The following is a 121,896-nucleotide window of genomic DNA, read 5'->3' as shown; positions in this document are numbered from 1 at the left end:
GCTAGGACACAGAATTTTACATGTTGACATATTTACAATATGGTTGCAACCCATGCAAAAGGCATCAAGCAAGACTTACTGATTAAGAGAGATGAGTCTAGAGGCACCCACTAAAATTTAAGCTCTGCCACTTTTTAGCTGTGTACCAGGGCAAGTAACTTCATATTTCTGCATGTCAATTTCCTCATCTGTAAAATGGAAATGGCAATAATAGCATCTCTCTAATAAGATTCTTGTGAGGATTAAATGTCAGGATTTGTAAGGTACTTAGAAGAGTACCTGTAGTGCGAATACTATAGGTAGATGATGATTTTTTTTTTAATTCAACTGTCAGGTGATGGGACAATAGGTGATATTTTTCCCCCTTCTGTTCAATTAAAACCATGTATTTCTTTGATAATTGGAAAAAAAATTTTACTGAAAGACTTGGAAAAAAATCTGTACTTAAATATTTCTGTTTTCTTTTGAGCTAGTTTCTACGTCTCCAACTTTTTTTTTTTTCTGGAATGTACTGTACCCAATATTAGACATATCTGGGCTGTGAAAATTCTGAAGTCTTGGTTATTCCTCAGAATTTCCAGAATTATAACTTTTTCATTGTAGTCAACCACACATAACATAAATTTATCATTTTAACTATTTTTGTACAATTCACTGGCATTAAATACATTCACAATGTTTTGCAATCGTTACCGTGATATATTTCCATAACTTCGTCATCTCAAACAGAAACTCTGCACCCATTAAACAATAACTCTCTATTCTCCCTTAGCCACACCTCCTGGTAACTTCCATTCCACTTTTCATCTCTATGAATCCACCTATTTGAGGTACCTCATACTGTAAGTGGAATCTTTGTGTCCGGCTTATTCACTTAGCATAATGATTTCAAGGTTCAGCCATGTTGTACCATGTATCAGAATTCCATTCCTTTTAATGACTAACAGTCCATTGTATGTAGGTATCACATTTATTTATCGATCCATCTGTTCAACATGTGAGTTGTTACACTCTTTGGCTATTGTGAATCATGCTGCTATGAGCATTGGCGTACAAGTATCTGTTCCAGACCCTGCTGTCAATATTTTGGGGTACGTACCTAGGAATTAACTTTTTTAAGGAACTGTCAAATCGTTTTCCACAGTGCTATACCATTTTATATTCCCAGCAGAATCCATTATTTTAAAGTATGTCAGGTTTGTTTTGTTTTGTTTTTGCCACACCTAGACTGGCAATAAGCAAAGCTTAGAGTCCTCCCACAATTTGCTGACAAGTTGCTGGTATCAACATTCTTGATGCATCACCTCCTACACCAGAACAATGTTTTTTCATGTACACAGCTGAAATTCCCATAGCAATCACTTAAGGCGCTTATTACATCTACAGGGTGCTGGATCCCACCTGACATGTGTTAAATCAGTATCTCTGGGAATGGGGTCCCTTAAGTCATCATTATGCGTGCTAAAATATAAGGCTCAGAAACTTAGATTGTTGTGTTCTTGAGGGCAGAGAAAATGTCTCAGTCACCTTTGTATCCCTCAGAACCAAACCTACAGCAGATATTCAATAAACATATACTTGAATTAAACGAACACTGTAATCTAAAGCTATTTCCTATCTGCCTAATTGCTATGTATAGTATTCATTAAAACTAAATTCTATCACTAGACAACAGTTCGAGAACCTGTAATTAAGGTGTGTAGTATACCTTTTATTTGCGTAGAACATGTGTTTTACCAGCTGTATCTGTTATGCTACTTTACGCTGCCAAGAATTATTAGTCTGTATGTAATTTTCAGCTGAGTCCTTTATGCTGTGAAGCAGAGTAAAAAAAAGGATATGGGCTTGGAATTGGAAGAGCTGTCTGTGTGGTCTTTGACAAATTACATGTAAGATACCTAAGAATTAAGTTTATAATTTGGAAACGTTGGTAACATTTTGTAACTCTATCAGCTTCACAGTGTTGCTGAAGCGCAAATGATATTATGTGTAAGAAAGCGTGCTGTAGAAATGGCTATAGTTACTATGTGGCCTAATAGTTTAAACAAAACAAAACAAAATATTTCTAAGTCTTCCTAAAGACTTTAAATATGCTGTCGTATAAGTTGGCTGCTCTAAAACATACACAAATGAGCAGAGTAGAATTAGAATAGAAACACATAAGCAGAAAAACATTAAGTGGATGCCCAACATTCATTCATTCATTCATTCATCACGTTTACCCAGAATTTATACCACGCAGGGCATTGTGTGGGAAATAGTAATTAAATAAACTCAAATCTGTCCTCTAGAGGTTTAGTTCCTTTGCATATATTAATAACTAGCCAGCTGCCCCACTTCAGATCAAAGCTCCCTCCCCCGTCACAACAAGCTGTCAGGGACCCGCTTGAACGTCGCAGGCACTGTCTCTTTAACGTGTAATCGAACTCTGATTGCATCGATCATAGACTCAATCGCTTTTCCCTCCTATCGGTCTCATTCCTATCCCAGTTACCACCCTCTTTCTTGGTGTCAACCCGGGCGTAGCGGGAGTGTTACTACACCTTGGCTTTGGTGTGTGATCTCACCTGACCCTGAAGCGTCCCTCCCGCCACCTGGCGGAGGCCGGGCAGTCTCGGCGCCGGCGGAGCCTCGGGGCTCGGCTGGCCACGCCTGGAGCGCGGGGTTTGACTGGGCCGCCGTTGTTGTAGTGACCGGGAGGCGCCGCCGCTCTGGGCAGACGGTTCCGGGCACCGCACGGTCCCCCCTTCCACCCTGGCCCATCCTTCCCCCGGTTTCCCCCACCCGCAGGAACCGGGTGCCCACCGATCCCCCCATGGCCTCCGCCCCGGTAAGGACGGGATTGGGGGTCTCCTCCCCAGAGCTTGTCCCGCGGGCTGCGGGGCCAGGTCGGGGCCGCGCCCGCACCTGGCGGGAGGTGGAGGCAGGTGTTCGCAGCCGGGTCCTGAACCGCGGGCTCTCAGCCTCTCAGCCCGGGTGCCCACGTCTCACCCTCTGCTGCTGGGGCGTCGGGAGCGCCCAGCCCTGGCCGGGCTCCCAGGCGCTCCTGCCGGCGTCTCGGAGCTCGGGACCGAGCCCCTGCAGTCGTCCCATGGCCCCCAGAATTCTCGGAGGGTTTCCATAGAGCGCCTGCGTCAGAATCATCACCTGGGAGGTTTTTAAAAAGTACCGGGGCGGGGCCCCGCCTCGCACTGTGACGGCGTGCCCGCCGCGGGGCCTGGGACCCTGCCTGTCCAACGGGCTGCCGGGCGCTTTCTCAGGTGCGCTAGGTTCGGGGAAGCGCCCACACAGGATTTCGGCGGCTCCGCGGGAAAGCCGGCGCCCCGCGTCTCCCTGTAGGGCTCCCCGCGCGTGCTGGTGCGGGGCATCCTGCTCCGCAGACCCACCGTCTACGAGGCCGTGCCCAGGCCGGACCCCGCGGGAGGGGGCCGCGTTGATCCCCGACCCCCGCCCCCCGAATTCGGGCTCTGCACCTGCTTTCAAAACTTGACAACTTTCCTTCCCAGGAGGACCCCGTTCTGGAGCGTTATTTTAAGGGCCACAAAGCTGCGATTACCTCCGTGGACTTTAATCCCAACGGCAAACAACTTGGTAAGTTTGATTGTCTGTTTTCCTTTTGTGATGGGGCAAACGCGCAGCTGGTCGGAAACCTTGCTTCCGGTCCACGCTGGGTCCCGGGGGAGACACTGAGGACCGACGTGGGGGCTGAAAGCGGCGGGAGACTCGGCTGCCCGGCGCGGGGCGTGCGCTCGCAGCCGGAGGGGGCCCGAGGGGGGCGCCTCGGTCGTGCTGGTCCGGGGCCCCCATCCCGGACCCGCGCAGTCGTCTGGGTGGCGACTTTCGCGAATTAACCACTAGGAGGAGTGCGTGGGAAGGGGAGGGGTTTGTCCTCCTCCCGGGGAGGGTGGGGTGTTGGCTGGAGAGTTTGTGAAAAGTTGTGAGACTTGCTGGAGGAAGTGGGGAGAGAGGAGTCGGGGCTGTGCCGCGGGCCGAAGGCGGAGAGATCTCAGGTGACCCCTGGAAGTGCCTGTGGCTGGAAAGGAGCCGAGCGCCTGCAAGAAAGGAGGGACCTGCTCGGAAGTTCGCTCCTACCTGAGCCGGGAACTGAAGTTGCGGGTCGCGCAGCCCTTCCCCTGCCTGGTGGCTCTGGTGGCCGCGTCTGCGCCCCAGCCCTGAGGATCCGGATGGCCGTGAGGTGGACTTGGGCAGGCAAAAGCTGCCTGCTGCTGGCGCTTTTAACTGTGGCCTATATCCTGGTGGAACTCTCCGTCTCCACTTTCCATGCGTCCTCTGGAGCTGGCCTTGCCTGGGAGCGGGGTCCAAGGCAGCTCGCAGACCCGGAGGAAATGGCAGGGGATTTGTCTCGACCGCTTTATGAGAAGCCCCCTGCGGACTCCCATGCACTTGGGGAGTGGGGGAGAGCCAGCAAACTCCAGCTCAACGAGGCTGAACTGAAGCAGCAAGAAGAACTCATTGAGAGATATGCCATTAACATTTACCTCAGTGACAGGATTTCCCTGCACCGCCACATAGAGGATAGAAGAATGTACGAATGTAAATCCAAGAGTTTTAACTATAGGAGACTTCCCACCACCTCTGTGATCATTGCTTTCTATAACGAAGCCTGGTCGACTTTGCTCCGCACGATCCACAGTGTTTTAGAAACTTCTCCTGCAGTGCTTTTGAAGGAGATCATCTTAGTCGATGACTTGAGTGACAGAGTTTATTTGAAGGCACAACTTGAAACGTATATCAGCAATCTCGATAGAGTCCGCTTGATTAGAACAAATAAGCGGGAGGGACTGGTTAGGGCCCGCCTGATTGGGGCCACTTTTGCCACTGGTGATGTTCTCACTTTCCTGGATTGTCACTGCGAGTGTAATTCTGGTTGGTTGGAACCACTCTTGGAAAGGATTGGTCAAGATGAAACAGCAGTTGTTTGTCCTGTTATAGACACCATTGATTGGAATACTTTTGAATTCTATATGCAGACTGGAGAGCCCATGATTGGCGGGTTTGACTGGCGCTTAACGTTCCAGTGGCATTCTGTCCCCAAACACGAAAGGGACAGGCGGAAATCGAGAATTGACCCAATCAGATCACCCACCATGGCTGGAGGACTGTTTGCTGTCAGCAAGAAATATTTCGAGTACCTCGGAACATATGACACTGGAATGGAAGTGTGGGGAGGCGAAAACCTGGAGCTGTCTTTTCGGGTGTGGCAGTGTGGAGGTACATTGGAGATCCACCCATGTTCCCACGTGGGCCATGTATTCCCTAAGCGGGCACCATATGCTCGGCCCAATTTCCTACAGAATACTGCTCGGGCAGCGGAAGTGTGGATGGATGAGTACAAAGAACATTTCTACAATCGAAACCCTCCAGCAAGGAAAGAAGCTTATGGTGATATTTCTGAAAGAAAGTTACTACGCGAACGGCTGAAGTGCAAGAGCTTTGAGTGGTATTTGAAAAATGTGTTTTCAAATTTACATGTTCCAGAGGATAGGCCAGGCTGGCACGGAGCTATTCGCAGTATGGGGATCTCTTCTGAATGTTTAGATTATAATTCTCCTGACAACAACCCCACAGGTGCTAACCTTTCACTGTTTGGATGCCATGGTCAAGGAGGCAATCAATTCTTTGAATATACTTCAAACAAAGAAATAAGGTTTAATTCTGTGACAGAGTTATGTGCAGAGGTTCCTGAGCAAAAAAATCATGTTGGAATGCAACATTGTCCAAAAGATGGGTCCCCTGTTCCAGCGAACATTATTTGGCATTTTAAAGAAGATGGAACCATTTTTCATCCACACTCAAGACTGTGTCTTAGTGCGTATCGGACACCAGAGGGCCAACCTAATGTTCAGATGAGAACTTGTGATACTCTAGATAAAAATCAAATCTGGAAGTTTGAGAACTAGCAGGGCACAATAGCACTTTGGTTCTGAGCAGAGGATACATTCAGGGGAGTCAGAGCCTCACTGAAGATTGTATTTTATCAGAAATCACCCAGTGGTCATCCGTGAGAGCTCTGTATAATCTGTGGTTCATTTTGGTGTAGAATACTGAAACTGAGTGCCCAGAGAGCTGTTGTTTAATATTTGAAAGTGCCTTATAGGTTGCTTTATTTCAGAACTCTTGTCAATACGGTTTTTTACTTCTCCATAAAGTGGACTGTGAATTGAGATACACAAAACATTTAAGTGCCAGATTTGATGTTAAAGAATGTAAAAATCCAAGCAAAATGAAGGATGATTTATGTTGGATGATTCAATTCTCTGCATGTCCCATTTTTTTAAACAAAACTCATGAGTGTGCAGTTTGTGCTGTTGCTGTTTTGATTGTACATTGAATTTAGCTGAGACATTAAATTTTAGGTTGTGTTTATTTTTTTATTCTAATTTTCCTTTAATCAAATGGAAATCAAAGAAAGATGATTTTTAAGGAGAAAGGCCTGGTTTAGATATATGTGTTATTAAAAGAGTCCGTTAGTTTGAATGGGAGTTGGGAGGTCTTTCCAACGCATAGACATCGCAGAAAAATATACCAATACCTGAACGAAATGGGGAGATCTCTACATTCCACACTTTGTAAACTTGAGCTACTGTACTTAACTAATCTATACTGATACCTCGAATCGCTCTGATTTTGTAAGCTGTCCTGTCTGTGAACTTGCTTGTGTGTTAAGGCATTTTCTGATTGCACTCCCTTAAGTTGTGAATGTACTAGAGAGAGACTCATTCAGAATACTGTACTTCCTTCCTTTTGTTAATGCTTAATCACTTAAAGTAAATACAACTGAGGCCTCTCTGAAGTTTAACCCAGTTGTGTTTACTGAAATGTGTGAAACTGAAAGTGGGTCTGGTTTTTACAAAGGCTGCAGAACTCTGCTACAGAGTTCTTGCTGATAAGGGCATTTAAGGATTTATCTTAAGAAAATAAGGAAAAAAAGACTCTTCCACCATGGTGAATGCTGCCTTCCAGCTTGTTTTCAGCACCTACCACCGAGCCTGGCACTTGGGCAGCTTTCAGGAAGTAGGAGGATGAATAACTGAATGAATGAATAGCTCAGCCAAGAAATGTGACTTTGGTGGAGTCCTTTGACCAAATGACTCCGTTTTGGCCTCCGTTTCCTTATTTGCAAAATGTGTGTGCTGGATTAGATCTTGACAATCCCTTCCAGCTCTGAAATGTTATGATAGTACGTTACACCCTTCTCAGATTCAGCCATTGTGCAATCTTTACCACACTTTATCTCTTCACTTTTGACATAGGTAATGTTGTTGAACAACATTCAGTCCAGTTATGAAGCTGGAAAAGAGAAATGGTTTTAAAACTCAAGTGAGCTGAGCTCACCTGAAGTGGTTTATTCAGAATTGAATGGAAAGTTGTCGTGGTCAGTGTTTGTATTCATTTCATTTTGATAATTGTTGAACCAAGTTTTGTTTTTATCTTTAATCTTTCAAACTTTAAAAGTAATCTTTTGGGCTAAGAATATAAATATTTCCCAAACTAAACTATTTGAGAAGTATACATACTTAAGCAAGAGTAATTTTACTGGTTTTATTCCAATGTTGTATCCAGAAATCACAGGGTAAATTTAGAATTAAATCTCAATTAGTTCACTTTGGCCTAGAGTTATGAAAAATGTGTGCTCCATAAAGAATTAGTTCATAATATTCATAAGTAGTTTTCAGTGTCTACTTAATGATTTAATGAGAGTAGGAACGTCACAAAATCTGAATTAAAGAAGAATTTTTAGGCTAGCCATTTCAGAGAGTAAAATTGCTATGTATCTTGAATATTTTGTTTCTTTTTTACTTCTTAAAATGAAAATGTGTCAGTAACTTTCTGTCAGTTATCTTGCCACTGTAAAGTTTATCAAAGAGTTGTCCAGATTTCATGTGCAATGTGCATGGCCCTGGGTGTTATTTAAGGAGGATTTATAATGCTCCTAATTTTACCAAAGGGTTGATTGACAACAGATATTCTCCGAAACCTACCCTTTCCCCTTGCTCAGTCTGCCCTTTTGTAAAATTAAATCTCCCTTTTAAAATTTATTTGTGTCGTTCTTAGCCCCCTATCAAATGGGGGAACTAAATTTCATATATTCTGGAAGTACTTACTGGAATTATTTTTATTCTGGTATCTTGCTGCTCATGTCAAAAGGGAAAGAGAACATTGAAAAGTAAAGTAGTACATAATTCTTTACTTACTTTTTGTCTAAATTTCAGAGTGTAACCCATTACTCTTTTTGAAAGAAAGTTTAGGCTGGTGCTTTATAGCAATGATTCAGAACAGTGAGGCTGTTCATTCCTCACAGCAGGATAGGTAACAGAAGAATCAAATTTTCACATGTTCACACACAGCCATTTCCAATTTAATTCCGAAAACATACTGTAAAAACACAAACAAAATATATTTTGATGCCCTGCTTCTAATTTATTGGTACCAAAGTTTTCTTTTGCTGTGGGCAATTAAAAGTTGACCTTTCAAGTTTATGTACATGCTTAATAACAGTTTTAGTGAAATATTTGGTAGACAAGAAGTTTCAACTTTAAGTGGTTGCCACTATATCATTTAGTGTCTGATTCTATGAATAGTTTCACTATCTAAATAGTCATTTTTAGAAGTCATTAAAAAAAATAAGCTAGTCATCTGCAGGATCTCTATAACTCAGAATTTTTAATCTTGTTTGTAAAAGAAAATGTGTCTACTTGCCCAGTAGTAGGCTCTTGAGTGTTCATTGTATGTTGGCAAATCAAACTTTTCTAGATTGAAGACAAAAGATTGTTTTTAAGTTGGGTAGTCCTATTTGGTTTAGGGTCTCAGTTTTAATTAATAAAATACTTAGTTTTGACTTCTTTATCTTTCAGAATTACTGTTTTAGCAATATTTTTAAATGAGCACAGAGAATGTTGAGGTTCAAATTAATCTCTTTTGAATGATGAATTTTCTGTATTATGAGCGGTTTCCATCCTTTTTTCCTTTTGTTGATGGTATTTGCAATGTTGATTAAGGTATATAAAATAAAATGTGTGCCTAATTATTTTTGCAAATGGATTCTGATGATTTTGGTCTACGGGATCACTGTTTCTGCGTGCACATTTATTGATGGGGAACAGAAGTAAGTTAAGGTTGTAATTCTTTAATTACTTGAAAATGCAGACAGTAGAATGTTAAAAAGTCAAGTTTTTTGGTATTATTTTGCAAGGTGTCATTAACCAGCAAGTATTCTGAAGTGGTGTTAGCATTATGTATGCATTAACTACTCAAACAAGCTGGGAATGGTGGGGGATGTGTGGGCCCATGGGGGGGCACTGTGAAAGGAAGCAAGGGGGTGCCTTAACACTTGCTTCACAGCTCTGAGCCGCAGGGAACCGGGTGTGTCCCGTGAGCCCCGCAGCCTCGCACTTCCCTCCGCCTTGTCTCTGCCTCACCCTGTCCTAAGTGCAGTTTCTGCCCATCAGCTGCATGGGTCTCCCTGCTCCCTGAGTCCTGCCCCACACCCCGCGCTCCCCGCCTGACACACTGGCAGTTACTAGTCCAAGGCCTCGGCTTTATATATCACAAGTCTTATAGCCACATTTAAGATCTGTATAGTTAAGCTAAGCATATTTTCACTGATCTCTTGTCTTTTCATACTGCTTAAAAAGTTGCTATAAATACGTGTGTTCCAGTCCTGCGCTCTTACTGACTGTAACCCTGTGCAAACCATTTCATCTCTGTTTCATTTTCATGAGTGTGAAAAACAAACTGGAAAAACCATAGAAACGGTACATTAATGGCTGCTAGAGGCTGGGAGAGGGAGGAATAGAGAATGATTTCTAATGAGGATGTGTTTGTTTTTTTGGGGGGGTTGTGGTGGTGAGAATGTTCTAGAATTAGATAGTGACAATGGTTCTATAACTTGGGGCAAAACACTCAACTGTACACTTTAAAAGGGGGAATTTATGGTATGTGAATTATATCTCAATTCTTAAAACTTTGGGGTGGGGGGGCAAAAAGACCGGAGTATTTCATGTATCCTAGAAAAGATTCCTCTTTTCTTTGTCCCTCTGTGCATACTAGACTTTAAAACAGGACGGCAACATTTATTATTAATACTTGAGTATTTTGTAATTCAGTAAAGTTAAGAAAGTTAGGTATTATGTGAGTTTCCAGCTTAGTATTAGGCTACAGGTGGAAATCAGTTTTGGAGTTTTTCCTAAAATTCAGATAAGCCTCCATGATTCCTCTTGAACAGGAGGTAGAGATTGTTATAAACGGTGAATGAGTTCCTGAGGTGGGTAGTGGCTTATGGCAGACGTGAGGAGCAGGGAAGGCCTTACACCCTGCTGATAATTGGGTCCTACTTTTCCTGTCGTGCCACGTTGATCCCTTTCTCAGGCTGGCCTGGGAGAGATGCTGCTGCAGGCCAGCAGTGTCCTCACGTGCCTTGTCCCCATGCTGACCCGATGTGCACTTACCCAGTCAGTACTCCTTTATGTAGTTAACGCTGCTGCATCCAGGTGCTGGCCTATGCTTGGGTACACAAATAGAATTCAACTAAATAGGTGTGCCGGAGATGGTGCTGAAGGATTCCCGGTCCAGCGAGAGAGACAAATAGTACCAGGTAAACACACAAATTGTGTGCAGGCACAACTTGCAACAGGACAATAATTGAGTGCCGTGAAGAAAAAGAATGGGGTGCTTTGAGGGATGATAGCTGTGTCGACATACTTAAGTTTGTGGGGTCAGAGAATGGAGAGGAAGTCCTGGAGTAGGTGAAATATGAAAGAAAATCATTGTCACCTGAAAGGATTTCAGCAAACATGGTGTCCCCAAGCAGGGTCAGAGTTTAAGTAGTTAAGGACGAGGAGGACCCTTCAGACAGGAAGATGTAGATCTACGAGCGATCATCTAGTGCGTACTTCTCTGGCCTCGTGGTAACATCTGGGAAGGAGAGAAGCCATGGGTGTCAGGTTCGACTAAGGGGATGCCCAGAGCATTATGGGAGTGAGCGTGTACAATGATTGATAACCAGAGAGGCTGAAGGCTTAAACTTCTGGTCATAACTAGAGAAAACGGAACATCAAGCATGATGGATTTAGTCTTTTTTTCTTTTTTTTCAATTATAGTTGACATACAATATTATATTAGTTTCAGGTGTTCAGGATAGTTTTAGACACATATATACCTTATGAATATATATCAGAATTATCTGAGAAAGTCGTGAAAATTTCAGATTTCTGGGTCTCACCCCAAAGAATGTGACTTACTAGAAATATGCAGATTAAGGTCCCCAATAATTCTACTGGAGATAATCCGGACCTCCCCAGTGTTTTGAGAAGCACTGTGTTATTGGTTAAGTGCACAGGCTTTGGAGTGTGATAGAACTGCGTGTAAAAATGGAGCTCTGTTACTTTGCGTCTGTGTGACCTTGGGCAAGTTTCTTAACCTCACTAAGCCTCCTGTCCTGATCTGTGAAAGCGGGATAGTAGGCACCAGCCCTGTTGGGAGGATTAAGTAAAAGAATGCTTATGGAGTCTGTAAAGATACTGGGCCTGTGATAACAACTCAGCCAAGGTTTGTGTTGTTACTATTATCAGTCCTCATAGAGATGTGGAATTTGAAGAAGTTAAATTACATTTCTCCAGGTTGTCATTCCTAAAGATTTTTAAAGCACCCACAGCTTCTTTTAGACCATGCTTATACTAGCAAGCTAATTACTTACTGTCAGCTCTTAGGAAAACATGCTCAATTATTCCCACATTCAGGGCAGAGAAATTATAAGTTAGTGCCATCATTTAATTATGCTATTTATTGTACAGCAGTAGGATATTATGCACTAATTCTGAAAGTATTAGACAGGGTATTAAGGTTTATCTAGTTAAGATTACAATATTATCTTTTTATTGTGTAACCCTCCTTACTTCTGTCTAGGTTTATAGATGTGTGTGCCTGGGGATTGCATGTTATTTTTCTTTTCTTAAAAATATTTGTAGAGATCTCCTTCTCATAGATTGCTGTAGAAGAGTTCCTTGTTTATTTTTCCCAGAAGAAGGCAGTGCAGTGTTTCTTTTATATCCCAAAGATCAGCATGAACCTGGAAATGCAATAAAAAGTGCAAAATCATGGTGACCTCAAATTTGAAAGCTGAGTTTATTTCTGTTAGGTAGATTTTAAAGTATAATATAATGAGGATAGAAAATATATGGCGAGATTTCTGAAATAATTGAAAAATTCAAGAATTTCTATGTGAAGATGATTGAATTATTAGGACAGTCTTGAATATGGAATGAAAAGGCTTGAGAGGGATATAATCCAAATTTACAAAGTTATGAACGATACTGTATTGTGAACACAGGCCTTTTTAGTAAATTCTCACATAGGCACTCTTTGCCTCATCAATAATTCTTTTGGGAACTTATCAGGATATATTTGCACATGTCAGAAATGGCACGTGTTGACAGCATCATTTGTAAAAGCACAGAACTGGAAACAACCTAAACAGGGTAGATTGGTTAGATAAATTAAGGCGTTAATAGCATACTATGCAGCTATTAAAAAGAATAAGGCAGAACTGCCTCGAGTCATGAGACAGTAATTGATTACTAAAGTTGTCCTCCATCCAAAAACAACTGTAAATCTAGACAAAATATGTGAGGCAACTGTTTGCATGCACTGAGCAACAAAGTGCAAAACTGTCATCATCTCAAGAAGGGGAATACAAGGCGAGCGCCCCCATGACCTTGGCTTTCTTCCTGTGGGCACTCCTCCTGCACAGCAGACAGGGAGAGCCCAGCGGAAGCGGTGACATCCTGGCTGCGGTCATAGTCTGGCTGCGACAGGGGCTGAAATTTATGCAGCAGGATTCCTGAGAAGTGGTTGCTGAGCAGGGTGCACAGCCACAGAAGTGTGTGGCGGGGGTCGTTACAGTCTTGGCTGAGGGCCCAGCCACAGGTGCACAGGCGGAGAATGTGTGAGGTCTAGCAGCGATGGCTTCCTGCTGGCTGCAAGCGGAATGGTGATCCCAAGTGACCATGCAAGGCTGGGTGTCCCTACATCTCTAGCTCCGACAAAGTGGGGAAGTCTTGTGAGCCCTCATTCATGTGGGTGAGATACCAGGGAGGTCGGGCCTTAGGAATCAGGACCACACCTGAAATAAAGGGCATGCCCTAAACCTAAGTTCAAAGCTGGAGTAGATCCATTCTAACAAAGAAGAAAACCAATTCTGACAAGACCAAAGAGGAGCCGAACTGACTCCTGAACTCTGGTTAGTAGGATTGCTTTTTTCAGAGGTGTGGGTTAGTGATTATCACCCTACTTTTTGTGTATTCTAGGCTTGAACAAAAATATATCAAGCCTAATGGGAGCCAGATTTTTTTTTTACTGTGGGGGAAGAGAGTTATAACTATGAAAAGAGGGGGGCTAGGATGTATTCTGTGGTATTAGACTGGAATTGGAGTTATCAGTATGAACTCATGATTTTTAATATCTTTATCTCAGTGTCTACATATAGCTAGATACAGTCTCCTCTTTATATCTAATTTCTTAGTCCTGCCCACTGAAATTTCTACTTGTATCTTATTTCTTAGCTCTGTTTGCTGACACACCAGTAGCAATGAGTAAACATAGTCCCCAGATCTTGATTTCTAAATGCCATTTTCCACTAATGGGAATCAGAGCTTCTTGGGGAAAAAGGCCAGTTCCAGGGCTGAGGCAGGGAAACTACATCTTGGGACATTTTCTAATTCTAGAAGTAAGGAAGAACTCGAAGAATGATGGACACCTGTCAGAAGGTCACAGAGGCCAGCTTTAAGGGGCTCTTACTAGCCAAATATAAAAGTGGAAAAACATAAGTGTCAAAATAAATGATAGCAATGGATTACAACCCATTGAGTAAAATAATCTTCAAGTCCACACTGGTATAAATAAGTAAATTAATAAATAGATAAATGGAGGAAAAGGGAAAGTTCTATCTTGCAATAATAAATTAACAAATATTAATTAATATAATTGCTAATTAATTGATAAATTATGGAGCGAATGATGGGTTGGAAAATCATTAAAGGATGCTAAAATGAGTGTGTGATAGTTAAGGAAAAGGATATTTACCATATTTCGCCGTGTATAATGTGCTCCCATGTATAATACACGCCCACATTTTTGGCCCAAACATTCAGGGAAACAGTACTACTCGTGTATAATGCATATCCCTATATTTCCCTCACAAATTTGGGCCAAGAAGTGCGCTTATTGTACATGGCAAAATACAGTATATAGTCTTAACGTATCTCCCCACAAACTATGCCGACTGGCCAAATAATTCTCCAGGTAACCCACCAAATGAACGGTTTATTTGGGAAAAGAAAAAGAAACAAAGCCACCAAGGAGTGTGTCTGCCCCACTACCAGCTGGCATCCCCACTGGCCACCCACGTGGAAAAAAGAAAAAAACCGTGGCCTGAGACCCAAATGGCATCCCCCTTTATTTGCATCCCTCCCCCAGAAGTTACCACAAAGTTTAACAGGAAGTCAGGACTAGAGGGTTAACAAGGGGCCCAGCTCCACCCATAGTCCTCCCAGCTCTATGACTAAGCATCCTAAGATGCCAGTTCACTTTTATCAGCTACTTATTAATTACAAAGATGAACGATACAAACTTTAGGAGGCAAAACCCACCTAAACCAAGTGACCAAAGTGAATGTCACCAATATTGGGGCAGACAGCATGTACATCCTAACATGATGCACTGATAAGAGCACAACATAACTTGTGGATTTCTCATCAAAACAATATATCGTGAATCTCACAAGGGAACATCACGGAAAAAAATTATTCAGCATACTACAAAAATGACAGGTCTTCAATCTTCAAGAATATCAAGGCCAGTAAAGACAAAGAATGACCTAGGTAATCTTCCAAGTTCACAGGAGACTATATATAGTAATTACTGCAGTACATATCCTGGATTACATCATGGACTGGGGAAAGCAGCTCTAATTGGCAAAATCCATATATGGACTGTGGATGCGATAATAAGAGTATATTAAATAGTATTTAATTTCCTGACTTTGTTTATTGTACTGTGGTTTATGTCAGTGAGCGTCCTTGTTCTTAGGAAATACATACTGAAGCATTTTGGTAGAAGAGACATTATGTTTCTAACTGTTTCAAATGGTTAAGAAAAAAATGCGCATCTAAGAGTATTTATGTAGAGAGAGAATGATAAAACAAATTGACAACATGTCAACAAGAGCAAAATCTAAAGTAGAGAATATAAGGACATTTCTTTTTTTATTATTGAATTTATTGGGGTTAACATTGGTTAATAACATGTGAATTTATTGTATTTCGTTGTAATTGTGCTGTAAGCTTGAAATTATCAAAATGAGAATTTATCTAAAGTGGGCAGGGGAGAATAAGACAGCTCTCTGTACTGATAAAGCCTGAGCTCCAATATATTGCACTAAGTGGGCTGGGGGAGAGGAAACATGGAGAATGGTGGACGTAGCATGCTCCCGTTTGTATAATAAATACATATGAAAAGACACACCTATTTGTTTAAGCACATTGGAAAATATTCAAGAAAATAGTTAACACTGCTTACCTCTAGGAGAGCGATCAGGTGGCCAACGGCTGGAAGGAGATTTTGGGAAATACTCTGTGTTAGTAATAGTGGAATTCTGTGTCATGTACATGTATTACTAATTGAAAAAGATAATTTAACAACAAATGCAAAAACTGGAGGTGGTACCATTTCTTTCCAGAAAGTAGTGTTCCCCTACAAAGCAGACCTCTAACTAAGCGTAGTTGATTTTGGTTAAATTAACAAATGAGAGCTCTTGGGTTAACTAAAGTTATTGCTGCTTAAGGTGACACAATAACTGTTGGCCATTTGGGCATTGTGGAGAGCAAACATGTTCTCCATTGTTATGCTGTTTGAGTTCCTTACCTCCATAAACAAAGCAGTGGCCTGCGTGAGCATGGACTTTGTTCTTTCTTTTGTCCTAACGAGGATTTCTTGAAACAATGAATTATTGTTATAAAATATAAATTTTTTTTAAATTGGGTAGATTTACCAATTAACCTTTTCTCTTAACTTCCTCCCTTTGACATTTTATCTCAAAATAGACCAGTCAGATGATGAATGATATGGCTTTGACATTTTAAATGATGTGGTAATGTTTAGATAGGGTGTGGTTGAGGGGAAATATATGAAAGCAAATGCCAAGTTGATACAGTGCAGCACTGACAGCAGTGATCAAATACCTTTGATTAAGAAAGTACGGAAAGATCAGTACTGGTTTTCACAGGTTTTAGTACGAATGCCTTCATAGGGTTTTTAATCTATTGGTGGTCTTTTTATCTGTTTGCATGAAATTTGCAAGAGAATATAGAGTGTAATTGGAACATCTCTGCCTCTGGTGTTTTATAATTAGTAGGCCTCTGAAATGCCACCTTAACCTAAGGTTAGGCTGTCCCCGTTTTTTAAACGTTTGTTCATCCTGCTCTCTTAGTCATTTCTCTTTTGCAGGCCTCCTGCTGATAATCAAGTGTTGCTTAACATGGATGTGTAGCTATGAATTCTCAAGTTACAAGTTTTGAGTGTCCGCTCTGGTTCAGGTACCCTTTTCCACTTTTCCTGACAAAGTATGTCAGATGACAAAGTTCAAGTCACTTTCTTGGTTAAGCTTCATATTCTCATTTCTCCAACCCCCCTCCCTCCAATTATTTGTTGCTTCACCATGATCCTATTACCATGATCCCATAATAATATTTTTTCTACTCCTTATTATACTGAGAATTAGGGACCCTGTAAACTTTCAATGAATTAATGAATCAATTGTGTTTAGTAACACAATGTAGTCGCACAGGTCCCTGTGATCACTGAAATTCTTAGTTTTTCTACAACAGCCCCACGTTTACATTTTACATGGGGCCCCACAGATTATGTAAGTGGTCCTGTTCAGGCCTGATCTTAACTAAATCTCTTTGAAGCATTTGACACAGCTTGTCACCCTCTCATAGTATTTCCTGAAGTCCTGGACACCACAATCTCCTCACTCCCTTCCTACTTCATTTATGGCTCCTTCCTTTCCTCTTCATTCTCTCGATTGTAAGTAATTTTACCCTCTTCTTTATCTGTACTCACTTCCTGAGTGATCAAATCCAGTTCCCACTCTTTATTATCTAGACTGCTGCTGCTGCTGACAGTAACAAAAACAAAAACTCTAGTAATAATAGCTACACTTGAGTGTTTTCTGTGTGCCAGGCATGAATTGCCAGGCATGAATTACAAGTATTATTTCACATAATACTTTAAATACCTCCTTTTACGGATAAAATGTCCCAGGCATAGAAACATTGAGTAACTTGCCCAAGGACACATAGCTGGTAGGTGTGGATTTCAGTCGGGAAGCCTAATTCTATGTGTACTTTGCTTTTTTAACCACTACACATACAGTCAAAAGCTGTTCCTGAGCTCCATCTCTCTATTTGGCATTTCAACTTGCATGTCAAATGGGCATCTCAAACTTACATCTTAAAAAGAACTGTTGATTACCACCCCATCCTGCCTCACTTTCAACCTCCTTCTCTTCTGGTCTTTCTAGTCTCGTTAAATGGCTCTGAAATTCACCTGGGAGCCCAGGGCAACAGCCTGGTTGGTACCTTTGCTTGTTCTCTTTGTCTCTCCCTCACATCTAATCCATTAGCAAGCCGCGTGCACTCAACCTTTACCATGTGTCTTGATTTTGACCCCTTCTCCCCCTTCCACAGCTTCCAGCCTAGTCCAAACCACCACCTTCCTGACTAGATTATTGCAATAGCCTCCTAATTGATTTCCTTCTTTAATTCTGTCCCCCTGTATATTCGGCACACGATAGCCAGAGACATTTTTTTTTTGTAAAAGTGTTCCTGAAGTATAAGATGTGTACCAAAATTGGACAACTTGATGAGTCTTCATAAAGTGACATGCCCACTTAACCAACACCCAGACCAAGAAACAAGATTTCCAGTACACCCAGAAGCCTCGTGTGCTCCCTTCGAGCTGCTCTCCTAACCTCCCTGCCACTCAGATAACCTCTGTGCTGACTTCTGACTCCATAGACTAATTTTTCTACTTTTGAACTTTATATAAACGAACTTTAATTACACAGCAGGTACACAGTATGAATATATCACAATTTATGTATCCATTTAACTTTGACGGATAGTTGGGTGTCTAGTTTTGGTCTATTTTGAATAGTACCACCACAAACAGTATTGTACATCTTATGCTAAACATACAGAAGAATTTCTGTCCGGTATATACCTAGGAGTTGAATTGCTGAATCCAATGGTAAGCATTCAGCGTTAGTAGATATTTCAAAAACAATTTTCCAAAGTGGTTATAACCACCAGCATTTTATAAGCGTTCCAGTTGTCCACATTCTCACCAAGATTTGGTATTATTTATCTTTTTCGTTAAACCCATTCTGATGAGTGTGTAGTGATAACCTCCTTGTGGTTTTAATTTGCATTTTCTTGGTGACTAACGGACTTGAGGACCTTTTCTTGCTTATTGGCCATGTAGTTATCCTCTTTAATGAAGTGCCCGTTTTCCTGCCTTTTCTGATTGATTTGTAGGATTCTTTCTAGATTCTTTGTTATATGTTGGATATATATGTTGTAAATACCTTCTTTTTTTTAAATTATTATTATTTTTGGGGAACAGTGTGTTTTTCCAGGACCCATCAGCTCCAAGTCAAGTCATTGTTTTCAATCTAGTTGTGGAGGGCGCAGCTCACTGGCCCATGTGGGAATCGAACCGGTGACCTTGTTGTTATGAGCACTGTGTTCCAACCACTTAGCCAACCGGCAATGCCTGTAAATATCTTCTTTCATTCTGTAGCTTGCCATTTCACTTACTTTAGTGGTATCTTCCAATGAACAAAATTTCTTAATTTAGTGTAGTATAAATTATTATTTTTTCTTTAGTAATTTTAGTGATTTAGTAATTATCATGTCCCGTTTAAGTAATTTTTGCCAATGGCCATGAAGATACTGTCCTACGTTCTCGTCTAAAATTTTATTGTTTTACCTATGATATTTAGATCTACAATCCATATGGAATTATTTTTGTGCAGAGCATAAAATGTAGGAGTCAAGATACATTTTTTTCTTTATGAATATCCAGTTGACCCAATGTCATTTTTTGAAAATATCATCTTTTTCTCATTGTCAGAGACGCAGTTTTCTTAAATCAGTTCATGAGATCCTCCTGCTCAAAATCTTTCAATGGTTTTTTTCCCATTGCACTTAGAATAAATACACACCAGTCGCCATGGCTCCTTGCCTGGCATCTGCTTACTTCTCGGCTTCCATCTCACTGTTCTTTTCTTTCCTCCATTGTGGGCACTTGGGCCTCCTTACATTCCTCAGTCTTCCAAGTGAGTTATTGTCTCAGGCCCTTGCATGTGGGGTTCCTTCTGCCCAGAGAGCTCTTTCTCCTCTTCTTAGCCTGGATCACTCCTCGTTTCACTCAAATGTCTGCTCATATGTCCTTTCCTCTGAAAGGACTACTAACCACCCCATATGAAATTAAGAATGAATAATACATAAAAATCCTCTGAACATGTATAATTTTTTTTTCAATTACAATTGGCACTCAATATTTTATATCAGTTTCAGGTGTACAGCCTAGTGGTTAGACATTTATATCATTTATGAAGTGATCCCCCGATAAGTCTAGTACTCACCTTGCACCATACATAATTATTACGGTATTATTGACTGTCTTCTTTGTGCTGTACTTTACATCCCCGTGACGATTTTGTAACTACGAACTTGTACTTCTTAATGCCTTCACCTTTCCACCCAGCCCCTCAGCCTCCCATCTGGCAACCATCAGTTTGTTCTCTATCTCTGAGTCTGTTTCTGTTTTGTTTCCTCATTTATTTTGTTCTTTAGATTCCACATATAAGTGAAATCACAGGATATTTGTCTTCCTCTGTCTGACTTATTTCACTTAGCATAATGTCCTTAGGTCCATCCGTGTTGTTGCAAATGGTAAGATTTCGTTTATTTTTAGGGCCGAGCAGTATTTTACTGTGTGTGTGTGTGTGTGTGTGTGTGTGTGTGTGTGTGTGTGTATGTATATATACCACCTCTTTATCCAATTGTCTATTGATAGGCATTGAGGTTGCTTCCATATCTTGGCTATTGTAAATAATGCTGCAATGAACATAGGGGTGCATGTATCTTTTCAAATTAGTGTTTTGGATTTCTTCAGATAAATAACCAGAAGTGGAATTGTTGGGTCATAAGGCAGTTCTATTTTTAATTTTTTGAGGAACCGCCAAACTTTTTGCCATAGTGGCTGCACCAATTTGCAATCCCACCAACAGTGTTCGAGGGATCCCTTTTCTCCACATCCTCACCAACTCTTATTTGTTGATTTTTCCATTTTTCTAATGATTGGTGTTGTTGAGCATCTTTTTATATGTCTATTGTCCATTTGTATGTCCTCTTTGGAGAAATGTCTCCTCAGGTCCTCTGCCCATTTTCTAATTGGATTGTTTGTTTTCCTGGTGTTAAGTTGTATGAGTTCTTTGTAAATTTTGGATATTAATCCCTTATCAGATGTATCATTGGCAAATATCTTCTCCCATTCAGTAGGTTTTCTTTTCATTTTATTGATGGTTTCCATTGCTTTGCAAAAACTTTTTAGTTTGATGTGGTCCCATTTGTTTATTTTTTCTTTTGTTTTCCTTGCCCAAGAAGATATATCAGAAAAAATATTAGTAAGAGCAATGTCAGAGAGTTGACTCCCTATGTTTTCTAGGAGTTTTATGGTTTGGGTCTTACATTTAGGTCTTTAATCCATTTTGAGTTTGTTTATTCTTGTATATGGTGTGAGAAGGTGGTCCAGTTTCATTTTTTTTGCATGTATCTGTCCAGTTTTTCCAACAACATTTGTTGAATAGACTGTCTTTACCCCATTGTTTTCTTTGTCACAGATTAATTGATTATGTAGCTATGGGTTTATTTCTGGGTTCTCTATTCTGTTCCGTTGATTTATGTGTCTCTATTTTGTGCCTGTGCCATGCTGTTTTGATTACTATAGCCTGATAGCATACTTTAATATCAGGTAACATGATATTTCCAATTTTATTCTTCTTTCTCAAGATTGCTTTGGCTATTCAGTGTCTTTTGTGGTTCCATATAAATTTTAGGATTATTTGTCCTAGTTCTGTGGAAAATGCCACGCTGTTTTGATAGGGATTGCGTTGGACCTGTAGATTGCTTTGGGTAGTATGCTCATTGTGATGGTGTTAATTCTTTCAATCCATGAGCATGGTATGTGCTTCCATTTATTTTTATCTTCCAAAGCTTCTTTCTTCAATGTCTTATCATTTTCCGAGTACAGGTCTTTTACCTTCTTTCTTAAATTTATTCCTAGGTATTTATTTATTTTTGATGTAGTTATAAATGGGACTGTTTCCTTAATTTCTCTTTCTGATAGTTTGTTATTGCTGTATAAAAATGTGACCAATTTCTGAATATTGATTTTGTATCCTGCTCTTTTTCTGAATTCATTTATTAGTTCTAATAGTTTTTTGGTGGAGTCTTTAGGGTTCTCTCTATGTAGTATCTATGTCATCTGAAAATAATGACAGTTTTACTTTCCCTGTTCCAATTGGGTACCTGTTATTTCTTTTCTTTGTCTGATTATTGTGGCTAAGACTTCGTAAACATGTATGATATTATTAATGAACTTTCTCCCCTACAATACTGTGACTCCCTGAGGTAAAGGAGTGTGTCCTATTTTCTTTTGTAGATCTTATTTGCAGCATAATGCGTTAGAACTCAAATAGGGCCCTGTGTGTAAAGCAATGATAATTCATTGCTTTCCCTATTTTGTCTACATTAGCCCCAGGTAATTCAGACCCTAATATAATAAACATTTAGTAATTTGATGAGCATCAACTTATTGGTGAAACATCAACTTTTTGTACTTTTTTTTTAAGCGTGTAGTATATACTATTATAATTTGAAACTTATAAATGCATGTTAAGTGTTTTACATGGAAACAATGCATAGACTAAGTAAGCCTAAATCAATTTTACCTTGACTATGGAACTTAGAAGGTTTTCAGTGACTCTATATATCTTGTCTAACAGTAACACTAATTGCATCAAAAGTTTATAAAGTTGCATTTTTTTTCTAAGCACTCTATAATCTAGACAGTGGGGCTCTTTGGGGGACTACATGTATATGTAAAATTTGGCTTGGGGGCAAAAGTTAGACCTAGCTTTCATTTGTTTATTTGTTCATACTTTGTCCAAGGCATTTACTTCCACTATTGATTGAATTTGTTTTCCTTTTGTTAAAGACTTAAGCTAATGCCTGACACACAGAATTCTTTTATTAATCGTGGGATGTCATAAACAGAGCGGAAAGAGACTTTTAAGGTCATCTTGTCTAGCTGTTAGGTTGGTGCAAAAGTAATTGTGGTTTGAAAGGTTAAAAATTGCAAAAACCCCAATTACTTTTGTACCAATCTAATATAAAAAACATTACTGGGTCAGTTGACAAAATTGGAATACAATAGGTAGATTAAAACATTGTCAATGATAAATTTCCTGAAGTTGATAACTGTGCTATGGGTATGTAAGGAAATATCCTTATTCTTAGAAAAATACACTGAAACATTCAGGAATCAAGGTGCCATGGTGAAACATATGTATTTATTTACTCCCAAATGGTTCAGGGAGAAATTGTGTGTGTGTATATACTTGGAGAGAGAGAGAGAGAGAGAGAGAGACAGAACAAGTGAGTGCAAGAGCAAATTATAAACCAAATAGGACAAAATATGAATAACAGATGGATCTGGTAATGGCTATATTAATGTTCTTTGTGCTATTCTTGTACCTTTTTTATAAATGTGACATGATTTCCACCAAAACAGTTTTTTTAAAAATCGTCTCGTCTGCCGCCTCAGGAACACCATTTAGTCCTCAGGACACAGGTGAAGTACCTGTCCCTAGTCACCCTGAGACAGAAGTGCTTCCCAGTCTTGTGTACTCTCTGTCTCACTGTGCTGCTTTCTCCTAGTAAATAGTCACGGAGCGCTAACCAAATACAGGGGCCGGTAATCCTGCCGTGTGGTTACATCGGCACAGCCAAGCATGCATATTCATGATGCAGCTTTGGGTTTCTTTTAAAACTATTTTTGCCATTAGCTGGTCAGCCTGACAACTTCCACCCCTCTGTTACCCGGACATCTTGTTATTAGATATGCTGCCGACATGATATTTTGTAACAAACAGTGGTTTTGTTCTGTCTCTTGATAGCTACAGCTTCTTGGGATACGTTTCTCATGCTATGGAATTTCAAGCCACAAGCCAGAGCTTTCCGATACGTGGGTCACAAGGATGTCGTCACCAGCGTGCAGTTTTCTCCACTGGGAAACTTACTGGCATCGGCTTCACGAGACAGAACCGTCCGGCTCTGGATTCCTGATAAGTAAGAGGAACAAAGAAACACCTGATACACTCTGGATTTAGAAATGTGAAAGGATACTGGAGCCCGGCTGCTCCTAATGCACTTCTGGGGGAGGCGAACCCCACCCCCTGTTACCTGCACACTTCGTCTGAGTCACACACGAGCTGGCAAGTCAAACTGTTTCAAAGCACTTTTCCCTCATCTTTCACTCATCATCATGTCTTCTATTTGAAAAGAGAATATTTCTAATCATGGAAATATGCTTACTGTGTATTGTTTTTTTTGGGGGGGAGGGCTGATAGTTATCAATCTCTTTGTAAATCTGATGTAAGCTTCAGATTGTCTCCCCAGAGAGATACACATTGGCAGTATAACCAAAAATTTCACAGTTTATTAACCGCCTAAAGCCTATTCATGGTTCTTTAGGGGCCTTTGGATCCCTATTAAAAACTGCTGTGCCAAACCATGTCATTCATTATTGGGCTCCAGAGTTCTCTTGTTAAAGAAAATTTCTGACAGAAATATGAATCATTGCATTTGTTGTAAGGTCCTATCCCATTATAACAAATCTCTCTATAAGAGGTTTTTCAACCGCTAGCTGATAACCAATCTATTTTAAGCCATTAATGAGCCATGAATTTTTAAAACGGTTTAAAATTCTTAAGTATGTACATTTTCAAACAAACTTTAAAAGAGAATGAATAGCACAAAGACTCCCCGTCCCCATACCCATCAACCAGATTCGGCAGTAACCATTATTCTGTCAGTCTTGTTTCACCTCTTTCCCGTCCCCTACCCTTTGTTTGCTGGAGTATTTTTAGAACAAAACCCACACATCATATCATACCATTTCCCCCTGCAAATATTTTAGAGAATAAGAGCTTGGGCATTTCCCGTGAGTGTTGTGGCAGGATTTGATTTGTGGTGTGTGACTGAACAGGCCCGGGCTCTCCCAAGTGTAGGAAAGTTTGTGGGCATCTCCCTGCCAGTGGGCCATTTTCTTTTCTCCTGCCACCACCCCAGGGAAACTCCGTGCTGAGAAATCTGAACATTATCCTGATGATAGCAAAAACTGTTGAAGAGAAGTGACATGTTATAGTGCCACTGTGGATGGCAATATAGAGGGAATTGTAAGGGAGAGAGACTGGTTTGGGGTCTAAAAGGGAATGTGTTTTCTAAAATCTTCCATGTTGGGAATTTAGGACCAGCACACCACAGCCTCAGTCACCCATTACTAATTCAAAGACCTCTCAGTGAACAAACTATACAAGGGTACCTGAGCACGCTGAATTATTAGTTGTACTGACTAATCTTAAGTACAAAATTAAGCGTGTGTAGATCCGTCTAGTTCTTATTTCTAAATCATATCCCAGGGGCCAGGTCAAGAGTGGATATGGCAATGAGAAGGAAACTGATGTATCAGTTGTCTATGACTGCGTGATAATCTTCAAAACATAACAGCTTAATACAATAACTATCGCTTCTCACAATTTTGTGGGTTGTCTGGACGATTCTTCCGCCCCATTTGGTGTTGGCTATTACTTCTGCGGCTTCATGAAGCTGGCAGCAGGGCTGGTGGGCCCCATACCTTGTCCACACCCTAGGCCCTTGGCACCAGCTCCTGACTGGCATACCTTGATTCTCCATATGCCCTCCCTCCAGCAGGATGGGACCCCCTTGCACCAAGGCAGACTGGTTCTTGGACAGCAAAAGCAGAACATGCTAGACCTTTTAAGGGCCAGGCCTGAGACTTGCCACATTCTGTTGGTCAAAATGGTTCACAACACCAGCCCGGATTCAAAGGGAGGAGAAATCGGCCCCCCTGTGGGGAGGAGTGGCAGCTGTGTACAGGGATGAGACGAATTGCAGACAGCCAGACTTGTAGACAAACACCCCAGCTGGTGAGTGGAAGGCTAAGAAAGAATAGGAGGCGCACGTGTAGAAGCAGGTCTGGCCTGGAGTTGGTCGTGGTAGACAGTCGAGACTATTTGGGCAGAAAGCACAGGTGCATAGGTGGGAGCAGTGCACCTCGTTAAGGCACAGGGAGCACCTAGACACCAGCTGAGCAAGAGCACAGCAAACACATCACTCCTCTCTGGGTTTTGTACACGCTTCCTGTTGAGACCGGATCCAGTGGTTAGACGAGCCAGCAGCTGAGAGGAGGGTCTTTCAGAGAGAAAGCAAACAAGAGCTGCTGGTGTGTGCAACCTGCAGCTAAGGATCGTGGCAGATTGGGGGATGGGGCGTGTTTGGGCTTCCTGGTCGTAGCACCTGCCAAGGCTGATCTTTGTTTCCTCCAGGCCTTAGCTTAAATTTAGAACAAACTGTACCCTGACTTTTATACATAGAACTTGCCCTTGAAACCTCACTGAACTGGTCCCTGAATTCTCCCTCCTAATTTTTTCTTTACTGATGTTAGTTATTCCTGGTGTAATATCATGTATCAGGTGATGGAGATTTATGACTGTCACCTCTGTCTTCTGTAGGCCACCGGGAGGGTAGGCAAGAGGGATCTAAGAGCCTTTAAGTATCGCCTCTTCCCAGTGGAACTCAACGAGACGTATTGAGCTTTTTATACGCCCGACATTGTGCTAGATGCTGGGCTTATAGAGATGGATAAATCATCATTCCTGTCCTCAAAAACTTTACTGCTTAATAGGAGAGAAACACGTCTATTAAAAAAAATAAAGTACTGCATAATGCAATAAGCAAAGTAGATGTAGCAGGTGGGGAGCAATTAAGCCTGTCTGGGTTGGTCCAGGAGGTCGGGGACGGGGGGAAGTAGCTCCGGGGAGACAGCAGTTAAGTACACAGCCTGAGGTGTGTCTGAAGCACTGTGACTGTTATCAGAGTACAAAGTCTAGTGCGGTGGCACAAACCTCATCAAAGAGCTGGGATGTTGTACCTTTTAGAAAGCAGCAAAGACCCGTTTACGCTGGGATCTGCACGCTTGGGGTTACACTTTTAGCAAGGTATTAAGCACAGTATGTAGGTGACTGGAGGGGGTAAAAGATTAGAGCGGGGAGAGCAGCTAAGAGGCTTTTGCAATAATCAAGGTAAGGCTATGTAGGATATATTTACCTTAATGCAAGCAAGACTGGGTAGAAAGAAGAGGAGGGATTCAGAAGATACTATGTTCCCCCCTGAAAATAAGACCTAGCCGGACCATCAACTGTAATGCGTCTTTTGGAGCAAAAATTAATATAAGACCCGGTCTTAATATAAGACCGGATCTAATATAATATACTACCCGGTCTTGCGTAATATAAGACCCGGTCTTATTTTAATATAAGACTGGGTCTATATAATATAATAATATAATTAATATAATATAATTAATATAATAATAATTATAATATAATAATATAATTATAATATATAATATAATATATAATATAATAATATTATAATATAATATAATTAATAAAATATAATTAATATGATATAATAAATACCAGGTCTTATATAAGACCGGGTCTTATATTAATAAGACTGGGTCCAGATATGTCTTATTTTCAGGGAAACATGGTATTTAGGCAGTGGTAGTGATGTCGCTATCACTGAATACGTAGATGTGTTGACCTCCTGGGCGTGGGAGAAGAGACAGGAGGAGGAGCTGAGTGTAACTTCCCAGTCTTCTGTAAGTTCACTTGCCTGATCTTTTTCAAGCAGTTGTGGCGATTTTTCTCATAAGGTACCACCTGTATAAATACAACCTTTTAAATGGAAAAATTGCTAAGTCTGTATGTAGTATAAAGTGAAAGTGCCTTGGGAACTTGGTAAGGCTGACACAAAGTACTGTTTCTCAAATGTCACCTTTTAACTCCAGAGCTCTCTACCAGCCTGCCCCTAACTATTTGAACATTTTTTTTCTTCTGCTTCTCCTTAAATGCCACATATTATTTTCTCCATCTGTTTTTCTATTCTCTTTTCCTCACCCTATTCAAGGAAAAAATATGCATCTGAATTTCAGGGTGTTGAGAACTGAAGTACTCTATTATTGTCATTTATCCTTTGTTTTGCTTGTGAGTGTAAGATTGGTCCTAGGGGTAAGCAAAGCCTTAGATACACCCTGGGGTCCCAGTTCTCGTCACTGGTGGGTGGAAACAGAAAAGTCAGTTCACCTAGGGATATCCTGTATAGTGACCCCAGTTTGAACACATTGCTTTGGAGCTATTCATTTAATTAGCCTTGGCTTTTCTAGGTTGCAGTTTCTTTCTATTTCGCTCTTTCTAGAGAAACAATAGGAACTTAAAATGCATGGCAGAGATTTGTTCAAAATATTATTTCCCTAGCTTCTAATTAAAACAAAAACAGCAAATGTATTTCATGGTGAGGACTGCCAGAGTCTTTCTTATTAAGCATCAGTTGTGGCTTTAATAAAACCAGCTTGAAGCCATATTGATGAAGAGTGTAGCACAACGCAGCCTTCTCACACTTTTGTTAGTTTTACTAGAGTCCAGCTAGTTTATACGTTTCAAAGTGTGTATACCGAAGAGATGTTGATTAGAATTAAATGTGATCAATATTAAACTGTTCATTTCCAGGAGAGGGAAATCCTCTGAATTTAAAGCTCATACAGCTCCAGTTCGAAGTGTGGACTTTTCAGCTGATGGCCAATTTCTAGCGACAGCTTCTGAAGACAAATCCATCAAAGTATGGAACATGTATCGCCAGCGCTTCTTCTACTCCTTGTACCGACATACACACTGGGTACGCTGTGCCAAGTAAGTGCACAAAGTTTCATGGTAAGATTTCCACATTGTCCCTGCCATAGTCATCTTTGCACCCCAACTCCCAGGAAAGGGGATTGAGGGCAAGGTTGTTCTGTTCTTTTTTCTGTTCTTTCTCCCTCTCGCCCACCCTTCCTTCCTTCCATCTTCCCTTCCTTCTTTCCTTCCATTTATTCATCCATTCATTCAGTAAATATTTATTGTGTGCCAGGGAACACAACACTGATGGGAATAATGGTAAACAAAACAGTCAAACCCCCGCAGTCATGAAGCTTACCTTCTAGAGAAGGGAGACTGTAGACAAATAGGAAAATGGACATGCTAGGTCAGGTGGTAGTGAGTGTTAGGGGGAAAAACAGAGCTGGGCGCTGCCATTTTAAACAGGGTGCTAAGCGATTGCCTCACAAAGAGAGTGGCCTTTGAGCAGAAACCTAAAGGAAGGGAGGAGGTGAGTCTTGAGGATATTTGGGAAAGGACTGCCCTGTATAGAGGAAACAAGTGCGAAGGCCCCGAGGTTGGAGCCTGGTGGCTGACTGAGGACAGGCAAGGAGGCTGGTGGGAGCAGAGTGGGGAGAGGGTGGAGAGGCCCAGGTGGAGGCCGCGGCCAGGTCACCCTAAGATGAGATGCCTTGGGAGCTTGGTCATCTCTCTGACTTCCATTTTAATGGGATCACTCAGACTGCTCTGTGAATAAGAGACTGTCAACAGTCAGGGCTGAAACAGGGCGGTGGTGTTAGGAGACTGTTGCAGTAATTCACATCCTGGCGTGGACCCTCCTGGGCCCTGGCACTGGAGATTTTGAGAAGTGGCTGGATTCTAGATATAGTAGTTTGAAGTTACAACCAGCAATACTTGCTGTCACGTGGGATGTGACAGAAAGAAAGGAACCAAGAATGATGCCATAATCTTGGCAACACTGTTGGGACAGTGCTATTGTAGGTGTTACTGTCAGCTGACAGCCACGGAGCAGAGCATTTTCCATTCCTAAGATACATGGGTAAAGTACTTCCGGTGTGTATCTCGTTTCCCCATCAGAACTACCCGGGAGGGAAGGCCTAGTGTTTTATTTGTCCCCACTTTACAGATTAGGCGACTGAGTTTCAGAGTTAAAGTTAAACTCATCTAATTGAAAGTGACAGAAACTCAAAGAAATACCTTTTCTCTTCTCAAGGTGGTTCATTGGCTGATGTGTTTGACAAGCTTGGAGTAGGAAGCGGGAAGACTAGAACCAGGGACTCTGGGGCTCTCAAGTCTCTCTCTCGGCCTCTCACTTGCCGGCTCCATTCTCTCAAACACCCTGCTGCTGAGGTCTGCCAGCTGTGGGCTGAAGTCCTCACAGCTGAGTGAGTGGCCAAGAGAAGCTTCTCCCGGCTCTAGTTAGAGAAGTACCAGGAGGTGACTGTCAGCTCAGGCCTGTGCCCATATCTGTGCTAGGCAGTGAGACAGCGTGGCTGTCTCTGTTCGGCCGGGCATCTGACAAGACCAGTTACCCTGGCTTGGGCAGAGGGCTCATACCAACCGTCCGTCCTGGTGCTGGACAGAGGGGACAGGTCTCACAAGAAAGGGCCCGGTACAGACAACCCTACAGCCATTCGGTTTAGTGCCCCCTGTATGAAACATGCTTCGTGACCCCAGCTGGAATGTGGTGGAATATGGTGGAAGAGGATGATGAGCCCAGCTCTGCCTCCCCGTACAGTCCACACTCGGAACCCTCAGTATGCTCTCCCTGGGGCATTATTGCTCAGGAGATGTTGATTACCTCCTGTGGTGATGAGTTATGAAGAATCTATGGTAATGAGTCGATGAAGAATGAAAAAGACAAACAGAAGGTCATACTTTTAGTCGATCGTTTTTTTTCTTTTAAAGGTCTCAGCTCCTTTTGGCTCTGGCCATCTCAGTAGTATTTCTATATACTCATATGCCATACAGCTGCGTGGTTAAGAATGTGGACCTGGGACCTAAATATATGTGTGAAAATCCCAGCCTCACCACTTACCAGCTGTGTGACCTTTGGGAAAGTTACCTACCTTTCCAGTGCCTCTGTTCCCTTACCCGTAAAATTAGGATGATAATAACAGTTACCTGCCACATAGGTTGTCATACTATTTAAATAAACAAATATACATATGCACATATGCACGTAGTAATCACCAGATCATGATATAAATCACCAGTCATAATATAAATGATTATACTCTCCAAAGAGATTTCACAAAGGTGAAATGCAAATGTGACCATGCTGTTCTTCATCTTAAAAGCACTCAGCGACTCCTGGCCCTGGTATGTCTGCTCTCCCTTCCTGTTACAGCCTCATCTTTTGTCCCCTTAACCATTCACCTTGTTGCGGCTATATGAGGTCCCCAAACATGTGAGGCTCTGTTATGATCGGTGCCTTTCCACATGCCACCCACCCCCACCCCGATTTCACCTCCCTTCACAATGCTGCTCTGCACGGCTTCCTCCAAGAAACGTTCCAGACTCCCCCAGACCTAGCTTCTTAGGATTCTGTAGGCTGCCACGTTACCCGTTTATGAGGTCTGTCATGTTAGGCTTTGAATTACAGACATTTTACTCATGGTGTGCGCTCTTGCCAGGCACTGTTCTAAATTCAGTAGATACCACAGAAATCAAAACAGACAAAGTTCCTACTCCCGTGGAGCTCCTTCTACCAGAGGGAGACAGATAATAAATATATTAGTGATACGTGCTCCGCAGGAAAATACTGTGAGGTCACAAGGTAGAGAGTGGCGGAGTTGGGGTGCTCTTACATGCAGCAGTCAGGAAAGGCGGCTCTGCTAAGCGCCATTGACTGAGGTGAGGAAGCTGGTACGGTGGGCGGCGGGCAGAGTGTTCGAGAGGGAGTCAGATACAGTGGGAGAAGCACTGCAGAGTGTTAGTTATAGAGTGGGGAAGGCGCAGAGGAGTTGTACAAACATGTGAGGTGAATGAGTCAATGAAAGGTTGACCTCTAATGTACAAGTAGCTTTGGTAGGAGTTTCCATGGGCATCTTCAGGCAAGAGTCATTTTTGTGGACTTTTCTCATCAAACTCAGGAGTGCTGTGTATGCATCTTCTGTCTATGGGGCTTCACTCCTTTCTTTTTCTGTTTTGGTCTACTTCTGTTCAGATTGATGATTTTTATACTCAGCACACCTGGTCTTAATGGAATGGCTTTATCTTGCTGGTGCCTTGTGGTCCTGAGTTGTGGTTTTTTTTTGTGGTTTTTTTTTTTTTTTGGTTTGTTTTTAATTAGTTGTTTTCTTACTGTTTGGAGGGAGTGATTCCTATGAAATTCTGCAGAGGCCTCTCCGGAGGAATGTTCTTAGATAAATAATTTTGTTGAATTTAATGAATAAAGATTTCATCTTCTTGGCAACTTTCCATATATGTACTCTACAACATGCCTAGGGATTCTACTCACGCATTTATTATAATCTTTTTTTCTCGGCTCATCTTACTGCGGTTAGAGACCAAGAGAGTTGAAAGGGCCCAACTGACCACTCAGGCCCTGTTGTGTGTAACTTCCTGTGAACACTCAGCCTTAATGGGGTCATCTTAGTCCAGAACTTTCTTCCAAAAATCTGAAGGACCAGAATTCTTGTTTCTACTCTTTACCCAGAGGTGAGAATGCTCAGAAGGAACTCACACTGAATAAATTTAGGAGAGTCTGAAACATAAACCAGATACCAGTTCACTTATTTACAATGGCATGAGCTTTCAAAGAAACTAGAATATTTGTGTGCCTCATTCAGGGTCTTCTTCTTTTGCCAACAAAGTCACAATGAGGCTTCAATGGCCCCTGGAACTAAAGCAAGAGAGTTTGTTGAAAAAAAAAAATTGATGGATAGTTTTCTCGGGTTAGGATAGTGAGATGGGCCTATCTCTGTCACATGTACATATCTGCAAAGGAAACTGCATGATCCGTTCTGCTGGTCAGGAACTCTCTCGCCTGGGCCAGACAGGAGACTCACTGACTGCTCTTACTCTTCTTACCTCTTGCATTTGCTGGACACCTCATCTCTGCTGATAGTCTTTCGGGGAGTGCAGTATTGTTGATTAGTTTCAGCACAGAGACAGCATAGGGTAGTTAAGACTGTGGGCTCAGTAGCATGTGATCCTGGGAATGTGACATAGCCTCTTTGGGCCTTAGTCTGCTCCTCTGTAAAATGGGTACAAAGGCGTACCTTCCTCATAGAGTCATCATGGAAATTAAACAAATTAATGAATATCAATAATATCAGCTATAAACTACCCTCATATTACAATTTTTTCTACTAGGGATTATACTAGAGTCACCTTTAGGTTGTGTCCAAAAATCATTTAACATAATTACATAGTATTTGGGGTTGCTGCTTCATACTGGTAGCTACTATCCTCCATTGAATGCATTTTATGTATTTAAATATCAGAGGTTGACTTTATTTCCAAGTATTTGGATCTGAAAATCTCTGCCTTTTAATTGGAGTGCTTAGTCTGTTAAATTTATATAACTAGTACTATCATTAGGTTTAGTCTACTATTTTACTCTTTGTTTTCTACTTGTCCTATTTGTTTCTTTTTCCTCCTTTTCTTTTGGATTAATTTGTTTTAAGTTTATTGGGGTGACAATTGTTAGTAAAGTTACATAGGTTTCAGGTGTACAATTCTGTATTACATCATCTATAAATCCTATGGTGTGTTCACCACCCAGAGTCAGTTCTCCTTCCATCACCATATATTTGACCCCTTTTGCCCTCATCTACTACCTGCCTACCCCTTACCCTCTGGTAACCACTAAACTATTGTCTGCGTCTATGAGTTTTTGTTTCTTCATTTGTTTGTCTTGTTCCTTTGTTGTTTTCAGTTTTATATACCACATATCAGTGAAATCATGGTTCTCTACTTTTTCTGTCTGACTTCTCTTAGCATAATAATCTCAAGATCCATCCATGTTGTCGCAAATGGCACTGTTTCATCTTTTCTTATGGCAGAATAGTATTCTATTGTGTATATATACCACAACTTCTTTATCTAATCATCTATTGAAAGACACTTAAGTTGTTTCCATGTCTTATTCACTGTAAATAAAGCTTCAAAGCACATCGGAGCACATATATCTTTACAGGTAAATTTTTTCAGATTTTTTGGGTAGATACCCAGGAGAGGGATTGCTGGGTCATATGGTAATTCTATTCATCATTTTTTGAAAAACCTCCACACTATCTTCCATAGCAGCTGCACCAATCTCCATTCCCACCAACAGTGTATGAGGGTTCCTTTTTCTCCACAGCCTCTCCAACACTTTGTTATTATTTGTTGACAATAGCCATTCTAACTGGGGTGAGGTGATATCGCATTGTGGATTTTATTTGCATTTCTCTGATGATTAGTGATGATGAGCATTTTTTCATATGTCTATTTGTCATTCGTATGTCCTCTTTGGAGAAATGTCTCTTCAGGTCCTCTGCCCATTTTTTAATTGGATTGTTTATTTTTTGTTGTTAAGTTATATGAGTTCCTTATATATTTTGGACATTAGCCCCTTATCGGAAGCGTTGTTTGCAAAAATCTTCTCCCATTCAGTTGACAGGTAGCAGTCTAGTTTCTTTTTCTTCACTTGGCTTTCCAATTCTCCCATCACCATTTATTGAAGAGGTTATCTTTTCTCCATTGTATGTTTTTGGCTTCTTTGTCGAAAATTATTTGTCCATATTTATGTAGGTTTATTTCTGAGTTCTCAATTTTATTCCATTGGTCTGTGTGTCTGTTTTTCTTCCAATACCATGCTGTTTTGATTATTGTTGCCCTGTAGTTCAAGCTGAAGTCAGGGATTGTGATACCTTCAGCACTGTTGTTTTTTCTTAGGATTGTTTTGGCTTTTCGGGGTCTTTTGTGGTTCAAACAAATCTGATGGTTCTATTTCTTCAAAAAATGTTGGGTTTTGATGGGGATTGCATTAAATCTGTATATTGCTTTGGGTAATATGGCCGTTTTAACTATGTTGATTCTTCCAATCCATGAACATGGGCTGTCTTTCCATATCTTTGTGTCTTCTTCAATTTCTTTTAAAAATGTCTTACAGTTTTCAGTATATAGGTGTTTCACATCCTTGGTTAAGTATATTCCTAGGTATTTTATTCTTTTTTTTTTTTTTTGCAATTGCAAAAGGAATTTTTTTTTTTCTTTTTCTGAGATTTCATTGTTAGTATATAGGAATGCAGTGGACTTTTGTACATTGATTTTTGTATCCTGCAACTTTACTGTATTCGTTTATTGTTCCTAATAGCTTTTTGGTGGAGTCTTTAGGGTTTTCTATATAAAGAATCTTCTTGTCTGCAAAAAGTGACAGTTTAACTTCTTCATTCCCAATTCAGATATCTTTTATTTTCCTTGTCTGATTGCTCTGAGTAGGACTTTCAATACTATGTTGAAAAGCAGAGGTGATAAGGGACAGCCCTGTCGTGTTCCTGAATGTAGAGCAAAGGGCTTCAGTTTTTCACCATTAATTATGATATTAGCTGAGGGTTTGGCATATATGGCCTTTGTTATGTTAAGGCATTTTCCTTAACATAAACATGTACCCATTTTATTAAGTATTTTAATCATAAATGGATGTTGTATCTTAAACGCTTTTTCAGCATCGATTGATATAGTCATATGATTTTTGTTTATGTGATGTATCACATTGATGGATTTGCATATGTTGAACCATCCTTGTGCCCCTGGGATGAACCCCACTTGGTCATGATGAACAATCTTTCTAACACATTGTTTCATTCAATTTGCGAGAATTTTGTTTAGGATTTTTGCATACATATTCATCAGATATATTGGTCTGTAATTTTCTTTTTTTGTGTTGTCCTTACCAGGTTTTGGTATCAGGGTAATGTTAGCCTCATAAAATGAGTTAGGGTGTACTGTCTCTTCTTCAATTTTTTGGAAGCGTTTGAGTAGGACAGGTATTAGATCCTCTTTGAAGGTTTGGTAGAAGTAAGTAGTGAAGCCATATGGTCCTGGACTTTTCCTTTTGGGAAGGTTTCAGACAACTGATTCAATTTCCTTACTGGTGGTCAGTCTATTTAGATTTTCCAATTCGTGATTCAGCCTAGGAAGGCTATATGTTTCTAAGAACTTGTCCGTTTCTTTTAGGTTATTAAATTTGGTGGCATATAGTCCTTCATAGTATTCTTGGATGATCCTTTGTATTTCTGTGACATCCGTACTTCCCCTCTTTCATTTCTGATTTTGTTTATTTGTGTCTTTTCTCTTTTTATCTTAGTGACTCTAGTCAAGGGTTTGTCAATTTTATTAATCTTTTCAAAGAATCAGCTCTTTGTTGTATTAATTTTTTTCTATTGTCTTTTTGTTCTCTATTTCATTTAGTTCTGCTCTGATTTTTATTATTTCCTTCCTTCTGCTGACTGTGGGTTTCATTTGTTCTTCTTTTCCTAGTTCTTTAAGGTGTAATGTGAGGTTATTTATCTGGGATTTTTCTTCTTTCTTGAGATAGGCCTGTAATGATATAAATTTCCCTCTTAAAACTGCTTTCACTGCATCCCAAAAATTTTGGTAGGACATATCTTGATTTTCATTTGTTTCTATGTATCTTTTGATCTCTCTTCTTATTTCTTCTTTGTCCCAGTCATTCTTTAAAAATATGTTGTTTAATCTCCACATATTTGTGGTTTTTCCTGCTTTTCTTTTGGATTGAGAACTTCTTAGTATCCCATTTTTCCTCTCTTATTGACTTTTTAGCTTTACTCTTTGTCCTGTTTTTTGTTGTTGTTGTTTATTGATAACCTCTAGAGGTTGCAATATGCATCCTTAACATATCACAGTCTACTCTTGAATTAATGTTATGCCATTTTATTATATATATCATGTCAGAACTTCTAAAAGTTCTAGTGTTAGAACTTACAAAAATATATCTCCATTTACCCACCTCTTGACAGTTTTACTTACTTCGTATGATATAAGCCCACAATACATTAAGCAACCATTTTCTTTTAAAGAAAATAAGAAACAAAATAGTCTTTTATATTTACCCCCATATTTACTTTTTCAGCACTCTTTATTCCTTTGTGTAGATCCAAGTTTCCATCTGGTATTATTTTCCTTGAGCCTAAAAATCTTCATTTACTATTTCTTGTAGTGCAGGTTTCCTGGTGATAAATTCTCTCAACTTTTTGTTTATCCTCTTTAAAGGATATTTTTGCTAAGATGTGGAATTCTAGTTCAGTGGATAATTTTTCTTTTAGCACCTTAAAGATGTCATTGATTGTCTTCTGGTTTGCATTTTTTTTAATGTGAAGGCAGCAGTCATTTTTATTGCTATTCCTGTATATGTAATGTGCCTTTTTTTCCGTGCTACTCTAAGATTTTGGATTTTTTTCCTTAATCTTTTGTTTCCAGTGATTTGACCATGATGAGCCTACCTATGTTTTCTTGTATTTTTCTTGTGGTTCACTGAACAGTATGAATGTATGGATTTATAATTTCTTCATATTTGGAAACATTTTGTCTTTTCTTCATAATTTTTCTGCCCTAATTTCTTTCTCATCTCTTTCTGTGACTCCAAATTCACATAATATTTGACTACTAGATCAAATGGGGCTTTGTTTATTTTCTCAATCTTTTTTTTCTCTTTTTGCTTCAATGTGCATAGTTTCTTTTGGCCTATCTACAAGTTTACCAGTGTTCTTTTTTTTTTCTGTGTCCAATCTACTGTAAGCTTATCCATTTCTCTGATAAGATTCCCCATTTGTTTGCTCATTATGCCCACATTTTCCTTTAAATCCTTGAACATATTTATAATAACCGTTTCAATGTCTTTGTGTACTGATTCCAACATCTATGTCATTTCTGGGTCAAATTTTATTGCTTCTTTGAATGTCTCATGATTTTTTTTTTTATTATTGTATGCCCATTCATTGCTAAGTGAGATTATGAATTACTGTATTGCCTTCTAAAAAGACTTGAGTTCTGCTCTGATACGCAGATAACTTTCTGCTGGCGCAGCTAGATTCTGTTGAGGCTTGGATTTAGACTTCGTAGGGTAGATCTAGAGTAGCCTTTACTCTTGGGCTATAGTACTAGTAGCCTTTCTAGGGATTCAGCCAAATGCCTAGAGAGTTCAGCAAAGTCTGCCCAGAACCTGAATATCTCTCAGTACTCTGGAACCTCTGTAACCTCTGTAATCTTTGTTCAGCTCACAGTCTTCCAGTAATTGTTCTCTGCTAAGCCTTGTTGGCTTATGCATAAGCAGCTTTGAATTTGAGCAAAGACTCAAGGGGACACGTAGGCAGATTTTTCTTTGGAGGTGGGTGGGGGTTCTGCTCTTCATAGCTTTTCTCTCATACCATGCCCTCAAAATTCTAGCCCATTAGCAGTTCTGAATTCTAATTTCTGTTTCCTTTGCCCAGCGGGACTGCTGTTGTCTCCTTGGGTTCTATGTCCTTGTGCTAATGTCTGAAAAATACTTCCAGGTATAAATCTGGTTTGGATTTGGTGCTGATCTCATTTGTTTCCATCTCTCGGGATTTACAACCCTGTGCTGTTTCTGCACAGTCTCTAAAAACATTTGCTTTACATATTTTGTATGATTGTTTATGGTAGGGATATGAGTCTGATAACTGTTACTCCTCCTGTCCAGAACTGGAAGTTCTGTCAAGTGGAACCTGACGAGCTAATTTCAAAATTCATATGGATGATTTAAATGTGCAAGAATAACCAAGAAAAAAATGACAAGGAAAAAAAATTAGAAGAAGCATATCCAACCAGCTTTCAGAACACAGTATAAAACTACAGAAATTAAAATATGGTAATAATAGCACAGGATTAGGAAAATAGGTCATAGAAAGCCCAGAAGCAGACTCATGTATGTTTTATGATAGAGATGGCATTTCTAATCAGTGGGGGAAGTAGATGGACAATTTAATACATAATTAAGATAATTGGATTTCTATTTGGAAAAAATTAAAGTTGGACCATTATTGCACATAATACATTTACAAAAGTTACAGATGAATTAAACAACTGAGCATTAAAAATAGTCCAAGTGATACTGCTCTTCCTCCAAATGCATAGACAGTATATTTAAATGAATATAAAATGTCAGCAGAGCAACTGTTTCTCCCTTCAGTATTTGAATTTTAAATGTATGCGATGGACTTAAGTAGTTAAAATTCTGTGTCTGTCTCCGTGCCCAATACCTATGAGCTTTTTCCTGGAGCCTAGACTTATTGCATGTGGCACAGACAGTGCCCGTTAGTGTAAGAAGAGATGCATAGCTGTGTTCTCTGGGCTAACCATTGTTTATGACTGTGAATTTTAATTTATAGAAATAGTTTTAAGATATGCCATCTAGTGGGGAATATATTCATGCTTTTAAAATATAAATTAGTATCATCTTTTTAGAAATCAATGTGCAAAATATATCAGGAGTTTTTGTTACAGTGATTCCATAACTAGAAATTTATGCTAAATAAATAACGCTTTTGTATTCAAAGGAAAAAGCTTTCTATTCAAAGGTATTGCTTTCAGTATAATTTATAATGGTGAAGTATTGGAAGTAACCAGTTTTTCCAAATAAAGAAAACTGGTTAAATAAATTTAGATTGTTATGTAGCCATTAAAAAGGGAATATATGCAAGTAATGACATGAGAACATGTTTATGTTGGGGGGAGGGCAGGCAAAATTCAGAACCATGATTAGAATATAAAAGACCTATATGTGAACAAAAGATAAAGTACATTTCATACACAAAATATTAAGTGTGATGGGACTATGGACTTTTTTACTTACTGTATTTTCCACGTTTTTTTAACAAGTAATTTTTTCTTTAATGAGTAATGAAGAAAATATTTATCACTTAACATATATGTAAGTGAGAGTATTATCTCTTTTCAGTGGTAAAATAATTCTTCTAGAAGTAAAATTACTGTAGCCCTGTATTTTAAAAAAATAATGTATACTATGGGATTACTTAGGTTTCTTTATGGTGTCCTTAGTCAAAAATAAGTAGAGGCTAATGAGACAAGTTTTCCAACGTTATTGTTTTTCTAGCATTAATTTTTAGGGGGAAAATCTGCCTTTAATTTACAGTTGTTGCTAGTGTTACAAGTGACCATCTGAATTGCAAAGATTTTTCTTTATTGTGGTAAAACATACAGAATATAAAATTTACCATTTTAAGCATACACTTCAGTAACATAAGTACGTTCATATTGTGTGACAAATTGTAAAGATTTTTAATGTCAGCTCTCACTGGTTATAATATTAAATTAGTCCCAATTCCCTTAAAGAGGTTTTTCTTATGCCCTAAACATTTACTGAAGACCTACTCAGTGCCGTGCACTGAGTCTGGGATACAACCATGAATAAGATAAATGTGGTTTCTCTCTTCTTGAAGCTTACATTCCGTTAGGGAAGCAAAGAGAACATGTAGTTGTAAGGATGATGAAAGCATGGGTGCAGCTATGCTAACATCTCCGCAGGAGCTTACCTACTTTGGGGGAGGAATTCAGGGAGGCTTTTCCTGAGGAAATCAGGGGAGCAGAGACAAGAAGGGAGAATAAGATCCGTTGAGGTGTTTTAAACTAGATAAAGAGTAGGAGGCAGTGTTTGGGGCCCAGGAAACAAGCAGCATGTGAGGAAACACTTGAGGCAGGAGCGAGGACCCGAGAGAAGAGCGGTGTGGTCTCAGGAAGAGTGAATCTTAATTTACAGAAAGAGTAAATCAGTGAAATAGTAAATCAGTTGAAGATCAAGAGACAGCAGGGCAGATCCTGGAGAACTCCGTAACCAGCGGTAAGATATCAGGTACTTTCCCAAGGAAACCGTGAAACCGCAAAAGGGTTTTAGTCTAAAAAATGTGATTTAACATTTAAAGATCACTTTTGTTGCATGTGAAGAATGAAAGAGAGCAGGACCTGTTGTGGTTTGAAGAGACAGAGACTTATAATGGATTGAAATGTGGGGGACTGAAGGAGAAAGAGGACTGAAGCCTGACTCCTAGGTTTCTGGCTTGAGAAACCATTTACTGAGAAAAGGAATACTGGGGAAGGAGCAGTGTGGGGAGGAAGATGATGAGTTCAGATTTGGACAAGTTCAGAGTTGGAAGTGCCTGCAGGATATCCAAGAGGAGACACCCAGGAGGCAGTTGTACTGAAGGGTGGAGATCCCAGGAGATACATGCCCGGGCATATAGTCTGTAAATGATCCAACAAACAATTGGCAGGTTTCATAGCATACTTAAATCTTTCTATGTCTCTCTCATCTGCGTTTTGTCTCGCAGCAGTTGCAGGAATGAGTCTTGTTACTGCAATCAACAACAGATGGTTTCCCTTCTAATGCTGACCAGCACTTAAAAAAAAATAAATGTTTTGGTTATTGCCTTGAACTTCACCTTCAATATGTAAACACAAAATCTCATCAAAGCAAACTCTGAGACTGCCTTTTTTTTTTTTTTTAATGAGTCTATGAAAGTTTTAGGTCTGAATGCAAACCTAACTCTCTCCTTATCCAAATAGAAAATGGTGGCCAGGGTGGTTGTGAGTTTCACGAGGTTCCAGAGCTGAGCAGTTGCAAAATTGGTCCTATAATTCAGGACTCTACACTGACCGGGCAGTCTGATTTCCAGTCCTTTTTGCTGCTTCCCCCTTCTATTCACCAGCTGCTGGCTTCAGAGTACCTCTTACTAATGATTTGCTTCTTAAGTGACATGCAACAGTGCCCACTCTGGTCTCAGAGCTCTAACGGCCAGAAATTTGTTTATATAGAATATTTATCCTAACAAGAAATATCCAAATGGAAATTTTGATTTCTTATGAAAGCACTTTGGAACTTCTCGTGGTTCTGGACCCATTTGGCTCTCTAATGAACGAATAACTCTATGTCTGTGCATATAGACGTACAATTTTACGTACAGTTTCAGGAACTCCATGGATTCCAAGTTAAGGACCTCCTGTTATATAACTCTTGGGATACTTCAAGGACATGTGAACCAGTTTTTCTAGAATTCTTTCTTTCTAGAAGCTCAAGAATTTCCTCATTCTCTCAAATGTATTCTCTCAATACATGTTAAGAGATCGAATAGTAGTTCAGTTAACTTTTCAAATGCCTTACAAGTAGTCCACGTCTGCTGATCCATTAGTCACGGTTGACTAATGTAATATCCATCTTAGTGGCACTCTCTCTGGAAGTTTTAAAAGGCAGTGTTGCTACTGAATTAGAGAGTTGGAAATCTATTCATGTCTCAGGAGAAACTTTACATCCTCTGAACATTCTTACAATTAATAACACAGTTAGATGTTGTTCGAGCCCTGACAAAGAAAGGACTGTCTTCTCCTGATCAAAGTCAGGGCAAAGAGAAGCTTGTTTTATTGGCGCCAACTTATTTTTGATGTATCTAATTAAAAATAAAAGTGGGAGGAGATAAAAACCACCATCTTGACTTTCAACCCCTCCAAAGGCAAAAAAACATATATAGAGAGAACATATGCAGGGATTACAAGGTAGTATCCAGAGGAGGGGTAGTCCTTAACCCTGAGTTCCCCTTTGATCGTGCTGAGTTGGGGTGAGAAACCTCTTCTCTCTCTGGCGCCAGCTCCTTCCCAGCCACCTCCTGCAGTCTCCACTTGTCCGATGTTCACGTTCCCTTCATTTCTTTAGCACAGGGGAATTTCTCTCAGGCTATAGCCCTTCCTGCTCAGGATGGATTCTAACTAGCCAAGTTCCTTGTTAACGAGTTTCTTTAAAATCCTGTTTCTTCTGTGGAGCTTCTAATGACAAATGGGTACTTTTTTGCTGCCAGCTCTCTTCTTATTACTATCTAAAATCATATTATTTGTGTGCCCTTCTTCCTCCTCCCTCCTTCCTGGATTGAAAGCCTCATGAAGACAGGGAGCTGAGTGTCATTTGCCACCATATTCCTTCTACCCAGGACAGCCCCAGTGCCTGGTCTGGCAGGTGCTCGGGAAATATATCTATGAATGAATGAATGAATGAATGAATGTCCTCCCTCTAAAGTCCTCCAGAACGCTGACAGCATATGGTAGCACACACAGATGTTTATAAAAGGGTAGTCTGGTGGTTAGGCTGTCTCAGAGCTTGATCACATGACATCCTAAGAGCCCTGCCTCATGGTGCTCCACTTTAGAACCTACCTTCTGTGGTTACACAGAAGCCACAGAACTTTCAGTGCTGTAAATATTTTGGCCACTAGAAGAAACTTTCATTTGTGTCTGAGGCTGAAGCAGAGTGACCGAGAGGTTTGGCTATGGAGTTGGATTGGTTCAAATCCTCCTGGTTGTGTGACTCTGGCAGACACCCTTTATGTGCCTCGGTTTATTCATCTGTGAATTCAGGCTAACAGTAGCACCCGTTTTGAAGGGCTAATTGAGGATGAAAGGAGTTGCTATAGGAAATGTGTTAAGAACAGTCCAGGTCATAGGTGCTCAATAAATGTAGGCAGGATAGTAATGATGGTGGTGGTAGGATTTGGCCAATGATGTTGTAGGGGGAGTATTTTTGTACTTTGTTTTTAATCTGATCCTTCCATTTTGTTAATTTTTTTCATCATTGCTATCATAAAATGTAAGAATCAAGTCATCTCTAAGAAATAGTCTTACCACTTGAAATAGTCACATTAATTTTTTTTAAAAGATAGTCTATTAAGAAACACAATTTGATTCCTTGCATTAGTTGTTCACATTATTATGTAGAGCTAATTTTCATGGGGATACTGAGTAGGATTTTTTTACCCCCAAGGTCTGTGTAAAATCAGTTTCATCTACTGCTCTTCATATTTGAATTTTCATCACATATTTTCTGGTGGAAAAGGTAAATAAAATGTTGTTATAAAATCAAACTGCACTTCCAGCGCAGAAAATATTTCTTTGCAAGTTTATTTTCTTGAAATTTTAAAGATTATTTTACATAGAACTTAATTGTGCTTTTATGTCCCCCTTGTTTTATATGGCAAATCCATAAATGCCAGACTCAAAGTTTCTGTCAGGAAGAATTATTTTTAGGTCAGCTTTAAGAACAGGGAGGGAGGAAAGGAAAGAGTGAGAGAGAATAAAAAGAAAAACCTTTAATTATAATCCACACCCTTCATTGATGACTTTTATAGTGATCTGGCCATAGAGGGAAATATAAATAAAATTAAAATATAATCAGTCTATGGCCTAAATCTGTCTTTTTTGGTTTTTGTTATTTCTAAAATATTAATAACAAAAATACTATTCATAGTTTCCTAATAGTCTAATTTTTTGCTTTTTCTTTTCTTTTTCTTTTTTTTTTTTTTTTTTTTTTTGGTCTTCTGCTCTTCTATCTATTCTAAAAATGCACTCAGGATTAAAAAAAGATCCTTGGAAAGGATCCTAAATGAAGAGAGCATAAAAAGAGTAAATGAGATATCTGAGAATTTTCTCGTTTGTTTTTAATGGAATGATAGGTGTGAATGATAGGTGTGTCCATGAGGGAACTTCAGTTCTATATAAACGAGTTGTCCTACTTTCAGTCCGTTGGAGCTCTCTGGCGTCCCCATGCCCGGGAAGTAATCGGCTTGAAGAATTGGTCCTTTTGTTGGTGATATGATTGAATTGTAAACACACCAGTCCTTTCCTTACAAAAGGCTCAACTACCAGGTGGGTAGGAGGAGTCATGTTATAAAGGCTCTCTTGGGTCCTGTGGATAACACCACCAGAAAATGACAGGTACCGAAGAAAGAAATCAAGAATACTTTTAAAAAACAAGGTACTTGACGTGGAAGGAGGGCAGAGACGAATCAGAGTCCTAGAAAAGATGCCATAAAGCTAAATTCTTTAAATAAAAGAATAAAGGAGAAAGAAACTTGGTTAGTCTACATCATGTAGTTTGATCTTTCCATGGCCTATCAGTATCATTTGTCATGTTTATTTTAGTTGAAAAGATGTGGGTTGCAGAATATGACTTTGCTGCGTGGTGTGTTCACAGTGGCCTCTGGGATTTAATATGTGCAGCCTGAGTTGGGTGCGATGGGGGTGAGGGAGAGGGATTGTGATTATCAGGAGCCTTTCACAAAAACAATCTTCTTTCTTGGGCTTTCCAGATTTTCACCTGATGGAAGACTAATTGTATCATGTAGTGAGGATAAAACTATTAAAATTTGGGATACCACAAACAAGCAGTGTGTCAATAACTTCTCAGATTCTGTAGGGTAAGTCCATTCTATGTGTGCATTTATATAGGGTAGTTTGCTAAGGAAGCATTTAATTATTACAGTTTGAATAAAGAAATGAGAGTAAAGAAATCAAAATATTAGACCATCTTATTCTTTCCTCCTAGGTTTGCAAACTTTGTGGATTTTAACCCTAATGGTACATGCATAGCTTCAGCAGGTTCTGATCATACTGTGAAAATCTGGGATATAAGAGTGAACAAATTGCTCCAGCATTATCAAGGTAACAACTTCCCTAACAAAAGAATTCAGTTGTATTCTGAATGGGCTCCTCTGGGAAACGCTTTAACTGACAGACTGGCCTCCTCAGCATGGCCCTCTTACTGAGGCATAGGCGGCCTTTGAACTGACTAGAGACCAGTCGGGCCCATCGACAGCATGTTCTGAGAAGCTGGGGTAGATGCCAGAGTGGAGAGGGAGGTGGAGGGACCTTAAAAATGATGCCAGGACTGTAAAAAGAAAAAAAGAAGAAGAAGAAGTTACTGTGAGATTTTCAGACTCCTTATCTGCATTCTATGAGAAGTCAGGGATAGAAATCGACTCAGAAGCAGTTATGTGAGCATAAATACTTGTTATAACTGGTGGAAAACAACATCCTACTTTGCCTATGTATTGAAGTTAAGAGAGAAATGAATCAGTTCTTGGTTTGTATTGGATTTATATTAAATCCACATTTCCCTTTCTTAATAAGTGAAATATTTACCACGCAGCCGACACTGCTACAGCGTCACAGCAGCACTAAGATGTATTATTATTATTACCCCCATTTTAAATATAAGGATGTTGAGGCTTAAAGAGGGTAAGTGACTTGGGAAAAGAATTGATGGGACTGACTTGGATCTTTCTGTTACAAAGTACATCAAAGAAGAAATTTCTATCACTGTGTTATACTGCCTCCTCTTGGAAGGATGGTGTTCAGAAATGAATTCTCAAGCTGGCAAGCCCTTCTCCACATCTATCTCCACACTCTTCACCCCTTAGTACCAAGCCAGTAATTGGTTACTAAATTTAGTTTAAAGTTGGGTTGTATACCTTGTGGGAGCCGACAGTAATCAACTGTTGGTTATTTTGGTAATATATCTGAAGAGTTTATAGTTATGTGGTTAACAAGGTGATCTTTCCATGATATTCATTCTTAAAGCTATTCTTTCTCATTAGCTGGAAGCTTAAGCTGTATGATGCCAAACTACTTACTTGTTTTAATGAGCTGCATGGACTCTTGGTGTTGTGGTGACATTGTCTCTAATGGATTCTTGTTCTCAACCTAATATTGCTAATGGGGAAAGGGGGCATATATATAGACTTAAGAATTGTTCTCTGAAACTTTTGCTTTATTTCCTACAAATCAGTTCACAGCTGTGGAGTCAATTGTGTATCATTTCATCCTTCGGGTAATTATCTCATCACTGCTTCTTCAGATGGTACACTTAAGATTCTGGATCTCCTAGAAGGAAGGCTCATATATACTCTTCAAGGACATACGGTATTTTTTTTAATTAAATTTATTGTGGTGGCAGTGGCTAGTATATTTACACAGGTTTCAAGTGCACAACTCAACAATACATTATCCATACATCCCACCACGTGCCCACTACCCAGCGTCAGCTCTCCCTCCATCACCATACGTTAGATATTCCCCCCCTCCACCATCCCCACTCCCCTCTTACCCTCTGGTGACTACCAAACCGCCGTCCGTGACAAAGGACATATGGTATTAACACCAAGATTTTTCTTTTTAAAATAATACATATTTTGAAGTTTTGATGCATTTTATTATGTCTTTATTATTTGTCCAAGTGTAGCACACATTGCTGCTATCATAAAAATGTTTTTTGCATCCAAGGCTATGTTTTTATCCTCTGGAAGCAACTCTTAGATCTTTCAGTGGCCATCTGATTAACCCTCCACTGCTATCTTCATCAGAATATAGCTTAGGTTTGACTGGTTACGTGGTGATAAATGAATTTTTTCCCTTCTTCTAATCTTTCTTCTCACGAGGAGGCTGTCCCACTAGCTCTGACACTCTTAGCCTCTCACACACCCTCAGTCACTTCTTTCACTACTCTGCTGAGAGTAAAAGGAGAAAGTTACCGAGGAGAGCCCAGTGCCTTCTACTCTTGGGAGTAAGCGTGGCCTCGCTGGTTTCCTCTATACTTCTTGTGGGGAAGCCTTTCCTTGTCCAGTCTGGCTGCGACTAGGCACTCAAACCTGACTTGTTGTGGGATTCAGTTCTAGAAAGACTATTTGCCCATAGATAAAGCTACATTCTTTCTTTACAAGCCTTTATCAGTAAGAAAGATGATATTTTGACTCTCACACGTCTTATTCTTTTCTTATTTTTCAGTTCATTTAGAACCCAGTGGGGGAAGAGAGGTCTTATTTATTGATTCTGTTCAACCTCAGTGTCTCTCTCTCTGTCTTTCACACATACACACACACACACACAAAACCTGCCATATAACACACTGAACAAAAACTTTTTTTAAGTGTGTAAACTATTCTTCCTTTCTGGGTAAATATTCAACATTCTCTAAATGTCTTAGAATGCATTCTCTCTCTCTCTCTCTCTCTCTCTCTCTCTCTCTCTCTCTCTCCCCCCCCCTTCTCTCTCTGTCTCCTCTCTTGACACTTCCTTTTAATTAAGTATAAGCAGTTTATATCCAGAAATAGAATGGGCTTTGTGGTCTTTCTGCCTTCATGTATCCTGCCTGGCTTCCTGCTTTGCTTTGTCATTTATTCTGCAGCTGTGTTAGAGTCAAGCAGAAATAGTCACTAGCCAACCTAGATATGTACGGATTTAAGCTGAATAAACAGCCAATGAAAGTAACCAAGGATTAAAATACCCATGGAAATAGTACAAATTAATAGAAAAAAAGATAAACAATATTTTAGGAGGAAAAATGTGCACAAAAGATGGCATTTTCCACAGTCTGGAGCAGGAGGTCTTTATGAGGCTACAATAACCTACTGTATTTTGCCGTGTATAATTCACTGCCATGTATAACGAGCACCCACGTTTTTGGCCCAAACTTTCAGGGGGGAACATCTTTCATTTTAACTTTTTAATTCAAATTTTTATTTTTTACATTTAGGTACTTGTTTTTTGTATTATAAAGGAATTTTCACATTTTTTTTTAACATATTATGGTACAAGAAATTTTACGTAACAAATAATTACAAAATACAAGAACAAATACAAGGTACAAGAAATTTTATGTACCAGTAATAAATTTATGATATTTATGCATCATAGAAGGCCCAGAACTCTTTGTTGTTTCAAGTTCATCGTAAATTCAACAAAACCGGTTATCATATTCCAGGGTATTATTTTGCATACGGATATTGTTATTGATTTCTAGAGTTATACTTTTAACTCATAAGCATAAATAAAAGAATTAAAAACACTTACATAGATACGGAATTACTACTCTCCATGTATAATGCACATCTTTATTTTTCCCCTCACAAATTTGGGCAAAGAAGTGTGCATTCCACATGGCAAAATACAGTAATTCTGTGAGATGGTCTATTTGAAAAATGTAACATGTGTTTCCCCAAAGTTTTCTTGTATAGATTAAGGACACACTTAAAAAACAGAATATACTGATATTTTTGAGTTGAGAAATACCGTATTTCCCCAAAAACAAGACCTGGCCGGACCATCAGCTTCAATGCGTCTTTTGGAGTAAAAATTAATATAAGACCCAGTCTTATTTTAATACAAGACTGGGTACAATACAATACAAAACAATAATGTTTTAGATAATATAAGACCGGGTCTTATATTAATTTTTGCTCCAAAAGACGCATTAGAGCTGATTGTCTGGCTAGGTCTTATTTTCAGGGAAACAAGGTAATTGCTCTTACCTGGATTGAAAAATTGACCTAGGCACTGTGCACCTTGTGACTGGGCCAGGTGTAATCTTGTCCAACTTCACAGCCATTGCTGAATTCCAAATCCTCATTACCTCTCACCCAGATCATTGCAGTAACTTCCTGACTGGCCTCCAACCATTCATTCTTAACTTCAGTTCATCATTCTCACAATTGTGACATTAATTTTCATCATTCACAGAGCTCCTCCCATCTCTGTTGTGCTCCTGAAATTATTAGTGGCTCACTGCTGCCCACGTGAAGGGCAGGCTCAGTAGCCTGTGGCGGTCAGGAAATGGCCTCTGTTCACATAGCCTCATTCCCGTTACTCCGGAGTTACCATTCAGTTTCTGCTAGGGATGTGTTGAATAAAGATTCCAAAGTCAGAAAATTTTAACAAATTCTTATTAACTTGCTCATGTACAAGCTTTTCTTTAAAGGAAAAGGTGTATTATTTTTATTAAAATTCCCTTTTCATTTAGTATCATTTATATGTGTTTTAATATAATTGGGTTGGTTCTTTGATTATCTTTACTCTGCCTGCATTAATTGCTAGCAAGTAGATATGTTCTAGCAGACTGATTGCATAACTAGTCTACATAAATTAGCATGAAAAAACTAACAGTCACAGTCCTCTTGGCCATGAGAAAAACATCATCAAGTTCTTTTTCTTTTATCTCTATTTATTTCTTAGGGACCTGTCTTTACTGTTTCCTTTTCCAAAGGTGGAGAGCTATTTTCATCCGGAGGTGCGGATGCACAGGTTCGTAAATCTTTCAGCTCCCTCTTTGATTCAGTTGGAGTAAAGGAATCCAAGACCTCAGCAAAGATTTTTACAACCAGCTAGTTTGTATATGCGAAGATGAGTATTTACGACTCTACATTTTAATTTAATGCCAGGAAGTCGGCTATTACATAGCTGAAATAATGCCCGTTCTCATAGGTTTTGAAACTCAAACAACAGTTATTTTCTTTTGCTCATCTTTACACTTAATTATACATGTAAATGACACTCACTGAATGCCCGATATTGGTGTGGCACTTTCACTTGAATTATTGCCTAATATTTTGTCTGTCTGTCTGATTTTTCTAGTGCTAAGGCTCTTGAAGATGGTAAATGTAAATTTTTTATGTAGAAAAATCTGCATTTATTTGAAATGACCAAAAGTCATTCATAGCCAGACTTACTGAATAAAGTGGACAACATGATTTTGAGCTTTAAAAAAAAAAAAAAAATAGAGGATTTAAGGTAATATGAATTTAATATGAATTTTCAACTGGACGCGAAGGCAATTCAAAATGCTCAATCTCTCCCTCTTTAAAAAAAAAGTAGTAGTTGAAATATATATCTAGCCTTCCTGACTATTTTGAGGCACAATTCTGTATATTCATTTTTTAAAAAATCAGTTCTATTGCTTATACATGCAAATCAATAACTGCCAATGTGATTCATTTTCTTAATAGGTTTTATTATGGAGGACTAACTTTGATGAAGTTAATTGTAAAGATGTTGTTAAAAGAAATCTCAAAAGGTTACATTTTGATTCGCCACCACATCTTCTTGATATCTACCCGAGAACACCACATCCTCGTGAAGGAAAAACGGAGGCCATTGAAGTGAGTACTTTGTACATATTGGTGCTGCTATTTGTCAGTGTACGTTTTGGGCTTACTGGTCAACTAGATACTTGAAATTATACTTAATTATATAAAATCTAGTCCTGCCTTAAAGCAGCAGCACTTTGAGAAACAATTATTTTCACTAATAAAGCTATAAATATGGTAGGGTGTAATAGTTCTAAAGCCTTTCAGATTTGCTTCTTGAAGGCTTAGGCATGAAACTTTCAAGTTGTGTGGATAGTAATAGGAAATGAGGAATGAAATCGAAGGCCCCTGGTGACTGTGAAGTCTGAACAAGCTTACTATTCTAGATGTGCTTAGGGAGTTCATGTGATGGCTGCCCAGAGAACAGGGATCAAGGACAAGAATTTTTATAACAGTTATTGAAACAAGTATCTTCGAGCCTTTTTACAGCAAAACAGTCATATGGATGTAAACAGAAGAGATTCGCTCATTAAACCTAATAATTGAGACCATTTTACTATTTGCTTACATATAAAGAGGGTGCCAAAAAAATGTATACACATTTTAAGAAAGGAAAAAACTGTATTAAAATTGTAATACTCAATATACGAGGTCGGACAATGAAGTTTGCGAACTTTCCACCGTGTGCTTTCACAGTGGAAAACAAAAAATGACTACAAGTCATGTGTATACATGTTTTTAGTACCCCTGGTATTTTCAAATATGTAATTATCTATTTAGCTGTAGGTTTTTGTTGACAAGTTCCCTTAGGTCCTATAGATTTAAATATTCTACTCTCTTCAAAGGAAATATTCATCTTTGCTGGATACTTAGCTGTTATTACTCTATTTCTTTTCATTTTGCATGATTCTCCTTAAGCCTTTTCTTCCCCCCAAGAGTTGGTACCTAACCATTATTTCCTGTTCATCTGATTTTTTTTTCAGTATTTACAAAGCCTTTCTTTGCTTTTAGAGTTGGTAGTTAGTTTTAGTACTTTTTAAAAAACTATTTGTTTTTTTTTTCAGTTACAGTTGACTGACATTCAGTATTATTTTGTATTAGTTTCAGGTGTAATTCATAGCGATTAGACATTTATATAATTTATGCAGTGATTCCCGCATTGATCTAGGACCCACCTGACACTATACATAGTTGTTGCAACATTACTGACTATATTTTCTATGCTACACTTTACACCCCATGACGATTTTGTAATTACCAATTTGTACTTAACCCCTTCACCTTTTTCACTCATGCCCCTCTGACAACCATCACTTTATTCTCAGTATCTATGAGTCTGTTTCTGTTTTGTTTGCTCATTTATTCTATTCTTTAGATTCCACATACAAGTGAGACCATATGGTATTTGTGTTTCTCAGTCTGACTTATTTTACTTAGCATACTACACTGTAGGTCTCAAATGGCAAGATTTCATTCTTTTTTATGGCTGAGTATTTTGAGTTCTTAAGACTTATTCCTAAGTGGCAAGTCACAGTCGCCTCCTGCATTATTCATACCCCCTTCCATGGTCTTGTGTGGAAGTCCCCCACCCCCCCAATCAGTTCGTTAATTTTGGTGTCCTTAGTCTTGGTCTTTTCTGCTATCTCAGGTATTTTTGTTAGTCTCAAGGGGTGTGTGTGTGTGTATGTGTGTGTGTGTGTGTGTGTGTGTGTGTGTTTAAATTTTTAAGACTTTTACATTTTTGGAGGTTATTTTTCAGATTTTGTTTAATCTAGTTACATTTTGGGGTTTCTGTCGTATTTTTTCTGTGGTAATGTTGATTTCCAGTCCTTTTTTATACTTTTGGACCATTCCAACTTCAAACCATCTTTCCAGTTTTTCAATGGTAAATAAAGTATTTACCATTATGCTTTACTACTTATTCATGCCAATTTTTAAATCATTTTTTCCCTTCTATTTCTTTGAAAGAAAGAATATAATGTAATTTGATTGAGGTTCATTACATTTGTGTTTCAGTTTCTATAATGATAGATGTATTTTTGATCCCCCAGGATCATATATAGAGGGTGCCAAAAAATGTATACACATTTTAAGAAAGGAAAAAACTGTATTAAAATTGTAATACTCCATGTATACGGATGACAAAAGATGAAGACAAGTCACGTGTATACATTTTTTTGGCATCCCCCGGTATATTCACATAAAATATATGTGAAGTATATTTTAAGTTGAGTTTCTTTTCCTTGTTTAACCCAACCTGGTTTTCTTGACTCTCGGTGTTTTTGATTCTAGCATTTCTGTGGCTTGGCTGAGCTTAACCATCAGTGTTGTTGTTGCCCTGTCATCCCCTCAGCCACCTTTCCAGAGTGATGGGTGGCAGAGCTGCAGCCTGAGCTCTGGTCTTCTTACTCCTCATTCAGTGATATTTCCATGACACCACACTACCTCAGCTGTGGCGGTTCAAGCCATTCAAGCCATCTTCTCTGTGATTTACTGTCAGCCTCAGACCATTTAAGAGTGCTGGACTTTCTTTAAAATGTCAACAAGTTGTCTGAGTAGCTCTGTTCTGACAGTGCAGCCAGAAAGCAGTAAACTAGCTGGGTTGCTTTGTATGGCTAGGTCAGGATGACCCCAGCCATGAAAAGCCACTCTCAACCGAATTTTTGACATACACACTTAAAAAAACCTATTAAAAACTGACTTTTCATCTGGGAGTTAGAGTTCAGTTAATACTGTACAGCATGTTGAGCATTGTGACTGAATTATGTTTGTGGCTTTTAGAAAGTCAGCCTGTGTGTACCCAGTTTAAATGATCTATAAGCACTCATGTTGCTTAAATTAAGTACATAATATGACTTATATTTGTAAAAATACCTTCATATTCTGGGATATAAAATGCCAGAGCAGTGATAGGATTCTGCATATGAACCACCAATTGTTAAATTTATTTTTCTTTAAAATCTCTTAATAATAGAGCAAGGGTGTAAAGTTTTCTGGGCAGAGAACATGTTTAATATAATGAATAAATAACTGTTAAATATAAAATTAGTTTTGATATTAATGTCTGGTTCCCTCATAGAGCAAAAACTATTAGTTTAAAAATAGCACTTAGAATAGAATAATAAGATTCAGACTAGAAGTGGTGCTATATTCATTTAGATTAAGTAAATTTTGTGGATTGAAGTGTTTCCAAAGCTTTAGGCAAGGTCAGCTTACATGTTACTTTGGAATATATGAAAATTAGCAAGACTTTTTTTTTCCATTTCTGATTTTGTTTATTAGTGTCTTCTCTCTTTATATCTTAGTGAGTCTAGCCAAGGGTTTGTCAATTTTGTTAATCTTTTCAAAGAACCAGCTCTTTATCACATTAATTTTTTTCTATTGTCTTTTTGTTCTCTATTTCATTTAGTTCTGCTCTGAGTTTTACTATTTCCTTTCTTCTGCTGACCTTGGGTTTCATTTGTTCTCCCCTTTCTATATCTTTAAGTTGCAACGTGAGGTTATTTATTTGGGATTTTTCTTGTTACTTGAGATAGGCCTGTAATGATATAAATTTCCCTCTTAAAACTGCTTTCGCTGCATCCCAAAAATTTTGGTAGGATGTATTTTCATTGTCATTTGTTTCTATGTATCTTTTGATCTCTCCTCTAATTTCTTCTTTGACCTGGTCGTTCTTTAAAAGTATATTGTTTAATCTCCATGTATTTGTGGTTTTTCCTGCTTTCTTTTGGCAGTTGATATCCAATTTCAAAGCCTTGTGATCAGAGAATATGCTTGGTATGATTTCAATCTTCTTAACTTTGCTGAGGCTAGTTTTATGTCTCAATACATGGTCTATCCTTGAGAATGTTCCATGTACACTAGAAAAAAATGTATAGTCTGATGTTTAAGGATGAAGTGCTCTATAAATGTCAATTATGTCCATTTAATCTAATGTGTCATTTAGGGCTGCTATTTCTTTATTTATTTTCTGTTTGGATGATCTATCCATAGCTGTCAATGATGTATTTAGGTCCCCTAGTATAATTGTGTTTTGGTCAATTTCTCCCTTTAGTTCTGTTAGTAGTTGCTTGGTATATTTTGGTGCTCCCTGATTGGGGGCATAAATATTGATGACTGTTATGTCTTCTTGTTGTATAGTCCCCTTTATCATTATGAAATGTCCATCTTTGTCTCTTGTTACCTTTTTCGCCCTGAAGTCTGTTTCATCTGATATCAGTATTGCTACACCTGATTTTCTCTGGATACCATTTGCTTGGAGTGTCAATTTCCACCCTTTCACTTTGAGTCTATGCTTGTCCTTGTAGCTGAGATGTGTGTCTCGGAGACAGCATATAGCTGGGTTTAGTTTTTTGATCCAATCTGCTACTCTGTGCCTTTTTATTGGTGAGTTCAGTCCATTTACATTTAGGGTGATTATTAATAAGTGAGGATTTCCTATCATTCTATCTTTAGTTTTCTGGTAAGACTGTGTCTCCATTGTTTCTTTGCCGTTTTGTTGTTGTCTATTATTTCTGTGTGGTGATATTCTATGATTTTTCCCTCTGTTTCTTCTTTTGTTACAGTATTATTTCAGTTCTGAATTTTTTTTGTGTTTACCGTTAAGTTTATGTAAAAGAAAGTTTGATATTTAGAGTATTCCATTTTCTTCAGTATGCTTACTTTCTCCATTCCCATATTCCAGTTCAGGCCTTTACTCTCCCCGTTTTTATGTTTTGGTTGCCACAAATTGTCCCTGTTGGTGGTCGAATAGCCTCCTTTAATATTTCTTGTAGTGCAGGTCGTGTATTAGAAAATTCCTTCAGCTTCTGTATGTCTGGAAAGGTCTTTATTCCTCCTTCTTATCTAAAGGATATCTTTGCTGGGTATATTATTCTTGGCTCATAATTTCTCCCTTTCAATAGTTTGAATATTTGGTTCCACTCCCTCCTGGCTTGCAGAGTTTTTCCTGAAAAATCTGATGATAATCTAACGGGCTTTCTTTTGTAGGTTACCGTCTTCTTTTCCCTGGCTGCCTTGAGGATTCTTTCTTTGTCATTAATTTTTGACAGCTTCAATACTATGTGCCTTGGAGAAAGCCTGTTGGGATTGAGGTAATTAGGTGTTCTATTTGCTTCTTGGATTCAAGGATCCAGTTCTTTCCACAAGTTTGGGAAGTTCTCATCGACTATTTGTTTGAATATACTCTCTGTTCCCTTCTCTCTTTCTTCTTCTTCTGCTATGCCCATTATTCTTATATTGTTCTTTCTGATGGACTCAGAAAGTTCTTGTAGAGTTCTTTCTTTTAAGTCTCAAGTCTCTTTCCTCTTCCATCCATGTCATTTCCAGGTTTCTATTTTCGATGTCACTGATTCTTTCCTCCATCTGGTCAACTCTACTACCTAAACTGGCTATTTCATTCTTCATTTCTTCTATTGAGTTCTTAATCTCCAGAAATTCTATTCGGTTCTTTTATAAAATTTCAATCTCTTTGGTAAAATGTTCATGTTGTTCTTTGATTGTGTTTCTGAGTTCATTAAACTGCCTTTCTGTGTTTTCTTGCATCTCGTTGAGTTTTTTCAGAACTGCAATTTTGAATTCTCTGTCATTTAAGTCACATATTTCCACTCTTTAAGTTCATTTTCTAGAGACTTTTCACTTTCTTTCTGAGCTGTCTTGTTGCCTTGGTTATTCATGGCAACTAATGATTTGTTATTTCTCTTCCTAGACATCTACAGGAGTGGGTTCTGCAACAGGTTGATAAGAAGAGGTCTTTCTTTTGTTTTCCAGTACATGTTGGTAGAATGTTTTATTTTCTCTCCAATTGCAGCCTTTCTTTCTCTCTTATACTGTATTGTTATGTTTTCTCTGCACTATTCCAGCTTCTCACACAATAAAGAGATTCCCTGGAAGGCGGGTTTCTCGACTCTGTTAACAGTTCACCTGGGTCATAGGGTGCCAAGTCCATGTGGGATGCGAAGAGCTTTTGAAGTTCCAAAGCTCTTCCCGCACCAGATTCAGAGCCCGTGTGTTTCAGCAGTTCTGTTTACTACTTTAGGTGAATTCAGTAGTAAGCCTCTTCGTCTTGCCTGTCTGCTGTGCAGGGAGTGTTTTGTGGAGTTATAGTTGTTCAATTTGTTGTAAATTCCAGGGAAGATTTCCAGAGGCTCACCTCATACCACCATTTTGATTACGTCTCCTCCCTTTTTTTTTTTTTTTTAGGTTGGAATTCATGATTAAAATGTATTATTAGAAGATGTGGAATAAATGGCATCTAAAGTATCTAATTAATTTCGCTAACTTACTCTTGTTGCAGTCCCAATGAATATTTTATGTCTGAGTTTGAAGCAAGATAGCATTCCTGTAATTTGCAATTTACTGTGTTTTCTATGAAGTTCATTTGAATTGTGTTCTTTCAGTGTTTTCTGGGTGAGACTTTGGCCTTTCGCAGAAGCTACCCATTCACCGTTCCTAAGTGCTCCACTTATTTGAAGGTGGGGTCCTGTGGAACCAGCTGACTAAATACCTATATAAATGACTAATTCATACGTGGATGGACAGAGTGATACCGTGTTTCCACCAAAATAAGACCTAGCTGGACAATCAGCTCTAATGTGTCTTTTGAACAAAAATTAATATAAGACCTGGTCTTATTTTAGTATAATATAAGACTTATATTATATGGGTCTTATATAATATGATATGAGATGATATGATATAAATAATATAAGACCTTGTCTTATATTAATTATTGCTCCAAAAGACGCATGAGAGCTGACTGTCTGGCTACGTCTTATTTTCAGGGAAACATGATAGTAGGCTGCTTTTAGACTAGATGAGAGAAGAAGGTTACATCAAAGAAGGTCTGAGGCATAAAATCCTGCCCTGGCTGAATGAAATAGACCCCTGGTGTCTTTTCTGTTGACCTAATAGCTGACCCTGTGCAGTGCTGCTGGCCTTGGCACTTATCTTAGTTAAAAACATGAGAACAACTTCTTTCTTTTTTTTGGTGGGAAAGAAGCCCAATTTTCCCTTAGCCTTCCCCACAGTCTGCTCTGGCACATCATGAGTCATGCTGACTCTATCTTCTTCTGACTGTCACGAGCTGGGATGCACCGTCCTGTCCCCAGACAGAAGTAAGCTTTCCTTTTTGCAGGAGGAACTTAATGTGAGCGACACTTGTATCCTGAGCAGCCCCCTACTCTCGGGCATATTTTGATAGGAAGACAACAGAGTCATTCTGAGGGCTGGTGACAAATCTCGGGACAGGAAGGCATCAAAATAGTTATTCTAGGAGTGTTGCAGAATATTGCAGGAAGGGATTCTGGTTAGTTAGCTTAAAAAGAATTTATTAATAAAATAATTGTGACAGTTTTTAGTTTTATAATGGCCATTTGAGATTACCTTAATGTATGAATTGCATAGAAAATCCTGTATGATATTTAGGATGAAGGAAAACTTCCTTTAACTTAACCAAATATTTATATAATAATATTTTGTGATAGTCTGGCCCTGATTCATTGTTGAAGACTATAATCAGTTTAAGTCTTCAAGTTGGAGATTGGATTTTTAATCTCAATCTTCTGTAAAGATTGAGAACATTACGATTTATTATTAAAACAATGACCACTTCTCTGGTTCTAGCTGTGGTATATATATGTCTTTATTGTTTTGGGCCTCAATACATGTTATTCAGTGATTACATGATAACAGTAGTAATAATAATAATATCTAACACATACATTATTTTAATTGCTTTACATAAATTAAGTCATTTAATCTTCCTAAAAACTGTGAAACACACTCTCCAATTTTTATCCCTGGAGAAACTGAGGCACATGCAAGTTAAATCTTAAAGCTAGTAAATGGCAACACTGGAATTGCAACCCAAGTGCTCCGGTTCCATTCTGTACTTTTAACCATTTTGATCTTATGCTTCAATATAATCAAAATTAAATTTCCTCCTGTTAACAGATATTAAGTATCTATGTGTTGAACATTGTACTAGCTTTAGAGTATGCAACAGGGAACAAAATGGATTCTTTGCCTTTCAGAATTTGTTAGTAGCCGTGTTTGTGTTCATGGACTAGTAAATATGATGACTCCAGAGAACTTCAGAGTGGAATGGATCCTGTGAGGTCCTGCAGGCGAACCTCTCCCTCAGGCATGAATTCCTCCGTGATATGCCCTGTTCAGTGATGGAGAATTCAGCCTCTCATAAGGCAGTCTGCTCCGTTTAAAGGCAACTGTACTTATTAAAGGGTTCTTGCCAATAAAAATGGAGAGCTGGAAGGTACTGTTAGTATTCCTGGAGTTTGCAAACAACTTAATTGTGAGTGTCACCCCTTCAACATATTTTCTTTATGGAGAGGACTGTAAACTTTTGCTTAGTAAGAATTTCCTGCTTCTTTTAATGTATGCGGCAGCAACTTGTGACGCAATACAGTAAAATACTGTTACATCAACAGTTTTCCAACTTGTAGAAGTTCAAGGATTCCTCTATGAGAGATGCTGACCATTTATTTCCATGTGATTTAGATTTTTTTGAGCAGTTCCAATTTCAGGTGGTAAAACCAGATTGTTATTTTTCACAGGTAAACAATTTCATTTGTCCACTAGATGGCAGTAGATAAAAGAGAATAAAATGCCTGCAATTTTGGACAGCTAGTACTGAAAGGAAAGTAGGTCATCCTCAGGTTTCTTATCTTTGCCTTAAGTTGGGACTCAGAGCTGATAGGAGGGGGCTGTGTGTTCTGCTCCGTGGAGCAGCCAGAAAGGAACCAAGGTGTTGACAGGCTGAGCAGATAGCCCCCCGTTCCCACCCTGCACAGTTTTAATCTCTTCTAATCTCTTCTTTACTGTAGCGCAGAGATGACTAGGCACGTAAACCTCCACCTCTAACACAATTGGCTGGACAATTATAAAAGTTTCTTAATACTTCCCAAACTACAGCTATGACCATCAAGCATTATCAGTGCTTTTAAAATCATTCAGCTGCTCTCACCTCGGGCTCAGTCCTCATCAGCACCGTCCAGAACGCTCGCAGTGGTGTCCTGCCTGTTACCCCTGCTGTCTTCTTGATACCCAACATGTCTCTGTCTGACGAATCTTTCTAAAGCACATTTTAGCCTCCACTTTCTCTGTGCCTTCCCCAATTCCTTCACAGTCTGACCCTTGACAACCTCTCTTATGTGTGAAAGTCCTGTTGGCATTCACCTCTCTGCTCAGGAATGCTTTTTACCTCATCCCTGGCTCTCTGTTTCTGTCTTTGTTTTTGTTTTCTGAACCTTCTTTAATTTCACTGCGACGTTGGACCGTAGTCAAATGGTGTTTCCGTGCAGCAGAATGAGGTGTTCGACTTTACCCCAAGAGCTCAGTGTTGGAGAAAGAAGTTTAGGAAAGGAGATGTACATTTCTTTATATTTCTGTGTTTTTCAAGAATGAATAACAATGGGAAATTTTTATATTTTAAAGTAATCATTTATTTTAATAAAATGTAGCACATTAACTATATTTACTTAAAAATATAAATAATGTAATCATTCTTGGTGGATGTTTGACACATTTTGGAGAAGAAACTTTAAATCAGTTAACGCAGTGAAGGGGTTTTAAAGGAGCCCTCTTAAGCTGTTTCTTCCCGGGCAGCCTTTCCCACTAGGCTTCCTCTTGAGGTCAGTTTCCTCTTGAGGTTCTTCACTGCACTGATTGTTGGTACCACTCATGTCATAGGGATGAAATGTACTTGTTATTCACGATGTTCAGTAAATATTTGGTGATAATGTGGTTTCAGTTGTGTGTGTGTGTGTGTATGTGTGTGTGTGTGTGTGTGTGTGTGTTTTCAAATTTGGAAATAACCTCCCTCAGAAGTAGTTGCCGCTCTAGTTAATGATTCCCTTGCTTTTCTTTTTGATTTACTATTTGCTATATATGTTTGAATCTATAATTAGGTATTATTTAGTTTTGGATGGTTTTAAAATTTATGTAAATGAAATCATACTAAATATATTTTCCTATAGCCTACTTTTTCATTTAACATTCAAATCCTAAGACTCAGATGTATGAACTCTGCATCCATAGGCTGTTGCACGTAGCTGTATTTCATTCCTTTCTCTGCTATATAGGATTCCAGTAAATTTACCACAGTAGTAATTCCTACGATTTATGTATTTATTCCACTGTTAAGAAATTGGGGGGATTTCTGGTTGTGGATTTTGGTGGTGGTGGTGGTGTTTATTTTTTGCCATTACAAACCATGCTGCTAGAAAGGGTTGGCATCATTGAGCTTTCTAGTTTTTGCAGTTTAATAGGTGCCAAGTTATATTTTGCTTTAATCCTTTTCTAATTACTAACTTTCTGAAAATCTCTTCATATACTGGTTAATTGTCAGTTTTACTTTTCTATATTTTTTTCTTGGAATTGTTGTCTTTTCCACATTGATTTGTAGGCATTTCTTGTATATTTAGATATTTATCCTTTTTCGGTTTTAGACATCATACTCTCTCCTTCTGCTCCATTATCTTATTGTTAACTTTGTGGTGTCCATTGTTAAATAAAAATCCTTAATTTTGATATAATCAGATGCATCAATTTTTTTTCCCCTTATGGTTTTGCTTTTGTTTAAGATATCTGTCTCAACGCTGGGTCATAAAGGTATTCTTATACATTTATTTTTACTAACTTTATAATTTTGACATAATGCTTAGGGTTCGAGTTTTTCTGCTATCCACCTTTGTATGTAGTGTTAGGGCAGCAAGCCATATAGTGAGCCAGTTTTCGGAACTGTTGATTTGTGGTACTATTTTCCTTTTATATGTATTTTCCATATATACAGGGCTCTGCATCTGAGCTCCTTACAATATAGCTCTCTATTTAGTTAAGTCTTCTGTAGTGTCCTGGCATGAGCGTTATTCTTTTTTTCCATAAAGGTCATACACATCTTTGTATGTTTGTCCTGATGTATTTAAATTTTTTTATGGCATTGTAAATTATATCTTTTTAAAATTTACATTTTCTAACGGTCTTAAAGTGCAGACAATTGATTTTATATATTGATTCTCAAGTTGGTAAATGCTCTTATTAATTTTAATGATATAGCTGTAGATTCTTTTGGAATTTTTCCATAGGCAATTATATCTAATGACAATTTTATTTCTTCTGTTCCAATTCTTACATCTTAACACCTTTTATTTCCTTGTCTTAATGAACTGGCTAGGATTTTTTCCTGCATCTTTTGAGGTGGGTCACTTTTTTAAATGATTTTTTAAAATCCCCTTATAGGTGAATTATATTGATTTTCTAATGTAAAATCAATTTTTTATTCCTGGAATAAATTCAGCTTAGTCATGATGATCTTTTTCTTATGCATTTATAGATGTGCTAGACTAATATTTTGTTTAAATGTTTATATCCATGTTAATGAATAGACCAATATATTTTAATTTTAGAATATATTAGGAAATACCCTATAAGTTGTTAGAAGTGTCATCCATTTTTTTATTGTATAAAAATCTAATATTAATTTTTCTTTTGTATATATACAGATTGATCCAAAGCTTGAGGTAATGGATTTGCAGACCTCTGCTCCCCCTGTTGTGGATGTCCTTTCTTTTGATTCTCCCACAGTAAGTTTTTTGTTGTTGTTGTTTACATTTAAATAGTATTTAATTATTTGGCACAATCTGTTTTCCTTAAAAAGTGTGTAGGAGAGAAGCTGGAAAGTGGACTAAATAGCCTAACCTTTTAGCATAGAAATGACCTTGTATAGAAAGTCGTTATTTACAAAGTGCCCGAAGAGCCACTAGAGGGAGCAGTGCCAACTCCAGCACAGCCTTCAAGTTGAGGACCTGAGCTCAGCCTCCTGCATACTCACTGCTGCCCCTCCTCTCAAGGTGCCACCAGGGGACTTTTCATTTGCTGTCACAGAACTTCCTTCCTTGTTAATTGCCTTTCAGAGGAGTTAAGTTGACTTCTGGTCTTCTGAGAAGCTACAAGGAAAGCATCACTTCCCTTTGTTTATTCTTCCTGAGGAATTATGCAGACATTAAGAAATATTTCTAATACTTGCAATTTTGTTTATAAAAATTCCATACAAATAATTTATTCACTCAGTGGATCCAATGTATCTAGAGTCTTCAAAAACTGAGAGTCTCAGCCTTTTAATTTGAGTCTGTTCACCTTTGCGAGGCGACCATTGTTGCCGTGGATTCTAGTCAGTGCAAACCAGTCATAAGAACAGATGGGAGGCGTGGTCTCTGGTGACACTACTGTGGTGGTGTCAGTGTAGTTAAATATTTGGGGTAAATTATTAATGCATGACCAAAAAGGAAAACAAACAACGAAGCAAACACTTGATATTGGTGGTGACAAGTAGTACTTCAAGGGGTCTGTGGTCGTATCTCTTGCAGTGTTCGTGTTTATAAAATACCCTACTAGCATTTCTGCATTAATAACTTACTGATGACATTAAACATTAACTAGACATCTAATTCTTGCCACAGAGCTTGGCTTATACTAGGTGCTCAACACATTTATGTGCAGTGAATTTCTCAAAAGGCATGCTGTTGAAGTTTACAAATTCTGGTATGTTGGGGTTTGCCTCATAGTGAGACGAGAAAAAGATTGGTGGTTTTGAGATGTGTTGCCTTCTTATGAAGTAGTCAGTAGACTAAAATTAGGTGTTCCTGACATAGAAGATATCACAGATTATCAAAAACCTTGGGTCCACACTTTAAGACTCACTTTCCTTGACGGGACCCTTCAAGCTTTGCAAGGCATCATGACTGAGGGGTCCAGATATTCTCAACAGTGTGCTAGGGAGGGGGGCATAACTGCCACCTGGCGACTGTCCATCCTTGAATAGTAATGCAGAGGTGCCAAAGTCAACTACGTTCCAGGACCCTAACTCAGGAGTACAGTGTATGTGGCACTTCTAGAGGACAATTCTGTGTAATACACACATGACAAATCTGCGGTTGTGATACAAAACAGAACAGTAAGTCTGATGACTACAGTTATTATCCACCTAAGGGAAATGCTAGGTTAAATGATACGAAATTGCCATTTTGTTTGCGAAATGGTCTAATATCAGTGATTCCCCTTGGTTCAACCCAATATGTGAGCATTAAAAGGAAGATTCCACTGTTACTCTGAGTTGTGTGCTCAATAGTACATAAAAAATAAAACAAACAAGGAAACACAGGAAAACAAAAACGTGTTTGCTATCAGTTGGTTTGGGATTAGGTTTATGAAGTCCCATCCAGGTAGATTCTTTTATAATCTGGAAGATTACTGCTTGCCTCTAGGCAAGACATAGAAACTCCTGATTTTATATATTCTATTAGGGCATAGATGCTCGTAAAGCATTTAGATTTTTATAAATATCTCTAAAATGCTTTCCTTTAAATTTTATTTTTTCTTTTTCTTTTGTTCTTTTTAAGTTTTTCTTTATTTCTATTCACCCCCCGCCCCCTTCCTCCTTTGGCAGCCATCAGCTTGTTCTCTATATCTATGGGTCTGTTTCTGTTTTGTTTATCCATTTATTTTGTTTTTTTTTAGATTCCATATATCAGTGATACCATGCAGAGAATTTCTCTTTCTCTGTTTATTTCAGTAGCATACTACCCTTTAGGTCTATTCAATTGTCTCCACTGGCAAGATTTCACTCTTTTTCATTGCTGAATAATATTCCTGTGTGTGTGTGTGTGTGTGTGTGTGTGTGTGTGTGTGTGTGTGTGTATGTGTGAGACATCTTCTTTATCCATTCACCTATTGATGGACATCTAGGTTGCTTCCATAGCTTGGCTTTTACTAGTAATGCTGCAGTGAACATAGGGGTGCATAGATCTCTTCAAATTAGTGTTTTTGTTTCCTTTGGATAAATACACAGAAGTGGAAAAACTGGATCGTATGGCAGCTCTATTTCTAATGTTTTGAGGAATCTCCATACTGTTTTCCATAGTGGCTGAACTAACTTACAATCCCACCAGGAGTGCATGAGAGTTTTCTTTTCTCCACATCCTTGCCAGCATTTATTTTATTTATTTATTCATTTATTTTAATTGGGAAATATTGGGGAACAGTGTGTTCTTCCAGGATGTCAAGTGTTATTTTTCAATCTAGTTGTGGGGGGCGCAGCTCAGCTCCAAGTCAAGTTGTTTTCAGTTTAGCTGTGGAGGGCGCAGCTCACTGGCCCATGTGGGACTCGAACTGGCAACCTTGGTGTTATGAGCACCTCATTCTAACCACTGATTTCTCAGCTCCAAACTCAAGCCGTTGCTTCTCACTGGTTCATGTGGGAATGGAACTGGCAACCTTGTTGTTAAGCGCTGGTGCTCTAACCAACTGAGTCATCCGGCCGCCCCAGCATCTCTTATTTGTTGATTTATTGATGATAGTCATTCTGACAGGTGTGAGGTGATAGCGCAGTGTGGTTTTTAGTTTGCATTTCCCTTTGTAGTGTTGAGCATCTTTTCGTATGTCTGTTGGCCACCCGTATGTCCTCTTTGGAGAAGGGTCTGTTCAGGTCCTCTGCCCATTTTTTAATTGGATTGTTTGTTTTTTTGGTGTTAAGTTATATGAGTACTTTATGTATTTTGAATATTAATCCCTTATTGGATATATCCTTTGCAAATATCTTCCCCCATTCAGTAGGTTGTCTTTTCAGTGTGTTTATATAATACATATGACATAATATATATATAATATGTATTAGTTCATTGATTGATATTTGGTTAGAAAACTCAAGTGAAATCACTTTTAACTATTTGCCTTCCCATTAATCTACTGGTAAGTAATTCTTAATCTGTAGTCTTCTCTATACATTGGCTGTTTTGCTTTTTTTTTTTTTTCCTTTTGCACAACAAATCAGATAAAATTGTGAGGAAAATTTGTTTTTACTCTGGCATGAAGCACAATTACATTAAATATTTGTGGTGTGAACTTTGCATGTGATTTTAGTTTAAAAACCCAGAGAAATATTGGAATCCAGTAAAAGCATTGTTTAAAGGTGGTTTCGATTTTTGTTGTTGTGGTTACTGTTTATTTTAGGATTTGTTTGGTTTTTGTAAACTAGAAGAAAGTTTCCTTAGAAATTCACTTAATCAAGATGGGACATAAAAAAGATTACTCTTTAAACCTTAATTTGTCAAATTTCTTAGTAGGATAAAAGCAGGTTTGTTATGGTCTAAGAGATAGTTGGCTTCTCTTTCTGCTTTGGCTTAAGTTAATATTATGGTCAGGAGGATTTATAAATGTAAGTGTACTGATATCTGAATCTATGCTCTGATGCCTTCTTACCGCAGAGAAGAAGTTATGGCATACAGTGTAACAGTTGGTATCTTTGTGGCTTGCACTTGTGTCTCTAATTCCAGGCAGGACATTTGATACAATATTTTCACATCAAATAAGCTGTTACCAATCTGCATTTCTAAAGCTTTGTTTTAAAAACTGTTTCTGTGAAGACATATACTGGCTGTCTTACAGACATAGTTTAATAATGTTGATCTCAAATTCTTAACTCTTTATTCTGACTGTGTTGTCACTTATTATATACTGATTTTCTAAAGATTATTTAGTTCAAGATTCCCTTGAATCTTGTAATGTTTTCATTTATTCAGGTACAACTACACCTGGGTTTTGTTTTCAAAATTGTGCGAGGGCATTTAGCGGTAGCATTGACATGTGGTGTAGCTAAGACCTAAGGTAGTCCATTCCCCTCCCCCACACCTCGCCCCCACCCTCAGCCCCCTCCAGAACACCAGCCGCAAGATTGGAATTTCTCCTCTGTATCCTCATCTAAAGTGTCTTTTCAAAACACTGTAAACAAAATTTATTTAAAACACTCTGGGATTATGAAAATATATTTTTATTTTTAGATAAAACATATTCCTAAGTTTTCACATATTAATTTTATGTGTCCTACAGATGAACAAAATGAAATTGATAATCTTGCTTGTGTTGCTCTGATTGTCAGAACACTGAACGCTTCTCAGGGAACTGAAGCAGTGTTCTCATCTTCATTCTGGCCACTGTGTGGAGACTATGAATGTGATCTGTATGCCTTTCTTTAGAATGAGGGACAATATTTCAGATCAGATTAATTCTTTATAATAAAAGAATTTATGATTACATCATAGAAGAATATTAAGGTCTGCAGTCTTTTGTTGCTCCATCAGTCGAAATACTTAAAGCCGGACCACATGGAAGCATTACATGAGTTGCCAAGGGAGATGTCAAGCTGGTTCCTTGAACTTAAGAAACGTACACCTTAGCCAGAGAGAAATGACAGTATGAGAAATAAGGGGCAGAGCAGGCGGGAACATCTGCTGAGGAGTGAGACAGCTGGCGCTGTGGGCCGTGCCAAAGAGATGGATGAAACTGTTGTCGAGTTCATCAAGAGGACCATCTTGAAAACCCCAATGACTGAAATGAAGACAATCCTAAAAGCCTGGGATTTTTTGTCTGCAAATCAACTACAGACCGTAACCTTCCGGAAGAGAAAGGAATCTCTTGCTCAGGACTTGGTTCGCTTTGTGAGGAGAATTGTGTGAGGCTCACAATTGTAGACGTCATTTGTACTCAGTTTCATCGGCACCAGAGAGTTTGGGATGTTTTTCAGATGGCTAAAGAGCCAGGTGAAGACACTGACCTTTCCAATATGGAACAGTTCAAAAGTTCATTTAAGAAAATTCTTCAGAGCGCATTAAAAAATGTGACAATCACTTTCAGAGATGCTGAGGAGAATGCAGTATGGATTCGAATCGCCTGGGGAACACAGTATAGAAAACCAAACCAGTACAAACCTGCTTATGTGATGTATTATTCCCAGATCCCATATGCCGCCATTTCTTTCTCCCGGCTGAGAAGCAAGACACCCCTTCTGTGTCAGTCACTGACGATTGCTAGCAAACACCATCAGATTATACAAATGGGCTTCAGAAGTCGACATCTGGACTCTCTTACGGCTACTGTCTTTAAACAGTATAATCGGAATTTTAAAACTCACAACTCTACAAGAAAGAAGACTTGGGCTTGATATAAATATGGATTCAAGGATCATTCATGAAAACGGAATAGAAAAAGAGTCCGAAGAGTGACTCAAGAAATTTTTGGAGACTGTTTCCAACCAAGACTAGAATTTGCACAATGTAAGCTTGAAACAAAATGCAAAAGTGACTTAAATGGGGGCATCTTGGCTGAAAGAGAAGAACCCCTCCGGTGCCTAAAGGTCTCTAGCCTGCATCTTCTGGAAGCACTGAAATCCTTGGCAACAGCCGTTGTGGCAGATGCACCACTTTCTCCATTGTTCACTCGCATACCCAACAAAGGAATGAATTATTTTAAAATTAAAGATAAATAAGATATATGTGGTTTTGCAAGTGTAGCATCTCCTTGACTATGTTGCATACCTATTTCAGTTAATGGCTTACTGAATAGCTTCTGTCTAAAAACTTATGTTTTAGAAATTAACCCTTGATATTGACAATTTAGAAATGTTCAATATAATTTGTTGTGAATGATTCTTTCCTCTTCCACTATGTGTTCCCCCTCCCCCATATCCTGCAAAGCACAGCAGCTGTGGATCTTTAAGATGTGACAGGATGTCCTTTTCCTCACTCCTGTCTCTCCTTGATCCTGGAGAGGCCTGGTTCCAATTGTTCATTTTCAGAGACTTTCTTGTAAGCCTTGGATCACAGAAAGAGGCACCAAGAAACTATACCCAACTCAAAACTTTCTAGGAGAATCATAAAATTGGTCCATTCTTAGGGTAGGGTTGGGTCCATTGAGTTATAGCAGAAGATAGCATATCAGATCATTCAGTTATACAAAATAATGGTTTTGTTGTAAATATGATACTTTTCATAATCTATTTTATCACATATATGGCATTCAAACTGACCAATATTATACTGGTTTATGAATAAAGATATTTTTAAAAAAAGAAATAAGGGGCAGTTTTAATCTACTGGATGCCAAGTGTACATGTTTGTCCAATAAAAGCTTGTTAATGGGAATGTTCAAGAAAAGATCATTAATGAGCTAGAGGAAACTAGAGGACTTCTCTAGAAGAAAGCCTTTGACTAGTTTTGAGCTGACCGGAGGTAGTTGAAAATAGATGCGGACCACGGTAATAAAAGCACATCAATCTAGTTTGGGGTCTTTAAGTTGTATAACTCAAAGGATAGCAGATGTGGCAGCATGCTGGGAGCACACCCACTCACACACATTTTTGGCTCTCAATCAGTATTTCTTAAGTAACTATTCTGTGCCACTCACTGTTCTTGACTTTTGAAAAAGTAAACAAAACGAAAGCACCTGCCCCGGAGATGCCTACATTCTAAATTACAGTGGGGAGACAAGCAAATCACAGGTGGGAAAAAAAATAGACTATGTAGTATAGTAAACCGAAAAAAAATGCAAAAGTGTAAAAAGCACTGCAGGGCAGATAGGAAGAGGGGTACATTTTAGATAGAGGCCAGGACAAGAATCACATTAGTGGTGACATTTGAGTGAAGAGCTGATGGAATGAAGGGAACAAGTCGTGTGAATATCTGGAAAGGGCAGGCAAGTCGGAGCCCTGGGAGCCAGACTGAGAGGGAGAAGGGAGCCACGGAGGGTGTCTTTCAGAGGAGGGACGTGATCTGACATGTAACAGGTGCCGCTCTGGCTACTGTGTTGAGAACGAGCTGGGGGTCGGGGGTGAGGGGTCGGGGGGTAGAGGGGGACAAGGAAACAAATTAAAAAGCTAATGAATTGGACAGGAGGCGATAGTTGCCTGACTCGGGTGGGTAGCAGAGGAGGTGACGATAAGTGATGGGATTCTGCTTGTATTTTGAAGGCAGAGCCAAGAGGATTTCCTGACAGATTGGATGTCAGCTGTGGGACTCCCTATCTCCTTTCCCCAGAGACACGAGGTGTAGCCCTGAGTAATCTCAGGAGAGCCGAGATTATCTCCTGGCTCAGCACTGTTTTGCCAGGGGTTTGCTGAGAGAAAAACAATTGTGGTTTTTCTGTCTTCTTTTCTAGGATCAGGAACGTGATAAGCTGAATCAATGCAAGAGATATTCTGCTGTCTCTTTGTCTTAGGGAAGTACAGTGGTAAAACACTCTCCTTCCTAAACGTCATTTAGGTTTGGATTTTTTAGCAAAGTGCATTGGTTTCCCTTTTGGAAAGATTTTTGCATCAGCCTATTTTTAGGAAGAAAAGTTATACACTTTCATGGTGGTTGTCATATGGTACATGCTTATCTGAATGATATGACTGTATTGACAAAATATGTGGACATACAAAGAGTAAACTTGCAGATACAGAGAGGCTATTTCCATGGATGTTGTGGCAACCATGTGTCCTAGTTGCTAAACAACATTGCATAACCAGTTAAAGAGTTATTCCAGTTCCTAACTGCTTATGTAAGCAAAGATTTGGAAAGAACTTACTTGAAAGAACACAGTGTATGCAAACCTAATATCTTAAAACTAAAATTTATAATTTTGAAAGTGTAAGATGGCAAGATGCAATTTATTGTCCCAGATTCCCATTTCCATTTCCAGGTAAATCAATAAAAATCATGTTGCACAAACCTGCTTTCACTACTTTCCTCTATGCTAACATTCTTGCATTTGCACATAAGCAGCCTCTAAATGTGATGGTAGGTGAGGTTCTTTTTAAAGTTTTTTAACTTTGCAACAATTTATAAGGTGATATTTAATTTGTAAGTTTAGTACATATGCTTTCTGAAACTAGATATGTTTGTTTGTAACTTTGTTGCTGCTCACTAAGCTTTAGGAAGCATTTTTATGATCTCTTTAGGCATTGGTTCAATGGCCCTGCCCTATCTGTCTCCTGCTGCTCTAAACATTTGAAGGGAAATGTACATAAGCATTTGTAGAATCCATCTCTGGACTCACTAACTGGTGCCTTCCACAATTTGCCCTCCTTTTCTTCAAAGCCTTTTAGTCTTAATTTCAAACGATAGTGAATATGTCAAGTGATTGGATACAGTAATATTTTTTGTCCAGTGACTCAAAAACTTAAGTGTAACTCTAAGATGCTTGTAGGAGCGACAGAGGAATTCTTATCAGAGTTGACAAATAATGTACACACTGACAAGAAAAAAAATTCTGAGATGTTCTAAACTAAATTATGGCGGCTGGAGAGTAAGAGAAAGAGAGCATTAGGCGGTTAGCCTGTTAACGACTGGGGGTGCGGCTAACAAAAGACGGCTCACATTCCTGAGTATATGTTGGAACTTTGAATTAACTTCCTGGTGGCTATTTCCACAATCACCTAAAAGAGAATAGCCGGGTGCCACTGAACCCAAGGAACCCCAGCTTTTTACTTACATATGACCTTTCCTGACTGTTGACCACAACCAACCCAAAGAAGCAAACACCTCTTCCAAACGGGCTCTGCACCTATCCCGAGACTAGCCCGCTTCACCTTCTTCCACACACCTTATCAGTAGCCAATGAAATTCTTTCAAAACAACTTGCATCTTTCTTCCCCAAAACATAATGCAGTAAAAGGACGGTGGACCTGGTACCTTTTCCACCTGGAGCTGCTGCTGGTGGTTTAGAGTTCATGCCCCAGGAACTGGTCCTTTATGGCCCAATAAACCCCCTCCTTTACAAAGCCTTTCTGCCTTTCTGCCATTTTTTTTTGTTTAACATATCATTGCCCGTTGACATGGTAAGAAATAAGGTAATTAAACTGTCTAAGGCATTTAAAAAATAAGAAATACACAATAATTAATAGAAGTTAAATGAAAAATACATTTTGGCAGATCTCTTACCATTTAGAAACAGAAAATACATTTTTTTCAGATACAAATTATTTTAGAGATAGGAGAGAAAAATATTAAGAGATGGAAGAGACTATTTCCAAATTAGTTATATCCTTGCTTTTGCAGTACATCATGACCCATATGTTATAAAAATACCAACAGTTGTGAATGTGATAGCTGACCTTTAAATGTATTAGGATTGTAAATTTAAAAGAAAAGGAAAACTTTCAGTCTGTTAAAGGAACATGGCACTTTTATTTTTAAGATGGAGATCTGGAAATCTGTAAAATTCAATGTGTAGATTAAGATATTGTCACTGTAAAAAGAGAGAATAGTGTGGGTCAGAGGCTTTCTTTCCTCCAAATAAAATACACTTTTTGATAAAAATCATAATAATCACTAAGTTCCATGTTTGGTTTAGCTATACTGAAAAATTTACTAATTTGAGCTTTATTCCCTTTAACTTTCATGGTCACAGGAAAAAAAGCTTACATTAATAAGTTCCCTCCTACCAAAAATTTTATACTAATTAAATTTTCTAAAAGATCCCTAGTTAAATAACACCTTAAACAATAAAGGTAGTCCTTATACTGTTGGCAAAAGTGATCGAGGACTTGTGGGGCACAAAAAGTAATTTCCTCCCACCTTCTAAGTTCTTCTAGCTGGGCTAATAAATTAGCACGAGACAGATTAACAGGAGAAACTGTCCAGAATTTATTACAGCCGTATGTGTGAGGGTTCCGTGAGAATATGAGATCCGAAGAGGCTCTAGGCAATGAGGTGTATATGCCACTCTAGAAAAAGGACAGGAAGGCAGGAGTCTGGGATTTCCAAGGGAAAGCAGGTAATTCACAGGTAGAGGAGAAAGAAGGAGCAAACCTGTGGGGCCACCCAGAAACGAAGGGACACAGAGGAAAGTTGGACAGACAGGCTTTGCTAGATTTCTCCCTGTCTGCCGAACAGAGTTTATGTTATGACGCTAAGGTTGTGCTCTCTTCCTTTCAGCAGGTTTTCTAGCTGAATTCCTTTTGGCAGGTGGGGGGGGGAAGATCAAGGTTCTTTCCAAATCTTTTGTGTGTTTTTTTAATAACCAGCTTAAAATCAATCCCAAAAGGCATATTTTGGGGTGGCAAAACTTTCATCACCCTCAACTTAATAACTTTTCTATGTGAAATGTGTGTGTGTGTGTGTGTGTGTGTGTGTGTGTGTGTGTCTGTGAGAGAAAGAGAGAGAGAGAGAGAGAGAGAGAGAGAGAGAGAGAGAGAGAGAGAGAGGAGAGAGCGACTCTACAAAAGGATTTTATAAAACATGCTATTTGGGAGCCTAGCAGAGAAAATACTTTTTAGAATTTCCTTTAGAAAATTAGCACATTTCTGGAAACTGGAGGGGTTGAAGTTCCAGGTATTATTTCTGCCTTCCAACTTCTGGATATACTGCATTTCTAAAATGTGGCTCCCGACTGCTGCCGTAATATCTATCCCAGGCCTGGGACGCCTGGGATCCAAGCGGTTCCCACAGCTGAGACTGAGGCATGCCGAAAATGCCCGACAGCTCTCAGCCCACGCATCCAGTAACAACTGGTTCCTTCCTCTTCCTGTGGAAGAGCAACATCCTCTGAGATGATAAGAAATGCACCCTGAGGAATGCAAGAACAGCAGTGAGCTTTTCACACAGGAAATTACTACGGTAGCACTCTGAGAGGTGCCCTCTCCCGGACTGTCAGACCAGAATGAGCTTCCTGCTGACCTCCAGGGTGGTTTCATGCCATTTGTGGTTGTGTTGGAGTTTCCTGGACAATAGAGACCTTAGCTTTCATCTGTTCTGTACATCTGGACCCACCTGGTTTGCAGTTATTTGGTGCTGCTTATACAGTAAAGCTAAGTTGCCTTTGCTCCAATCTTTATTCAGCCACTTGACAGCTGATTGTTTGGTGGAAGTAGTGACAAGTCTGCTCAAGTGAATTCTTCAGTCAGTTCTTGGTGCTTTATAAAATCAGGTTATGTAAAATACATTAGGACTTGAGAAGGATTAAAAACCTCAGTCTGAGTGAACTGGTATTGGTCCTTGCCTAGTTTTTTCTGTATCTTTCAATTTCCTTGCTTTTACTTTCTAGGATAGTCAGGCTAGTCAGGCATCAGTAGAACATATCATACTGTGTACACAATCATACATCCTCTTTTGCTTTAAGCCAGTCAGCCCACCAACCCCCTCATTTAAAAATTCAAATTGACTTGACTTGATTTTTTACAATTAAAGAATGTTCGGGTATACTTTGACCTCCTGTTGTCCTAATTCCTACAGTATTTTCTTTTACCTTTGCTTGAGGTAACGATGGCCGCTACGTAGTCCAGTTTTTATATCGTATGTACTTTTTAAATTGCTTTCCAAATCACTACAGAATTTTGTTAGGTTCCAGTGATTATGGTGGCGAAATTCTTTTACTTTTAATGCATTTGTTTGGATTATTTTACCAAAGCACATAAGAGTTACTTGTTGTTTGTTTTGAGTTGAAGAGGAGATGGAGAAGGAATGTCAGGCATTTCCTCTTCCTTTCCACAATGTCTTTTTAATGAACATTCTTCTTGCCTCCTATGAACAAACCATCTCAGCTCTCAGTGACGGGCCTCTAAGTGTTTAGTTTCTAACAATCCAACCCCTTTTCTTTGTTCCCCCAGACCTAGAGAAGTAGTTGCTTCATGCATTTACTATTTCTTCTCACCTCCGGGCTCCCTTTTAGCCTTTACAAACTTCCCAACTTGTTAACCAGTTCCCTGTATTAAATTCTCTGGGTTAAAATAACTGCGGCAGTTTCTGTTTTCCTGCTGGATCCTGGATGATCAGCCTACAGAGCCTCAATCATCCTAAAGAAATAATAAGGTGTGTGGACAGAGTTTTCTGTTCAAGAATTTTTATTCCCGCATTATTTATAATAACAAAAACACAGATCAAATGTCTGCGTTGAAGCGAGTATCAGTTAAAGGAAAGTATAGTGTGTGAATAGATGGAGTAGTAATAGCCATACCACGTTGAACAACAACTGAATGCTACGTGCGTGATTCCCTATTGATGTTGGGTCAGTGGAAAAATTGCTAAGGAGTTAACCATTGTTACCATTGTGAAGTTGTCTCCCAGGTAGAGTGGTTATCAGGACCTGGGCGCTAGGAGAAGAGGCCCTGCCCTCCAGCTCCAGGAGCTCAGAGGACAGACCCGCACGGAACTGGACCCTGACCACTGAGGGGCACCCACCAGCTGGCGCTAGGGTATCTGAGGGAGTTAAGAGTTGATGGGATGCGGCTGACAGGAACAGCAAACAAACTGGGAGGAACAAACTGCCTCTCTGTGCTTCTGGCCTCTGGTCTCCCTCTAGGACCGTCTCCTGGCAGAGCAGCTGAAAGAGAAAACTAGTTTGCAGAGCCCTAGTCTCAGTATCACAAAACAGACTTTTGAAGAGTGGACGTGGAATCAGGAGACATATTCTGCAGGAGGAATTACTGAACTAAAGGATAGGAGCTTTTTTAACAAAGGTTTTATAAGGCACATTCTCTCTAGAATGTCTGCAAGTTTGGATTCCCACTAGTAATACACAAGCATGCCTGTTTCCTACACTGCAACATATATACTAGGTGTTATAGTTATTTAGGTATTATTTGATTTTTAAAGAGCCTCCTTTTAAAATGTAATAAGCAAGAAGTGTTAATTTCTAGTTTTTAGTGACTTGTGAGCTTTACATTTTTTTATTGTTGACAAGTAAAAATTGGATATATTTAAGGTGTACAAAGTGATGTGTATGTGTGTACTTATACCACATGTGTATGTATATATGATATATATTAAATGTATGGTATTTATATCTATATATATATCGTATATATACACCACAATCAAACTAATTAACATGTTCGTCACCTCCTGTTGTTAGCGTTACCTTTTTTTGTGTTTGTTAAGACTTGTGAGCTTTGACTTTTTTTTATGATTACTGTTCATCTGTATTTCTGAGAATTGTTATTTGTATACTCTATTCATTTCCCTATTACTTTGTTTATTTTAAAATTGAACCTTGTCGTTATAATTAAGGTAGCCATATGCTACAAATATGTTTTTCTTGTTTGTCATTTCCCTTTGAGTTTTGTTTCTGATTGTTGACAAGTTTACTTGTATTCATTTCTTGAAATGTACAATTATTTTAATTTTATGATTTCCTTGGAGTCAATGCAAAGAAAGCCCTCCTTGCTCCCCAAATATATTTCCAGCTACTTTTGTTAAGGTTTTATTTTTGACAATTAAATCTTAAATTCTAGATAATTTTAGTTATAAGATACAGATTTATAGTTAACAAAGTGTCCTCAATTTGTATTGTTTTTTTCTTTATTTGAATTACCTTCCAAAAACATTAAATTCTCATGTTCTTATACCTGTTTGGATACTTTCTCATTTGTCTTACTGATCTGTTTGATCTTGATCATTATTGTACCTTGTTATTTATTGTAGCTTTAAAATATTTCTTTATAATGCAGTACATAATTTTTCCTTCAAAAGTTTCTTGGATATTCTAGAGCCTGTTATGGATCCATATGAATTTCAGAACTGTATTGTCAGCTCTCCAAAAGCTTCCCATTGGAATGTGGATTGGAATTGCATGAGATTTATGAAATAATTTGTGGAGACTCTCCAACTTTACCATCTTGTATTTGCTTATCTAGGAATGCAGTATTACAGACAAGTGTTTTAGAGTTTACTGAATCAAGTTTAGGAGCGTTCTCATTACATGCCTATGGTGCTTGTAAAAATAGTTACCGTTTTTTATATACTACTAAGCATTTTACCTCCTTAGCACATGGATTCGCTCCACAAATTCGTCTTAAGAGAGGTAAGGTAACCTACCTAGTCACACCACCTAGGCAGGAAGTGATGGAGGCTAGCAAGGGCTCAGATTGGACTAAGTTCATCGCCCAAATTCTGAACTCCTGCACCATACTGCTCCCCAAATAGTTAAGATACCCAGATCACATGCCTTTTCACTCTGAATCCTGGTTTATCTTCCTTGTTATCAACATGGCTTAGCCTAAGTGACTATTTCTTCAGTGGTATGGTATGGTATGGTATGGTATCCAGAAAGGCCTAATCAGTACCTCTAGTTTAAAAAAAATAAAGAAAGAAAAAAGAAAGGACAAATATTGAGGAGCTCCAGTTCCAGTTTGGGAGCATGTGGAGAGATCGGCCCTGGAGTCAGTGAATGTAATTGGTTATAGAGGCTACTTTGGGATGTTATACGTTGTCTGTTTCCACTTGCCAAGTTCTCAAATCCTTGGCAAGCACAGTCCTTAGCAAGCACAAATCCTTCACTTAGCATTAGCCTCCTCATCAAAAAGAATTGTGTTTAAGGCACACTTGTCTCTTATTGGTTATCCAGAAGGTGAGCCATATGGTGTGCTTGTCATAGGTGGTTCAATCCTAATTGTGTGGATATAGCTTCCTGATATGAATAGTTACTTGATCTATCATGTTTTTAAATCTGCTTCATAATGCTATAATGGTTTTATCTCCTGGGCAGGACTCTGTTGTTACTTTTCTTTTACTGCTCCCCCCAGACCCCCAGTCTCACCCTCTCACTAATTTTCCTTGGCGTTTGTTCGGGTTTTTTTGTTGTTGTTTTGTTTGTTTGTTTTCTAGGGAAGGACCATTCTTTGTGGCAAGAATTGTGTGCACATAAGGTTTCTTTGGTGGTGGTATTGCCATTAGTTCTGATGTGTGCAGGCGTTATTTCCTTTGTGGAATAGATGATAATACCAGTTTCCATCAGATTTGGTTACAGTGTGATTTTTATAAAGTGAACCCTATTTTCCATTGACTTTTATTGTTCAACAGAGCTATGTTTTCTTGGTAAATATCCTCAGTTTATTGGGCCGGGAATCTTGTAGGTAAGGCTCAAAAGCATGTTCAAACCCATAATATTTAGGTTTTGTTTTGTGTGTTTTTTCCTAGTGATTTGAGGCAATTTTATGGCTACGTGCCTATGATTTGCAAAGTCCAGGCCATGTCCCCCAACCTTTCTTTCTCTCTTGACGTTGTTGTTGCTCAGATCATAAGTACTCACAGTTCCAGGGGATCTAGTCCTTCCACGTTCACAGCCCCTCAGACTCAGTCCCCATCTCCTCTGTGGCAGTGATTGAGTAGTGGAGATGTGTCACAGTGTTACACCATGACTCCAGACGTGGAACTTCCAAAGGCATTTTACAGTTAGTTCCCTTGGACAGTTCTGTTTGAAGCTTCAGGTTCAGTGAAATGAATTTTTGCCCTCATTCTCTAAGGTTGATAGTACATAAATGAATTCATTTTAAATGACATCTAGCATCAGGCAAAGTGCCATGCCGAGTCAATGTTATTCTAAATTCATTTGGGGATAATAACTAATAATTGAATGAAATTTGGGGGATAATAACTAATAGGCATTTTGGGGATAATAACTATTAATGAAATTTCCAGATCATAAATAACTTATTTTAAATAGAACTGGAAATGATAAAGTTAAGACAATTGTGTGCTTTTGAAAATTTGAAGAATTTAACTAAGAAATATACTCTCCCAGATTTGTACTTTCACTTCTTATACAATTCAGTGCACAGTAAATTTACTAAAAAATTCTAGATATTAACGCTTTTTAAAAAGTTATGTTGTCCTTTCTTTTTTAAGAAGTCATTTATATAAGTGTCCTATGAATTATAAATGCCATAGAACTATGGCTGTTTTACATTTTGGGGACTAAAGTACAAGAGGGTCATATCCTCTTCCTCCCACCTCTGGAATAAACAGTCTCTTTCTGAGACCTAATTAAATGACATGAAAAGTTTCAAGCAAATAAGATTACGTTTAAAAAATATGTCACCATTTTTTGTAAATTGAGTATATTGATAGATTTATGAACCAGAATTGAGAAAACTTTTTTTTAAATTTCAAAATAAATGATCTCTCTCTTTAAGTGTATTTAAAACTTTTTGTTTAGAGAGCACCGTTTTCTCCAAGATATATTTTTAATATTTTAATCAAGTGTTAAAATCTTTATTTCCACTACAACGTGCTGTGACTATTTTTGTTTTATTTATTAGTCAAAGGAAATCACATTAATGGGATTTATATCTCAAACTATGTTTTGTTTTTTATTTTCAGTTTTTGCTTTGACACTCTTTCCAGTCTGTTCTCTTGGCAACAATGGCATTATTTCTGCCTGTTACGTGTTTTTTGTGATTAATGTCTTCCATTATGTTCCCTATCACGACTTATTTCTTACAAATATTCTAGCTATTGTATTCAGTCATTAACTTATATAATTTTTCCTACAATATTTTAGTCATAATTGTTTTCCTAAATGTGAAAAAAAATGAATTTTATGAGAGTTTTAGCAATGAATTTTGAATGGAAAAAGAATCAGAATGTGCTAAAAGTTTTTGTCTTTTCCTCCTGCCTCTAACCCTCCCGGTGCCATTTCTCCTACTTTGGTAGGAGATTTGGATCCAACTACAGTAGGTAGGATTTGCTTTTAGATATCTGGCACAAGAGGATCTGGGGTACCAGTAGACTGTACATGGAGCCTACGGCCAACCGACTTGTTAGAGTGGGAAGGCCAGTGCACGTGGAATCAATTTTTCTCTGACCATAGCTCTACAGACCCCAAATGAGTGAATCTTGACAGGAGTAGAAAATCTCTTGTAGTATTTAGCACAGATGAGCTGGATTTCTATAGGAGCTGAGCTCAGGATGGTGTTAAAATCATGAAGGGAAGTGACTCAGCTTCAGTCAGGTGCTGGCTCAACAGACATTGTTCATTCGTGTGTCAGATACTAGGTCGGAGCTGGGGTTCGGGGAAAGGACGCGTATAGGCTATAAGGGGAAGCAAAAGCCAGCATGTAGATTTACATGGTACAGTGAGAGTATGAACTGGGGGACATTTGACTAAAATCAGTAGTGTGGGTGAGGTGGAACCAGAGAAAGTTTCCCAGAAAAAGACAGTTCAGCTGAGATCTGAAACCTTGCTATGCAAAATGTGGTCCATGACTGGTTTGTTTGGGCATCACCTGGGAGCTTATTAGAAATGCAGATTCTCAGGTTCCCCCCCAGACCAACTGAATCAGACTCTGCATTTTAATAAGATTCCCCAGGCGATTCCTTGTCCATGGAAGTCTGGGAAGTGCTGATCTAAGCTTGCAGTGGGAGTGGAGGAGAGCATTAGGAGTATTGGAGTCTTCTAGTCAGAGGGAACTGCATATGCAAAGACTGTGACTTATGGGGGAGCTTGGTGTGCTCTAGGGACTGAGAGGAGGGCTGGAGGTGGGGGGAGGAGGCGGGGATGTGGTGCCATGGCAGCCAAGAGAGGAGTGTTTCAAGAGGATGGCTGTGGTCAACTCTGCTGAGAGGCAAGAGAAAGGTTGAAAACTGATGCATTTAGCAGAGATTTTTGGTTACCTTTTGAGGAGCTTTTTTGATGGAGTAATACAGGTGCAAGCCAGTATGAAGTGGGTTGAACAGTGAAAGGAGGGAGAGGAGGGAGCAAAAGAAACAACTGAAAAATATTATTTCTTTTATTCAATACATTTTCTGATTATATATCGAGCAATGAAAATGTCCAGATGAAAGAATAAACCCAATAATAGTGATACATGCGTAAGTTGCTATGGGAGTACATCACTGGATTGGTTAAATAAAGTGTGTGTGTGTGTGTGTGTGTGTGTGTGTGTGTGTGTACAAGAAAATCAGGGTGGGGTACAGAAAATGTGATCAAAGATAGCTTCCCAGAAGGCGTTATACTTGAACTAATTCTTGAAGAATTTTCCTGATAATACACAGAACAGGACAGAGCTCCGCAGTGCAAAGGCAAGAAGGCTTGAGAGGGGACACAGAATTCAGGGGCCCATGAACAGTTCTGGTCGGTTGCAGTACTGGGTAGGGTTGGGTGGGGATAGCAGGAGGTGAGGCAGGGGGAAGAGATGAAGCTGGGTCATGAATGACCTTCAATGCCATTTGAAGGTGTTTGGATTCACCTTAAGAATTTTAGGAGTCCCTGTGAAGGATTTTAGGCAGGAAAGTGACAAGAGCACATATGAGTTTCAGAACAGTTACTCTGAAAATGTGATAAAAGAGGGGTTGGAGTGAGGTGAGACTGGAGGCGTGGAAAATTAGGAGGCAGCTACAGCAGTAATCCAGATAGGAGGTGAGGAGTGCCCGATGTAGAGCAGTAGCAGTCTAGGAAATGCAGGTGACTGACTGGTCTGTGAGATACTGAAGAGAAAGTCAGAAAATCCTGCTTACTGATTGGACGTCGGAGGAGAGGGAGAAGTCCAGACATCTCCCAAATGTGGGGCTGCTGGGTAGATAATGGCACTGTTTACCAAGACAGGAAAGAGACAGGGCTGGCTATGGTGCATCCAGTCCAGAAACATAGATGTGAGGATCTTAACTTGATCACTCAAGCCACGAGGTCCCACGGGATGATCCCTACACTGTAGCTCTGTAATAAACGTGGTAATGATTGTGAGCAAGAGATGGCCAGCGTTAATCTTATCTCATTCATCAGGAGGGATCGTTAGAAGACTGTGTGTATGAATAATGCTGGTTGTTTGATAAATACTGTGACTGGAATATGAAGCAGATAAAAGTGGTTACATTTAATGGCTGTGAGTACCACCCACAGTGTCACGGCTTCCTCTCTAAGAGCTCCCTGCTTACTCCTGTATGTATCTGTGTGTGTGCAGAAAAATTATGATTCTTAACCTCTCTTTTTAAAAAGGTATGAATCTAGTTCTCATTCTCTTGGACTCACAGCATCTATGATAAATATTTTTGAATTTTATGGCAGTATTTTAATGTTATTTCTCCTGGACCATTTTCCCCATGGTAATAGGTTTAAAAAAAGAAAAAAAACAGTCTTTGTAAACATAGTCATCTTTTTATGGTCTTTGGTTTTTGGGTTTCTTTCACCAACAAAATAAGGAAGAAAAACCCACACTTTTCTGCACGCAAAAATGTAGGAAAGAAAAATGTAGTTTCTCTATCAAACAGTAGACTGTTATCATAGTATCTTATTTTTAGTTATTTATAAGTATCTGTTACTGATTTTCTACTTATAAGCTATTCTTCCTGGAGATTTTATGCCATAATTTTTCAACTACGTCCAGTTACATAATTTTTATCAAGTGGTGAAATATTTTATGTGAGATTCATAGATTTAAATGCTTATGTTAAATTGGCTTCCTATATATTATTAGAAAACCATTTTTCATCCATTAAAATATTGAGACCAGAATTTTTAAATAGATATTGGGTCTTTGTCTACTAAGTACTTTTTAAAAGTATTATATACATTTTTCAGGCAGCTGCCTGAAAATAGAAAAACCTTTTTTTCTCTTTTAAAACTACATCTGAAAATGTCTTAATAGTTTGTTTTGGATTTGTTGTACAGTGATTTTAATTTTAAATGTGTATTCATCATGTACTTATTCATATACTAGTTAGTTAACATTTATATAGTATGACTGATTCATTTATTTATTGAACTGTCACCTGCCCTTAAATAGTTTATTATTTAATTTGAGAAATCAGACATAGATGGGAGAATTTAAAACAAGACCCTTGCAATAATGAATAGAGAAATAGCTTTAATTAAAATAAATCTTATTAATTACTTTATGAGTGCCTTACACATAGGAGTTATTTAGCGTGTTTTCAGCAGTCTGAAAAAAGGTATGCTATAGATTTGCCTTCTGGAAAGATGCAATTTAGATTTTGGTGGCATGGGGGTAGGACATAATATGATGATATTGATGACAGGTAATTGAATATAAACTAAAGATTAAATTCTTTACCTACATTCTCACACAACCTCATAATAGTACAGAATTATTTTCTCCATTTTATAGATGAGGAAAACTTAGAGAGGTTTAGTAATTTGTCCAAGGTCACATAGTTAATACAAAGAAGAAGTAGGATTAAACCCAAGTTGTGTGACTTGATGTCTCCTTCATATAGCCACCATATGATATGATAGCATAGATAACAATATGCTATCACAAATAACAGAAATGCAAGGGAAAATTGATAATTGCCTTAAGAAGCAAAATTAATTATTTATATATTTAAAAGAGCAGCAAATTGCATCTACTTTGAGAAGATGAGAAAAGGCTTCATTATTTTGCAAATGCAAATTAAAGTCAACTAATATAATGTACACTGTGTATACTGAGTTCACATAGAAAGCTTTCATACTCTGTGTTTTGAATGATTTAAGGAATAGTAAATAGAAGCGTGGTTCTCAATACCCAGCTGTGAATATACATTACGGTTACAATCACAGTTATCATTAATCATACTAAAATATTCACATGATGTTAGATGGTGAATAGAGCAATACATAAATATAATATTTGCCCTCTAAAAGATGGTCCACAAAGCTTGCCAGTTTTCTGAATGTAGCTTTGTTAAAGGATTGGTTGAATTCCTGCCTTTAGATGGCCTCTTCATAGCATTAAAACAAATACAAAAGGAAACTGAAGTCTTATTCAAGTGAGCAAAGTGTGATTTAGTTTGTATATGTAATTGAAAGAATTATGACTTTTTAACACATACCTCACTTTTATTTTAATTTGGTACTTGAAAAGTTTCAAAGAGCAGAAAATTAGACCTGTAAGAAAAGTCAAGAGATGGCATTATTTATCTCAGAAAATAAGCAAGCCCAGGAAATTATTTTCCAGATATGTATTCTCAATAATGCTTGTGATTCTTTGATAATTTGATGTTTCACAGAAATAATGAGGATGGTTATTCAAGGATGTAATTTGACTTGTTGATTTGGCTGCCTTTCTGTACATTGTTATGATACCAAAGTGGTGGTGGTGTGTTTGATTTGGAAGCACATATACTAAAGTTGAAATGATACAGAGAACACTAGAGTGGCCTTCATGTGAGGAAAACATGACATTTATAAAATATTGCTTGTTTTTTGGAATTCCGTGTTTGTAGATAGGAAGGCCCCGTGTCATAAAGATATTAGTTCTCCCCAAATAAATCTACAAATTCAATGCAATTCCAGTAAACAGCCCAGTAAAATTTTCAATCAAATCTAAAGAGTTGTTTTTAAAGTTTATATGGAAGAACAAAGGGCCAAAAATAGCCAGAACCATTTCGAAGAAATTTGAAGGTTGGGGACTTATTAACTTGAAGTGTGACAGTGTTATAAGGAGAGACAAAGAGTTTACCGTGGAGGGCGCATACACACATCCACACAAACAGACGTTGGGTATGTGGAAGGCCTGGCTTTGCAGCCCCATGACGGCGGATTAGTCACTCAACGGACTTTTCAGTAAATGTTGCTGTAACAGCCAGCTATACGGGAAAAAATAAAATTGTGTTCTTACTTTTAACCACAAACAAAATCAATATCAGATGGGTTAAAGGCTTAAATGAGAAAAACAATACTTAAAAAGTTTTCGAAGAAAACAGAAGAATATATTTAGGCATTCTGGGTAGACAAGGATTGCTTAAACAAAGTATGAAATGTGCAAATCATAAAGGAAAAGTTTAATAAATTCGACTACATGTAAAACAAAAACTTGTCTAAATAAAAATAAAATAAAAGTGAAGACAAACCATAGAGTAGGAGATGTATTATGAAGTAATGGTATCCAGAATTTGTAAAGAACTATTAAATATAAATTAGAAAAAAAAGAAGTAGACTAATTAAAAAGTGGACAAAAGACTTAAACAGGTGATTTATAGAAGAATGATCAATAGACATGTAAAATATGCTCAAGCTACCAGGAACTAAGGAAATGCACAATGAAATGAAAACCACGAGATACCATTTCCTGTCCATAATTTTGTGAAAAATTTAAAATGTCTAACAATCAAATATTGTTGCGTTTATAGAAAAAAAGGGAAAGTTTCTTCTACTCATAGAAGAATAAGTTGATTCTAGCCTTTTGGACAATATCTGGTAAATCTATGACTTAATGATTCCACTCTAGAGAAACTCTCATACTTGGATACAGGAGACATTTCTAAGCATGCTTACTGTAGCATTCAATACTAGCTAACAGTAGAAAGGATGCATACATTGTGGAATAGTCAATCAATGGAACACTATCTGGCAGTGAAAACAAATGAACTAGACTTACCTGCATCACCATGGACAAGTCTGAAAATGTCGATTAACAGAAAATACCAGAAGGATCTAATATAATATAATATTATGTGAAGTTCTAAAACATTCAAAAACAATACTGTTGTTTAGGGATGTCTACATGTGTGATAAAAGCAAAGGGACATAGATTGGAATGATGGGCGCCATATTCAAGCTGGTGGTATCATTGACGAGGGAAATGTTGGAAGGTAGATTAGAAAAGGGTACATTTTATATCTTAAGGTGGGGGAGGCGGTTGCTTTATTATTCTTTATACCTTTCATTGAATTTTTGAAAGTATAGTTGAAACTTAAATCAGTTGTTATTAGATAAAAAGAGAAGGATTACTGATTCATTCAAAATTGCTAGTATTACAGTGAGATTGCATTTCTTATTCACTTATATTATTAATTTTACTTGAGTGCGGTTGTGCATGCAAAGGGGCAGCTTTCTGAAAGGTGAACAGATGGCTTTTTTGAGACGATGTGGGTGACACTAAACTAATATGGTTTCAAAGTCAAACTTCCATTTTTTCCAAGATGTACTACTTACTTGAATATAAAATATCATTTTACTCTGTAGCCCAGAATTCACAAAAGCAGTAATGGCTACTTGTTTTCCCTTTGAGTTTACAGAAGTTTTATTGGTGTATATTTGTCTAGAATATGGGGAAAAACATATACCATATACCGTGTTTCCAAGAAATAAGACCTAGCCGGACCATGAAATCTAATGCATCTTTTGGAGCAAAAATTAACATAAGACCCTGTATTATATTATATTATATTATATTATATTATATTATATTATACCCAGTCTTATATGATATTAAAATAAGACCTGGTCTTATATTAATTTTTGCTCCAAAAGACGCATTAAAGCTGATGGTCCAGCTAGGTCTTATTTTCGGGGAAACACGGTACCTATAGCATTTTAGTTTAATTTTAATGCAGAGAGAGAGTGCTAATTCTATTTCACTGACTACCTGCTCTCTGTTCCCCCGCCCCCCATTAATTCTGGTCAGTGCTTCATCATTAATTAAGGCTTGTCTGGTGCGCTGCACTATTCTGGACTCAGCATAGGACATCAGGAGACACATCTTCCTTTAAGGAATTCATAGTTTATGTTTGCCTGATCGTGTAAGAAGTGTAACACAGACGGAAATTTTTGTAAAGATTTTATTTGATCTTGTTATATCCTACCTACCCATTCATGGCTTCAAAATAATAAGCTTCTATAGAGATGAGCATAAAGATGAAAGACAAGCACAGACAGTAGATTTGTGACCACAGCTGTCTTTTCCAAGGGACTGAATTAATCATTCAGATAGTCTAGTTGATAGCTGCACAGGGGTGTGTTTTTCAAGTCTCTGACAAAAATTAAATTTCCAATTTGGTTTGAAGAAGAAAAATCAAAGCTCTCTGTAAAACCTTATCCCTAAAGCTGGGAGGCTCTTTCTTTGCGAGAAAGATGCATGGTTTCTCCCAGAGGACAAACAGAAGGCTTTCTCAGCTCAGTGAGTTTAGTTTGGGAGACACAAATTTCACGTGACATTGTCTGGTTTTTATCCTCAAAAACTTAAAATCAATCAGTCTTGATAAGGTGGGTGTGTTCTTACAAAGGTACACAATATACTGTGAAGACATATAAGATAGAAGAGAAGTGCTTCTCCCCTTCAGGATCAGCAGTCCTTTGTTCCTAAGGATTTTAGATACTGAAAACGAATCCTTTGTTGTGGTCCTGTCACAGCCCCATATGGGTGACTCCATGGCTCATTTTTCTGTTTCCCTGATTGGCCCATCCACTTCTTGTTTAACACTGGCTTTTGATCTCAAGTAAAAACCCAAAGGTTGAGCGACGCTCTGAGTCACTTCAGAAAGACAGCCAGCCCTTGTCAGGATTCTCAGATGAACTCAGTGACTGTCTGACTCCCTGGTGCTGATGGTAAACTCAGTGTAAAGACTCCCACTTTTTGGCCACCACTTCCTCTAGTCCTCCAATTTTCATCAACCCAGAAAGGCTTCCAATGCACTGAGCTTCCTGCCTTCTCACTGCCCACCTCCTGTGTCTGCGGCTCCCTCCTTTACCTGGCTTAGATTCTCTAGTCCCTCACTAGCCCCTTTCTCCCGCTTGTTGTACTCACCCAAAAAAGCCTTCAACCTGGTAAAATCTATTTCTGTGCCTACTGTGCCCCTACATCCAAGCAACTGGACAACCATGCTGACTGATCTCACCTTAAATTTGTTTACACAAAGCTCCGGCTCCCGAGTCGTTACGGCCTCCCTACCCTGTGACATCAGTGCTCTCTTCCTACTCAGTCTTGCTCATCAGCACACATGTGAAATGTATTTTCCATTGTTAAAAAGTAAAACTTCATTTGACTCTTCATCCCTTTCCTGCTCTTCTATTTGCTCTGCTCCCCTTTATAGCAAACTCCCCAAAAGAATTGCTATATTCAGACTTTTTTTTCACTTTCCACTTCTCTGAATCCACTGCAGTGAAGCTTTTGTCCCCATCATTCTACTCGTGTCAAGGTCCCAGTGACTCGTCTAAATCAGGTCCTCTAAGCACTTGGTCCCGGGGCTTACTCCCTCCTGAAACTCGTCTGCACTTGACTTTTGGGCCACTGTCCCTCCTATTTCGCTAGCCACTAGTCACCTTTCCTGCTCCTTTTCTTCCTGCCTTCTAAAGTCTTTGCAAGTCTTCTCTCATTTGACTTCTCCCTGAGTGGTCATAGACACATGGTTGTGAATATTTATATGCCAAGCACCCAGCGCCAAGGGAACAGAAGCTCCTGCACTTGTACCTCTCCATCTGGCTTTTCATCTTTTATAAAAACTGTGTGTGTGTGTATACACACTATATATATTTTTTTCTGATAACTCTCCACAACCTCACCACGGAAATCTAGAATCATATATTTCCAATAGCCTTCATGACTTTTCCCCTGGAAGTCTAATAAGCATCTCAAACTTAACATGCCCCAAACTTATTCTCCACCTTCCACATTAAAAAATGCATTATCAGTGGAGTTACCTCATAACGTAACACCTTACCCAGCTTTGTTTTTCCTCATAACCCTTGTCATTACCTGGCATTCTATTACATATCTCTATATATTTATTTTTCTCCTTCATCCACTGGACTATACCATGTCAACAGGATTTCTTTTATTTATTCGTTCCTTATAGTAGGCAAACTAATGCCTACTATATGTCCACGTCCATGTCCTCGTCCCCAGAATCTGTGAATATGTTTCCTTACATGGCAAAAGATACTTTGCAAATGTGGTAAAATTAAGGATCTGGAACTGGGGAGATTATCTTGGATTATCCAGGTGGGCCCGATGCAATCACGGGCGCTTGTAAGGGAAAGAGGGAGGCATGGGGATTAGAGGGATAGGACAACGGAAGCAGAGACTGGAGTGACGGGGCCATGCATGAGCCATGGAATGTCGACCACCTCACGAAGCTGGAGTGGCAAGGAACAGATTCCCTCCTAGAGCCTCCAGAAGGACCACGGCTCTGTCGGCACCTTCATTTTAGCCCCGTAAAACCTATTTTGAACTTCTGACCTCCAGAACTTTACGACAATAAATTGTGTTGTTTGAAGCCACTAGACTTGTAATTTGTTACAGCAGCAGTTGGAAACTAATACACTTCTGAACCTAAAATTTTCCTGGCATGTGGGGGCTACGTAAAATAATTCTGTTTAAATGAATGGTATGCCTTCATTATTTTAGATCCTATATAGAGATTGTTGAAGTTTCTGATTCCTATTTTAAATGTTACCATTGAAAATAAATGATCCTTTCTTTCTTTCTTTGAACAGTAAGATTTGCTTTTATTTTTGTCCAGGCAAAAGATATTTTTTTGTTACCCTAGTCTATTTCAGGCATACATTTATAAGTCTGTGTGTGTGTGTAGTGATTTAAAAATCTCAGAAATGTCAGGAATGGAAAGGACTTTAAAGGGCATTCAGTTGAATTTCCTGATCTAATGTTTGTGTATTTCTCACAATATCCCTGACAAGTGACCATCCCAAGTCTATTTTAGAACCTTCAATGATGGGAAACTCGCTTTAGCTGGAGGGGTCAAGACCACTTCTGGATAGACGTTTCTGACTTTTGTCTGTTTTGTTCTCCACTTACGGAATTAAATCAAGACTAAAAATGTTAGTTATAAACCAAAACTGACTTCTTTTAACCCATTTATTACAGATCTGAAGTTCAAGTCACTGCTTATCTTTACATGTGAAATGCCTACTTTTGCATTCACATTTGTCAGAAAGTCCTTATGCTATTCTATCAGAAACCATCAAATATACTTTTGGGGGATAAAAATAAAGACGTTATTTGCAGTTAAGTGATAAACACTTGCTTTGCTCCCTTATGATATCTCTAAGGAAGCATTGAAGACAGTAATTTTTAGTAGAGAATGGTATTGGTTTCACCTTGGGTTTATACTTCTCTCCAAGAACTGTCAAATTATTAATATTTGTATTTTGTGAATGGCTCAGCCAATGTAGGACAGTCAGCTGAAGTTAGTTCAACAAATGTGGAGCCCTGTCTCTGTCTCATGAACTATGTTTTGATTAAAAAAAATGATAAAGTTATGGCTCGTGCCCTATAAGAGAGCATCCCTTATACTCTAGTAGGGAATAGAGACATGTGAACAAGGAGTGACAAATACCCGACTGACAGCACGAGGACCTCCGAGAGTGCGGTGGCAGTGCGATGAGTTCTGACTTGCCAGCCCAGATGGTGGGTGGGTGAGGAGGGCAGGGGAAGGGGGAGAGCAGAGGAGAGGAAGAAAGGCAGTTAATATAATGTATGAACTCTCGTGTGTAATCGAGCACCACAGTATCTCGAGTCTTCCATTGTTAATCATATAAATAATAACAGTTTAGATATGTGGACCTTGAACGGTTACTTTCCTAATTAAAATTTGCTTTCAAATGCCACAGTTTTTACTTTCTATTGATGCACTGAAAGAATCCATCCTCTAATGTAAGTGACATATGAAAAATTATGCATTAAAATTAACTATGGCAGTTAAATAACCTGTTAAGAGTCATTTGTGCCCAGAATGTGACAGGTTTTTTAATCTAGCTCTCAGGACTATCAAAGATGTTTGCATCAGACAACTCTATATGTTTACAGTATTTTATCTATTCAGATGGAAAGGGAAGCCTTTTAACCTGTAGAGATAAGGATTTCTCAGCCACTCAGATTCATTCCTGCACTTGGAGAAGCTGCGTTGCCCATCTTTGAGATGGGAACGGTGGGCTGACCCGGGGAGAACTGAAGGGTGGTGTCTGCCTGTCATCCTTTTGGACGAAGTAGATGCCTGGAGAACTTGTGAGTTCCCTGAAGGAAGGGACCACACCTAATTTGTTTTTGCTGTCGCTCTAATATCTACCAGAGGAGGCCTTTTTTTGCTGAATAAATCAATGAATGAATGATTGTGACCCCACTGTACTTCGAATATCGGCAATGAAATTAATGAATAAGAGAACATGGTGTGGTTTCTTCCTTTAATGGACTAAAGAAGCATTTGTTCTTTGTCACAGTCTCTCAGTCATTTGTTTGCTTGTGTTTCCTGTTCATCCTGCAGTTCAGTTATGTGCCAGACTCTGCCTTAATTCTCTACCAACAGAGAGTCCGCATTCTTCTTACATTTAGCACCGGTAAATGCTTTGGGTGATGTTGGTACTCAGGAAGCATTCGCCCCAAAAATGAATATTAGCACCTTGGAAATAGGAGAGGACCTCGCTGTACTTGGAGCTGCGGGAACCACAGCCTCATTTGCTGGACTCCTGATAGCCAAGAATATTAAACATAGATTTTCCCCTTTTGGTTTTGTTTTGTTTTAGGACTGAGTGCATTGAAACTTCCCCCAAGCTCTGCGTCTCACTCTTTCCCTGTACATTCAGGATGTAAAGGCCAGGCTGGTTGGTGGGGAAAAAAATCTCCTAATGTCTAGATTCCAATACCTTTGAGAGACAGAAAGACTGATGTGTCAGTGGCTGCTGTTATGGGATGGAGACCTCGAAACTTTTCCTCTCTCTGCCCATACCTTGGCCCCTTTTGTGTTCGTCTCCATATGTCATAAAATAGTAATGTATTTGTTGATGATTCCAAACAAGAAAACCGCTATTAAGGTATATCGAAACTTTTACTGCTTAGATTATCACCTTAAATCTTTTCTTTGCCCATTTTTCTATTGCCCTTTCTTCACTAACCACCCTGGTGCAAACCCCCAGAGTGCGATAACTGATTTGTTAATTAGGCTAAAGTCTTTTCCCATGAATTGTTAGAGCTGCGATACAGTATGACTAGTGATATTTGCAGCCGTGCGTACATACTTTAGTATGTTGTGCTCCATATAAACAAGACTGTCTTGGTTCTAGAGTTTGGTTTCCATATGTAGGAACGGTAATAGAATCTGCATCTAAGTGGTTACCATATTCAAAACTATTCAAGTTCCTGCTAAGTCCCGGGGATACAGTGGTGAGAATAATGAGCATTAGCACAGTCTCGTGTGGGAGGAAGACCAGATGAGGAACAAATATATAAACACAAGCTCTGATCAGTTGTGGAGGAAAACATTCGGAGGCCATGTGAGAGAATGACAAGTTCAGCTTCAATAGAGTGGTCAGACTCCGTTTCTGAAGATGTGACATTTAAGCTGAAGTTCAGAGATCAAAAAGGATTCAGTCACACTCTGAGGGCAGAGAAGGCCATTGCAGACACAGCAGAAGCGATGTGAAAAAATTACAAGTCTGTCCTTTGAGTAGGAATTATTTGTTTGGGGTGGGATAACTGGCTGGCCGTCTATACGTTGTCTGCGGTCAGTGCGGTGGCTTCCCAGGATCAGGAATGCAGACTCTGATTGTGAGACAGGACTTCTTGGTGAATCCTTCGTATATTCCATATGCATCTTAAAACTGTTTCATTTCCGTCTTTGCCACTAGCCGGTAGCTGGGGACCCAGGTGGATAAGTGCTGTGTGTTATTTTCCCAGTTCCTTAGTTCAGAGCGTGAATAGGTAGGTAGGTCCTAGATGCTTCAGGGTCCGGCTAATGAGAAGCCTCTGACATCCTTCATGGTAACTTGTTCTTTCATGATCTGTGATTGATGGAATTTTGCTTCTGAACATTTTAAGGACAATTTTAACGGTTCTTTCTCACATGGAGTTGAGTAATTCAAAGTGATAGTAATGAGATCGTTTTGGGGGTATGGATTTTAATGAGTGCTCCATACTTCAAAAAGCCGTTCTCAGATATTTTAGGTTCACGCTCTCACACTGTCAGGCATATCACAAACACGGAAAACGTGGAGACACAGAGCATAACTGCTCAGAGACCGGGATGGTTTTCAGAACTAAATGTAGCCTGCTAGACATTAAGGCAAAAGTATAGGGTCATAAATCTCTGAGGGAGGAAAGTAGAAAAGACAAGTTACCAAGCGACTGAAGGCACCAGAACCTAACCCTCAGGGCAGCAGGGTCTGGGGTCGCGCCGCGCACCGTGGGGTCCCCACACAGTGGGTCCCGGGAGTATCTGCCGAGTGAGCAAAGGAAAAGACCCTGAGCAAATGAAAAGACTCCTACGTGGCTAAGTAAGAGCACTAAGATATATAATGTACCTATTTTAAAAATAAACTTGAATTGTGAATGGTGGATTTTAAGTTTGTTTTTATTATTTTCAGCAAATGGTGAATTCGTAAGATTATGACGGGCAGAAAGTTGAAAGGTTTTATCTTCCTAAAACATGGTTGAGGGGATCGGGGGAACAATACCCAGAGTACTTGGGCATCTCGTAAACATACGGCTGGTTATGTTTCCTGTGTCTTTCCCACCTGTGTGGACTTGGATAAGTGATTTAATATTTCTGTATTTCTGTGCCTTCATTTATAAAATGGAAATAATAGTAGAACCTACCTGATAGGCTCATGGTGAGAATGAAACCAGTTAAAGTGTGTAAAGCCCTTGAAATTGTGCCAATCTCACAGTAAGCTCTGTATGTGCCAAGTGTCACTGTCGTTTTCCCCCTCTTCTCCTTCTCATCACCATCGGTAGAAGTCTACTTTCCATGTTTGAGGTAACTCGGTCAGGAACTTTCACATCCCAAGTGATAACCAGAAATGAAAAACTGACTACAATCTTTAAAAACACAAACTTCTGTGATGCATATGTTTGGATTTTTGTTTGTTTCCTTAACAGCTTTAATGAGATATAATTCACATACTATCAAATTCACTCTTTTAAAGTGTGCAATTCAGGTTTTTTAAGTATATTCACAAAATTGTGTAACCATCATCATTATCTAATTCAGAATATTTCATCTCTCCAAAAAGAATTTTGGAACATTTTCATCACCCACATACCCATTACCAATCTCTCCCCATTCTTCCGTCTTCCCAGCCTCTGGCAACCACTAATCTCAGTCCGTATTCATACATTTGTCTATCCTGACCATTTTATATATATGGAAACATACTATATGTGGCCTTTGTGTATGGCTTCTGTAACTTAGCCTGATGTTTTCAGGATTCATCCATGTTGTAGCCTGCATGGACCAGTACTTCATGCCTTTTTGTGAGTAAATAATATCTACTGTAAGGATATAATACACTTTGTTTACCCTTTCATTATCATGGTATTTGGATGTATATGGATTGTTTCCATATCCTTGGCTATTATGAATAATGCTGCTATGACATTCTCGTACAAGTTCTGTGTGAATGTGTTTTCATTTCTCTTGGGTATGTACTGAGGAGTGGAATTGCTGGGTCATCTAGTAATTCTATGTTTCACAATTTGAGAAACTACCAAACTGCACCATTTTACAGTCCCACCAGGAATGTATTAGGGTTCCAATTTCTCTACCTCTTTGCCAACAGTTATGTTCTGGCCTTTTAATTTTATTCATCCTGGTGTGTATAAGTGGTATCTCACTGTGATTTTGATTTGTTTTTTCCTAATGACGTTGATCATCTTTCGTTTGCTTATTGGACATTTGTGTAACTTCTTTAGAGAAATGTGCATTCAAATCCTTTGGCCATTTTTTTAATTGGGTTATTTGTCTTTGTAGCTTTGAGTTTTGAGAGCTCTTTATATGTTCTTCATACAAGTGTCATAAAATACATGATGTGCAAATACTTTCTCCCATTCCGTGGGTTTTCCCCACTACTTTCTTGTTGATATCATGTGAAGCACAAACGTTTTTAATTTTGATAACGTCCAATTTATTTATTTATTTTGTCATTTGTGCTTTTGGTATGGTATCTAAGAAGTTTCTGTCTAATCCAAGATCAGGAAAATTTACTATGTTTTCTTCTAAGAGTTTTATAGTTTGTTTGTTGTTTTCCTTATATTTAAGTCTCTGATCCATTTTGAGTTAATTTTGTATATGGTGTGAGGAAGGGACTCAAATCCATTCTTTTGAAGTAAGATATCCAGTTTTCCTGTCACCATTTGTTGAAAAAAGGATGCTTTGCCCATTAAATTGTTTTGGCAACTTTGTCAAAAAAATCAAATGATCATTAATGGAAGGATTTATTTCTGGACTCTCAATTCTATTCTGTTGATCTATATGTCTATCTTTATGCCAGTGCCACATTTTCTTGACTACTGTAGTTTTATAGTAAATTTTGAAATTGGGAAGTGTGAGTTCTCTGTCTTCATTCTTCAATATTATTTTGGCTATACTGGGTTGCTTGATTTTCATCTGAATTTTAAGATCATCTTGTCTATTTCTGGAAATAGGCAGTTGAGATTTTATAGGAATTAAACTGAATCTGTATATATTAATTTGGGGAGTATTGTCATCCTAACAATATTGTCTTCTGGTCAATGAACATGGGACATGTCTTTCCAATTATTTAGATCTTCTTTAATTTCTTTCGTGATGATTTGTAGTCTTCAGTGTACAAGTCTTGCACGTCTTTTGTTAAATTTATTTCTAAGTATTTGATTCTTTATGATGTTATTGTAAATGGAGTTGTTTTCTTAATTTCATTTTCAGATTGTTCACTACCATATATTTGGAGGTTTTTTGTTTTTGTTTTTTTTTTTAATTTTGTTGTGGTAAAATATACATAACTTACCATTTTAATCATTTTTAAGTGTACAATTCACTGGCATTAAGTAAATATTCACAGTGTTTTGTAACCATCCCCACTATCTGTTTTGAGAGCTTTTTCATCACGCCAAACAGAAACTTTGTACCCATTGAGTAATAGGTTCACATCTCCGCACTCCTCTGCCCCCAGCCATAGTAACCTCTAATGTACTTTCTGTCTCTCTGAATTTGCCTATTCTGGGTAGAATCATACAGTATTTTCTCTTGTGTCTAGCTTACTTCACTCAGCATAATGTTTCAGGGTCCATCTATGTTGTAACATGTATCCGAATTCCATTCATTTTTATGGCTAAGTGGTATTTCATTGTCTGTATATACCACATTTTGTTTATATATTTATCTGTTGATGGATATTGGATTGTTTCCATCTTTTGCAATTTTGAATAATGTTGCTATTAACATTGCTGTACAAGTATCTGTTCAAGTCCTTGCTTTCAGTTATTTTTGGATATTTACTTAGGAGTGGAATTCCTAAATCATATGGTAATTCTATGTTTAACTTTTTGAGGCACAGCGAAACTGTTTCTACAAGAGTTGTAGCATTTTATATTCCTACAAGCAATGCATGAGGGTTCCAGTTTCTCTGCATCCTCACCAACACTTGTTATTTTCTACTTTTTAAAACAGTAGTCATATTAATGGATGTCATATTTTTTTAGATTAAGACTTAGAGTACATCTAACAATCTTTTTTTTTTTTTTTTTTTTTTTTTTTTTTTTTTTTTTTTTTGACTACAACAGTTAATCCCTTAGACAGATATAACAAAGTGTATTACATTGAAAAAAAATCAAGGAAAATTGTGAATTTTTTCTATTTATTGTTAGCTTTATTTTCTTCTTATAATTGTAACTTCCATACTTTGCTATAGTTGAGGATAAACAATTAAATGAAAACTGGGCTTTTAGAATATGGAAAACGTATATATAAAATATTATTTTAAAGTTTGGAAAATATAACGCTTCCTGTCTTTTCTGTGATGTGAAGACGACGGAAACTGTTGTTAGAACTCTACCAGAAAAGGGTGAAGAGATGTGTGGATATTTCTCGTATCCTTCTTTAATGTCATCAGAATGTTTGCCAACAACCTTGAAGAAGAAAGCAGAAGACATGAGCGACCTCCCTTCTGAGAGTCACAGAAGCATACCACTCGCTGTGACAGATGCATTAGAGCATATTATGGAGCAGCTCCATGTGCTGACACAGGTGGGTTGGAATGCTTTGCACTTGGGGGTAAGGTGTACCAAACAGTCCCGGTTATAGCAGGTTGCAGAACTAGCAGAGCAGGGCAAGAATTGTCTTGCTTAGAAAGACAAGCTCAAGGCATATGCTCTGCTGAGCTGCTCTAGCAAGATCTTGTGGAGGTAAGGCCAGAGCCCGTGCACACATACGACGTATGTGTACACACACACACACACACACACACACACACACACATACACACACACTGCTGTATCTGGCATCTGGGAGCCAGAAGGGAGCAGTAGAGACTGACAAACAGTGGTGACGCTCCCCACTATCAGTGTATTTGATCCTGGGCAGTGATGTTTTACCTTAAGAATTTTTGATGTATTGTGTTCAGACTAGGACATTATCAAAGACGGATTTAGGGCCATAAGAAAAGTGTGTTGGGATTAACAATTTCTGGTTAAAATGAAATATTGGCTGTGTTTACAGTTCTTCACTTTGAAGAGAGTCTCACTCTGCACTATATAAATTCCTTCATTGTAAAGCTTCTTACATCATGTTGTGTCCTTCTGGAACTGATGGGTTTTGCGTTCCCATCTTAAAATATGACCCAGGCCTTTGATGCCAGTTTACCTTTGCAAAGAAGGAATACCATGGATATTAATAGGCTTCCAATTGTTAGTCAGGAGATGCAGATGTCACTGAAGGGAAGTGGTGTGTTGAAATGGACACACCGAAGGCCTGTCTTCCAGCCCAGCTGATTCAGCGTTTCCTTGGAAAGTCTTCTGTTGTTCCTCTTTGATACATAGACTGAGGATACCAGTGTTCGTCAGAGCAGACAGCATCACAAGTTAAGCAGACGGGCCACAATGGGATCATGGGAGATGTCAATCACTTTTCCAGAACAGATATTTCAAGTTGAAATAGCTCGTGCATAGAAATCCTCTACTTCTTTTCTCCACCTTGGCTGTGCATTATAATCGCCTGCGCAGTTCTAAAGCATACAAATGTCCAGTGCTCATCCCAGAGGATTCCTTTACATTGCTCTGGGGTAAGGCCCTGGCATCCGTCTTTCGAGCTCCCCATATGATTGTTTTATAGCCAGGGCATAGGGCCGCTCAATCCAGGGTAAAATTACTCCACTTTATGCCAAGTGTAGTCTTGGTTGGCGTGTTCCCCATATTGCCATGACCTGCTCACCTGTTGCATTCAGTGTCGGGAGCTCTTCAGCCTCTCCCAAGTGAATCTTTCCTTTCTCCACACTTTCAGCTTCATGACCCATTTCTCCTTCTTTTTACCTGATTCAAGAATAAATGAGGGGGTGGCCGGTTAGCTCAGTTTGTTAGAGCGCGGTGCTCTTAACAACAAGGTTGCCGGTTTGATCCCCACATGGGCCACTGTGAGCTGCGCCCTCCACAACTAGATTGAAACAACTACTTGACTTGGAGCTGATGGGTCCTGGAAAAACACACTTAAAATAAAAGTTTAAAAAACAAAAAAAGAATAAATGAATCACTTTATGCTTTATTGAACACCTCTATGATTTTTTTATCTGTAATTTTGAAGAGCTGGCTTTCTTTTACCTTTGAACGAGGTTGAAAGCAGGCACAGCACACATGCAAGATGGGAACAGCAAACTGCGGGCTAGTAGCAAGTAAAGTAAACATGTTCTCATTCACTTAATTACAGATGGCTTGGCCTCTAATGCAGCTGCTGTGTTTATAACTATCTGTACTGAACTGTAATTAGAAATAAATTAAAATAAAACTATGTTTTAGATGGTAGCTAAATGGAGTTATCCAATGTTAAAGGTGTTGATGATACATGTATCAACAGCCTTAGCCTGTGGAATTGTGATAATTCATGTTTCTTAAAGTATTGGCAAAATGCTTGACCCGTAGTAGGCATTCAAGAAATGATAGACTATATTACCAACATCACTATTTTTAATTAGTCGTAATCTATAGTATAGTATAGGAAAACAAAAATACTAAATAATGATGTTTTTAAAAATTTGTTACCTTCAGAGGATGATAGGCCATCAATTCCCGATCTTGGAACTTGTTGATTAAAATAACCAAACATTTATCCTGCCTTTCCTCTATGAACTCTATCACTGGGTAACCAAATATTAGATGAAGGAAGTGTCTCTTATTCATAAATTATTTCAAATAATAATTTTTAAATGAAGGCATTAGATGATGGCAATGATGGCATTTGCAATCCTCAAGAATTAATAGATCTTGGCATTGCATAGTTCTGCACATCGTGAAAAGAGAAATGACCAAACCTTAGTAATGTGTCTTCTAATGAAAGGATAGACCGCTGCTTACAGCCTTACCAAGGGATCTAACGTAAATCTTAGCAAGCCTTTGAATCCAGCTGTGAGTTGACAGAAAATGAGAGGAGGTTGGGAGAACAGATTGCACCCTGAGTGCACCATTCCTAACATCCAGACTAGTGGAAACCTCACAGGTCAAATGGTCTGAGCCTGCCGAGAAATTGTAAAGAAAAGAAAGGGAAGAGATAGGAACCTACACATTAAGAGAGACTTGAAATGACATATCAAATCTTGACAATGGGTAGGACAATATTATCGTGTCTAGGGATGTACACCTGAAAGATTAAATGATAAAGAAATGCAAGCAATTGGTTACTATAATGGTCAGGATAGTGGCTATTGTGGGGGGGGAGGGAGTGGTGATTCCGATGGCCCCCGTCACCAGCCATTGATTATTTTGTTCTCCTTTTTACAGACTGTTTCAATCTTGGAGCAGCGACTGACTTTGACAGAGGATAAGCTGAAAGACTGCCTTGAAAACCAGCAAAAGCTTTGCAATGCTATCCAACAGAAAAGTTAAACAGAAAAGTTAAAATACGATCAGAAGCACGATAAATGAACACATGTACATATACTCAGGAAGGTGCAGGCTTCGGGTAATGCAACCATGCCCAAATTTTCAGGGCATTTCTAAACAGGGTGAGCAACAGAACAAAAGGCAGGAGAGGCGTAATTAAAGACTAATTTAAACACACAAATCAATGTCAAGGACTAACTTAAATCATTACCATTTATGATTGCAGTAATAAAGTGGTAAACATTCAAGTGACTCTATATTTTCCCCATGTTATTTTAAATGTCAGTTTTCATTTGTAGTCCAAACCCTACCAAGAAAGTAACCAAATCTCTGGATTTCATTGTTAAGTCATTTCAAATCGACCATGTTCAAGCAATTCCTTAAAGCAATTAATGTATTCTTTTAGTGAACACCCTTGGGGTAAAATAATTCACTTACCTCTAAAAGAGCATCCTCTATATAGAGAATGAGTTAATGTTCTGTCTTGTGTTTCTTTCAGTTCAAAGAAAACATTTATCCTTTCTTACCAATGTCTTAAAAAGATAATCTTATAAAAATTTCCAAAACACAGATTTTCCACAGCAGGAATACACTTATTTTAATTAGCAATAATAGTACATGCATGACAAAGGTCAGTGGGTTTTTATTTATGGTGTGTATTGATTATTCTTTGACCAACCTGAAAGAGTTAAAAACATGTGAAGCACATATATCTTTTCTTTCACAGATGAATTCACTGAATGATTTGAGTTGTACTCAAACCTGTGATCCCAGTTTACAAAGATTACGTTCGTATGATTTCATTATGCTCGAAAGCCAGAATGATGCAGTAGCAGTATTTAAAAATATACACACATCTATGTTCACATGCTTCAGAAATGTTGCATAGGGTTATTTTGGCAGCTGAATTATAGGTACTTAAAAAAGAAAACATTCATATCATCTTCCTATATATTTTTTTAATGAATTGTGATTTGAAACTAAATGAAAATGAGCTAGGCAAACTAAAAGATCTTGGTTACAAATTAAGAATTTTGTTTTATCTTAAGCAATAAGAGATTAAATTGAAGAAAAACAGGTTGATTTTAGCTTGCTTTTCTGTTAACCTATACCAAGAATAAAGAAGGTAGGAGAAGGCAGTCCACATTAATGATGTCTGTAGGTATCATGGGGAAAACACTAGCTATTTATATTTTAGAAAACAAGAAAAAGTGAGGTCCTATTTATGTGGGGGTCTATATTTAGAAATTTTTCTTAAAGCAGTTTCAATTGTATCTATGAGGTGTTTTTTTTAATCATCTCATTGTGTGTTTTAAGTGCCTTTTTATATTACACTAAGTGTGAACTTCTAGACATTTTTAAGAGTTGATAAAGACCAAGTGGCATTACATTTTTATAACCTCATTGAGAAGACTAAGAAATGAAATGTCCTACTGATTTTTGTTTACTCTTTTTTATGATTCAAGCAATAAAGACATTTTACCTATAAAAAAAGTTGTTTATTTTTTTCTTGATGATTAAAACCTTATCGTCTACCTCATTCAACTTTAATATGTTTAACAGCCTCCTGAAAACCTCGTCAAAAATGGTTTCCTGGGCCCCACTCTGAGTTTAGGGTTCGCTAGGTTTGTGGGGCCCAGTATTTGCATCTCTCAGAAGCTCCCAGGAGATTGGTGTTTGTTGGCCCCAGGCCAGCACTGTAGACACCGTTGATCTAGCTCTGGCCGCTTCTTAACAACATGATGTTGCGCGCATTTTTAGTCTTCACAGACCTTAGTAAGGATTTAAAAACAGTGATGAGTGAAATAAATTAAAATGCCTTGAAACTTTTTTCAAGACAGTCATTTAATTCCCTTCCCCCATTTTTTTTTAAAGCTCTTGCAGATTCTCCTTGGTGTTTACCAGATTCTATCCTCTCACCTTTCCTAACTTGTGTATTCAACTGCCTGTTCAGCATCTCCACCTGGAAGACTAGTAGGCATCTCTAAATATGTCCAAAACCAAACATTTGCCACACACCCTCCACCACGACCCACCAGCCAGCATCTTTCCTAGTCTTCTCATCTCAGTAAGTGGCAACTCTCCTTCCAGCTGCTCAGGCTGAAGACCTTGAAGTCATCCTTTACCCTTTTCCCTCACACCCCACATTCCATTCCTTCAGCGAAACCTGTCAGAACATATGAAACAAACAGTCACTTTTCACCACCTCACTTCTCACCACCTCCATTACCCACTATGGCCAAGCCACCGTCGTCTCTTACCTGGATGACTACCATACGCAGAAAAACAGGGTTGTGGGGAGACGGGGGGAGGAAAGGAAGGAGGATGTGAGGGAGACAAAGCAAGGAGAGGAGATGAGCTCATGCTTAAGAAAAGGCGCAGCTGCAGCTAATTGTAACGCATTATAACACTTAGCATTGCAGGAAAAAATCTCCACCCCGGCGTCACCGTGGCAGTTCCAACAAGGGCCGAGAAAGAACAAGGGAACCCACCTCTGCAGTGGAAGGAGTGGTCACCCGCGGCAGCCAGGACCCGCCTGGGCACGCCTACAAGCCACCCCTAAACTTGAATTTTTCATGCCTGCGTTCTGATAAAATCCTACACCTCTTTGTTCTTCGGAGCAGTTGCCCTCCTCCTGGCCTGCCCACTCCCATTATTTGGGGAGTGTAGGAGTGTATGCTTTTTCTTTGCTTAAATATATCCACTGCTTGCTTGGCTTTGTTCACGTGACTTGTTCGGTACGTCCTGGAATTCCTTCCTGCAAGATACAAGACTCATTTTTTTCCCTGGCATTGTTACCTCCTAACTGGTCTCCCTCTTGTCACCTTTGTATGGCAGGCCAGAGTGGGTTGTGAAAAGCCCGAGTTAACACATGTGGTGGCTCTTTGCCTCGAAACCCTTCAAGTTTTCCCATCTGAGAGTGAAAGCCCAAGACTTGGCAGTATGTGATGTGCTCTCCTACCTACTCCTCTTGGACCTGGTGCCCTTCCCCTTGGGTCACACTCACTTACTGTCCTCTGGCCAGGATGGCCTGTGCTTGCCTTTGAAGAGGCAAACCTGAGCACGTTTGTACCTGCCATTTCCTGTGCCTGGATCGTTCTGTCCATCATAACATCCCAGCCCTGCTCACAGGCTGCCTTTTCAGGTGTGCGCTTCCTAAGTGCCCTGTATGAAATAGTAACTCCATCTACTCCCCGCATGTCTGGTACAACAGATTGCAATACAGTTGCAGGTTCTTCCACTAGGACCTGACCTCAAAAACAAGGACTGTCAGGGTTAGATTCCCCACCCAGCAACTTGCCTCATTCATAGGAGGAGATAAATAGTTGTCGAATACAGGAGTTTTCAGTTACTCAAGGGACTTGAAAACATTGCTCTTTACTTCACTTAGAGCCCAAAGCAGTAAAAACTAGACTGAGTGAACTGGAACAAATAACATTTCTGTTTCAGATGCTTTAGATCTCAATTGAGCTGTACATTTTAGATGCTTGGTATTTGGGGCTGAGTGGGCATTACCCTGGCTTGCTGTGTGTGGTATAGCTCAGTAGTTAGTTATATGCACGGTTCTGAAGCCAGAAAGCCTGGGGTGGAAATTCAGCCTTTGCTTTTCTCTAGCAGTGTGACTTTTAGGAAAGGTACTCGTAAAGCTTAAGTTTTCTTAACTGTACAAGGTGAACATAATAATATAAATTGTGTTTGTGAAACGATTAGCACAGCATCTGTAACAGAGCTAAGTGCTCGATACATGTAGCTATTGTGGCTATGAACCATTTTGTTTTTTTGGGACTGAATTTCTGAATAATGCAATTTCAACTACAACTATGGAGCTGTACAGGGACTATTATTACGTCGTGTGGATGAAACAAAGGGGTTCTATAGAACGTAACCTCACAAGGAAATCTGATCATAAATTTCTAACTGGGCAGTCAGGCCCAGACATAGAAGTTCTTTACTAAAAGACTTACCTTTGCCTTAAGCCAGCCCTGTCCATGGTTTCTGTGCATCTAGGTTAGCACACCTTTGAAATGCCCCCTTTCAGACCCCTCTCTTCTAATACTTGCCTACCCTCAAGAATGTAACACTCTCATCCTCCAATCCTGGCCTTGCTTTCTCCCATCTACATTTAATCTTCCTTATGTTCCCTCCTTAATTTCAAATGCATAAAAGAAACTGCAAAACTGTTACTCTCCAAAGCATTTGAGATCTTGCTCCCCAGCATATGTCGTCAGTTTGACTCAAATAAACTCTTATAAAAATTCTCTACAGGTATGGATGTTCTTATGTCAACAGTGGCAACAAATGAAAGCATGATATTTCATCCAAAATCAATGTTTCATTTTTAAAAGCTCAACAAAAAGGATGAATCTATGTAGGAAATTAGCCTTCTTTACACAGAAAACCTCAAGGTTCAGGCTATTGAATAACTCCAGAGGAACGAAGCCTGAGAATAAAAATGCCGTAATTATCCTAAATAAAGATGAGGCAAAACCAGGAAGTGGGAGAAGGGCCTGAGAAGGAATGTGACCCAACCTAGAACTCATACTATCCTTGCCCGCTGACCACTTGAGAACAGGTATTATTTGCTTACTGCCTTTTCTCTAAAGACAAGGCAGTCCCGATCCTCACCTAACTTTTCATTCATGTGTAGAACGAACTTGGGAGTTTGTTATTCCCAAAATGCATTCTATGCATCTAAGAGGATCGGGAGATGATCCATGTCTCCCAGGGTAGAAATAAGAAAAATTATAATATTTGGAGGTATTGACAAATAATCATGCTCAACTCAACAGCAAATTTAATAATAAAAACAGATGGGTCTATAGTATTTAAGTGGAATTATACTATCAATATAGTAGGTTGGTGCAAAAGTAATTGCGGTTTAAAAGGTTAAAAATAATTGCAAAAAACCGCAATTACTTTTGCACCAATCTAATGTTATATACTTCATTTTCCCTGACGGCTTATACAATATTTTGCCTTAGCAAGTCACTAGAGGTTTTAACTTGATGCACCAGAGGCTTCATGAATGTACATTGAATCTAGGAACACAGTATAATTGCCAGGTTGTCCTCTATAAGCGCCAACTGTGACTCAGCCAGGTAACGCAATGACAGTCTGGGCTTACTAGGAAAATATGTCAGTGGCTTGCCAAGAAGTAGTGGTTAATGGGAGTGGAGAGGGCACGTACAACTGTTTTTTTCTTTGCAAAGGACATCCGTTGCATTTCCTTTTGGGTCAAATCTCAAACTTGTTCCTATTAAAAATACTCCAATTTGAGATTTTTCTGATCATAAGGTAGATTTCACAACAAACGCAGTCAGTGAAATAACTTGATCATCTAAAACCCTCTAAATTTATAAGTCAAAACTATGTGAATAGAAAAAATTGATAGAAATGCAACACCTAATTGAGAATATCAACATTTGAGAAGTAGAATTTAGCAAATCCATGTGATACGAAATTACACAAAATTAATAAGACAGATTTAACGTGTGCAAAGAACTACATGGAAATATGAACAAATACGTTTTTGCCCAAGTGTATTTTAAACAAAAATTGAACATGTTCTGGACCACACGATATAAGTAAGTCATAGCTCTATGCTCCATGTATCCAGAGATTAAATCATAAAATTAGAAATAACAAAATGAAATGTTCAATCATATAGAAAGTATGGAAAAGAAAACTTAAACTCTACTAAATCATATTTGGGCCAGAGAGAAATCCCCAAAATGTAGTGAAGAGCATTTTTAAATACAAATAAAAAGCAGTATGTCAAATTAAATGGGATACTGTGAAAACAGTGAAATAGGAACCAAGCATCTTTCTAAAAATGTAAAGAGAAAAAGCAGGGTGGCCGGATGGGTCAGTGGTTAGAGCGCAGTGCTCATAACACCAAAATCACCGGTTCAGTTCCCACATAGGTCAGTGAGCTGCATCCTCCACATCTAGATTTGAAACAGCAACTTGACTTGGAGCAGATGGGTCCTGGAAAATCACATTGTTCCCCAATATTCCCCAATAAAAATAAAATAAAAATAAATTTAGAAAAGAAAAGACAGAAAGCAAATAATACCTGTTCTCCAAGTGGAGAAAGGAAAATATAACAAAGTTAAAATAATAAATGTAAAAAATAGTTCCTCTTGAAAATTTTAATCCTTAACCAAAAGAAAAAAAAACTTGTTTTATTTATGTATTTATTTATTTTATTTTTGGGGATGACATTGGTTAGTAAGATTATGTAGATTTCAAGTGTACATTTCTATAGTACATTGCACTGTATGCACCACCAGAGTCAGTTCTCCTTCCATCACCATGTGTTTGAACCCCTTTTCCATTTTCTACCACCTCCTCTACCCTTTACCCTCTGGTAACCACTAAACTGTTGTCTGTGTCTATGAGTTTTTGTTTCTTTGTTTGTTTATCTTGTTCCTTTGTTGCTTTCAGTTTTTATATCCCACATATGACTTAAGTCATGTGGTTCTCGACTTTCTTCTGTCTGACTTATTTCGCTTAGCATAATAATTTCAAGATACATCCATATTGTTGCAAATGGCAGTATTACATCTCTTTTTATGGCCAAGTAATATTCCATTGTGTATACGTACCACTTCTTTTTATCCAATCATTTATTGAAGGGCACTGGTTGTTTCCATGTCTTGGCCACCGTAAATAATGCTGCAATGAACGTCGGGGTACATATGTATATCTTTACGGATAATGTTTTCAGATTTTTGGGGTAGATACCCAAGAGAGGGATTGCTGGGTCATATGGTAATTCTATTCTTAATTTTTTGAGGCACCTCCATACTGTTTTCCATAGTGGTACCAATTTACATTCCACTAACAGTGTATGAGGGTTCCTTTTTCTCCACAGCCTCTCCAACACTTACTATTTGTCTTGTTGATAATAGCCATTCTAACCGGTGAGAGATGGTATCTCATTGTGGTTTCGATTTTCATTTCCCTAACAGCTAGTGAAGTTGAGCATTTTTTCATATATCTGTCAGCCATTTGTATGTCTTCCCCACCCCTTCCGTTCCCCCCACACACACTCCGGTTCAAGCCGTTGTTTCTCAGTCTAGTTGTATAGGACACAGCTCCCTGGCCCATGCTGGTATTATGAGACTTGCGCTTCCCCCATCTGAGGCAGTCGGTCGCCGGTCGGTCGTTGGTCGGCTGCTCATAGCAGCTCACGGCAGCTCTCGCTGGCTGCCAGCCACTCATGCTGGCTGCCGGCCACTGTATTCTTCTTGGGACAAGTGTCTGTTCAGGTCCTCTGCCCATTTTTAAATTAGATTATTTTTTGTTGTTGCTGAATTGTATGAGTTCTTTATATATGTTGGATATTAGCCCCTTATTGGAGGGGCTAATTCAGTTGGTTGCCTCTTTCTTTTGCTGTGCAGAAACTTTTTTGTTTGATATAGTCCCATTCATTTATTTTAGCTTCTACTTTCCTTGCCTTTGAGGTCAAATTCATAAAATCCTCTTTAAACCCAAGGTCCATAAATTTAGTACCTATGCTTTCTTCTATGAAGTTTATTGTTTCAGGTCTTATATTTAGGTCTTTGATCCATTTTAAGTTAATTTAAATGGACTTAAATTAACTAGACTTAACTAGACTGCAGTCTAGTATCATTCTTTTGCACGTGGCTTTCCAATTTTCCCAGCACCATTTATTGAAGACGATTTCTTTTCTCCATTGTATGTTTTTGATTCCTTTGTTGAAAATCATCTGCCCATATATATGTGGGTTTATTTCTGGGTTTTCAATTATATTCCATTGGTCTATGTGTCTGTTTTCTTGTTAATACCATGCTGTTTTGATTATTGTCACTTTGTAGTTCAAATTGAAGTCAGGGAGTATGATACCTCCAGCCTTGTTCTGTTTTCTTAGGGTTGCTTTGGCTATATGGGGTCTTTTGTAACTCCATACAAATCTGATGACTTTTTGTTCTATTTCTTTAAAAAATGTCATTGGGATTTTGATGGGGATTGCATTAAATATGTATATTGCTTTGTACATATTATGGCCATTTTAACTATGTTGATTCTTTCAATCCATGAACACGGAATAGCTTTCCATTTATTTTTGTCCTCTTCAATTTCTTTTAAGAATATCTTATAGTTTTCAGCATATAGGTCCTTCACATCCTTCGTTAAGTTTATTCCTAGGTATTTTATTCTTTTTGTTGAAATTGCAAAAGAATTGTTATTTAAAAAAATTTTTTTTCTAAAATTTCATTGTTAGTATATAGGAATACAATGGATTTTTGTACATTGATTTTGTAGCTAGCAACTTTACTGTATTCATTTATTGTTTCTAATAGTCTTTTGGTGGAGTCTTTAGGGTTTTCTATATAAAGAATCATGTCATCTGCAAAAAGTGACAATTTAACTTCTTTATTCCCAATTCAGATGCCTTTTATTTCTTTCTCTTGCATGATTGCTCTGGCGAGGACTTCCAACACTATGTTGAATAACAGTGGTGACAGGGCATCCCTGTCCTGTTCCTGATCTTAGAGGAAAAACTTTCAGATTTTCACCATTAAATATGATATTAGCTGAGGGTTTCTCATATATGGACTTTATTATGTTAAGGTATTTTCCTTCTATACCCATTTTATTAAGTGGTTTAATCATAAAGTGTATCTTGTCAAACACTTTTTCTGCATCTATCTATATGATTTTTATCTTTTATTTTGTTTATGTGATGTATCACATTGATTCATTTGCATATGTTGAATCATCCTTGTGCCCCTGGGATGAACCCCACTTGGTCGTGATGAATAATCTTTTTAATGTATTATTGTATTCGATTTGCTAGAATTTTGTTTAGGATTTTTGCATCTGTATTCATCAGAGATATTGATCTATAGTTTTCTTTTTTGTGTTAGCCTTACCAGGTTTTGGTATCAGGGTAATGTTGACCTCGTAAAATGATTTAGGAAGTATTGCCTCTTCATCAGTTTTTTTGGAAGAGTTTGAGGAGGATAAGTATTAAATCATCTTTCAATGTTTGGCAGAATTCACTAGTGAAGACATCTGGTCCTGGACTTTTGCTTTTTGGAAGGTTTTGGATGATTGTTTCAATTTCCTTACTGTTGATCGGTCTGTTTAGATTTTCCAGTTCTTCGTGATTCAGTCTAGGAAGGCTATATGTTTCTAAGAACTTGTCCATTTCTCCTAGGTTATTGAATTTGATGGCATATAGTTCTTTATAGTATTCTTTTATGATCCTTTGGATATCTGTGGTATCCGTGGTAACTTCTCTTTCATTTCTTTCTTTCTTTCATTTCTGATTTTGTTTGTGTCTTTTCTCTTTTTACCTTAGTGAGTCCAGCCAAAGGTTTGTCAATTTTATTAATCTTTTCAAAGAACCACCTCTTTGTTGCATTAATTATTTTTCTATTGTCTTTTTGTTCTCTATTTCATTTAGTTCTGCTCTAATTTTTATTATTTCCTTCCTTCTTCTGATTTTGGGTTTCATTTTTTCTTATTTTTCTACTTTAAGATTTGATGTTAGATTGTTTTTTTGGGATTTTTCTTGTTTCTTGAGATAGGCCTGTAATTACATAAATTTCCCTCTTATTACTGCTTTCAGTGCATCCCAATAATTTTGATAGGATATGTTTTCATTCTCACTCTCCTTTTATTTCTTGTTTGACCCAACCTTTCTTTAATAGCATGTTGTTTAATCTCTGTGTACTTGTGGGTTTTCCTGCTTTCTTTTCACAGTTGATCTCCAAATTCAAAGCCTTGTGCTCAGAGAATATAGTTGATATGATTTCAATTTTCTTAAATTTGCTGAGGCTAGTTTTGTGTTCCAACATATGGTCTATCCTTGAGAATGTTCCATGTACACTAGAAAAGACTATATAGTCTGATGTTCTAAGACGAAGTGTTCTATACATGTCAATAATGTCCATTTGGTCTAACGTGTCATTTTAGGCTGATATTTCCTCACTGATTTTCTGTTTGGATGATCTATCCATAGCTGTCAATGGTGTATTTAGGTCCCCTACTCTAATTGTGTTTTGGGCAGTTTCTCCCTTTAGTTCTGTTAGTAGTTGCTTAGTACATTTTGACCTGATTGGGAGTATCTATATTGATAGGCATTAAAAAAACACACACACACTTGTTTTACTTCAAAAGTAATTAATAAAAACATGGGTAACTTAGAATTCTGTAATAATTGAACATTGTTCATGTGAATCTCAGCCACAAATGAGAATGTAAAAACTTGAGTAACAAATCTAACAGAAAGGTCATTTATGTTCATTATTTCAGGATTTTCTTAGTGGCTCTTGAATCGCACCTAAGTATGTACGTTTTATCTAACCCCATGCAGACAAGCAATGGATATGTCAGGCTGGTATTGGTGTAGCTGTTCTGACACAAATCCTTTCCCTTTACTGTCCTACCCTAATCTTTCCGTAGACTCCTGTTTGGAATAAAAAGTGTGACTAGGACAAATTTGTAGAGTAGCACATTGGCCTTCCGTGAACAGGAAACTCTTAACTTTTTCATCTCATTCTTTATACAGATCTGTCATTAAGAAAATTAATCATCTGTCTCATTCTTCGACCCTATTCTTTTCAGTGACTCAGAACCATGACCTGGCAGGATGAGGACAGCACTTACTAATTTTTAAATATGTATTTCAAAATGAGTTAGTGTTAACAAGTAACACATAGAAAAGCATTTGAAAAACACGAAGAAGAAAAAAGCCAGCATGGATCACTTTTGAATCACCTCTCTGCCTTGTTCAAGAAACCACTCCTGTTTGCCCAGACACTCCCGTGTCCGGGAGAAAAGAAAGTGAGGCAGCACAGTGGGGCAAGAGCCTAGAGCTCTCTGCCGGGGATGGGGCGGGCGGTCCAAGACGGGAAGAGGAGCTTCTTGTTGAGCTGATTTCAGGAGACTTTTGTGTCTCATAATTCTAATGAAACACTATCACTACCTTAGGTTGTTTCCCCTGCTTAATCCCCAAAGGAAATCCCTTTGCTTTTCAGAGATAAAAAGTTAGTAGAACAAAGAGAAAGTCAGGGGAAGCGCCGGGGCCTTTTGCTATAGAATTTCACTGAAGCCTGTCCAAGCCGGAGGATGGAACCCGAGGGCTATACTGTTTATTCCTACACCTGGATTGAATATCAAGGTCTGTGAGGAGATGAATCATTTAGAAACCTGATGTTCTTGTAGGGGCTGTTGCCTTTTTAGAACTCTTAATAACAACCGTGTCAAAGGCAAAAATCACATAAAAAGTTCAAAGTTGTTAAATCCCCTTTCTGCATCGCTTTCAGTCAGAATTGCCGAGCGCGAAGGCCACCGGTGACTGGTGATGTTGATCATTCTGTCTCTGAAAAGGAGACAGAATGAAGATGTAACATTCAGGGTGAGGAGAGAATAAACTGCTTGAGGTGGCAGTTCTCACGCAAGGGAACACCTGTATAAGAACTTGCATCATTTTCGTTTTCATTTTCTCCTTAAACTGCTTGATAAAGGCAAAAGATGCAGGAGTTGATTTTGAACCAGGCGGGATCATGAAAAATACACATAAAAGGGAGTTGTGGCCTAGGAGGATCCCGACGTAGTTGTTTCCCATACAGGGTTTACTTATTCAAGAGGGCACATCAGAGCTCAGCTCAGACCCAGGGGCATTTTGGAATTAGCAATGGGAAATAATTATACTGTCAATGTAAAAAACCCAAGATGATAAAATCCTAGACAATACTTAGTCCCCATTCATATCAGCATTTGATGTTTTCGACTTGTACTAATAACCCAGCCGCTGTATAGCCAAAATGTCTTATAAGCAGCTCTTCTGAACCCCTCTGCTGCACACCCTTTACCCAGTATTGATCAAGTTGGCTGCTGATTTAGCTGGAGAGGCAACCTGGACACAAGTTTTGTTTGGCCTCTACAGTATTTTGTTTTTCAAATTAGGTGTCCATATTAAAGAATCAAACAATTTCACACGAAAATCCAGATTTTTGGCTCCTGTTGAAAAATTGGAAGACCTGATATATATTATTGTCATACATGACACATTACATATTACATTGTTATATATCGGGCATCAGTTTCACCTGGCAACAACTTCCAGTTCACCTGTTGGCTTCTATGGTGGCTCAGATCTGCTATGTTGAATCAGTCTCTGAACAGGGTGGCTTGTGTGTTGCAAAGGCATGGCTCGCGTGAGTTTGTCGTCTTGGGAATGATGAAACTAAGGAAACACACCTCTTTATTTTGAGGAAATGGAGATACAGTGATGGTTTGGTGCCAGCACCTGGGTCACAAGCACAGTCTCTTCTCTCATGAGCCAGGGCTCTTTCTACTGTTCTGTACGACCTCCTTTAGTTTACACTGTATTTCAGAATGCTAAATATATTTCCAAAACCACGGAGCCTCAAGCATACGTTAAATAACAAAATAAATAAAAGAAAACCACACTACATACAATGTGATTAGAACAGTGTTAAAATCGTATATCGAGAAAAAGTGGCAGTAGGGTATTTGTTTCTTCTATTTTCCAAACTTTCTTTAATAATTATGCATTAACTTTTGTAATAAAACAAAACCTTATTTTTAAACATTCTTAACACACTGAAGCAGACACTTTGCCTCGTCATGACAATCCCACTTCCCTTTGCCAGAAACTCACTTCCTGGCTTCCTTCGTAGCTCATCTTGGCAACAAGCCTCCATCCTGACTAATGAAATGGAAGGGGAAGTCTTCTGGTGGCGCAAGATTCTAGGACTTTCAGTCTTGAATATAGTTATGTGACAAACGCCAAACAAAACTCTGGAGGCAGAATTACAGAGTTTAATCTTGAGTGGAAAAAAAAAGAAAAACTACAGAAAACATAGACCTTGCACCTAGTTTTAGGTTACCTCATTAAATAATATCTTACGGTTTATACACTATTAGGTTTTCTATTAATTGCAGCCAAAAAATGGCAACATGTAAGGACATTTACATATCCTTTCAGATAATCAATTTAAATACATTATCTGGAGTTTAGATTTTTAAAATTTCTTTTACCAGTACCACCTGAGTAAATTGAAATGAGAGCCAATACTTTTGATTACTTCAGCCAACGACGGGGGTCGGCAGGAGATCTCCACACCAGAGTACCTTCAAGAGTATCCAGACAATCACCCACTTTAGTTCATTTTCACACATTTGTTCTAATAATCCTTGGGCTCCATGGGGCTGATCAGACAGGGAAATCTTAACTCTGATCACTCAAAAAACGGAAAGAAGATGCACATTTGATTTCATAAAAGTGTTCTGAAAGGTGGAGATGCAGAGCACATGCTTAGGGTGGGTTGCCATTTGATCAGCTTCACGTGTGATGCTTTTTACTGGGGGTGAGAAGGTGGGACTAAGAGATGTAGAGAGAGGGGAGAGAGAGAGGGAGGCAGAGAAGCTGAAGAGACTGGACGCCATTTCATAATGATGGTTTAAATGTTTGGAGATGTGTAGCCTAGAGAAGAGAAGACTTAGAAAACGTGAGAACTCTTAGTTACATTCTTGTGGGTTCAATGATTAGAGATTCATTTGGATTATTCCAGGTAATGCAAGAATTTTTAGAAGAATGTATGTGAAAATAAAAAAGGCAAGAGTCTCAGTTACAATGTCAGGCATTGTGACAACCCAGGAAGACGTCACAGTCAAGCTTGTTGGAAAAGAGAGGACTTGTGATCTCCCTGGGCCTGACTGAGTCTGGAACTTCGACCTAGTGCCATAAATCATCCAGAATTATTGATCAAGTCCACCAAAATGGTAGGTTGCCGGGTGGCAGCGTGACTCTGATCCTGGTGCTTCATCATTAACATGACTTTCTCTAATTAACCTCTCCTCATTTTTCCCGTCCAAATCTTGATTGAAAGAATCTCATTGATGAGCTTAATTTCCAGCTAATCAATGAGTTTAATTATCGAGACAAACATTTGGGCTGGGCCGACTTACAGGCCACAGATCCGCCCACAGGTTGACCAGGACGCGCGGGAGTGACATAGAACATGGCCCCTTAGGTACATGGAAGTGCGTTGCTTCCCTTAGCTGGGGACAGTGGACGTGGCAGGCCCACCTGTTCCATCATAAGATTGCTCTGTAGGAGAAATCTTAGCTGACTGGGTAGTTGAAAGCATGCCACATAGAACTCTGGGCATGTTTAATATTGTTCCAGGAGGTAGAAGGGAGGAGAAACTATAGAAAGGTAGACTTTAACCAGATCGAATAAAGATTTTCAAACAGTTAGTACTATCTGAAAGCAAACTGGGGCTCTTTTAGGAGTAGAGGGTAGCTCGTTCCTGGAGATACTTTAGGGGAGACTAGATTACTCCTTGGCAGGGAACTTGTAGTTTAGAATAGAGGATAGAACATCCGAGATCATCCCCTGCCCTGAGACTCCATGATCCTGTGGTTTCCATCTGCTGCATGAGTAAATGCAGAAGTCATTCGGGGACCAGAGGAGACTCACAGTCTCAGAAGGCCTGAAGAGGAATTTCTTAAGAAACTCTCAGAATTGTCAGGCTCTGACTCTTCTCTGAGGCAGATATTTGGCAGGCAGTATTAAGAGGTCACTTGTACACCAAAGTGACCCTAAAACATTTCAAACCCAATTCTCCTCTAGGTTTGATTTAAGAGAGTAGCAGGCCCGATGGTGAGGAGAAAGCCTGAGAGTCTCAGCTCTTGTCACTATTTTAAGTAAGGTGTGGAAGATTCACATTAAAAATGTGTGTGTGTGTGTGTGTGTGTGTGTGTGTGTGTGATACACCTTGTCACACAGTAATTTCTCAAATGAATTAGGCAGTAACTTACTACATGTATTGTCAGTAATTTCTTGGATCTTTTCCTCTGGGGCAGTGTTTGGAGGAAGGAAGAGAAAGTAGGATAGAGGTGACACCTAATTGGAACCTGCTCTGGGACAGGTGCCAACCAGTTTTCGAGGCCTGAGACCTAGAGTCCATCTCTCATCGACTTTGGGGAGGAAAGGCTGATGGCCCACCTTCCAAACCAGCTGTAGTCATACGAAAGCACTGTGCTTATGACATTTACTATTTCACAGGATGAGAGAGGAAATCCGACCTGTATTGATTTCTGTTCATTGTTTGCCTTAGATGAAACTCAGGCTCCAGTGTTAACCTAGCGCTGGAGTCTTTGAGCGCTGGCCTGGCTGACCCAGGCAGAGCTCCGGTACTTACAAACACTTGAATTGCCAACGCTCTGTGGAAATTACTGCCAAGTATAATAATGACTCATTGTTCAGTTCTTAGTACTTGATGAGGATCTGTCTCAAGAAGGATTTTACTTCAAAATTATGAGGCAAAGGCTGAGATTAAGGCGTGAGGAAAATAACCTTTGGAATTCAATGTCCTGTGTGGGAACTGGCAAGCAATCTGTGTTCAATATATTTTCCAGAGGTGTCTTGAATATAAGTTTGCTCCTAGAGACCAACCTTGTAGGGCTTGTTGGAAACGGAAAAGAAAAATCCAATCATGGCAAAGCATAGGAATAAAAAACAAAGAAAAGAAAAATATAGACACGGCAATTCCCTACCCGGGTATGCTTATCCCCTGTCTTCTGCACTCCACCTGGAAAGAAGGGTACTGCACTTGGGGCCCCTTCCTCACCCCAAGGACAACCCAACCCAATGTGTGCAACTGCCCACGGAGACCCTGTGTAGGGTCTCACCTGAGCTGGAGGAAATGCCCACGGAGACCCTGTGTAGGGTCTCACCTGAGCTGGAGGAAATGCCCCTAGTTCTCTGCGGACTTCAATTCCACATTGTGGGGGGCATTCGGCTACACCCCCTACTCACTGTGTAGCCATTGTGGATGAATGGGAACCCTTCCAGCCACAGCGGTGAGCCTGTCCAAGCTAACAGGGCAACCCCATTTCCTTAGACCTAGTGACTGGTTCAGGAGCAGTCTGAGCAGGATGGGTACAATCCGTTGTCTGCCTGGCTGTGAAGGGAGAAGCAGTAGACGGCTTGCTGCTCACAGCATCTGGACATCTCAGACGGAAGTCGCCCTGTGGATAAAGCTGCCACAGACCAGAAGGTACAGCTGTGAGCTTACCCGAGTGCCCGAGGGCCACCCACCTGTAGGTATCTCCTTTCAGCATCCTAAATGGTTCCCACGCTTTCAGGAGCAAGTAAACCAGGAGAAACAAAAGTGTCACTGGATGTTTTGTGGTAAGTGTTGAGTGGGAGGGAAAGCCTTCCATGGCCAAAAACGTTTGCAAAATGCTGAATTACACAAAAGGCAGCCATTTGCCTATTATAAATATTCAGGAAAGAGCTCCTGTATGAGACGTCATAAAGACTTATTCTTCCCAAGAACCAGACGGGGTTTTGTTCTGTTATCACTTGTTTTCTGAGAACACACGAGTATTTCAAGGAACACAGCTATGCTGAGTCATTACCAGGTGTTTACACCTTAGTGTGTGAAGTAGCAAGAGAGACAACACAGTAGACACTGGACTTGGGACGTGAGAGGATCAAGGGCAGGAAGCGGAATGTCCTCCTTCCTAGACCTAACCTGGACCTGAGAGGCCTTGTTCGCAGGTGACATGCTGTCCTGGCCATGTGATCATTATCACCTCGGAAGCTTCTAGGAGCCCCCACCCCCCATATTCTAATTCAGTAGGTCTGCAGGATCGCAGGCAAATTGTGTACCTGTACATATATAAGACAGAGAGTGCATATCTTCTACATAATAATAGACACAGATATTTGTAATGTGGTTTATGGTGATAGTGAACATTCTCATTTTAATAGTAATGGTAAGTAACCTAATGACTCTTGCTTCAAGATACACCTTAATATTTCTTTCTCTCTCTTTCTTTAGATAATTTCAAACTTACAGAAAATTGAAAGAATAATACAAAGAACTGTCATATACCTTTTACCCAGTTTCCCTAATTGTTAACATTTGCCACTTTTGCTATATCTATGTATCTGTCTTTCTATTCTAAGTCTTATCTATTTTCCTGAAACAATTGAAAGCTGCAGATATGATGCCCCAAACCCACTAGAAATGTCCCTGTGAATTTACTAAAAGATAAGGACATTTTTCCACAGACCACAGTTCAGCCGTCAGAAACAGGAAGTTGACAGTTATATAGTATCACCGTGTAATTTTACCAATTTTTCTAATATGTACAGAACAAAAAATTTTTTTCTCCTGTTTCGTGACCCAATCCAGGGTAATGTGCCTCATTTACTTTTGAGGTCTCTTTAATCTTCTTCGATCTGGAATGATTCTTCCATCTTTCCTTGTCTTTCATGACCTCAATATTTTTTGAAGATTTCATACCAGTTGTTTTGTAGAATTTCCCTCATTTGGGGTTTGTATGATGTTTCCTTGTGATTAGTATATGTGATGGGCTGTGTTTCCCTCGCTCAGTGTGTCATATCAAAGGGAACGCAATGTCAATCTCTCCCACTATTGCCATGTTTCTTTCTATCTCTGGTCAGAGTCAGGCATGTGTATTTATAAACATGGGGTAAAGTGCCACTGTTTCAGGTATGAGAGCTGCTTTTGCTCTAGCCCTGCACAAAAAAGATGAAAAAAAGAATACAGGATGGAAAGGAAAGCTCAAGCAATGTATTACTGAGGGCAACCAGATTTTCCCAGCTTCATAATTTCCAGGGTTATGAATGAGAAGAAAAGCATCGTTCTTCTTTTTCTGCCTTCTAACAGAAAAGGGAGTATAATGGTTAACGTATTCAGGAAATATCGAGTTTGCTGTTAAACAGATTATAAAACATGTTTATGCAATATCAAACCATCAGATGATTCCAGGTCGTGTCTCTGTGGCTTGCTCAGGCACCCGTGTGCATGAATCAATTTTAACCTCCAAAGTGATCCAGTGGAATCCAAACATTAATAGTGCAGACTTTGCAAACGGATCAGAGAAATGCCAACTTAGGGCTGGAAATTCAAGTTCTGGAGCAGCCATTTCAAAGGTCAGTGGCACATTGTGGAAAGAAGGCAAATGGTCTTTTAAGGAACAGTCAGAATACCCTGGGGCACGGGGGTGGGTTGGTGGATGGGGACAGATTCCAGAATCCCTACATGCAGGGGCTTGGGGCAACAATCATGTGAAAGGAGGGTTGTCTTAAAGCTGTTTCACAGGCAGCACATTTTTAAAAAAAATCTTATTGGGGAATATTGGGGAACAGTGTGTTTCTCCAGGGCCCATCAGCTCCAAGTCATTGTCCTTCAATCTAGTTGTGGAGGGTGCAGCTCAGCTCCAAGTCCAGTTGCCGTTTTCAATCTTTAGTTGCAAGGGGCACAGCCCACCATCCCATGCGGGAATTGAAATGGCAACCTTATTTTTGAGATCTCGCGCTCTAACCAACTGAGCCGTCCGACCACCCCTCTGGCAGCTCTGCAGCAGCTCATTGTCTTCAGTCTAGTTGTGGAGGGCGCAGCTCACTGGTCCATGTGGGACTCGAACCAGCAACCCTGTTGTTCAGAGCTCACACTCTAACCAACTGAGCCATCTGGCCGCCCCCAGGCAGCACATTTTTAAACTTAAATTATATGCATCAGATCAATAAAAGTAGTAAAATCCTCTAAATACGCTTTTACACCCATCTAATGTACTACTGAGACAATGTCTATTATACCTATCAGAGCATATGATTATTTTTATTTGTAGCAAAGGGCCTAAACCAGTCTGGCCAACAGATGATTATGAGGTTCTTCCTAGTAAATGTTGGTTGTTTCTTCTAACAGGCTAGTGGGTGTTATTTGATCCAAACCAATTGGTGTGTCACAATCCAAGCAAGTTTCAGTACAAACCTGCCAAACATATACACACATTTTAGCAAGCGCGCATGCACGGCTTTGGACGCTCCCTCTCCCCTACACCTTACAGGAAAGGTGTAGTCGGAAGTGGACTTGCTGGCGTACTCGCAGCACGACTGTATAGGTGACACTTTCGTTGGATCAGGGAAGAGCATCCTCCAAGGAGTGGAGGGACCCAGGGCTAAGAGACCCCAGACCCAAGTGAACGTGGGCCACTGGGCTTGTCCATACAAGGTCAGTGGCTCCTGTCTCTCTCGCCCCTGGTGACTCACAATTTTACCATACACATTGTTTCTAACATTTTTGCGCTAATAACTGCCGCTGAGTATTGATTCGTATCCATGTACTCCATATGCTAAGCAACCAACTATAATATGTATTATTTAGATTCAGACACTTCATATACTAATTAATCACCCCTCGTGTTGTTGACTAGAGTTAATGCTGACACACGCAAACTGCCTAAAGTATTTTAAAATAAATGATCACTGAGATATTTTCAGTTGGACTGGTTTTGGTGGTAATGGTGTGGCTGGTGGAGATTTTAGGTAGGGATGTAGCCACACTGTGGTGTTATCACGGTTTGCTTTAAATTTAAGGAAATTCAGGGGAAACTGAGGCAGCACAGAAAGCAGGCTGCAGGACAACTTGAGAATCACAATGAAAACCTAAAGGTGCCACACAGCATGGACACAGTGAGCAGGTGCTTGTGTTGTTTTCTCATTACAAATTTCTCATTCTGCTCGTTATAGAAAACTCAGAAAACATAGTCAGGAAAAAGAATTGGCAATCTATAATCCACTTTGGCAAGGATTACCAATTTTAAACATGTAGATACATATAGATAGATACAGAGAGAGATATACAAATAAATACATTTTTCTGCAAACATAGGAACTTCCTTTTTCTTCTAAATACACGGTCAATAGCTTTCGGTATCAATGTACACATTTGAAAGGCTGCACTGATTAACAAATTGGTTAAATGTAACCAATTGGCTATTTGTGAAGCTCTGAGATTGTTTTTAACTTCTTGCTCTTACAAACAGTCTTACCAGAGAACATCCTGGCAAAATTCCTTAATCTTTCCTTAGGAAAAATTCCCGGAAGTGGTGCTGCCAAGTGAAAGTTCATGTATATTTAAGTTTGCTTTCTTTCCTTGTCTCCTTGTCCTTAAGTAATACCTGTTCATCTCTTTAATACTTCCCGGTAATCATATCACATTGTCTTAGCTGACTCATTCTTCTACTCTTTCCGACTCTCCACTCTCAGCTGATGGGAACGTTCCCTATTTCATGAGAAAACATGCTGCCAGAGGATCGTCTCCCTGGTCCCTGTCACCACTGCCACCACCCCCCCAATAACTGTGCCCATAAGCCCTGCCTTCCCTTCTCTTGCAGTCGAACTGGTCTCCCTCTGGACACTGGATCCCAGCCCCTCTTGCCTATCCAGGGACACTGCTCTAGCGAGTCCCTTTCCTTCTTCCTGCATCATCAATTTTTTTCTCTTTCTTGTGCATACAAACAAATCTTACTTTTCCCAATGGCCTGTGTGTTGGGAAAGCTTTCCCATTTTTAAACCCAAATAAACAGCACCCTTCTCTTGGCCCCAGTTCTGCTTCCAACTACAGATCTATTTCTCTTCTTCCCTTTGCAGCAGGACTCCTGAAAGAGTTGTCTTCATTCATTGTTTCCAAGTGTTTCCATTCTTTCTTAAACCCACTCCAATCAGGCTTTCATGTGCACATCCCACCAAAACCGTTCATGTCAAGATCACCAGTGATGACCTCCACGTTGCTATAGCCAGTGGACAACTTTCAGTCTCATCTCACCCAACCAATCAGCAGCAGTTGAAACAGATCATCAATCCCTCTTCCTTGAAACACATTTTTTTCACTAGGCTGCAGAACCTCATGAGCTCATGGTTCATTTTTTTCCTTCTCAGCATCTCTTGCTGGCTCCTCAAAAAAAATATTGAATACTTTGGCTGGAGGAAATTTCCAGAATTTGAGAAGCCAGATTGTTAAAACTGAGAGGGCCTAATAGTTTGGATTAGGGTGCGTGAATTAGCCAAATGTGGAGACAAACTATTATTTCCTAGCGGATATTTAGACAACTGTCATAAACTGTTGCTTTCCTGTATAGTCAACTGGTTGTAAATTCTGACTCCAGGGGGTGCCACTTACACAGACTACAATGCAGAGTGGCCCCTGGATTTGTGCAATGTGGCCGCCCCCAGAAAGACCTGATTGGATTATAATTAATTCAGTTTTAAGAAATCGTTTCTAAGATATTTTCTTTCTCTGGCTCTGCCCTTCCCCCTCACTATCTATTGAGCATTTGTCTAAAGAAAGCAGACTTTCTGTCATGAGAGTCAAACTTTAAAAATTATCCTTTTAAAAACAGTATGGAGGTATCTCAAAATTCTGAAAATGGAACTACCTTATGATCCAGTAATTCCACTCCTAGGTATCTATCCGGAGAAATCCAAAACTTCAATTCAAAAATCTTTATGCACTCCTATGTTTATTGCAGCACTATACACAATAGCTAAGACATGGAAACAACCAAAATGCCCATCGGTAGATGACTGGATTAAGAAACTGTGGTACATTTATACAATGGAGTATTATGCAGCCATAAAGAAGAAAGAAATCTTACCATTTGCAACAACATGGATGGATCTAGAGAACATTATGTTAAGTGAAATAAGTCAGACAAAGATAAGTACCATATGATCTCACTTATTTGCGGATTCTAAAGAAAAGAATAAGTGAATGAACTAATCAGAAACAGTGTGGGAGACAATGAGGAAAAACTGAGGGTTGCTAGATGGGCGGGAGGGGTGGGGGGTGGGGGGGAGGGTGAGGGGATTGGAGGGCAGTCGGTGACCACAGGATGGCCACGGGGTTTGAAAATTAATCTGGGGAACGTAATTTGGTGGTTACCAGAGCGTAAGGGGGTTGGGGGGTGGGGGATGAGGGTGAGGGGGATCAAATGTATGGTGATGGAAGGTGAGCTGACTCTGGGTGGTGAACACACAGTGTGACTTATGGATGATGTGATACAGAATTGCACACCTGAAATCTATGTAATTATACTAACAATTGTCACCCCAATAAATTAAAAATAAATTAAAAAAAAAAAATTATCCTTTTAGACCCTCTCTCTGGTGGACAAAGAAAGGGATGCAAGCCATTTGGTCCAGTAAAATGAGCAGACATGTCTGTTGAGTTTGCTAACCGAACTCTAGAGGGGGAGTTTGGAAGGAAAGCAAACAGCCGAGCTCTGAAACCCATCTTTGGTGGGCCAACCAGCACCTGGTATGTGCGCGTGCAGTCCAGTCCCTCTTCAGGCCCCGATGCCTTACCTGCTTCAGATTTCCTGTACCTCACCCCCTATACTTCAGCCCCATGATGTCTGTGATGGGCCTTATGCATTTGAATCAAACCTTTTCCAATTGCTATAAGAGATTTTCAAACAGTTTTCAGACCAGGGAATCCCTTTCTACCAAAACTGGGAATACAACAAAATCTTACACAAAATGCTACTGAGCAAAACAGATGAAGGCAGAACTGCTCTAGCTGAAAAGGTCCTACGCCTCCCCCGAGGGGGCTCTTTAGCACCCATAGGCCTCCTGGAAGTGGAATCTGAAAACCGCTCACCTCTGCTGACCCTCACACAGAGGCCCTCCTTTTCTTCCCATCCCCACAGGACCTCGGTCAGACACCCCTGGAGACTACGGTGAGGCCTCTGCCTAAGGGGCAAACTGTGAGAAGGGAGCACCAACAGAAACTCAGTAATCAAGATTAAGAGTATTTTAATATAATATTTTAAACAATCAAAATGAATGTAAAAAATCCAGGGTGAACAAAATATCCGTATGTTAAATAAAGACAGGATCGACAATCATGCCTTACGGAGCCTTAGTGGAGCCTGAGCCGAAAGGAAAACTCAGTCCTACAGATACCTCTGTACCTTGATTACCGAGTCTTTGGTGTCCCTTTAAATTTTGAGCTCCAAGGGAGTGCCTCACTCTCCCTGCCTGGTTCCCTTTGTGCCTTTTATTCCACATTGTCTTAGCACTGAAGATGTCTCTGTCGCTCTTAGACTACACAATCCCTGAGTATCAGGACCGTGTCCTGCTCGTCTTTGTATCTCCAACATATTAAAGAATGTAATAAGCGTTTAATGAACATCTTTTGAATTAAACGAATTGGACTAGAAACCATTGCCCTTGGGTTTTTCCATCTGGCTCAACCTCTAACTAGCCTTGTGATCTTGGGCGAATCATAACTTCTCTGGTTTCAGCTTATTCATCTGTAAAATGAAAGACGTGGTAATCTCGAATGACCTTCTGTAGCTGTCTACAGATGTCATGTAGCTACAGAAGTCCAAGCCCCCCCAAACATCCCCCGCCTGATGGTTGACGGTATCAGTACGGCAGCTGCCAGGGGGCTGGTGTTTTGCAACTGGTTTCAGTAAAGCTCTGGCATTCTCTGTGACATGCCCTCTTGGCCGGAGCATTGCTTTGATCTTATTTTCCTGAGATTGTACTTAAAAAGCTAGAGGGTAATTTCTCTAGTAAGGCTGTCCTGGTTGGGAAAAACAGGCATTGTCCTCTAGCTAGATCAACGTTTCTTAATAAATCCTTTTCTCCTTCTAGTTCCATTCCTGTTGGCCTGTTATCTTTAAAGGTGGGGAAAGGCCATAGAAGAATTGAAAAGCATTTTATGCATCCCCACCATCCTTTGTATGTGATCGAGAAGGAGGAAAAGTCAGACAACAGTGAAACAGTTCATTGCAGGTGTAGAAATTCGTATCCACCAAGTACCTACTGTCCACCTACTATGTGTAGCCCAATATGGGAAGCACATCAGACAAGATTCCGGTCCTCAGAGGGTTTTCAGACCCTTCCAGGAGAGAAAATCTGAACAAAGAAGTACCTCAAGTTGATTATGTAATCAACTGCCGAGATGATGGAAACAATAGACGTCAGACTAGTGGGAGAAAAGGAGGAAAGGAGGAAATTAATCGTGTTTAGGTGACTACTCTGTGGAGACTTGAAAATCTTATCTCGTGTATTCTTTATGACTATTCTTTTGAATTAGCCATTAATATCTCTAATATAT

General features: G+C 39.0%; 2 protein-coding genes, 1 non-coding gene and 1 pseudogene across 5 annotated transcripts; all 4 read left to right on the top strand.

Annotated features, from left to right (window-relative positions):
- Positions 1-2,329: 2,329 nt before the first annotated feature.
- Positions 2,330-99,407, top strand: POC1B (POC1 centriolar protein B). 3 transcript variants are annotated; one of them, XM_033117031.1, is made up of 12 exons: positions 2,330-2,830; positions 3,507-3,591; positions 23,324-23,495; positions 28,022-28,201; positions 44,281-44,388; positions 44,517-44,632; positions 45,759-45,892; positions 48,977-49,045; positions 49,747-49,899; positions 61,347-61,427; positions 94,881-95,099; positions 97,838-98,188. In XM_033117031.1, exons 1-12 carry the CDS (start codon positions 2,816-2,818, stop codon positions 97,940-97,942), a joined length of 1,437 nt encoding a protein of 478 aa, XP_032972922.1. In that variant the 5' UTR covers positions 2,330-2,815; the 3' UTR covers positions 97,943-98,188. The 3 variants fall into 3 exon arrangements, with proteins under 3 accessions (XP_032972922.1, XP_032972925.1, XP_032972923.1); XM_033117032.1 differs by lacking the exon at positions 2,330-2,830 and adding an exon at positions 2,843-3,260 and having other exon boundaries at positions 97,838-99,407; XM_033117034.1 differs by lacking the exons at positions 94,881-95,099; positions 97,838-98,188 and adding an exon at positions 65,728-65,855 and having other exon boundaries at positions 2,595-2,830.
- Positions 3,932-9,022, top strand: GALNT4 (polypeptide N-acetylgalactosaminyltransferase 4). Its single transcript, XM_033117030.1, has one exon. It carries the CDS (start codon positions 4,185-4,187, stop codon positions 5,919-5,921), a length of 1,737 nt encoding a protein of 578 aa, XP_032972921.1. The 5' UTR covers positions 3,932-4,184; the 3' UTR covers positions 5,922-9,022.
- On the top strand, positions 66,065-68,474 carry LOC117028450 (centromere protein N-like; annotated as a pseudogene).
- On the top strand, positions 82,468-82,574 carry LOC117029555 (U6 spliceosomal RNA). The gene has a single exon (XR_004424287.1). It is a non-coding gene; the product is annotated as a U6 spliceosomal RNA (small nuclear RNA).
- Positions 99,408-121,896: the final 22,489 nt, after the last annotated feature.

The sequence above is a fragment of the Rhinolophus ferrumequinum genome, chromosome 10 (genome assembly GCF_004115265.2).
Source record: "Rhinolophus ferrumequinum isolate MPI-CBG mRhiFer1 chromosome 10, mRhiFer1_v1.p, whole genome shotgun sequence".
NCBI classification, from domain to species: Eukaryota; Metazoa; Chordata; class Mammalia; order Chiroptera; family Rhinolophidae; genus Rhinolophus; species Rhinolophus ferrumequinum.
The sequence above is the reverse complement of the archived record's forward strand: the minus strand, read 5'-3'. Positions and strand labels throughout refer to the sequence as shown.

Coding starts and splice junctions, on each gene's coding strand:
- POC1B (XM_033117031.1), top strand. Junction 49,046..49,746: donor CCGGAGGTGCGGATGCACAG/GTTCGTAAATCT, acceptor TTTTCTTAATAG/GTTTTATTATGGAGGACTAA. Junction 61,428..94,880: donor TTTCTTTTGATTCTCCCACA/GTAAGTTTTTTG, acceptor TGTGATGTGAAG/ACGACGGAAACTGTTGTTAG.
- GALNT4 (XM_033117030.1), top strand. CDS start 4,185: ATGGCCGTGAGGTGGACTTGGGCAGGCAAAAGCTGCCTGCTGCTGGCG.